This window comes from Mytilus trossulus, chromosome 11 (genome assembly GCF_036588685.1).
Source record: "Mytilus trossulus isolate FHL-02 chromosome 11, PNRI_Mtr1.1.1.hap1, whole genome shotgun sequence".
NCBI lineage: Eukaryota > Metazoa > Mollusca > Bivalvia > Mytilida > Mytilidae > Mytilus > Mytilus trossulus.
In genome coordinates this window covers 29,987,400-30,131,578 of record NC_086383.1, presented here as the reverse complement: position 1 = coordinate 30,131,578, position 144,179 = coordinate 29,987,400, and the positions used below count along the sequence as shown (strand labels likewise).

General features: G+C 33.2%; 6 protein-coding genes and 3 long non-coding RNA genes across 10 annotated transcripts; 7 read left to right on the top strand and 2 right to left on the bottom strand.

The window, feature by feature from the left end:
* Positions 1–24,084: 24,084 nt before the first annotated feature.
* LOC134689656 (uncharacterized) lies at positions 24,085–26,183 on the top strand. The gene is made up of 2 exons (XR_010101891.1): positions 24,085–24,264; positions 25,886–26,183. It is a non-coding gene; the product is annotated as an uncharacterized LOC134689656 (long non-coding RNA).
* Positions 26,184–27,113: 930 nt separating this feature from the next.
* On the bottom strand, positions 27,114–32,878 carry LOC134689655 (uncharacterized). Of its 2 annotated transcripts, XM_063549625.1 has the most exons (3): positions 32,484–32,878; positions 31,259–31,352; positions 27,129–28,243 (listed from the first exon to the last, which is right to left on the bottom strand). In XM_063549625.1, exons 1-3 carry the CDS (start codon positions 32,811–32,813, stop codon positions 28,011–28,013), a joined length of 657 nt encoding a protein of 218 aa, XP_063405695.1. In that variant the 5' UTR covers positions 32,814–32,878; the 3' UTR covers positions 27,129–28,010. The 2 variants fall into 2 exon arrangements, 1 of the variants encoding a protein (XP_063405695.1); XR_010101890.1 differs by lacking the exons at positions 31,259–31,352; positions 32,484–32,878 and adding an exon at positions 28,475–28,704 and having other exon boundaries at positions 27,114–28,243.
* A 2,651-nt stretch (positions 32,879–35,529) lies between these two features.
* Positions 35,530–48,185, top strand: LOC134689654 (squidulin-like). The gene is made up of 5 exons (XM_063549624.1): positions 35,530–35,738; positions 39,005–39,148; positions 44,469–44,527; positions 46,822–47,017; positions 47,593–48,185. The coding sequence occupies exons 1-5, from the start codon at positions 35,681–35,683 to the stop codon at positions 47,625–47,627; spliced, it is 492 nt and encodes a 163-aa protein (XP_063405694.1). The 5' UTR covers positions 35,530–35,680; the 3' UTR covers positions 47,628–48,185.
* A 940-nt stretch (positions 48,186–49,125) lies between these two features.
* On the bottom strand, positions 49,126–79,077 carry LOC134690974 (3-oxoacyl-[acyl-carrier-protein] reductase FabG-like). The gene is made up of 9 exons (XM_063551161.1): positions 78,991–79,077; positions 77,680–77,819; positions 57,003–57,095; positions 55,318–55,456; positions 53,865–53,905; positions 51,594–51,663; positions 50,684–50,720; positions 50,170–50,242; positions 49,126–49,442 (listed from the first exon to the last, which is right to left on the bottom strand). The coding sequence occupies exons 1-9, from the start codon at positions 79,025–79,027 to the stop codon at positions 49,290–49,292; spliced, it is 783 nt and encodes a 260-aa protein (XP_063407231.1). The 5' UTR covers positions 79,028–79,077; the 3' UTR covers positions 49,126–49,289.
* LOC134689653 (uncharacterized) lies at positions 69,569–71,075 on the top strand. The gene is made up of 3 exons (XR_010101888.1): positions 69,569–69,973; positions 70,396–70,468; positions 70,978–71,075. It is a non-coding gene; the product is annotated as an uncharacterized LOC134689653 (long non-coding RNA).
* Positions 71,116–73,463, top strand: LOC134689652 (uncharacterized). Its single transcript, XR_010101887.1, has 3 exons — positions 71,116–71,214; positions 72,399–72,481; positions 73,366–73,463. It is a non-coding gene; the product is annotated as an uncharacterized LOC134689652 (long non-coding RNA).
* On the top strand, positions 78,770–92,185 carry LOC134690975 (uncharacterized). The gene is made up of 6 exons (XM_063551162.1): positions 78,770–78,819; positions 84,026–84,154; positions 85,763–85,790; positions 86,368–86,574; positions 89,345–89,460; positions 91,928–92,185. The coding sequence occupies exons 2-6, from the start codon at positions 84,032–84,034 to the stop codon at positions 92,051–92,053; spliced, it is 600 nt and encodes a 199-aa protein (XP_063407232.1). The 5' UTR covers positions 78,770–78,819; positions 84,026–84,031; the 3' UTR covers positions 92,054–92,185.
* A 3,119-nt stretch (positions 92,186–95,304) lies between these two features.
* LOC134689937 (uncharacterized oxidoreductase TM_0325-like) lies at positions 95,305–109,938 on the top strand. Its single transcript, XM_063549903.1, has 9 exons — positions 95,305–95,425; positions 98,652–98,791; positions 102,933–103,025; positions 105,672–105,810; positions 106,804–106,844; positions 107,406–107,475; positions 107,909–107,945; positions 108,888–108,963; positions 109,786–109,938. Exons 1-9 carry the CDS (start codon positions 95,389–95,391, stop codon positions 109,936–109,938), a joined length of 786 nt encoding a protein of 261 aa, XP_063405973.1. The 5' UTR covers positions 95,305–95,388.
* A 9,365-nt stretch (positions 109,939–119,303) lies between these two features.
* On the top strand, positions 119,304–133,144 carry LOC134689936 (uncharacterized oxidoreductase TM_0325-like). The gene is made up of 9 exons (XM_063549902.1): positions 119,304–119,400; positions 122,974–123,113; positions 127,364–127,456; positions 128,916–129,054; positions 130,047–130,087; positions 130,651–130,720; positions 131,155–131,191; positions 132,135–132,210; positions 132,992–133,144. Exons 1-9 carry the CDS (start codon positions 119,364–119,366, stop codon positions 133,142–133,144), a joined length of 786 nt encoding a protein of 261 aa, XP_063405972.1. The 5' UTR covers positions 119,304–119,363.
* Positions 133,145–144,179: the final 11,035 nt, after the last annotated feature.

Here is a 144,179-nt window from a genome sequence, read left to right as displayed (position 1 = left end):
TGTTATTGCTAAATAGCAATTTTTTTGGTAAAAATTCTGCACCCACAGTCATGGTTCAGCTGGCCCCTTAAAACAATTGCGTACTAGTTCAGTGATAAGTGGGTTTTTTGGTGTGTGTTGATAGATCTTTTGATAATTATTTGTATTGCTAAATGTCAACGCAGTACTATTTACTATTTTGATTTTGTTTATTGTTAAGGTCATACATTATGCCGTTACTGTTTTCAATTACATTATATAACATTTGTCATTTTTGAGACTTTGACTGTTTGGAATTTAGAAACTTGATGATTAGAGCTACGTTCATACAGATGTCATATAGTTTACATAATGTATCCAATATTATCATTTAACAAAACTCAATAATCTGATACAGGATATATTACATTTCAGATTAAGTGTTGTAACATTCGTTTTCATTTGCTGTTTGTGGCCAATCATAGCAGGGGTGAGCTACCGCTGTTTCATGCCTTACCCAGGATTAACCAATGGCTGTAGTATTCCATTATTTAAAAAGTTTCCGTTCAAAAAGAATTTCACACCAGCCTGTCAGCATCATTATATCTGCTACAACTGTGTAAGTTATCAGAGCGTTTCGTTTTTTTAATTATTCATCAATATAACGTAATGTCGAAGTGCACATCTGGAGCAGGAAAATTTATACCGTTTATGTTATTACTGTAGCGGTATGTTTGTACTCGTTCTTTCTAATGAAATGTTTCTATTTAACATCACTAATATATACAACCGGAAAATTGTGATTTTTGTTTTAAAGATAATCAAAACTTGCTAAACTATATAAACATTCAATAACAAATAATGATATAATGCAAACAATAAAAAAGTTTCTCAATGAAAAATTATAGGTTGGTACAAAATATGTAAAGTTGTATTTTTATTGAATAAGTGTTGATCTGTTTCAAATTATTTTTTAGGGTTCAGAATTAAACAAAAGCAGGAAATACTGCGACGATCTTTTCCTTAAAGATATGAGGAACATTTGTAAGAAAATGAAATGGTATCAGAGAGGAACCTGTAGATACTTCACACGTGTGTATTACAGGGCTGTACGCATTGGTGGTTTTTATGGTTATGAGATCTTTTCGAAGAAGCAATGTAAGCAAACGTGGGTACGCAGCTGCTTCCCCTAAAACAAAGTGAATGTAGCAACAAAGATTTGAATTATATAACAATAAAAGCATCACACGAAACATAATTTTGTATGTTATAAATCAATAGTATGGGTTTCTTATACATGTTATATGTATGAGATGGCGTTACTATTCGCGTCTACCTTAAAGGTTGCCCCCAATAGAGTTGTGAGAAGGAAATATCAAAATGAACACTCCGTACATTGTATGGATACCATCACGAATTGATTGATTTATACGATCTGTCTATTTCTAAACTGACTAGTGATATGTTTACCACGTCGTAGAGTGTTGATTATTAAAGATCCATCGGAAGTACACACTTAATTTTACAAAGAGGCAAATAAATAAGGAATCATAAGGTCAAATTAATTTCACTTAGACAGTAATGCTTCATATAATCTCTTAACTTTGCTGGAAGTGTTACTTGGTTCTTCTCTTTTACCTTGCACACCACCTTTCAGTATCTTATTAGTAGGTCTTTAGACTTTTCTCGTGTGCGTAAAGCGTTTTGCTCTAATTCTTAGACGATCTATACTTGCTGGACACTTTGAGGGAAGCATTTACTAACTATAGAGTACGCCGTCGCTATTCATGTATCTGTGTCTTCTTGTCAAATTATAGGGGCAAAGCATCAGCGTCCGTTGTCTCGACGATCGAATGGTCCAACAATAAGATATGGCGTTACTATTCGCGTCTACTTTAAAGGTGCTCCACCAGAGATGTCAGGAGGAAAGATTAAAAATGACACTTCGTAAATTTTATAGATACCATCACAAATAAGTTGGTCTATACGATGTGTCTGTGTCTTCACGAACTTATGCTATTTGTCCACGTCTTATATGGTAGTTTAACAACTCTGTCGTTTGTCTGCTAAGTACCAAACTTGAAATATTCCCGAATATGACTGTTTGAATTTGCACTGCTACATGTATACGACATATCTCAGAATTATATACATCCAACATTCATGTATTTACTGATGATGTTCATGTTGTGGTTTCGGTTGGATAGCATGGTTAATTTGGTATGCCTTATAAGTTTGGACTGGTATTGTGAAAATAAATGTATAAATTCTCTATAACGTATTATTTTCATAATTGCGGCAATGTTTCGTTTGAAGTCCTGTGCTATCCGTCGTTTATGGAAGATGTTTGTTGTTGTTCTGCGGTTTGAATGTTGTGTCGACCATTATTTTATTTGTTGGATCGTGATAAGTGTTCTTGTGTGTACTTGTGCTTTATTTGAACAGAGGTATACTACTGTTTGTTTAGTGCCTTTATTTGATTTACTATAGGGTACGACGACATATTTGGTGTCGACTTTGGAGGGTTCACTGGTCCAACAATGAGGTATGGTGTCGCGTCCCGTGTCAGGCAATTGTGGCTTCTGCGCGTTATATACAACTTCTCAAGGACTCAAGACAGTTCCTGCTATCATGTTATCTATTTGTGTTTATTTTAATCAAATTATCCTTTTCTTTCCGGTTGTGGGATTTCGTATGTCATGTGTCAATGTGTTCTGGTTGTTGTTTATCTTTAGCGGTCATGAGCCAAATGTCCGTGTTGAAGGACGTACCTTGACCATATTGGTTAAATTTTATAAAGTATAACTTGGATGGAGAGTTGTCTCATTGGCACTCATACCACACGTTCCATATTCCTATATCTATGATAGTTGTTGTATGGCAGGTTATTGATTAGTTCGTACTAACTTCTTTTGAAACATTCTCGACTGGCCTGGAATATAGTGCAAAAAAAAACTATTTTTGGAGACTGTAAGTTGTCGTATAGATTTTTTTTTTATTATTTCTGTTGTTAGTTGCTGTCTCGTTGACGTACCAATCATCTGTTATTCATTACTAAAAAAACACACAACTATAATTATCTATGCTTGTGAAATGCAGACTTTAATTTTGTTTCTTGTATATAATTTGGAGTTTAGTATGGCATTCATTATAACTGAACTAGTATATATTTATTTAGGGGTCAGATAAGGACGCCTCCGGGTGCGAGAATTTCTCGCTGCATTGAAGACCTTCTGCTGGTGTCTGTTCTATGGTCGGGTTGTTGTCTCTTTGACACATTCCCCCTTTCAATTCTATTATTAATTTTTTGGCTGAATGTTGCTCGGGTAGACGGAATACCTTATTGCACATAACTATAAAATTAACTTCTTTAACTATACCAGAATCACAAAAATGATTTAAATTACAAGAAAAATAAGATTTATAAATATTACAAACGAAATGCTAATGAATATTAAACACATGAACATAGATATAGGAAGATGTGGTGTGAGTGCTCACAACTCTCCATCCAAATAACAATTTAAAAATTAAACCATTATAGGTTAAAGTACGGCCTTCAACACGGAGCCTTGGCTCATACATGTTCAACATTATCGTACATGCAAAACAAAATCACCAGTATTCCTCGAAAAAAAGACATTGATAAAAAAGTTATTAAAGTTATAAAAATAGAACATTAAAAATTAAAGTAAAAGGCACGCTGTAAATTGTTAAAGCAAGTTAACATATCAAAACTGAAAGAAAACAAGGAATGTGTCAATGAAACTTTTTATTCTACGTCCATGAAAGGTTTAAACGAAAGTTTTAGAACTTATATATCCAAAATGTAAACAGAATCAGTTCTTGATATGTGACCAATTTCTATGATATTATCAGCGAATTAGTTTTGTTTGTTTATTATATGAGACAAATAGTTACGGAAGCCTTTAACAGCCATGTAAATTTCCTTTTTTACAATTTGATATAACAAATTATTAGTTTAATATAACATATAGATAATATAACAGACCTCGCTGTTTAATCACGTACGCTGGGCTCGATTGATAACAATTGATACTCGAGTTATCAGTCAGTGGACGGAATTTATTGACAAGATTGGATTACCTCCCTTTAACCGGATTAATTATTGTCAATGACTTATAGAAAAATCCGTCTTTTCGGAAATTGTTTTACTAAAGGATGTATTTAGGTGAGGTTTTGGAATTTGTGTCAAATGTTCGGACTCCTTGGTGTTTTTCCATACAACACAATGTAAAATAGTTTGCCCCATAACACCCATTTATTTTTTCATATAAGACTAATAGCTCATGAACGGTCATTTACCAAAATTTTAGAAGATTGTTATTTTTCTTTCTTTTGTTTTAAGACCTAATAATGCCAATGCAAATATAAAGTAAAAGTCCGAGTCAGCCTTTTGCCGCCATTTTTTAAAACTCAAATATCTCGGATAGGAGGTCCATGACCTTTCAATATTTTTAGCTTATTTTTATCCTTAATTGATGCTCTACTAGCTTATAGTATCAATTTTAACTTCTTAATTTATTAATTTTCACCTAACCTCACCTAAGTACATCCTTAAGTAGTTTTTTTTATATTAGCCCTGATAAATTTGTAAAGTCAGATTTGCACGGTGAGCACTTGGAAGAGCGTTATCAGTTCAGGTTAAATTAGCTTCTAATTTTAGACTCTGTGGTCGAAACTGACAATACGACCTGTTTGCAATTGTATTTCATTGTTGTGTGATATATAGTATCAGGGACGTGACATAACAATGTAGACAGTACGGTAGTTAGATATACCTCGTAGTCTAGTTCCCGGAATGATCCATTGATAACTACATGTACTTAACTCTAGATAAGATATCGGATAGTTACCAGGTAACGAGAGTTGGCGTATTGGCGGGAATATAACTCATGTCATATATTGCCAGAGCAGACTTATGATAGAAGATATTCGGTGAGTTAGTACAATTAGGAGCATTGCATTGTATTACGAATATTTTTGGTGGTATGGATGTCTTCCGCCATCTTGAATTGTACAAAACAGAGAACCTAAGGTCAAGATTTTCTATCAAGCTAGCAAAATTTAATACAGGGATGCAGACATTTAATGTGAATTTTTATTTAAAAGAACACATTTATAAGAATATAAATTATACATATTAAAATATTTACAAGTGTCGATTATTTTTGATTGTTTTTGATTGTTTTTAAATTGGCATTTTCAGGGGAGGTAACTCTAAAACAATGCATTTTCTCGGAAGGATTCTACATGGAATTTTCCTATTTTGTATTTTAGCCGGAAAAACGCACAGTGACCCTGTATTTTCTTTTGATATTCTAAAAGCATTGTTTGAAATAAAATTAACGGTACCAAATTTCTTGCACCAGATGCGCATTTCGACAATACATGTCTCTTCAGTGATGCTCGTGGCCAAAATATTTGAAGTCCAAAGCTTATATTGAAAGCTATATTTTCATAATTTATTTTACAATTCTATCATTTTGTTTAGTTTCTAATAACACAATGGTGTTCTTTCCTGTATAATCCATACAAAATAGACTCCCATATCATCTTTGGTGATAATACTCGGAAATCACATCACCATTTTTAAATTCTCACACATTTACGTTTAGTTAATTATAGCTCTTCACTGAGGACATGCGACTATATCGCATCACTCAACTATTCGTGTATTCAACGTTTCATGTTTTTGTAATATTTTAGAAGAACTCATAAATTAGAGTGAGCAAAAAAATGGTGGCTACGTAGTTTTCTACGTAAACTTGTTTATATGTCGCTCGACATATAATATGTAGCTTTTTTATTCCTTCGATGCGCTAGAATGAAAAATGTTGTCCTGCATTTTTTTAGCTGTAATCTCTGTCCTGCCTTTTTATTTTTCACTCTTTTCGGTCCTGCCTTTTTTTTTTTAGTTTATCCTGACTTTTTTCTACCTAAATTGTCGTCCTGACTTTTTTTTTTGCAAGTGTCTCATCCCCCCCCACACACACACACACACACTAAAAATCAAATGGTAGCTCCCGTACTCATATTTATTAAATGTTCATGAATGTAGATAAAAAAACAAACTTTTTCACTGTATATTAATCAAATTTTTAAAAAAAATGCACTATTCACGTTTTCATACAAATTGGCATAAATGATCTTCTTGCGAAATGCAACCAAATGGCATTTAAAAAAGAGGGGTCCATGAACTCGTTTTCAAGTTAAATAAGTTTGAATGAAAAAAATCAGTGACTGTCGAAAACTGAATCTTTTTCCGATAAGTTATAGTTTGACGTCGCGAAAATAACGATATACATTAGAACCGTCATTGAATCCCCTGTAACTGTATCGTATGACCTTATTTCAAATACTTTTTTATTTTATTTTCAGGGGAGGGGCGAAATTGCTGCAAGTTTTTTTCAACTAACAACGATTTTATATACATGTATGTTTTTCCTTATTGGTCAATCAATTTTTCCCAAATTAATGTAAGAGGGAGATAGGGGGTCAGTGAAAGAACAATATGAATTCATTGTTGAAGGCCGTTCGGTGACCTATAGTTGTTAATGTTTGTGTCATTTTAGTCTTTTGAGGAAAGTTGTCTCATTGGCAATCATACCACATCTTCTTTTTTATAAGTTTTGTATACTACATTGAACTTTTGATGTCGTCCTTTACGATGTTATCAAATCCCAATCTCCCATACAGACAGAGTTATCGTCCTTTCCTCCTCAATTGATTGAGGAGGAAAGGGCGATAACTCTGTCTGTATGGGAGGCAGATGGCAGTTAGGTCCGCTGCTGTATGCCCTGAGGTAATCGGTGCCCTCAGGTAATCGTGGCAATAGTGCCCATATGCGTAGTAATAACATGATCTAAAAATAGAATAAACTATAAATACATCATTGTACTTTCTATTTCGAATGACAGTATATGTGCGAAAAATAGGAATAAACAGGAACACATACAATTTTTTACAATAACTTACGACAAATAATTCACGAAAAAAATCCAAATATTTGTTTTTTTGTGATCATTGCAACGTGAACAGATATTTATTTAGTGAAACGTAAATGACTTACAATAATTAAAAAGAAAACACTTTTTGAATGGCGATTTAAACTTTTATAATAATAGTTGTCAAAAACTGGTTTCATAGAGATTTATGTAAATAAATGTATATACAATTATTTAAACTAACTATTAAAGAATAAAAGTTATCCACACATGCCTAAAGCAGCAAACATTTGATTTTCGGGGGGGGGGGGGGGGGGGGGGGGGCGCCCGGCTATGCATTTTTTTCCTTCGGCGAAAGACAATATTTGGAGACAGGTCGAAAACATTTTTTTTTTTCATTTCAATTTTAGCATTACACATAGTGGCAGAACAATTAGAAACAAACTTAAAAAAAAAACAAAGCCCCCCCCCCCCCCCCTGAAAATGAAATGATTGCTGCCTAAGTTCCGTGAATGTCCTGTTGAAACTTTGACTATCATTGTGTTTGGTAATATATGACACTTACATATGGACAGATTACGCATATATTGATTTTGGTTACTTCTTTTAAATTAACATAAGTAGAATATGATAACATTTAATAGATAGGTTATTAAAACTCGTTGGAAGTACTTGATTAATTGCATGCATATATTGGTGATTTTAAATCTGTTCAAAGTTTTGATTTTTCTACCCTATATACCACTTTGCCTCATATTCTTATTAAGAAAAAAATCACATCCCTTATTAACTCGGCATTTAAAAAGTCGGAATGCGAGCACATATGTTCAAACTCTTTGCGATCATTTTTTAGTAGCAATAAACAAATGAACTATGTCAATTGGACATGCTTTGATACTATTTATGCGCTTGAATTTTTATTTGATAACATTTTTGTTCGCTTTAGAGATTCCGTATATCGTCAAGTTATTGGAATTCCAATGGGAACCAACTGTGAACCAATTATTGCGGACCTGTTTTTGTATTGTTATGAGTTACAATTTATGACTTAAATTATTAAAGAACCATCAAAACAATATTTGATACAAAAATTTAACAATACTTTTAGATATTTGGATGATATATTGGCTCTCAATAATTACGACTTCCGTATGTATACTAAAGAAATTTATCCTGTAGAACTTACTTTAATTAAAGCTAATGATAACAATGACCACTGCCCTTTCCTCGATCTTGGTATCTATATCAACAACGGGAAGATTAATGCAAAAATTGTTGATAAGAGAGATGTTTTTTTCATTTCCTATTGTTAATTATCCATTTGTAGATGGTGACGTTCCCTTGTCATCATCTTATGGTGTTTATATATCTCAACTTGTACGATTCTTTCGTGTATGTAACAACGTATTAGATTTTAGCGAGAGAAATTTATGTATTACTAAAAAATTATTACACCAGGGTTTTCGATACCACAAACTGGTTAAAATATTTACTAAATTTTATCATCGGTATAAGGAAATAATTCGTAAATATAACTCAACATGCAGACATCTTATACGTTCAGGTATTTCACATCCAATTTTTTATGGAAATATGCTATATAAAGTACAAAAATGTCAGTATTCTCCTCAGAAACTAACAAAATCTTTAAATAGACTTATTAAAAAGGGATATAGTTACGATACTGTTGTCAGGTCATTAAAGATTGCATATTTTGGCTTTAATATTGATTCACCGATAGAGTCTTTGAATCGGAACTAAACACATCTATTTCTAAAAAACAGTTGTTGGCATGACACGGGTTATGTTCTTCTCATATATTTTATGATAGTATGATACTTAACCCCTAACGGGAGGGATTGTGCCTGATATTCATATGATGAACACATAATCTTTCAATCAGTTTAATTGAGGTCTGGAGCTGGCATGTAAGTTAACTGCTAGTAGTCTGTTGTTATGTATGTACTGTTGTCATTTTCTTTATTTTCTTTTGTTACATCTTTTGACATCGGACTCGGACTTCTCTTGAACTGAATTATAATGTGCGTATTGTTATGCTTTTACTTTTCTACACTGGCTAGATGTATTAAGGGGGGGGTTGAGATCTCATAAACATGTTTAACCCCGCCGCAATTTTGCGCATGTCCCAAGTCAGGAACCTCTGGCCTTTGTTAGGCTTGTATGATTTTAAATTTTAGTTTCTTGTGTATAATTCAGAGTTTAGTATGACGTCCATTATCACTGAACTATTATGCATATTTTTAGGGGCCAGCTGAAGGACACCTACAGCTGCGGGAATTATCGCTACATTGGAGACCCATTGGTTGCCTTCGGCTGTTGTCTGCTCTATGGTCGGGTGGTTGTCGCTTTGACATATTCACCATTTCCTTTCTCAATTTTAATAACTATGTTTCTGATCTAATTTTGTATTCTATAAACGGCATCTATATATTTACACTACAAATCTACAACTCTCAGTCTATGGCTACACGTGCTGATCTTATCTATATTCATGCATAATAAAATCAACGGTACCAATTTTGTTGCACCAGATGCGCATTTCGACAATACATGTCTCTTCAGTGATGCTCGTGGCCAAAATATTTGAAATCCAAAGCATATAATATTCATTAGCTGTGTATGAGTATCAAAATTGTATCATACGCGATGATGACCAGCCAGTACACACTGTAAGGATTTTATTCACCAGTATTAAAAAAGAGAAACATTGCAGTACGAACAGTAATCTATTTTTTTTTCATTTGATATTACTTAGAAAGTAACGTAGTTAGAACCACAGGTTATATAGTATATAACTGCTTTTTAAAATGTTATTTGTCTTAATCAATCTTATTTGAGAGATGTTGGATATTTTCAAGGAAAAACCTCACATCTCCAGTGGACTTTTGTAAATGGTCAGATAACCTAAGGTCATCTCTAAATTACTGTGTATTTCCTGTATCTCAGATCAAATCTATGATTGCTCACATGGTGAGGTTACCTCTGGTCACCTGTGTATGATTTAACATTGTGAGGTTACCTTATATTACCTCTGTATTGCTGTACATGGTGAGGTTACTCTGTATTACTGCACATACTCGTATTACCACACTTTGTGTAAACTTTACAAAACACTATTTTTTTAGTTTTCCTCAGGGCACTTCTGCATTTCTAAACATGGCCAAGTGCACATGTTAACTAATGTCATTTCTTAACTACTGTATATAAATATGTAACATCAGAATACCTCTGTATGTTAGAATATGGTGAGGTTACCTAAGGTCACAACTTAATGGTCATTGTAACAGCTGCATGTTACCATAGATAAACTTTGCAAAACGGTAATTTTCTACAAACCTCAGGTTACCACAATTGAATGTTCATAACTCCCTTCGTCAGCATAGTCAGTCTAGATTACATCTATGTTTTTCACGGACAGGCTACCTCAGGTCATCTGTAAATTACTGTACATGACCAGGTTACCTCAGGTCATCTGTAAATTACTGTACAGGACCAGGTTACCTCAGGTTATCTGTAAATTACTGTACATGACCAGGTTACCTCAGGTTATCTGTAAATTACTGTACATGACCAGGTTACCTCAGGTCATCTGTAAATTACTGTACATGACAAGGTTACCTCAGGTCATATGTAAATTACTATACATGACCAGGTTACCTCAGGGAACCACTGTACTACTGTGCATGGTAAGGTTACCTCAGGGAACCATGGTACTACTGTGCATGGTCATGTTGCGGAGGGAACCATTGCACTACTGTGCATGGTCAGGTTACCTCAGGGAATCACTGTACTACTGTGTATGGTCAGGTTACCTCAGGAAACCATTGTACTACTGTGCATTGTCATGTTACCTCAGGGAACCTTTGTTCTACTGTGCATGGTCAGGTTTCCCCAGGGAACCATTGTACTATTGACATGGTCAGGTTACTTCAGGGAACCATTGTACTACTGTGCATTGTCATGTTACCTCAGGTGACCATTTTACTACTATGCATGGTCAGGTTTCCCGAGGGAATCATTGTACTACTGTACACGAGGGAACCATTGTGCTTCTGTGCATCGTCATGTTACCTCAGGGAACCATTGTGCTTCTGTGCATTGTCAGGTTTCCTCAGGGAACCATTGTACTACTTTACATGGTCATATTACCTCAGGGAACCACAGTACTACTGTGCATGGTCAGGTTACCTCAGGGAACCATTGTACTACTGTGCATTGTCATGTTACCTCAGGTGACCATTGTACTACTATGCATGGTCAGGTTTCCCGAGGGAATCATTGTACTACTGTACATGGTAAGGTTACTGTAGGGAACAATTGTACTTCTGTGCATTTCCAGTTTACCTCAGGGAACCTATAAAATACTGTGCATGGCCAGGTTACCTCAGGGAACCATTGTACTACTGTGCACGGTCAGGTTTCCCCAGTGAACCATTGTACTACTGTACATGGTCAGATTACTTCAGGGGACCATTGTACTTCTGTGAATGGTCAAGTTACCTCAGGGAACAATTGCACTACTGTGCCTGGTCAGTTTACTTCAGAGAACCATTGTACTACTGTTCATGATCAGATTACTTCAGGGAACCATTGAACTACTGTACATGGTCATGTTACCTCAGGGAACCATATAACAACTGTGCAAGGTCAATTTATCTCAAGGAATTATTGTACTACTGTGCATGGTCAGGTTACCGAGGGAACCATTGTGCTTCTGTGCATGGTCATGTTACCTCAGGGAACCATTGTGCTTCTGTCCATTGTCAGGTTTCCTCAGGGAACCAATGTACTACTGTACATGGGCATGTTACCTAAGGGAACCACAGTACTACTATGCATGGTCAGGTTACCTCAGGGAACCATTGTACTACTGTGCATTGTCATGTTACCACAGGGAACCACTGTACTACTGTGCATGGTCAGGTTTCCCAAGGGAACCATTGTACTACTGTACATGGTCAGATTACTTTAGGGAACCATTGTACTTCTGTGCATGGTCAAGTTACCTCAGGGAACAAATGCACTACTGTGTCTGGTCAGTTTACTTCAGAGAACCATTGCACTACTGTGCATGATCAGATTTCTTCAGGGAACCATTGAACTACTATACATGGTCATGTTACCTCAGGCAACCATTGTACTACTGTGCATGGTCAGTTTATCTTAGAGAACTTTTGTACTACTGTGCATGGTCAGGTTACCGAGGGAACCATTGTGCTTTTGTGCATAGTCAGGTTTCCTCAGGGAACCATTGTGCTTCTGTGCATTGTCAGGTTTCCTCAGGGAACCATTGTACTACTGTACATGGTCATGTTACCTCAAGGAACCACATTACTACTGTGCATGGTCAGGTTACCTCAGGGAACCATTGTACTACTGTGCATTGTCATGTTACCTCAGGTGACCATTGTACTACTGTGCATGGTCAGGTTTCCCAATGGATTCATTGTACTACTGTACATGGTCAGTTTACTGCAGGGAACCATTGTACTTCTGTGCATTGCCAGGTTACCTCAGGGAACCACTGTACTACTGTGCATGGCCAGGTTACCTCAGGGAACCATTGTAATACTGTGCATTGTCATGTTACCTCAGGGAACCATTGTACTACTGTGCATGGTCAGGTGTCCCCAGGGAACTATTGTACTACTGTACATGGTCAGGTTACCTCAGGGAACAATTGCACTACTGTGCCTGGTCAGTTTACTTCATGAACCATTGTACTACTGTGCATAGTAGGTTTCCCCAGGGAACCATTGTACTAATGTGCATGGTCAGGTTACCTCAGGGAACCACTGTACAACTAAATCACAATTTCACTTTGGTACATACATGATATGAACATGAATTTTTTTCTAAGATCAGCTGTTTTGCATGTGAGCCTATGGAGCAGTCATTAACAAGACTGCAACCTTATGTTAATTTGATTTGAATCGATTATATTTGTTGTTATTTTTTGGGTTACCTGAGGTAATCCTGTTATGAAAGAATACTTCGTAGATACTTTGTTGGTATATATTCATTTATGCTGTAATTACACAATTTCTTAATTTAAAATGTAGGACTTCATAGATTTGTATTGTTTATGCGATTATATGTAAATGTTACATGAGTTCACTTGATTTTAATGGGTTGTATTTGGTGTTATAATTGGGGTTGATTGAGGTACCCCTGTCATGAATGAATACTTCGTAGATACTTTGCTAGTCTTTACATTAGTTGTAACAAACTAATTTATTCATTTTGAATGTAGGACTTCATTGAAGTTATATTGTTTATGATTGCTCACATGGTGAGGTTACCTCTGGTCACCTGTGTATGATTTAACATTGTGAGGTTACCTTATATTACCTCTGTATTGCTGTACATGGTGAGGTTACTCTGTATTACTGCACATACTCGTATTACCACACTTTGTGTAAACTTTACAAAACACTATTTTTTTAGTTTTCCTCAGGGCACTTCTGCATTTCTAAACATGGCCAAGTGCACATGTTAACTAATGTCATTTCTTAACTACTGTATATAAATATGTAACATCAGAATACCTCTGTATGTTAGAATATGGTGAGGTTACCTAAGGTCACAACTTAATGGTCATTGTAACAGCTGCATGTTACCATAGATAAACTTTGCAAAACGGTAATTTTCTACAAACCTCAGGTTACCACAATTGAATGTTCATAACTCCCTTCGTCAGCATAGTCAGTCTAGATTACATCTATGTTTTTCACGGACAGGCTACCTCAGGTCATCTGTAAATTACTGTACATGACCAGGTTACCTCAGGTCATCTGTAAATTACTGTACAGGACCAGGTTACCTCAGGTTATCTGTAAATTACTGTACATGACCAGGTTACCTCAGGTCATCTGTAAATTACTGTACATGACCAGGTTACCTCAGGTCATCTGTAAATTACTGTACATGACAAGGTTACCTCAGGTCATATGTAAATTACTATACATGACCAGGTTACCTCAGGGAACCACTGTACTACTGTGCATGGTAAGGTTACCTCAGGGAACCATGGTACTACTGTGCATGGTCATGTTGCGGAGGGAACCATTGCACTACTGTGCATGGTCAGGTTACCTCAGGGAATCACTGTACTACTGTGTATGGTCAGGTTACCTCAGGAAACCATTGTACTACTGTGCATTGTCATGTTACCTCAGGGAACCTTTGTTCTACTGTGCATGGTCAGGTTTCCCCAGGGAACCATTGTACTATTGACATGGTCAGGTTACTTCAGGGAACCATTGTACTACTGTGCATTGTCATGTTACCTCAGGTGACCATTTTACTACTATGCATGGTCAGGTTTCCCGAGGGAATCATTGTACTACTGTACACGAGGGAACCATTGTGCTTCTGTGCATCGTCATGTTACCTCAGGGAACCATTGTGCTTCTGTGCATTGTCAGGTTTCCTCAGGGAACCATTGTACTACTTTACATGGTCATATTACCTCAGGGAACCACAGTACTACTGTGCATGGTCAGGTTACCTCAGGGAACCATTGTACTACTGTGCATTGTCATGTTACCTCAGGTGACCATTGTACTACTATGCATGGTCAGGTTTCCCGAGGGAATCATTGTACTACTGTACATGGTAAGGTTACTGTAGGGAACAATTGTACTTCTGTGCATTTCCAGTTTACCTCAGGGAACCTATAAAATACTGTGCATGGCCAGGTTACCTCAGGGAACCATTGTACTACTGTGCACGGTCAGGTTTCCCCAGTGAACCATTGTACTACTGTACATGGTCAGATTACTTCAGGGGACCATTGTACTTCTGTGAATGGTCAAGTTACCTCAGGGAACAATTGCACTACTGTGCCTGGTCAGTTTACTTCAGAGAACCATTGTACTACTGTTCATGATCAGATTACTTCAGGGAACCATTGAACTACTGTACATGGTCATGTTACCTCAGGAAACCATATAACAACTGTGCAAGGTCAATTTATCTCAAGGAATTATTGTACTACTGTGCATGGTCAGGTTACCGAGGGAACCATTGTGCTTCTGTGCATGGTCATGTTACCTCAGGGAACCATTGTGCTTCTGTCCATTGTCAGGTTTCCTCAGGGAACCAATGTACTACTGTACATGGGCATGTTACCTAAGGGAACCACAGTACTACTATGCATGGTCAGGTTACCTCAGGGAACCATTGTACTACTGTGCATTGTCATGTTACCACAGGGAACCATTGTACTACTGTGCATGGTCAGGTTTCCCAAGGGAACCATTGTACTACTGTACATGGTCAGATTACTTTAGGGAACCATTGTACTTCTGTGCATGGTCAAGTTACCTCAGGGAACAAATGCACTACTGTGTCTGGTCAGTTTACTTCAGAGAACCATTGCACTACTGTGCATGATCAGATTTCTTCAGGGAACCATTGAACTACTATACATGGTCATGTTACCTCAGGCAACCATTGTACTACTGTGCATGGTCAGTTTATCTTAGAGAACTTTTGTACTACTGTGCATGGTCAGGTTACCGAGGGAACCATTGTGCTTTTGTGCATAGTCAGGTTTCCTCAGGGAACCATTGTGCTTCTGTGCATTGTCAGGTTTCCTCAGGGAACCATTGTACTACTGTACATGGTCATGTTACCTCAAGGAACCACATTACTACTGTGCATGGTCAGGTTACCTCAGGGAACCATTGTACTACTGTGCATTGTCATGTTACCTCAGGTGACCATTGTACTACTGTGCATGGTCAGGTTTCCCAATGGATTCATTGTACTACTGTACATGGTCAGTTTACTGCAGGGAACCATTGTACTTCTGTGCATTGCCAGGTTACCTCAGGGAACCACTGTACTACTGTGCATGGCCAGGTTACCTCAGGGAACCATTGTAATACTGTGCATTGTCATGTTACCTCAGGGAACCATTGTACTACTGTGCATGGTCAGGTGTCCCCAGGGAACTATTGTACTACTGTACATGGTCAGGTTACCTCAGGGAACAATTGCACTACTGTGCCTGGTCAGTTTACTTCATGAACCATTGTACTACTGTGCATAGTAGGTTTCCCCAGGGAACCATTGTACTAATGTGCATGGTCAGGTTACCTCAGGGAACCACTGTACAACTAAATCACAATTTCACTTTGGTACATACATGATATGAACATGAATTTTTTTCTAAGATCAGCTGTTTTGCATGTGAGCCTATGGAGCAGTCATTAACAAGACTGCAACCTTATGTTAATTTGATTTGAATCGATTATATTTGTTGTTATTTTTTGGGTTACCTGAGGTAATCCTGTTATGAAAGAATACTTCGTAGATACTTTGTTGGTATATATTCATTTATGCTGTAATTACACAATTTCTTAATTTAAAATGTAGGACTTCATAGATTTGTATTGTTTATGCGATTATATGTAAATGTTACATGAGTTCACTTGATTTTAATGGGTTGTATTTGGTGTTATAATTGGGGTTGATTGAGGTACCCCTGTCATGAATGAATACTTCGTAGATACTTTGCTAGTCTTTACATTAGTTGTAACAAACTAATTTATTCATTTTGAATGTAGGACTTCATTGAAGTTATATTGTTTATGGGATATATATGTAAAGGTGATCTCAAATATTTCCAGTTAAGTGGGTTATATTTGCAATTATATGTGGGGTTACCTCATGTACCCCTGTTATGAAAGAATGCTTATAAGATAGTTTTCTAGTGTAAACATTTATGTTGTAATCAAACAATTCCTTTATTTTACATGTAGGACTTCACAAATGTAAATTGCTTAATATGCGATCTGTCTTAACTCGATTTAAATGGATTATACTTGTAGCTATTTTATGGGTTACCTGAGGTAACCCTGTCATGACAGAATACTTAGTAGATACTTTGTTAGTAAATGTATTTATGGTGTAATAAACCAACTTTTTCATTTTTAATGTAGGAATTCATTGAAGTTATATTGTTTATGTGACGTAAATGTAAAGGTGATCTGAATTAACTTGAGTTAAATTGGTTGTAATTGCTGTTATTGCTTGGGTTACCTGAGGTAACCCTGTTATGAAAAAAAAATAGTAGATACTATGCTAGTGTATACATTTGTATTTTAATCACACAATTTCTTAATTTAAAAATGTAGGACTTCATAGATTTGTATTTTTTATTTGATGTTATTGTTATGGTTACTCGAGGTTATCCTGTCATGTAAGAATACTTTGTAGATAGTTTTCCAGAATATACATTTAAGTTGTAATAAACGATTTACTTTTTAATAAATTTGAACTTCATAGATGTGTATTGTTTATATGATATTTAGGAAAGGCAACTTTAGTAAACTTTATTTGAATTGATTATATTAACTGTTATTTTTGGGGTTACCTGAGGTAACCCTGTTATGAAAGAATACTTCTTAGATACTTTGCTGGTATATGCATTGATGTTGTAATTACACAATTTCTTGATTTAAAATGTAGGACTTCATAGATTTGTATTGTTTATTCAATGTATAGATATATGTTTCCTGAGTAAACTTGAGTTAAAAGGGTTGTATTTGTTGTTATTATTAGGTTACCTGAGGTAACCCTATCTCTCAGGTAACCCTATAATGAATGAATTCTTCGTAGATACTTTGCTAGTGTTTACATTAATTGTAATAAACAAACTTCTTTATTTCAAATGAAGGACTTCATGAAAGTTGTATTGCTTATGTGATGTACATGTGAAGGTGAACTCAGTTAACTTCAGTTAAGTGGGTTATATTTGTAATTATGTCTGGGGTTACCTCAGGTACCCATGACATGAAGAATGCTTTTTAGAAAGTTTGCTATTGTAAACATTTATATTTCTTTGTTTTGAATGTAGGACTTCATAGATGTGTATTGTTTATGTGATAAACCGGAAAGGCGACTTAAGTTAACTTGATATGAATGGATAATACTTGTTGCGATTTTATGGGTTAGCTGAGGTAACCCTGTCATGACAGAATACTTAGTAGATACTTTGCTAGTATATGCATTTATGGTGTAATAAATCAACTTCTTCGTTTTTAATGTAGAAATTCATTGAAGTTATAATGTTTATGTGATGTATATGTAAAGGTGATCTGAATTAACTTGAGTTAAATAAGTTTAATTTGTTGTTATTGTATTGGTTACCTCAAGTAACCCTGCTATGAAAGAATTCTTAGTATATACTTTGTAAGGGTATATATTTTTTTTTTAATTACACAATTTCTTAATTTAAAAATGTAGGACTTCATAGATTTGTATTGTTTATGTGATGCATATATATTTAGAGGTGATACCTGAGTTAACTTGAGTTAAATAGGTTGTATTTGTTGTTAGTATTGGGTTACCTATGGTAACCCTGTAATGAATGAATTCTTCGTAGATACTTTGCTTTTGTTTACATTAATTGTAATAAACAAACTTCTTCATTTCAAATATAGGACTTCATGAAAGTTGTATTGTTTATGTGATGCACATGTAAAGGTGACCTCAGTTAACTTCAGTTAAGTGGGTTATATTTGTAATTATGTCTGGGGTTACCTCAGGTACCCATGTTATGAAGAATGCTTTTGAGATAGTTTGCTAGTGTAAACATTTATGTTATAATCGGACAATTTATTTATTTTAAATGTAGGACTTCATTGATGTGTATTGTTTGATATTTCTGAAAGGCGACTTAAGTTAACTTGATGTGAATGGATAAAACTTGTTTCTATTTCATGGGTTACCTGAGGTAACCCTGTCATGACAGCATATTTTGTAGATACTTTGCTAGTATATCCATTTATGGTGTAATAACTCATCTTCTTTATTTTTAATTTAGGAATTCATTAAAGTTATATTGTTTATGTAATGTATATGTAAAGGTGATCTTAATTAACTTGAGTTAAATAGTTTGTTTTTGTTGTTTTTGTATTGGTTACCTCAGGTAACCCTGCTATGAAAGAATTCTTAGTATATACTTTGTAAGTGTATACATTTATATTCTAATTACACAATTTCTTATTTTAAAAATGTAGGACTTAATAAAGGTGATACCTGAGTTAACTTGAGTTATATGGGTTGTATTTGTTGTTATTATTGGGTTACCTGAGGTAACCCTGTAATGAATGAATTCTATGTAGATACTTTGCTATTGTTTACATTAATTGTAATAAACAAACTTCTTTATTTCAAATGTAGGACTTCACAAAGTTGTATTGTTTATGTGATTCACATTTAAGGTGACCTCAGTTAACTTCAGTTAAGTGGGTTATATTTGTAGTTATGTCTGGGGTTACCTCGCGTACCCATGTTATGAAGAATGCTTTTGAGATAGTTTGCTAGTGTAAACATTAATGTTGTAATGGCACAATTTCTTTATTTTAATTGTAGGACTTCATAGATGTGTATTGTTTATGTGATATATATGAAAGGCGACTAAAGTTAACTTGATATGAATTGATAATACTTGTTGCCATTTCATGGGTTACCTGAGGTAACCTGTCATGACAGAATATTTAGAAGATACTTTGCTGGTATATGCATTTATGGTGTAATAAATCAACTTCTTCATTTTAATGTAGGAATTCATTTAAGTTTATGTGATGTATATGTAAAGGTGATTTGAATTTACTTGAGTTAAATAGGTTGTATTTGTTGTTATTGTATTGGTTACCTCAGGTAACCCTGCTATGAAAGAATTCTAAGTAGATACTTTGCTAGTGTATACATTTATATTGCAATTTGACAATTTTTTAAATTGAAATGTAGGACTTCATAGATTTGTATTGTTTATGTGATGTATATATATTAAAAGGTAAACTCAGTGAACTTGACGGGTTATCTTTGTTGTTATTGTTATGGTTACCTAAGGTAACCCTGTTATGAATGAATCCTTCGTAGAAACTTTGCTAGTGTTTACATTAATTGTAATAAACAAACTTCTTCATTTTAAATGTAGGACTTCATGAAAGTTGTATTGTTTATGTGATGCACATGTAAAGGTGACCTCAGTTTACTTCAGTTAAGTGGGTTATATTTGTAATTATGTCTGGGGTTACCTCAGGTACCCATGTTATGACGAATACTTTTGAGATAGTTTGCTAGTGTAAACATTTATGTTGTAATCTGACAATTTCTTTATTTTAAATGTAGGACTTCATAGATGTGAATTGTTTATGTGATATTTCTGAAAGGCGACTTAAGTTAACTTGATACGAATGGATAATACTTGTTTTTATTTCATGGGTTACCTGAGGTAACCTGTCATGACAGAATAGTTAGTAGATACTTTGCTAGTATATCCATTTATGGTGTAATAAATCAACTTCTTCATTTTTAGTGTAGGAATTCATTAAAGTTATATTGTTTTTGTGATGTATATGTAAAGGTGATCTGAATTAACTTGAGTTAACTAGGTTGTTTTTGTTGTTTTTGTATTGGTTACCTCAGGTAACCCTGCTATGAAAGAATTCTTAGTATATACTTTTTAAGTGTATACATTTATATTTGAATTTCACAATTTCTTAATCTAAAAATGTAGGACTTCATAGATTTGTATGGTTTATGTGATGCATATATATTTAAAGGTGATACCTGAGTTTACTTGAGTTAGATGGGTTGTATTTGTTGTTATTATTGGGTTACCTGAGGTAACCCTCAAATGAATGAATTCTTTGTAGATATTTTGCTATTATTTACATTAATTGTAATAAACAAACTTCTTTATTTCAAATGAAGGACTACATGAATGTTGTATTGTTTATGTGATGTATATATATATATTACGGTGACCTCATTTAACTTGAGTTAGATGGGTTATATTTGTTATTATTGTTATGGTTACCTGAGGTAACCCTGTAATGAATGAATCCTTCGTAGACACTTTGCTAGTGTTTACATTAATTGTAATAAACAAACTTCTTTATTTTGAATGTAGGAATTCTTTGAAGTTATATTTTTTATGTGATGTATATGTAAAGGTGATTTGAATTAACTTGAGTTAAATAGGTTGTATTTGCTGTTATTTTATTGGTCACCTCAGGTAACCCTGCTATGAAAGAATTCTTAGTTGATACTTTGCTAGTGTATACATTCATATTGAAATTACATAATTTTTTAATTTGAAATGTAGGACTTCATAGATTTGTATTGTTTATGTGATGTATATATATTTAAAGGTAACCTGAGTGAACTTGAGTTAGATGGGTTATCTTTGTTGTGATTGTTTTGGTTATCTGAGGTAACCCTGTCACGTAGGAATACGTCGTAGATAGTTTTCCAGAGTATACATTTAACTTGTAATAAACCATTTACTTTTTCATTTTGGACTTCATAGATAAGTATTGTTTATATGATATTCAGGAAAGGCGACTTTAGTTAACTTAATTTGAATTGATTATATTTGTTGTTATTTTTGAAATAACATGAGGTATCTCTGTTATGAAAGAATACTTCGTAGATAATTTGTTGGTATATGCATTTATGCCGTAATGACACAATTTCTTAATCTAAAATGTAGGACTTCATAGATTTGTATTGTGTATGCGAGGTATATATAAATTGAAACCTGAGTTAACTTGAGTTGATTGGGTTGTATTTATTGTAATTATTGGGGTTACATGTACCTCATGTAACCCTGTCATGAATTATTACTTCGTAGATACTTTGGTAGTGTTTACATTTATTATAATAAACAAACTTCTTTTTTTTTAAATGTAGAACTTCATGAAAGTTGTATTGTTTATTTGATGTACATGTAAATGTGATCTCAGTTTACTTTAGTTAAGTTAAGTGGGTTATATTTGTAATTATGTCTGGGGTTACCTCAGGTACCCATGTTATAAAGAATGCTTATTAGAAAACATTTATGTTGTAATCAAACAATTTTTTTTATTTTACATGTAGGCCTCATAGATGTGTATTGTTTATGTGATATATCGGAAAAGCGACTTTAGTTAACTAGATATCAATGGATAATACTTGTTGCTATTTTATGGGTTACCTGAGGTAACCCTGTCATAACAAAATACTTAGTAGATACTTTGCTAGTATATGCATTTATGCTGTAATAAACCACTTTTTTCTTTTGTCATGTAGGAATTCATTGAAATTATATTGTTTATGTTATGTATATGTAAAGGTGATTTGAATTAACTTGAGTTAAATAGGTTGTATTTGCTGTTATTGTTTGGGTTACCGCAGGTTACCCTGTTATGAAAGAATTTTTAGTACATACTTTGCTAGTGTATACATTTATATTTTCATTACACAATTTCTTCATTTAGAATGTAGGACTTCATAGATGTGTATTGTTTATGTGATGAATATATAAAGTTACCTCAGTTGAATTGAGTTTAATGGTTGTATTTGTTGTTATAATTGGGGTTACCTCAGGTAACCCTGTCATGAATGAATACTTCAGATCATTAATTGAACTTTTATAAAAAATAAAAGTTTATGATTTTACCAGCCATCCCCACCCTACAGGTACATACGAAATGAATGATCGGTGAATACAAATAATAAATTCATTTGGGAAGTTTGTTGACATCTTTGGTATTTGGTCACATTAAAATTTGGTATTAAGATCTATCTAAATAAGAACTATATTTTCGTGCGTATTTAATCAATGACGCATTACCACGATTACCTCAGGGCACCGATTACCTCAGGGCATACAGCAGCGGACCTATCTGCCACCTGCGTATGGGAGATTGATCAAATCTGATAATCAAGCGACAAACATGTACATTGTATGTCAATGCACGGCTTTCAACAATGATATGAATATCCGTTCCATTGTTAATATGATTGAAGTAAAAACATATAAATTTAAAAATCCTGTGTCATTTACTCTTGTATAATATAGATTTGGAGAAGAAACCATAATCTCTGAGTTAAATGATTTACATGTAGATATATTATACTGTACTGACAGAAAGTAGTTGATGTATAATAACTTACAAGTAAAGAGAAAAAGATGATGTCCTATATTTTAAGGTAAAGTTGTATGCTACCTGTAGGTCTGTAATACTATTCTGTGGTTATATAAGATCAGGAATATTGCTTCACTGATTTATAAATATCATATAATTGCTAAAATCAATATCATAAATAATGTAATTCACAGAATTTCCAAACAAAATGGTTATACATGTAGTATACACGCCTTAGCTGTCAAAAATCTGACTACGTAATATACATGATATAGAATATTCATTGTCTCGTGACATCAAATGAATTTGTACAATGTGCTAGGCTTAAAACGCGATGGATGATTGGCTTCGCGGCTTATCTCTTTCGAGTCGATAACACATACATTGTACATCGATCATTGCGGTTTTGCATTGTTTCTTCTCTGACCAATTCTAACATCGGTCTCGGACTTCTTTTAAACTAAGCATCGCTGTGTATTTCTTTCTATACTGGCTAAGAAAAAAAAGAGGGACGGGTTGAGACTCACAAAACTTGTTCAAGCCTGCCACATGCATGTGCCTGTTTTAAGTCGGGTGACCATACCCTTATTCTTGTGTGGTTTTTTGTTGTTGTTGTTTTATTTAGATTCATTTCCATGTTTCAAAAAATTGTAACAAGTCTTTATGAATAACTTACAAGGATCTACAGTTGACAAGACATACTTAAAATAAAAAAATTAAAAAAAACATAAACGCTTAGAATCATATGGGAAAGTTCGTGATTCGGGTAAAACAAATGGCAAAACGCGGTTCAACTGCCACCAAACTTTAAGGGGACTGCTTAAATTTCAAAACAGTTGTAATTCCCAATTAAAATCAGAAGACTTTAATGTTTAGCATTAATTTATATGGTAGTACTTTCTTATAAAAAAAAAATAACCAAGTACTAGTACATGTAAATAGACTTGTATGATTTTTAATTTTAGTTTCTTGTGTATAATTCGGAGTTTAGTATGACGTCCATTATCACTGTACTAGTATATATATTTTTAAGGGGCCAGCTGAAGGACGCCTACGGCATGGTATGGGAGTTTCTCGCTACATTGAAGACCCATTGGTGGCCTTCGGCTGTTGTCTGCTCTATGGTCGGGTTGTTGTCGCTTTGACACATTCCCCATTTCCTTTCTCAATTTTATAAGTGTAATTTTGATCTTTTCAGGGGCATTCCCGTTACCATATTACTTATATGTCTTGTCCTGCCGATCATATCCGCTGAACAAAGTCCACTTTGTTTCAAGGATCAAGAATGAATAACCGATGGATGTAGTGTCCCACTATTTGGAAGATTTCCATACAAAAAGATTTTTGAACCTGCTTGTCAACTTCATGATTTATGTTATAATTGTGTAAGTTTTATTTGTTCAAATGGAAATTATAATAGTATTACGAAATGAAAAAAAAGTAAGCAGATATATTAGTCACATGACAAAAAGTCACCCATATCATAGGCGAATCCAGGGGGTTCCTTGAGTGGCCCACCCCCTTTTGGGGGGCAAAATTTGGTTGATTATATAGGGTATCACTGAAGCATGACGGGGGCGCCACCCCCTTACCCTTAGGTTAGTCAGCAAGCCCACCTTATGAAAAGTTCTGGATCCGCCAATGCCATATTATTTTAAATAAAATTGATTAAATACAATTGAAAAAATTCTGGAATAATTTCATTGTTTTTTTCTATATTAATTTTTCAATTTATCTATCAGCCTTTATTAAAGTCATAAGAAACCTCAAATTAAAAAAAAATATGCATATGTTTTTTATAACTAAATGGGTAGTTTTCATTATACAACTTATGCACATATACTTTTTTTCTGAGGAAAATTCTTTAACTTGTCCACATTGAGAAGAAGTTTACTTGTTTTTAATTGCTTGCTTCCAGGAAGCAATTCGCCGACAAATTTTCCGTATGCATAGTGACCCGAGCGTAACTCTCCTCGTAAAAATCCGGTGACCACAATACGCATGGATCTGTCATTTAAATAAAAAAATATCTGATTATACGTGTTAAACACGTGCTCAATACCCCTGTTTTTTTTGTGATGTGTTTACTATAAGGTGACAATCGGTAAAACTCGGCTTCAAAACACGGCATTTAATGACCAGCCATATTTGTTTAATCCTAACAAACAGAGAGAAAAAAAATGACGATTATATGATATATTTGCGAAAATAATGATAAAATCTTGCACAGCGGACTAAGTTTATGATGTATACATGCATTGGTTCAAGAATTGGACAAACATTATTTTTCACCACTCACTCGTTTCATATGACTTTAATGAAGATTTCAAAAATTGTAATTATGCAAAGAATTTTTGGTCTGTGACTTTTTGTCCTGGGACTTACTGTCTTACATTTGAAATAAAAATACACAACAAACACATACAATCGACGGCTCTGCTTCAAAACTCAAACAAAGAGGAGACAATAAGATACATGTATATATAAATTATACTAAATACAAGAAGTCTGAAAATTCGGTCAAATTGTGTATGATTCATTAGGTTATATAATAGCTAACCTTAGTAACTTATCTTGACCTGATTAACCATGGCTAACATATCGCTTTCGCTATTAAAAAACCAATGACATAAAAACGAATTTTTAATCTCCAAAGAGAGAAAAAAAATTAAAGAGGATTATTCCAAAAGGAAGTTGGAAGCTGTTTGGTTTTTTTTTTTTAAATGATTCACGTATATTATTAACCCGAATGATCCAGTCGTTAAATTACGCTTACTATCAATCACTACATACATACTCGAGAATCGGAGACGGTTAAGGATTGAATTATTCGAGTTACATAGATTCAATTAGCAGTCAACTTAATTACTATTCTTTAATAAAAAAAAAACCGCTTGGACAAATATATTATCCAAAATATCTGCAATTAAAATCTATGAATTTAAGAGAGGGAAAATAAAAATTGTTAAAGTCTCTATTTAATTTTGTTGTTTTTTTTAAATGTAGGGAATAGCGCAAAGCAAAGACCGGAAATACTGTGACAAAATTTTCCTGGAAAAAATGAAACAAATTTGCTCCACAAAAGAGAGTAGGAAGAAACGATCATGCAGAAGATATTCAAGATTGTATTATGTTGGTGTTCGTGCGGGCGGGAAATCATCATTTCGGCAGACTCCAAAAGCTGAATGTAGCGTACTAGACTGGATAGCCAGTTGTTTTCCGTAAATCAAACATAATTACTCTCTAGTTGCATGTTTAGATTAAACTTTTTATTTGTCTTAATAAAATAAAGATATAAATAGTTTCTAGTATATCTTTGGGTTTTTTCCTGAACTGAAATCCGTGTCACTAGAGTGGTTCGATATTTGCACACCAAGGAAACACATTCATAAACAAACGTGTTTGTAAAATTTATTTACGCTCTGACAATTCAAGGTCAGAAACAATAGTTACAATCAGTTGGTTTATTTTATTCACTGTTTAACTCGTTGTTTACTGTTTCCGGAAGATGTGATAGGTGTTTTCTAGTACAGACAAAAGGGGCTATATTAAACCAAAAGACAAAAATAAATTTAACAATAACCTCTTAACAACAAATTATCGATACTGTTTGTCAATTTATCGATTAAAAAAATTGATTGAATGTTCTTTGCTAAAAGTACATAGGCTTGGCACATGTACAGACATTTTCTTATGTAGAAAACGATGGATTGAACCTGGTTTTATAGCTAGCTAAGCCTCTCACTTGTATGACAGTCGCATCAAATTCCATTATATTGACAACGATGTTGTCATTGTATATTCAGCAAGGAACACAAAAATATAAAACGATGGATTGAACCTGGTTTTATAGCTAGCTAAGCCTCTCACTTGTATGACAGTCGCATCAAATTCCATTATATTGACAACGATAATGTATATATTCATCAAGTGAAAAAATATATTGCAATAAGCCATTAGGTTTTGTAAAGCTTGTCACTCAGGCATTCGGCAATCCTCGTTAGAATTCGCTACTCTCGTTCTGGAATCGGCCGAGTTGAGACGAATGGTCACTCAGGATGACGGCTTGTAGATTACCTCTGGATAATAAAGATGTTTTGGATAGTGGATAGATATTTTGTTATGTCACAATTCACCTGTGAGCCCCTCAAATAGTTGTAACGATTCTTTCTCGTACAGAGAGTCCGGACAAATATAACAAAGGATCAAAGACAAACAATGAAATATTAAAAAATCTTTAATAAATGAAATCTGTATACATGTTAGAAAAAATGAATATCGATCTTATTATATTCCGCAGAATATTAAAATTAGTAATGATCGTTCACAGAACTTGATAATATATATAAAAAAGTAGTTAAACTAAGTTTTATCCCGGCGTTTTTACTTCTAAAAAGAAATTCATGTTCAAATTCTTCAAATTGTTCAAAGAGTACAAAGGGCGAGGGTTTAAATTCAAACATCTAGATAGGTAACCTTCAGACGATCTCTAACAATGAGTACAACCCATGCCGTTTATAGTGAACTCTAAAAAGCCTTACCATCATACAATGTGCGATAATTCAAATATGATGCTGATTTCACACGTAATTCGAATTCAATTCGCATTATTTAATTCGAATTAGTGTAATTCGCATTCGAACCGTTTTACGTCCTAACGTCAATTCTTATTCGAATGGGGTTACTTTTGTACATGTTAAAAATTGTTTTTTTGCATTATCATGATTATACAAGTTATAAAATGTTATAGCATGTACAAAATCACAACATGTACACGACATGTATATACCAATATAACAGCGTTTGACTATCATCTTATACCTGGAACGTAGTACCAGGAACCAGGTAAGGTTGGTAACAACTTCCCTAGCAACGATAGCATCCAACATATTGACAGTTTATATGAAGAACGACAGTAATAGATTAAGATACAGTAACACACAATTTATCAAGTCACAATTATGATGCCATGATACTACTATAACATCAGTTCACATGATCTGTTTTACTGACATGGTTTAGAGAGTTTATTATATTATACCTAAACATTTTCCATATTAGAAATATTTAACAAAACCATTAAAACTTTCTTATTCATATTTTGCTGTCGTATTTGTAAATGACAACGTTGTTACTTTTTTGGTTCTGGAGCTGCAACTGTAGTCATCTCGGTTAAATTAGATCCGTACATCGTTGTAGGTGCATTTTCATTTTGGTTAACCTCCATTGTTGTAGCTGCGTTTTCAGTTTTGTTTACTTCTGTTGTGTTTTCCGGTGCTGCATTTGATTCGATCAGTTTAGGTGTTGTGACTTCCGGTGTTGTAGTAGCTATGCTTTCCAAATAATTCTGGTATACATTTACGTCTATGTAAAAAAATAAATGTAACACTGAAAATGTCTGATTTTCTGAACATCTAATTTCTTTATCGTTACTTATATGCTTATTTTGTATATCTTAAACTTAAATATTCTAAAAATAGTACTTTGAATGTGTTGTTGAAAAATAAAAGATTTATTTAGCAAAGTTGTAAGTGTAATAAATATTATATGCACTTATTTCAATTCAACAGTAAAAGCAATTTTAAATCACTATACCTTATTCTAAATTGCTCAAAGGAGTAGGTCCGGTAAGGGTCGATTTTGGCTTCAAATTTCAGGTTCAACTAATGAAATATTTTTGACACTTTTTAAACACTTAAGTGTCTATTTCAACTGAATCAATTAGTTTATGTGAAAGATTTTAACTGATTAGGTAATTAAAAACGCTCCAATTCAAGCTTAAATATGAAAAATCTATCAAATATGCCAAAAATGTCACATTCGGATGTTTTTTTTGTCAAAAATGAAAGTGGCCGCATCCGTGTTCATCCTCAACCTTTATATATGTCATGTACTATAATCAAATACCACGTATATTACATTACATATTATATATAACACATAATATTATGAATGAAAACGAATGCGTCCACTTTCATTTTAGACGGAAACCGTCTAAAATTTAACTAAAATGCTAAATGGTGAAGATTTCAGTAATTTAACATTACTTAGTGATGTTAGTACCCGATATATGTGCATTGTATTGTCAAAAACAGCCCATATTTATGTAGCAGAAGTATTTTACTTTCTAATAAATAGCTAAAGGATTACATTTTCACAATTTTGTAAAACTGCTATATTTTGGGGCCAAAAAGGGGTCTTATTGAACCTACTCCTTTCATCGAAGTCTTTTGTACAAAAAGCACATTTTTCACCATAAAAAATCTGATAAATGAGTTTGAAATTTATTCGTCGTGAGAAAAATTCCTAAATTCCAACTTATAATAAGTCGTTCCCATTTAACAAACATTAATTTGTAAACTATGTAAAAGTCTCAAGGTTAATGAACCATGATGAGGGATTGGGCTTTATATTCTTCATGGAAATAAGACTTGCAAATACCAATGGTTACATACCAAGTATCATAAGCAGTTCATCTAGTCAATAGACCATGACAGGGCCAAATATTCTCCATGAAAAAAGATGTGCAAGTGTTTAATATACAACTGAATATCAATTATAGCTTTGGCCTACCACTATAATGGTTCCCCTTGATCCCACCGTATCACAAACTAATACATGTAAACTAAGAAAAAAAATCAAAGTCAATAGACTATGAATAAGTGGGCTGAGCCAAATAATCTCCATAGAAACGAGATATGCCAATGCTTATACAACTGCATACGTATGACAACCGAATACATGTACAGAGAAAAATGTTCAAAGTTATTAGACCATAACTGAGGGGCCAGAGCCAAACATTTTCTATGGAAACGAAACGCGCCAATGATAATACATCTGAATACCAAATATTATTGACCTACAACTTGTGATTCACCATAACTAAACCTTATCACAACTAATAAGTTGTTGCCGCCGCCGCCGCCAACGTCGGAAACAGCATACCAATGCTTCAATTTTTGACTCCGTCAAGCGAGACAAAAAGTAAAAAATCAAAATAGAGTATGAACTTTGGAACATTGAAGACTCAAAATTCCAAAATTCTAGATCTAATAGTAATTTACCCTTGCAGTACAAAATCTCTATATCACTGAGACAATTATCCACAAACGACAAAAAGTGTAAACACAACTAAAAGTTATCGTAGGCCTTCAACAATGAGTTTAACCAATACCGATCGGAAGCTATCAAGATGAAAAGATCAACAACTAGAAATAACAAAATATTTATACTATTCTATATGATTCATGTTATAAATAAAGACAGCAAATATATTTGTGAATGTTTGGTCGATTGCGATACCTTCGACAACTTGTTTTTATTGTTTTGATGTTTTATGTCTTTAAACTGAGGGTCCGGTATTTCGTTTCTTAATTTGGTTGTATATAACCAAGTCTTAGACATAAACCATTTAACAAACATTAAAAAAAAGGTTGGCATACGAAGATGTCTGGAAGATACAACTGTCCACGTAACCTTAGACACCAAAAAGGGGAAGCGTGAAATCGGTTTTTGATTGCTGATGGAAGTAGTTCACTAAGAATATAGCGTTAAAACTGTCAATGTCCTGTCCAATCTTTATTCTAGAACTATTAATAGATAGGAAATCATACTTTTAGAGAACGTTGTTACTGTAAATCTTTATCTGAGGTTGAGTCCGAATTAAGGTAAGATTTGAGCCGTTAAACAATGGATAACAAATGTTTTAAAGCTTAAATACATAAAAACACAATGAATGACAGCAAAAACAACCTTTAGAGTTAAATTTAATCAAGAGATGAATTATCGGTCTCGGACAAAATTTATAATAAAATTATGAATGGAAATGGTGAATGTGTCAAAGAGACAACAACCCGACCAAATAAAAAAACGACAGCAGAAGGTCACCAACAGGTCTTCAATGTAGCGAGAAATTCCCGCACCCAGAGGCGTCCTTCAGCTGGCCCCTAAACAAATATACACTAGTTCAGTGATAATGAACGCCATACTAATTTCCAAATTGTACACAAGAAACTAAAATTAAAATAATACAAGACTAACAAAGGCCAGAGGCTCCTGACTTGGGACAGGTGCAAAGTCTACTGTTTTTTTTCAACAAGTCTGACATATGAGCTGGGGTTTTTTCTGAGTCAGTACATTTTATTTACTTTTTCGGCGCCATCAATCAATTTTTGTTTTCCAAATTTAACGCTATAAGTAATAAGGAAAATCAGTATTCAGAATATTTTTTTATCATCTGCTTCACCCGATTTTTTTTGTTTATCAAAATGAGGATTCGAATATTCTTTAAGGAAAAATCATAACACACCCTTTGAAGTTAAATGGTCGTTCCCTTACAATATATAAAGCACAATGAAGATTTATATTATACGTTTCTACCTTCAATCTCACAGCTTCTTGTACCATCAGCCTGCCGACCACATACCGTTCCAGGGTAGCATCCACTAGCGTAAATACAAGGATCATAAAATGTCTGTCAAAGTATAAAATATGTTTTGTTTTATATATTTAATCGTTATTCTAGTTTATTATTACATGTAATGAGTAAAATAATTTAATCACTTGACTTGTTTTCTATGTTCGTTATCATATCCTAGGCTTTCTTGCGAAATATACAGTTATTGTATGTTGATGCTGAGACTACTATAACACAGTCGGTGACATTTGTCGTCTGCTACTGATAAATACGAAACTACGGTTGAATACGAAACGTTATATTAACGTAGCTGAAAAGGTGGAGACTCACACTACACGATAAATCGGTAGTGACCAATCTCTGTGTTATAGTAGTGTCAGGTTGATGAGGCAAAGATGTGGTGTTATTGACTTTTGATAACTGGCAAACTAAAATGCACCGAGGCCTGGCCTAAAAGAGGATAGTATTTGTTTAATTGTATATTCCGATATTAACTAAATCCAATTGTACATCAATCATTAAAATATTAACTATTATTATTGATAATAATAAATAATAAAACATGTAAGTCACGTGAGATGGTGTGGTAAAGAGTATACATTTAGACAAGATGTTTTCTCCTCTATTTTTCCGGTTTTATCCATGTATTGCCATTACTAAATTTTGTCCACTAACCCTTCCTTTCTTTTCATTATTTTTTAACATAAAGTTCAAATAGCCATATTTAAATACCTTATAAAATCCTTTTTTTTTATTTTTTCATAGTTTTTGACACAATTTACAATTGTTCAATGTGTGAAAAATCTAGAGAGAATTATGTCCAGCCAAATTAAAATGACTTATATCTTGAAAACAAGCACAGGGACCCTCCATTTTTTCTACTTTTATTACTTCTGTATCTGTATACTATCAATTCATAACGGTCTTTGAAAAGCTTGTTTTTTTAAACAGATTTGCGAACATCCTTAAGCACAACATGAATGAGTTGGGTTTTTTTTCATTATTTTCAGTTTTAAAAAAGATAATAACTGAGGTCGACGTCACGGCCGGAGTAAATACTAGTTTTTCAAAGACATTTATTGTTTATTTTTAAATTCCGAAACAAAACATTTAATCCAAAATATATACCAAATACAGATGTACTTTAAACGTTTTACAATAACGATACATGTAAAATTCATTACTTACCTTTCTCAATCCCTCCATTGAAGTGTATTCATACTTCGCATCATTGACGAAGTCGTTACTCGTGTTATTTTCTATACCATGTCCAGTATTGAGTTCACAGTAGAACGCCGACGCTTTGTAATTGAACGACTCGCACCTTGCTCGACGAATACATTCGTCAAAGCACTGGTTTGGACCGAACTTTTCAAACGTCATGAATACAGTGCCCGGAAAATGTTTACCGGGCTCTGTTGGATTAACTATACATGAAAATTTTCCATTGTAACACTGACTCGTAGAAAATTGTACGAAACTAAATAGAAATAACGTTCCTAAAAGATATGGATGCATGTTCTCTTTTTCTGACTTTTCTCCCAGATATGCGTTTATAAAATGGTATGCGCGACGAGATGCGTGTATGTAGTGTTTTGTAACTAAGTATCAAATAACAAATGCCGTTTTGCATGAAATTCAATATTCTAGTTCATTGTTTTTGAAAGAATGTTTAAATTATTGAATTAAATATTTATGAAAGTTTAATTTATTTTTTAACGAAATTGATTATACTTTTCCCTAATGAAAATAAGTTAAATTCTATCAATACTTAGCAATAAATTATTAACAGTTTCAACCTTGCATCTGTTTTCTGCTTCCAACCGTCACATTTTATTCGAAACATATTATGGAAACAAAGTGACAGTCATAATAATTTTCTGTTTTTCTTTGCGAACTTTGCTGATTCCGTTCATCAAAATCATTAATTAATCCTTGGTCAGTATTAGATGCAAAGGGGACGGGTTGGAACCCCTGTCTTACAATTAATGCTTTTGAATGGGGACCTGTATCCTGGATTCGACCCTCCCTCCGTTTTTAAAAGTCTGGTTCCGCCCCTGTTCGCCAAGAACTCTCAAACTGAAGAATATAAAAGACCAACGATTTATTAGTACTTTAGACTAGGGGAACTATATTTGACCTACATGTATATTAAACCCATCTGGCATCTATCCTAAACTTGTCCAACTGAGGTTGCAACTTTAGTTTCAACAATTTCCTGGCCTTGTGATCATGTAAAGTCAAGCGCTGGAGATGTAAATTCCAGCGCTGAAGATGTAAAGTCAAGCGCTGGAGATATAAAGTATAGCGCTGAAGATGTTAAGTCAAGCGCTAGAAATATAAAGTCCAGCGCTGGAGATATAAAGTCAAGCCCTGGAGATGTAGAGTCAAGCGCTAGACTTTACATCTCCAGCGCTAGCCTTTACACATCTTCAGCGCAGGACTTTAAAAGACACTTTATAATATGTGTGAGACCAACAGGGCTCCGTAAACTAATGCATAAATTTATACTACAGTTTTAACATACACCTCGTTTATGTTTTGGGACTGGACACCATCGAGTTTACAATTAACACGGCCAATACCATTATATGTGTAAAGAATTTCAGCTGACTTGGAAGTAAATTGCATATTGTATAATGCAGATTTTATGTTCATAGATTTTTTTTTAAATATTATCATAATTATATAATATTTAAAAAAGGATAACATAAATGTTACGTAAACTATAGTTGTACTAGAGACACATAATACAATAACATTAGTGGTCGATATAATAAACGTTAATTCGCCTAGTTGCGAATCTCTTGTGTTTGTACATACATGCATTCATCTTTTAAGATGTCTTTCTTCAAAACTTATGTTTAAAAAAAAACGCGAAATCAATCGCCATCTTCGGACCCTTGTCTGTACTAGGTCTCATACATGCAGGGTCAAATGAAGTCGAATAAACGTGTGCACGACAGTGATGTACATTTTTGTAGCAGGTAATTATTTGAAGTTATAATTTAGACAAAATTGAACAGAACTGATTAAGAATGCTGAAAGCAATAATGCCGTTTTAGAATTAGACGCTATAGAATTGAAAGAAGCCTTACTGCGTTTATTGTTCGTATATCGAATGAATAAAAACAGATAGTAACATATGCCCTGCAAATAAACATGGATTAGGAAGTCATTTACCACCAATGACGCTTTGGTTTAAGCGTTTGAAAGCATTAGCCAGACTACATTAATCTTTTAACATTACATTTGAATTGCTAATCAATTGTAATTAGCCTGTCTCAGATAGTGAAATGCATTGTTATAACTTACGAAGGAATTGTGTTTTACAGATTAACTTAAAGATTAATCCATTACTATCTGGTCCGAGAACACAATTAATTCGTAGTGCATTTCTTTTAGAACATAAATGAAAATAAAAAAAATCCCACCTGCGCTTTCTCAAAGAAACTTTTACAGTGTGTTGTACTACTTTTGGGACAAATTATATCAAAATTATAGAAAACTTCATCGCCTCTAACTCAAAATATGGACAATTTTATGTTTAGGGCGTCTTGAAATCTTTTGACAGCTTCCTAAGTGCTCATTTTCAACCTTTTTCAGCTGGACCAAATCACTACTTTCCTTTAAAATTCTGGACCCAAATTTTTTTACAGTGTAATTTTATCCCCCTACTTGCAATTTGAGGCATTAAACATGGAGAAATAAATTTGGAAGAGGTATAAAAATTAATGGCAAGTAACCCACTGTCAACACTAGGGACTATATTTGTAAAATCAAGGGACGACAATGGTGGTCTCGGACCATCTGTTGGCAAGTTAACGTGTACACAATGGCATATATTTCATTTCACTTCAGGAAAATAAAGGAATTTTATAAAAAGGCGAATGTTTCAACTTAATGCAAGAGAAGTTGCATCGAAGACCTGTTGGTTACCTTCTGCTGTTGTCTGTTCTGTGGTCGGGTTGTTGTCTTTTTGACACATTCCCCATTTTAATTCTTAATTTTAGATATTCTTATTTAGGTATACTAAGTAATTACACAAAAACTGGAGTCGACTGGTCTCCATCAGGCATTAAAATTAACGGATATATTCAGTTATATTTTCGTATAATTATTTAATCAATAAGACTTCAACATTAAATTCCTAATTAAAGTTCGCATCAACACCTATTATGAATAGGTATCCTAATTTTAAAACACATTAATTTTAACTGGCGTCATTTGAAATCTTATATGATTAATTATATGATTTGTTTACACAGGTTTAAATGTAAATATCTAAGTTTAAAATAGCATCACAGAGAAACAATTATTTATTATTGTGTTTAGACGAGTATAAATATTTTTAATTTGTTTGAATAAGACACAATTCTATCAGGATGGATATAGGTGTGCACATGAAATATTTCCGGGAACTTACACAGAAAGAAAAAGAAGGTAATTACTGTCTTTGATCGTTTGAAAAAAGTAAATGGTGCATATATATATAACAGGATAATTCGGGAACTTTTACATTTTGATAATCAAACAAAAATAAAGATGTTTTTTTATTATAAATTTTGAATAAAAGAATTAATACAATTAACTGCATAACTATTTCATTCCTCATAACTAGTTTTCTTTCGACTTTTTTTTTATAACTATTTTAACGATAAGGTAATCAACGTTAATAAAATGGCGTAGAAAAATTAACAGATTACTGACTCAAATTCAAAAATTATTTTTTTGCCTTAATGTTTGACTCTTATAAAGATTTTTACCGATTACAAAATAATTCAGAAACAAATGTATATTGATTTGTTCATTTAGCTGTGAATTAATCTAAACAAAGTAAGTTTATGCGTTCTTTTAATTTATATCTATATGTATTTTTGTCGATAGAATTAAAAAGTTACTCTTCGAGTATAACCTTATATATTACAAGTAGCAATTGAAAATTTATGAAAAAGTGACGCACAATTTTTCGATTTTGTATAACATTGGCAAACATACTCGTACATGTAAACAATGTTTTTGTAATCAGTGGCGGATCCAGAACTTTTTATAAGGGGGGCCCGCTGACTGACCTAAGGGGGGCCACTCAAGTCATGCTTCAGTGATTTCCTATATAATAAACCAAATTTTTCCCACTAAAGGGGGTGGGGGAAGCCCCCTTCCCAGGTCTCCTGGATCCTGATCTCTGGTCTTCTTCTATCATGCAATAAAATCCTTTCCAAGTTAGGACGTTCGTTTGGTTGTGTGGGATTTATATATTCTACACAGCCACGTCCGGATAGAACGGAGGTCGTTTAAATTGATTCCAAATACTAGTATTAATGGTATGGGAATGTGGTGCATTAAGTGAAAACTACTAGGTAGTTTTGTAAATTGGTGTGTCTTTAAGATATAATTATAAGTATCGATGCTAGCTGGAATGAATACGTATTAAAAGTAAGAGTCGTGATTCCTTCGAGTACAGTTGTACTATAGTAAGACCATTGTAAACCATTTAAGTTTGATACTTTCACGCATTTTATACTTATGGCTTTTCGAACACTTGAATCTCGACCGTATTAATGAAGATAAAATATATAAAAAAGAACTGTCCATAAGAGACCGAAATGGCACAGAAATTAACAACTACATATCACCGTAGGCCCTTCAAGAATGAGCAAAGGCCATACCGCACAGTCAGCTATTAAAGGCCCCGAAATGACAATGTAAAACAATTCAAACGAGAAAACTAATGGCCTTGTTCATATAAAACTAGAGGCTCCCAAGAACCTGTATCGCTCACCTGACTCTACATGGGTTTTTGAAAAAAATATAAAATTTGGTTTAATACTGCATTTCGTTCTGTGGTTTTCTAAAAGAAGGCATTTGTATTTCTCATGGGGTCCTTTGTTAAACTAAGTTCCCCATCTTGCATGGATGGTGGATCGGCTACAAAGTTCTAACACTTAGTTAGCACATCAGAAAGAACAGTCATGCTACGTTTGGGTTTTATTCCATTCACTGGTTCTCTAGAAGAAGGATTTTGTATGCGTTTCCCTTAAGGGTCCTATGTTAAACTACGTTCCCCGCTGGCGACCATCTTGGATGTTGGATCAGCGACAAAGTAACAACACTTGGTCAACATCTTATAAAGAACCTTCATGCTATGTTTGCTTTCATTCCATGCAGTGGTTCTCTAAAAGAAGACATTTGTATGTTTTTTCCCATAGGGTCCTATGATAAAATAAGTCCCTCGCTGGCGGCCATTTTGGATAATGGATCGCCAACAAAGTAAAATCACTTGGTAAGCACCGCAAAAAGTTAACGACGACGGACGACGGACACCACTTGATGAGAAAAGCTCACTTGCCCCTTCGGTGTAGTAGAGTTAAAAATGAACGAAAAACAAATATGTGGCTGGATAGGAGGGGTCCTGATTTCAAAATCCCGAGCTAAAAAACACGAAATCCCGAAATCCTGGGCTTAAAATCACGAAATACCGAGGTCCAGAAATTCTAATAAGGAATTTCCGGATCCAAAGGGTCAATCAAGAAAATCCCAAGCTTAAAAACACCCGATCCCGAAGTCCCGATAAAGGTTCTATCCCCCCTTAAATATGTAACACATAAACAAACAACAACCATTGAATTACAGGCTCCTGATTTGGAACAGGCACACATACACATAATGTGGCGGGATTAAACATGTTAGCGGGATCCCAACCATCCCCTAACCTGCGACAGTTATATAACAGTACAACATAAGAACTTACTATAAAAATCAGTTGAAAAAGGCTTAACTCATCAGACGGACAAAAATACAAGTGGACGTGGTCGGGTACTTGTACATCCCGACCACAAAATGACACTAGAAACATATATGAGAGCACTCGCTGATATCTGTCAAGAGACATGGGTTGTGAGATGGAAATTTATATCAGTTTTGTTTTTATTTTCTTCAGGGGGATGGAGATGAAAATTAGGGGAGGGGATGATGAGATCAATACATCAGTTTTCCATATACATTTTGCATGTACTGATGATATGACTGGTTACTCCATTTCCTTCAATAAATCTACAGATTAAGATTAAACACAAAGATACATGACAGTAAATGATAGCTTCTTATCAGCCTATTTAAGTCTGTTGATAAACATCTTAACCTTTAATCTGTTATCGCCATTCAGAACAAGTCACCTGAATAAATTAAACAGAAGATTGTTCACCGATATTCATGTGCACATCTGTCAAATAACAAAGACTTTTTTTCTTCAAAATAATGGGACAGGTACATGTATCGGTTCAAATTAGTTAATGATAAAATGTCTTAAGCACGCAATTAGGTACGCAAGTAGGCTTGACGTTATAAATAGTACAATTCTGTAAAATAGCAATAAACTTTATTTGAACCGTTGAAACAAATGTATCCTGGTTAAATTTAGTCAGTACATACTAGAATAAAATAATCATATTCTTTAAAGAGACAAATTTAAGTCAAACTGTATCCCGACTCATTGACAATGAATCATACAACATCTTCTTTTTCATATCAAAGGGTAAAAATAATTCTTGTCAGTAATTTTTATTTTAAATATTTTAGTCAAAGTGTCACAGTAAATATTTGTAAAACAAATTATGAAAATTTAAAGAGACAAATAGATTGTAGTCAATGTCTTTGGTACATGTACCACCTTAAATAGCTTTTGTGACCTGGTTTTTTAATCGTTACAGAATGTCGAAAAGCATTTAAACAGATCGACACAAACAAGGACAGCAGACTGTCATGGACGGAACTAAGACACGCCTCAGATTTATTGGGTATGACACTCACTGAGAAACAAGCCAAAAAGATGATCCGAGAAGTAGACAGAAATGGTAAGTAATTAACAATAACATGAGCAACACGACGGGTGCTACATGTGGAGCAGGATATGCTTACCCTTCTGGAGCACCGAAAATCACCCCCCAGTTTTTGTTAGGGTTTGTGTTTCTTATTCGTTAGTTTTCTATGTTGTGTCTTGTGTACTATTATATTTTTTTTTTCATCTTTTTTTGTTAGCCATGGCGTTGTCAGTTTATTTTCGTTCTATGAGTTTGACTATTCCTCTGGTATCTTTCGCCCCTATTTTACATAAAATGTAGGTACCAGTTTATACGATACAGACACCAAAATAATTATTTCTACACAGTTTCAATGGATACACACATCGACAACATGATATCGACATGTTTTCAGGGGATCCACACATCGATACTATGGTGGTTACATATGTACATGGGATACACTAATCGCACATGTCATGTTCAGCAGAAACATAAATCTACACGTTAGTGACACATGGAACATATGTAAAAGGGATAGACACAGTGATACTGTGGTATCAACATACATTTGTGTACGCACGACATGATACACAAGTTTCGAAAATGTGCACAGGGGAAACAAGATTCTAATTATGATATATACACATGGTCATGGGATGTACCTCTCGATTCTGCGATATCTAGATATGTTCATGGGATGCGCACCTCGATAATGCATTATCTGCCTATGTACATAGGATGCACACCTCGATACTACGATATCAACATATGTACAGTGAGAATCATATTCGTAAAGTGTTCATGAGATGCACCTTAATACTGCAAAATCTATCTATGTACGTCAGGATGAACAGAAACGTCAAGGGCGCATGCGTGGAGGAAAGACGTAAATTTTTGACAGCTCCGATACTCACCAATATTTTAGGTTTCCTACAGGTTCAAATTGTCCCTAGTTCAATATTTTTGTTCCATTTTGATAGATGACCCTTTATAAAACACTCATAGTGAATGTACATTGTATTTATTAGTTTTAACAAAACAAATCTTTTTTGTTTCTAAGGCCGCCAAAAGCGGTCACATGACAAGTATAAAAGTCACATGATCAAACCGGAAGTTGAGAAAAGAAATCAAAACAAGAAAATCTTCAGAACAAAATAACAACACTCTGCTACTTTTCCTTTATACTAACATGGCTATTTCAATTTCCTGTACTCCTTGGTAGCCGAGGAGACGAAGATAAAGTGAACAAAGGTATATATTAAAGATTTAACATATTTTATTGTACAAAATTAAAATGAGACTTTACTATACTTTACTGATCACATCCTTTATATTGCTCATATGCCACCATGCAAACTTCAAAACCATCTTTGAAAAAGAGGAACATGAACATACACATGATCAGAAAACACTCAGTTCAATAACAAACTTAGCAAGTCTGAAATTAAAAGTAAACAAATGCAGACCAGTTAATAAATATTTATTCATAATCCTACTTGCAAATGCCTTCGATACTGAAACAAACCCAGGGCCTAGAAGTCCTAGATGGCCATGTGGTACTTGTAACAAAGCAGTTACCTGGAAGCACAAAGCTGTATGTTGTGACAGCTGTGATACCTGGTTCCATATTAACTGTCAAGGTATACACTCAAATATTTACAAATTTATGGATGCAAGCAACATCTCGTGGGAGTGCTTACAATGTGGTATGCCAAATTTTTCAACATCATTATTCAACTCCACATACTCAATAGATACAGAAAATCAGTATTCTAATCTTAGTAAATGCTCAGACTTGAGCAGCCCAGGTGTACCAAATGCAACATCATCACCTATAGAATTACCGGTACATAAAAACAACAAGGGTTCACAACAGAAAAAGCAAAAATCAAAAATAAGAAAACCAATACGAGTAATCAATGTAAATTTCCAATCACTTTGCAATAAAAAACCTGATCTACTTGAAATAATCAATTCATGTAAACCAGACATTATCATTGGTACAGAGACATGGCTAGACAAGTCAATACCATCAACTGACTTTTTTCCTAGCAACTTGTACAATGTATACAGAAATGATAGACCAACAAACAACAAAAATCAAAGCCATGGTGGTGTTCTAATAGCTATCACCAAAGAGTTTATTAGTTCTGAAATTGTAGAACTAAAAACAGATTGTGAAATAGTATGGGCAGAAATAAACATCTCTGGCACAAAAAAGATCTGTGTTGGTAGTTACTATAGACCCCCATCAGATAAAGGTACATCTCTGGAACAACTCAACATCTCCTTAAATAGACTAGATAATTCAACAACCACAAATATATGGTTAGGAGGGGACTTTAATCTTGGACACATAGACTGGTCAATACCAGCATTCATCTTAGGCAAACCAGATGCTAAACAACATCAGCTGTTACTAGACATAATATCAAATCATAACTTGCACCAAGCCACAGACAAACCAACACGTAAAGACAGAATATTAGATCTCATTCTTGTAAACAATCCAACTAGTATAAACAAACTCAACACTTTACCACCTATTGGCTCAGCGGATCACGATATAGTTTATGTAGAAATGGACACCTGGCTTAAAAGAGTAAGAGAAACACCAAGAAAAATACTTAAATATAAAGAGGCAAACTGGAACAACATAAAAAATGACCTTACTACAACACTTAATACCATCAATAATATATATGACTCGAGTGATGCAGATACACTATGGAACACCTTCAAAAACGATCTTCTCAAATCAATAGAGTCAAATGTACCTCAAAAAATGCTCACATACAAGCATAGACTACCATGGATAAACAACAACCTTAGGAAACTCATTAACAAGAAAAATAAGTGTTATAAAAACAGAAATAAAAATCCTTCCAAATACAAGAAACTAAAACAAACAGTTCAAAAAGAACAAAGGAAGGCATACTGGAACTACATAGAACAAATTATTTGTGATTTACCAATCAATGAACCGGACCAACATCAGTTCACAAACACAAAACCAAAAAAGCTATTTCAGTTCATCAAAAGCACTAGAAATGATAATACAGGAATTGCGCCTCTGAAAAAAGAAGGTGTACTTGTTACAGACACTACTGAAAAAGCAGACATCCTTAACCAACAATTTCAGTCAGTATTTACTAAGGAACCACCATCTAATATTCCTGATAAGGGTCCAAGCCCATACACAAAAATGCCAGATATAAACATCACTACACCAGGTATCGAAAAATTACTACATAAACTAAATCCACACAAAGCAAGTGGTCCAGATAACATCAGTGGACGTGTATTAAAAGAACTCAAAGCACAAATAGCACCCATACTTACCACCATATTTACCAAATCTCTGAAATCGGGAAAAACACCAAAAGACTGGAAACATGCAATTGTTGCACCAGCATTTAAAAAGGGTGAACGATACAAGGCTGAAAATTACAGACCGATTTCACTCACTTGTATTTGTTGTAAGTTGATGGAACATATAGTGACAAGTAACATCATGAACTATTTAGAGGCAAATAACATTCTTTACGACCTCCAACATGGTTTCCGAAAATCCAGATCATGCGAATCACAACTTATTCAATTTATACAAGAACTTCATAACAACAACAGCAAAAATATACAAACAGACCTCATTATTATGGATTTTGCCAAGGCCTTTGATAAGGTTCCCCACAAACGTCTACTCTATAAACTAAAATACTATGGCATTCAAGGTAACACTCTAAAATGGATTCAGGCTTTCTTATCAGACCGTACGCAAACAGTGGTAATAGATGGAATAACTTCTAATACAGCACCAGTAACATCAGGTGTCCCCCAAGGAACTGTCCTTGGGCCTATACTCTTTTTAATATACATTAATGATTTTCCAGAATACCTGGAACACAGCAAACTACGACTCTTCGCTGATGACAGTATTATATACCGAGAAATTACATGTCAACAAGACTGCACAAATTTACAAAAAGATCTTAACGCCGCAGCGAAATGGGAGGCTGATTGGCTCATGGCCTTCCATCCTGGAAAATGCACTATCTTAACCATCACACAGAAAAAACAACCATTTAAACACGATTACATCCTTCATAACCATACTTTAGAACTAGTAACATCTGCAAAATATCTTGGCGTAACCCTACAGTCTAACTTAAAATGGAACATTCACTACAACAACATCGTATCAAATGCAAATAAATCTCTTGGCTTTCTTAGGCGAAACTTAAAAATTTCTAACTCCAGTATCAAATCCCGTGCTTACCAATCAATAGTGAGACCAAAACTTGAATATGCCTGTAGTCTATGGGATCCACACACAGCAGATTATAAAAATAAGCTAGAAATGGTACAGAGGCGTGCGGCCCGATATGTATGTAACAATTACCACAACACCAGTAGTGTTACATCCATGTTAAACGAACTACAATGGCCCTCACTCTGTGAGCGCCGCCTCAAAACCAGACTTATCATGTTCTACAAGGTCATCCATGGACTCATTGCAATCCCATCACTAGTCCTCATACCATCAGATACTAGAACAAGAAAATTACATACTCAAACGTTTAGGCAAATATCCACCTCTAAAGACAGCTACAAATGGTCATTCTTTCCGCAAACAATCATTCAATGGAACTTGTTGCCACAAGTTGTGGTAGCAAGTCAAACCATTGAAATTTACAGAGATCAGTTGACACCAACTGTTCTCCACAACATAATTTAATTCTATAAATAACAATGTACATATTTTTTAATCACTTGTTGTTTTCTTTCATGTAAATATCACCAAGTATTCTAATAAGTTAAAGATAAATTTTTGTTCATATTTTTTAATCATATACTCCGCGCATGCAACAGTTCGTAATCTTCAATAATAATGAAGCTGTAACTGTATATCAGAAGAAGAAGAAGAAGTCCTTTTCAATTCGCAATTTCATTAATGTGATTTCTGCATATGTTCATGGGATGCACTCCAAGATACCGGGATGTTTTTAGGTCAAACGGCGACTTTTTGTTCACAAATTAAATATACAATTCATTACTATTCACAGTTACAAATATATGACTACTTTTTATAACTCGTAAGATTCGCTTGAATTGAGTCATTCACACTAATAAAGCTAGACATTAAATATATTGATTGACTAGTTTAATCAAATGTGTTATGAAATTGATTGCTTCTCCCACGAGACAATATCCATCAAGATCAAAGGACGTGGAAATAAGCAATGATAGATCTTACGACCTTTAACAATCCGCAAAACCTATACCGTATTGTGAGGCTCTGCATATTAAATGTAAAACAATTCAAAAGCGAAAACGGCCTTATTTGAGTCAAAACTTGTTTATTTTCTAGGTGATGGTTTTATAGATTACAAAGAATTTGAGACAATAATGAGTAAAAACAGCAAACCTGTAAGTATAATGAAAAAAACCTTTTTAAAAACGAAAAAAAAAAGTTATAGACATTCCCCGTACATGATGTTAGTTATTACAATTACAATACTTAATTTGTTAAATGTTAATAGATGAATGCTTTGATCTGTAATTTGTTGACATACGAAGTTATCGACATAAAGAAAACATTTCTGCTCACTTACATCGGTGACAGTATTGCTGAAATCATCACTGGTACTTGGAGTTAAAAAAAACAATTATAATAAAAAGCATATAAGAAATATAAAAAAGAATAATTATGAAAGCATATAAGAAATATAAAATAGAACAATTATGAAAGCATATTTAAGACATATAAAAAAGAACAATTATGAAAGCATACACGCAAAATATATAATATAAAAAAAAAACAACAACAAGGAGATGTGGTATGATACCCAATGAGACAACTATCCACCAAGTTCAAATAAAGTGGATGTAAGCATACATGTTGTTCACCTGTCGATACGTACTTGACATTTTCACAATACGAATCCTGCTAATACGTATGAAAATATAATTTGCGTACGCCCAACGCGCGTTTCTTTATTAAAGTCTTACCAGAAATGATTGAACCTTACAATTTGAAAGGCAAAGTTGTATAAGAACGTAGCAGGTGACAATTTTCCTGCACCAGATGCACATTTCGACAATCAATATCTTTTGAGTGATGCTCGAGTCGAAAATCTAAAGCTTATTAATAGGAGGATCAGCTTTGAACCAAAAAGGATAAAACAATATACTAGTAGCCAAAGCTGGGAAATGAATCAGAGCTTTGCATGAGAGAGATACATTCCTTATTTTAAAATAATTTCAAAAGTTTTGTATCAAGACATTTCAATAACACACAATCCGTATTTTCTTGCCAGTACCGAAGTACTGGCTACTCTGCTGGTCATACCCTTGGAGACTATCAGTCCACTCAACAAATAAACAGAAATATTTATGAACACACAGTAATCATACCACATCTTCTTATGTTATATGTGTAGCTAACAAAGGTTAACTTTGTCTGTGGGAGTTGGAACGTTCCTTGCTTTCTTTATAATTTCGTATTGTATCGACACTATCTATAATACTAAAATTACGAGGTCCAATTTGTCAGCCGGCATCACGTAAAAACGACGAATCAAAGAATTCAACTTTATATATAACTAATATAGTACAAAGGTGTAGATTAAAAATTACACCACTCCAGGCCCTTTTGTTTTCCACGTAATTAATATTGCCAATAATTAAGAAGTTCCGGGTCGAGTCCGATACCGATACCAATAGTATAATCATCTGTTACCTATTACCTTATCTGTACGTTCTGCATTTGACAGGCGCACCACCAAACGGTGTATTCAGGATATGCTATATACACGGGTCATAATCACAGGATTGACACTACTAAATTGTCAAATTGTTACCTATTGTAGTATTTTAATCAGTAAGACTTTATAAGATAACAATACGAATACTAAAAACAAGGCGTATAGGTAAAGTTTTCAATTTTTTAGCGGGCATGACGTAAAACAGCGTATCAAAGAATTCAACTTTATTTATAACTAATATAGGACAATGCTGTTGATTAAAAAATACTCCATCCCAGGACCTTTTGTTTTCCAAATAATTAATATTACCAATAATTGATAAGTTCCACTTAGACGGGTTCAAGCAGAAAGATTTGAAAGCAGAGAAAACTGTGATTACTATCTTATAATCGGCATGACTTTATCAGATGACAATACTAATACAAAAATAAGTCTTGCGCATAGTTACATACTTTAATTCAGACTGAGTCATGGACCCGCGATATCACGGGTGTGTTCTAGTATAGATATAAGAAGAGGTGGTGTGAGAGCCTATGAGACAACTCTCCATCCAAATTAAAAATTTGTTTTTAAAGTAAACCATTATAGTTTAAAGTACGGCCTTCAACACGGAGAACAACAAGATATAAAGGACCCCAAAATTACTAGTGTAAAACCATTCAAACGGGAAAACCAACGGTCTAATCTATATGAAAAAAAAAACGAGAAACGAGAAACACGTATATATTACATAAACAAACAACAACTACTGTACATCAGATTCCTGATTTAGGACAGGTGCAAACATTTGCAGCGGGATTAAACGTTTTTATGGATCCAAACCTTCTCCCTTTTTCTGAAACAATAGCATAACATCACAACATAGAAATACACACGATAAAATATCAATTGGTAGACTTAACTGTGTATTTATTATATATCATGTAGTAACGAAGCACAAAAAATGTTGTCTTGTAGATATGTTTAATAGACTATGAAGATGAAGTCTTGCGACAAGCTTTTGACAACTTTGATATAGATAAAAATGGAGAAATTACAAAAGAGGAATTGATAATGGTGCTACAATCTCTTGGTACAGACACAGCAGAAATGGATGCATCGGAAATGTTAAGGGAGGCAGATTTGAATGGAGATGGAGTTATCAGTTTTGAAGGTAGTAAGCTAAAATACTGAGATGTGGGACTTAGTAAGACCTTGCATTTGTTTCAGTTCATTTATAAACTAGTACACATTTTGCTTAGAGTTTGTCCTGTCTATATTTTTTTTCCAGTTTCATCCTAGCCCCCCTAAAAATCAAATGGCAACTTCCTTAGTCACATATTAGTATATAGACTGTGTTATGCTCCCTAGCTGCACAATAAATAACTCTTGCAAAAGCTGTTCAAAGGGTTCGCTATGCTTTTTGCAAGGTAATTTCACTGCCATTTGACTTCTTTTTTTCCAGAGATTGAAATAACTGAAATCAATTTCAAAGCCATAAATGGTAAAAATGACCACCAAAAGATAACATTGCAAAAAGCAAGCGAACAGTCTTACCCCCTCCTCCAAAAAGATCAAATTGTAAAATGTAAGCGAACCCACTCCTCCTTCCATAAAAAGAAGAAAACAAAACAAAACAACGTAGAAAACAAACCAGAAGAATATAACAATAGGCTGGCGATGTTCTTTAATTCGGATGGACACATGATTGGTTGTTGTACTTAAATTTCTATTATCATTCTTTTACAGAATTTGCAAGAGTAGCAGCCCAACAACGAATGTGAATATAGAGGACGATGTTGAATATGTTTTGTTTAAATAAAAAAAAGAAGAGGATATCAAGTGAATAACATGTGACTTCATATATATAGAACACGATCTTTAACGAAAATTATTTTTTTCCAAAAAAAAATTATGTTGCGGTCCAAGAAAATATGTCCGAATAAAAAAAAAGGTTAAAAAATCGTTTGTTTTTAGTAAAAGCCATCTTGTCCATGAACATCAATGTTTGTTTGCTTTTTTTGCATACAATATGACGGAATCACACATGCATGTACTTTCGTTTTCTTCATAGCATGCAAAGGCGCAACTTTAATAATTTATTATAATAATTTATAGAGGATGTTGGATCCGTTCACCCGACGAATTTTGTTTTAAGCTCGGGATTTCGGGATTGATCTTTACGGAATGCAGAAATTATTTAATTTTTAATTTCGGGATGTCGGGATATGAATTTCGTTAAAATATGTAACTCGGGATTTCATATGTTTTTAAGCCGTTGTCATTTGATATAAAAGTAGTTTTATTATTGTCATCATTTTTAATTAAATTTAAATATCTTTTCTCGTTGTCTACCTTAAAAAAACAACTGCTCTCCCCCACCCTACCCCTACACTGACATATACTGTGTATACGTGATATATGGCGTGCGTAGATAACTAATACTTGTAAAGGGACCACAGATAACCTGTTCTCTTTATGAAAAGTAAGTTATAAGAAGATGTGGTATAAATGTCAATCTCCATGCAAGTCACAATTTGTAAAAGTAAACCATCATAATTAGGTCAAAGTTCGGTGTTCAACACGAAATCATAACTCACACAGAAGAGCAGGCTATGAAGGGTCCCAAAATGACAAACAAAAACATTCAAACCAGAACAGCCACGGTCTAATCTATATAAAAAAAAAGACTTCCTGTAATGAACAGCAGATTTCTAACTTAGGGCAGGTGCAAACAAATGCAGCGGGTTCAGACACTGCATTCCCAACTTGCCAACGTAATATTTGTTCAGTTCACTTTACAAAATACTTAATAGTAACTTTACCCTTTGAATTTTTGTCCCATCCTGCAAGTGCCCTTAGTCTTAAAAAGGAAAAAAAAATAGTCATTTAAGTCTACCTAATGATTAAAGGGAGATGTTGTTTGATTGTCAATAATATAGCATTATACAACCTTTAACCAGGTCACAAACTATAGCCGATTAGTACGTGTAAGCATGACATAATAAGCAACAATTCAAATGAGGAAAGCATCCGGTTTATTTTCAGATTCAACCATAATGACAGGACACGTTGTTTTATGTTCTGTATGTTAGACAACACTCCACTGGTGGTCAAATACGTAAATGTAAGCATTTAACGCCAATCATACATCTTTCAACAATAAAAACATACATACAAGTCAGTATAGTTGGTAATAAAAAATCCCGATACTTGTCTTTTTGTTTTTGAATTGTTGTGGCTAAATATTCAGGGGGTATAGCAACATGAGCAACAAGACCACTTAATTAATATTTATTAGCATGCAATTCCATTCCAAACTTTATTTAAAAAATGAAGCAAATTTGAATCAGGAGAATGTCATATATAGCAGATTAAAAATATAATCACTGTTAGTTACACTAGAAGTCTGAAATCTGCATTGTTTCGGAGATTGTTTATACTGGTTACGGATATAAATGATAGCCACCATCGACATTGTTTATACTTCCGGTAATATACGATGCTTCATCTGACGCCAAGAAGAGCAAGAGGGAAACGACATCTGCTGGTTTTCCCGCCCTTTTTAGGTGTGCTTGCTCGGCTGATAAGTCTGCGTACTAAAAAGGAAAAAAAAGGGAACTTAAGATATAGAAACACAAGATGCAAAGATGTCTTAATTAGTTGACGTTAATTTCCGAAATAATCTGCTTCGGGTACGCTGGAGTATTTTTTTAAAAAGCTAAATTTTAAACTATTTGTTAAGCACCTCGACCAAATATAGATTCAAACATCTAAAATTCGATTAAGTTATTTTTTCAGAGGGTATTGCAATAACATTTGCAATGGTACTTATACCAATGTTTCTGGTACCAGTTTCTCATTTCGACAACTAATGTCTCCCCTGAGAAACGTGAGGCCAACATATGTTATACCCAAAAACTAATGTTATCCTTGACGGAATAATAAAACAAAACAAAAATAAATAAAAGTCATTAAAACTGTACAAGGACTCATATATATCTCAATAGTAAAATACAGTGATAGCGACAACAATCATGGCCAATGTCGACTCTATTTTAGTATTTACAATATATTAAGGGCCAAGTATGTGCATTGTCGTTTGTTGCTGTGTTACATATTTGTTTTTCATTATACTTTTTTGTACGTTATTTAGACCTTTAGTTTTCTCGTTTGAATTGTTTTTCAGTTGTGATTTCTCAGCCTTTTATAGTTGATTATCTAACGTAGGCTTTGCTCATTGTTGAAGACCGTATGGTGGCCTATATCTCCTAATTTCTGTGTCATTTGGCAATTATCCAACATTTTTTTCCAAATATATACAACCTTCTTTTGGTCTTCATCTGTTGCCTTTAAACCACTATTACGAAGAAGATTGGTATCATCAATGAAGCCAGGACTACAATTTGATAATATAATACAATAATAACATAATGTTTCAGAAGAATCCGTTATTTTGATGGTTATTAACGCTTGTAAATTATCCAAATGTAAATTTTAAGTTATTTACTGGAAAGCAGAATGCTTCTGCTACATAAATATGGGCTGTTTTTATATAATACAATGTACATTTTAAATGAAAGTGGCCGCATTTGTGTTCATTCTTACATGTAATATTGAAATGTTTTGATGATAATACATAACATATTTTAAAAGGTTGAGGATGAACACGGATGCGGCCACTTTCATTTTTGACAAAACCAGGTTTTTCATATTTAAGCTTGAATCGATGAACAGGAATTTGACAGGCCATGCCCATTTAAGGGACCGACTTTTTTTTTTTAAATTTTACTTGGTAAGACCGTTCTATTAACTACATCAACAAGTTATTAAAACTTACTTGATAGCATTCACTCTGACACCGTGAGGTCCTAGTTCTGAAAGAAATTAATGCGAGATTTAATTTAAATAAATACATGTACAATTGTATGTAGCATCGACAATATGTAAACAATGAATTCTAAAATATTTATTTATTGATCAAAAGTAGATGTTTTCAAAAACTTGCTAAATACCCAGAGATGACAGCGTCGACAAATTAAACCCGTTATATTTTTTCGATATAAAATAATTAATTGTATACAGTGCTTTCAACATGTAAATAGTGCTTAAAATATTGCTTATCATTTTTGGATAGAAAAGGGAGTGTTACGAGTCACAACAAAGGATTGAAAATTAAGGATGTTCGCTTCTCTTATTCAAATTACAAATAACAATTATTTTTTTATAAATTGATAGCATTATAGATATAAGAACAAAACAGTAAAAAAAAGTATGAAGGGACTAATTTAAGGACGAAGGGACTAATTTAAGGACATAAACAAACAGGAAGGAACATATTTGAAAGACCATCACAACACTTTTTTGGATAAATGTTGGATTAGAAAAATGTTCATTATCACTGAACTAGTATATATTTGTTTAGGGGCCAGCTGAAGGACGCCTCCGGGTGCGGGAATTTCTCGCTACATTGAAGACCTGTTGGTGACCTTCTGCTGTTGTTTTTTTATTTGGTCGGGTTGTTGTCTCTTTGACACATTCCCCATTTCCATTCTCAATTTTACAGATGCATAAAAAAGATAAAAACTTAAAAACTTAAAAATTCTAGCACTGTATCAGAAAATAAATTTATTAAAAATCTTAATAGTTACTTCAATCAATAACAGTTTTTATAATGGAATCAATTGGTTGATGATACTGGCAAATCCTTTTTTTTAATTTACAAAGAAGCAAGAAAAAAGATCCCTTACCCTTCGCTAGACATTTTGTAAGCATATCAATAGCTGCTTTCGCCATGCAGTAAACTACTGTATCAACTCGCTGAAAAGTAACAAACATATTTTTTTTTACATAACAGTTTTACATATTTTACGTGCATATCATGGTATATGGTATTTATTTATACCTATTTTTAGGTCTTTCTGCTTTTTGTTAACATTTATTTTGGTTTAAAGTGATGTCTTTAAAAAGAGGTACGTTGTTGGTTATTAATATTTAGCCTTTTATTTTGGTATTTATTTATACCTATTTATAGGTCTACATAGTCTATGTTTTTGAACATGTAATTTTGGTTTTTAGAGATCTCTTTTGAAAAGAGGTACTTTGTTGGTCATTAATATTTACCTTTACTTGGTATTTATTTATTTATAGGTCTTTCTAGTTCATGTATTTTGGCTTTTAGTTATCTAATTAAAAAACAGTTATTTGTTTGGTAATTTATATTAAACCTTTACTTTGGTATTTATGCATACCTATTTATAGGTCTTTCTAGTCTATGTTTTTTTAACATATATTTTGGTTTTAAGTGATCTCTTTAAACAGAGGTACGTTGTTGGTTTTAAATACTCTACTTTTACTTTGGTATTTATTTATACCTATTAAAAGGTCTTTCTAGTCTTTTTTTTTTAAACATGTATTTTGATTTTTAGTGATCCCTTTAAAAAGAGGTATGTTGTTGGTCAATAATATTTAACTTTTACTTCGGTATTTATTTATACCTATTATTAGGTCTTCCTAGACTATGCTTTTTAAAGTACATTTCAAGATTGTTTCTAAAAGTTGAAACACAAAATGCAATTTCCTAATTTGCTTTGATATGACCATTCTATGATTTTAAAATTGAAAATGGAAATGGGGAATGTGTCAATGAGACACCAACCCGACCGTAGAAAAAAAAAAGAACAGCAGAAGGTCACCAACAGGTCTTCAATGAAGCGAGAAATTCCCGCACCCGGAGAGGTCCTTCAGCGGGCCCCTAAATTAAACATATATGAGTGCTTTTGTTTTACTGTTACAAATAACTTTCGGATTAACTTCCCAAGCATCTGCAAACATGTTCAAATGGTGGTCAAAAGGAATGACTGTAATATTTTGTCTGTTTAAGGTTTATGTACCCTTCTGTAGCCATTTTTGATCGAACTTTTCAAACTCAAATTGTATCAAAACTACAGATATAATGAATAATAGAGATAGGCCATTGTTTACATATTCCAAGGGGAAACTTGATGCAAAGCATTATTTTTTACTGTTTCATTGCATTTGATAGAAAAAGAGGACTTTGTGGCAAATAAATCAAGATTCTTATAGAAAATCCACAGCCTTTATCCTTGTACTCTCATATTTGGCAATTTGATGACTAGAAGATATAGGATTATTGCATGCAGTGCTAGCATTGATTTCCTTAAAACAAGTTTATAAATGTAGTTATTGGTTAAAACAAATATAAATATGGCCAAAATCAAGTACACCTTTTAGAGTGCGCTCGACTTTAGTGACTCAGCACGAGGTGTTTTGGAAATTACAGGTTGCCTAGAACTTTTTGTAAAAAAATAAACACTAGCACAACATAGAAAATCAAGTGAGTAACTTATGTTTCAAATTTTATAACAAAAAACTCTGTATTAAAGGCTGTGGATTTTCTATAAAAATCTTGATGTATTTGCCACAAAATCCTCTTTTTCTATCAAATGCAATGAGACAGTAAAACATAATGCTTTGCATCAAGTTTCCCCTTGGAATGTGTACAAAATGACCTATCTCTATTATTCATTATATCTGTAGTTTTGATACAATTGAGGTTTGAAAAAGTCGTACAAAAATGGCTACAGAAGGGTACATAAACCTTAACTATGAACATGATGAAGAAATAAGAAATAACATAAAAAATGTGTTGCACAATGAATAAAAGTATAATGTGGAATAACATGTAGAAAATCATACTTTAAAAAAAAAATATCATAAATTATATAATTGTAAGTTTAATCATTCTATTGATTTTTTTCCTTTAAAAACATATTCTTACGTTTTCGCCCTTCATATTGTACAGGTTGAAAACCCGACACCGCGAAGTCGAAAGCGCGATTTTTTCCCCGATATTGCGTTTTCGACTTCGTGTTTTCACGTTCTCACCTATAGAATATGTAAACGCAAAATCGCCTCAACCGGTCACCATAGGAGAATAACTTTAACTTTGTTGATTCATTAAGATTCTTCAATCATTAATTACATATACTAGTACTTACAGGTATCGTGGATCTGACGCTGGACATGTAGATTATATTACCTAGATTTAAAAATGTTAATAGCTTAAAATATGTTTACATTCATTAGCCGCAGTTTCTAATTACTATTGGTAGTAAAAAGAGTCACATATAGTTCGGAGTTTAGTATGATGTTCATTATCACTGAACTAGAATACATTTTTGTTTAGGGGTCAGCTGAAGCACGCCCAGGGTGCTGGATTTTCTCGCCGTATTACATGCCTATTGGTGTCCTTCTGCTATTTAATATTGCTCTTTGGTTGGGTTGTTGTCTCTTTAACACATTCCCCATTTTCATTCTCAAATTTACATGTTCTATTCAACTGCTCACATATTCACCTGTATATTTGATTCAATAAGTATGAAAGTATCCCACAAAATTTTGTTAAAAGTTTTGTTGCATTCTTCTTACACATATAATATTCTGCCATTTGCAAGTATAGGCTAATGCAGGATTTAATCATTTTTAGGCATCCCTACTTTTACATTTTGAAAGAAAAGCTTTATTTATCTGTTGGAAAATTTTGTCTGCTATCACAAATGACACTAAGGTCGTCACGTGATTTTAAGATATGACTAATTTCTCATTTGATTTAGTCTACAGGTAGAATAGGTTCCAATACTAAAAAAATCGACATGAAACTTTACAGCAGGGTAAAATTAATCGTTTACTATATTAAGGGAGCTACCATTTGATTTGTATAGGGTGGCTAAGATGAAAAATTTTGTCCTGCCTTTTATTTTAGTTGTAATCTCTGTCCTGCCTTTTTATTTTTCGGTCTTTTCGGTCCTGCCTTTTTATTTTTCGGTCTTTTCGGTCCTGCCTTCATTTTTTTTTTAACTTATCCTGAATTTTTTACAACAATTGTTGTCCTGCCTTTATTGTTGCCAAGTTACTCATCCTGCCTTTTTTCGAATTTCATCCTAGCCCCCATAAAAATCAAATGGTAGCTCCCTTATAATGCTGAAAATGCTTTCCTTTTAAATCTTAACCACATGAAAACCAGAAGTCACGTCTGATCATTAGGGAGCTACTAGTTGATATTTTTAATGGAGTTCTGCATTTTGTTTTAGTTGTAATCTCTGTCCAGACTTTTTATTTATCCCTCTATTCGGTCCTACTTTTTTATAAGTTTATATTGACTTTCTTTAACAAAAATTGTCATCCTGCCCTTTAAGGGGCAAAGAAATTCTTCCTGCTTTTTGTTACTCCCTCCCCCCCCCCCCCCTAAAAATCAAATGGTAGCTTCCTTACATACATAATTCTGCCGATTTTGTTTTCCATTGGTACAATTTATTTTGTCCAATTCTCTGCTTTTTACTCCCTAGATAATTACTAAACGTGCCATTTAACCGATCCTCTAGATCTTTTCTCAAAGTTATAAATCAAGTACAAAAATGGTTCCCCGTATTGTTCTTCCTCATACCAACAAACCTTTTGTTTCTTTGATATAAGGCAAGCAAAGTTGTGCCAGGAAAAATTTTGCCTTCTGGTTCACATCAACAAATCTATCGTAATCCTCTTCTTTAGTTTCACTTACATTAGTAAGACTTACATAGCCTGCAATATCAGCCTGCAATTTATATACATCGATAGTTGAAGTCAACGAAATGTGTACTCTCTAGCTCAACTACTTAAACAAACCTTCGGTCCTGGTGCTACTACAGCGCTAGCAATCGGCAATCCTCGTGTCAATCCGATACTCTCCTTCTATGAAATCGGCCGAGTTGTGACGAATGACAGCGCTAGCAATCGGGAATCCTCGGGTGAATCCGTTACTCTCCTACGGAATCGGCCGAGTTGTGACGAATGACAGCGCTAGCAATCGGTAATCCTCGGGTAAATCCGATACTCTCCTTCTATGGAATCGGCCGAGTTGTGACGAATGACAGCGCTAGCAATCGGCAATCCTCGGGTGAATCCGTTACTCTCCTACGGAATCGGCCGAGTTGTGACGAATGACAGCGCTAGCAATCGGCAATCCTCGGGTGAATACTCTCCTTCTACGGAATCAGCCGAGTTGTGACGAATAACAGCGCCACATCTAAGCTTTGCTCTCTTATCGTATGTCAATCAATTATACATGTATAGTGAATTATAAACAATATAAGCAAGAGGTGCACACATTACGCATGTAAACGTTTTGCATCTATACTACTAAAATAACAAGGTCCAATTTGTTAGCCGACATAACGTAAAATCTACGAATCATAATAGGTAGTCAGACGCAAGAAAAATCTACGGTGAGAAAAAAAGCCTACAATATTTTATCAAAGTACAGGAGATGGATTCACAGAAAAAACCTTACGACTGACTAAGTCGCAAGTATACTGCAAGATTTCTTTTTGTGAAAACGACTTCAGGCTATCGTTTCACAAAAGATCGTAACGATTTACGACTGGTCGTAGGATATGTTACCGACCAAGTGTACGAGTGTTTCACAAACGTGTCGGAATAATTATCGCACGACTTCCGATTACCGACCACGTTTTATACAGCTCTTTTATGTGAAGGTCGGTAAATTGATCTAACGCGCACATGTGTTAACAGTGGATAATCTCATTTTATCGACGATCATATGTCTCTGGTTTATTCATACAGTTCTTTCAAATAAGACGGTCGCATATCGATAACATAGTCGTATGACCTTTTTAACCGGATTTACGACCTATGTCCGATTTCTATATCGTATTCTCTTAATCTGTACCTTGATGGCAATACTGATGATATCTAGTTCAGAATATCTCCTGCCTACATTACTTTACATGGTATCATTTCCAATATTGTTATACGAGTGCCACATGTCGAGCGTAGGATCTGCCTACCCTTTCAGAGCACTCAAAATTATTCCGGGTTATCATGGTTGAGTTATGGAGCACAGTGTTTATACAAGTACATGTGAGTCTTTGTAACAGTTGTGATTTGTATACAGTTGTTTCAATTTGTTCTTTTTACCTATTTTCTATTTTTACAGTGGCGTTGACATCTTACTTTTGATTTATGAGTTTTTTACATATTGTCGACTTGGCTTTAGTGGGTCATTATCTCGTAGGTGTTTGTCATGAATTTTTATTTCATGATGGCGTTAAACAGATATAATTATATTATATAAAACAAACCAGTATATCCAATTTTCCAAATTTCTGTATCAGGTTCTTAACAATTTCCTCCCTGAAGGCAGATTGGGACAAATCACCACTGCAATATGCTACCTAAGAAAATATAAGTACTAATCATAATATACTGATATATATAAGAAGATTTTGTCTAATTGCCAATGAGACAACTCTCCACAGAAGACTAAATGACATAGAAATTACCAGTTATAGGTCACTGTACGACCTTCAACAATGATCATACCCTATACTGCATAGTCAGTTATAAAAAAAAATGACATTTAATTTGCTTTCCTCTCTCAAAATTAATATGTTTCATTACATATTGATATATAGCTTTTATGTTACAATTAACAATAAAAGAAGACTGAAGATACCAACAAAAGAACAACTAAAAAAACAAAAACAGACAGTGCTTCACTTGTGACCAACGTTCCGGATGTACTCGTATACTTTAGATTACCTGCATGATTAGTCACAAACATTACAGACGTATTTCCTCTATATAAAACTAAGAAGTTGCGGTACGATAGTCAATGACACAACTAGTTCAAATGAAGAGGATGTTAGTAATACTAGACAGCCGTATGGCCTTTGCCAATGAGAAAAACCCACACAGTAGAGTAGACTTAAACGGCCCGAACATGATTGATTGGTTGATTGTTGGTTGCTTAACGTCCAGTGGCAAATACTCCATGCATGCTCAGGACGAGAACAAGTAAACAATAAGTACAATATGTAGGTCTTGTCATAATAGATGCCATTCGGGATGATGGTCGGGAAATTTGCACTTCCACTGGAAAATTAGGGTATATTGGATAGGGACAGAAATTTTGCCTTGAAACAGGCTACCCACGGATCCCTCAAAGAGTTGTTGCAAGGGTTCTTAACGTACAAAGAGCGTGAAACTCTCATTACACGAGGCATTGGATTTAACGTCGCCATTCTGACCGGACGTGACTGCAAACTTGATACATCCCGCACAGCCAAACAGACGCCCCACTTAGGTAGCACTCCACAGTTAGAAAATAAAATTAAAAATGAGCCCCAAAATGTTTTATCATCTCCTATTCCTGGATTTCTAATACATTAACCTAACTGTTTGTGTTGTACATGTGCATATGTATGTAATCAGTATCTTCCATAGATTCAATTTTTCAAAGTTAAAAGGGTGAACATTAATTCCTTTTATGTGTATCCATGGCAACATTCAGCATTTATATACCATAAATATATTGCAAAAAGGGGGGTGAACATGTCATATATCCCCCCAAAATTTGGATCAAACTAGAATTTCAATGCCTTTGAGTGATACCTTTTTAGAAACTGTTTTCTTAAATCTTCTTAATGATCAAATAAAAATGGGTGTCTTTCGCCTCATTTTTTCGTAAAATCCAATCACAAAGTTCGCGCGATAAAAAGTTGAAAAAAAAACATTACAATAATTGCCGGACCAATGTATGGTATGGACATGCAAATACGGACTGTCATACAGAAACAGCCTATATTACATACATAACATAACCTTGATGTTCATATAAACCCAATACAAAGGCTATTTTAATACTCAGCTATCCAAAAAATTATTTTATTGCACACTAGCTCTCATATTTAAAAAATCCACAGGGGCCAAAATGCGAAACTACACACCTAACTGTGGAGTGCTACCTTAGGCAAGCGATTTACTGCCGGTCGGGAAAAGACCAAGTGATCATATTTCGCTTCCCCAGTCACCCGACATGAAAATAGAAAACTATAATGGCCTGTTTGTTTCAGAGTTGATAATGTCCACTATACAATTTAAATAATGTCCACTATACAATTTAAAACCTTAGTGACTCTCATTGTTATATTAGAAATGAGTATGAACTTCTTTAATACACAGAAGGGTGGGTTGGGAAAATTTAAAAACCATATTTTAGATATAACTTTTCCGTTATGTCTGACCTTAAAAATGGCGCGAAAGTAGTTTTTATTTTTTTGGCGCCAACGGAATGATGTTTGACTTGGCGCAAATTTAATGCTCCCAAAAATAACTATTCAAAATTTAATCAAATTATGGCAATTCCATTATGCTTTTGAATCGATACTGGTGTTTGGAGTTGTTACACATATGTTCTACTTCTTCCTTGCTCCTAGAATACAATATCAGTTTCATTTCCAGGTAAATATTACAACATTGTACACCTGTTTGACACTTAATATACATGTATAGTCATATCCAATGTCTTCAACTGTCACGCAAACTTGTTCAAATAAGTTTTATTTCATTTGATGTTTAGTTTTGTTGTGCTACAAACGAAAATAGTCGTCAAATTGTATTTGAATTTCAATCTTTTGAAATTAAGAAACATGTTTGCCTACAAGCTTGTATTACTGATTTTTACAATACATTTTGCACATGGCAACGAGAAGAGATTTGTAGAAGCGTCAGGTGATAAAACTTCGAATAATCCGTTTCTCTGGATGCTTATAAGGCAGTCCGAAAGAACAGCTAAAAAAGTGAGTCGTATGGAGGATAAATTTGACAAGCTAAACGAAAAACAAGATGAGCTTCAGAAATTCACACGTGAAAATGCGAAGCGTTTGAACGCGATATCATCCAAATTTTCTGACTTTCGGGAATCGGTCAATCTTGCTCCGATTGTAACAAATATTTCCGCTATAGAGACAGGACAATTACAAATGAGGTCAATAATTGATGAGCTAATGAATTCAAAAACTAAACTTAATAAAAAGTTGGAAGGTATGCAGTCGGAATTAACCTCTCTGAAGAAAACATGTAACGCAGGACAACTCGCCGGACTTCGATTAAAGTGTGAAAAAACTGAAACAAACTTAGTCAAATTGCAGAAACAAATAGTTGCTTCTCAAAAGGAATCCACGCAAAAGGTGGATGACTTAAAGACAGAATTATCTTCATGTTTGAAAGAGGGTAAGTGTCATGTTTGATAATTATTTGATTAAGTTTCAAAACATGACAATTAATAAAATTGAAGTTTATCAAAAAATACTCGCACTAATAAAATTACAAAAAAAGGCCAAAAAGAATTAAAAAAAAATCTACTCACTACGGATTCATAACTCCTCTTTGAATATCAATGTTCGTGGATTTCTAGGGTACAATTAAAAAGGAACTACGATTTTCAACGACGTACATTTGTACTTCATAACATATATTCTTAAGGTTTCAGATGTACAAAAACATTTTGAATTAATTTTGTAAGAATCCAAAATGCGACTGACATCTGACAGAAAGTATGCAAATTAATATTGGATTTTATAGGATTGATCTAAATGGTGTTCTCACCAAATTTATTTGCAGAGGATATGATCTATGAAGAAGGCTGGAGATTGTACGAAAAGCATTGCTACTATTTTTCTCAAAACAAGATTTCCTGGAATGCTGCAAAGGTATAATAAAATATATTAAAATAAAAGTGATGTCCCAAAACGTACGATTTTGATTTTATTAATTATCTAATTTCAAATAATACAGACCAAATAGAAATAATATAGAAGTTGTATACAAACATACACTAAACTTGGAACCAATTTAAGAACTGACAAATCAATTACGAACGCGGATTACCTAAAAATCAGGCAGATGAATCTGGTTCGACTATGTTTGGAAGGCTAGGGATAACTTAAGCATTGAATCCTTGGTTCTTTTCCACTTATAATGTGATTCTTGATTTGTGCCTTCTGTCCATGGTTTGGGTTCGCCCCCTTTATCTGGACAAGCTAGACAAGGACAAGACAAGTAAAATTGGTGTCATTTTTCTGATCCAAGCACGCACTTTTAAGGAATAATATCAAAGACTGATCGGAGTTAGACTGATGTTAATGAGTAGAAAGATTAATCCGGCTTCACGCACCTCATACCCGTAGCCAAAGGGGTGGGGGGGGGGGGGGGGGGGCGGGGGAGTGAGGGGGGGGGGGTCGTATGAATCCCACTTGAAAGCACTGTTAAAGTCAACGTTCTGTTCGAATTGTGACTGTTAAAGTCGAGTTCGTGAGACGAAATAACCCCCCTGGAAAATTTCCGGCTACGGGCCTGAAGCTTGTTTTGTAGTCCGATTAAAATTCTAGTATTTGTGTCGTTCACAGAACAAGATAAAACTGCACAACAGTTTTATGTATGCGTAGATAAATATACAACTAATACTTGCCACAGGACAATAAGAAAAAGTAGCTATCAATCTATCACACGTAATCTGGCTTGTGTATGGTAAACTTAAGCGGAAATTTATGTTCAGCTTTTTTTTTAAATTTTAAGTTGAAGGTCATTAGCGGATTAGAAATGTTCATTAAAGGAGGAATTACTCTAAGAGGGTTCCGCTCCAGTTATGTTTCGTTGGTTCCATATATAATCCACCAAATGTTCCCAACAAAAATGGGGAGGGGGATCTCCGCCTCTCCTAGATCCGACTTTGAATGTGTTAGTTTTAAAAATTAAAAAAACTAATGATTAGGCCACACCAACTGAGGGCCTTGGAATTATATAAATCAAAGTCAGAATGTTTTAATCGACGGGTCTCTGTGAAAACTGTTAAAATATAAAAAAATAAAGGTTAGCAGGTAGGTGAAACTTACATAAATGAAGAGATAAATGAAAAATGAAAAGTTTGAAGCCCGATTTATATAATTCCAAGGCCCTCAGTCGGCTCCTGAAGCAATAAAGCAGCGCATCTATTTTGGGTGGGCAAATATCCACTTTTTGATATGGGACAAGCTCTGACGTCCCACAGCCCCAGCTTGTCTGGCAAAACAGCCGTCGGACGTCAGAGTAATCTCGGACTATCCATGTCAGTGCCATCATTGATAGGTGTAGTCCGAAATTACTCTGACGTCCAACGGATGTTTTGCCAGACAAGCCCCAGCCCTAGCTTGCCTAGTCTGACAAAACATTCGTTGGACATCAGACTAATCTCGGACTATGATAGGTGATGCAGACGGTAGTTGTCGAATTTGTCAATTTGTATGTGTTTGATATCATCAAACGAAATATTGACAGACTCTACCCTTTTGGCTTCATAAAAGATATTTTCGAATGTAATTCATGACGAACAACGGATAGCCGTTTGTTCAATGATTGCCTGTCCTCTGCATTGAGCCGAAACTACAACAACTGATGGCTTGACATTTTGATTTTTATATTTCCTTTCACTTTTCATTGATTGATAACACGTGCGTTTGAACCCAGATTTGATTATATGCAAAGAGAAAGCGTCAGTGAGAAAAAAAATGTCAAGGCAAGACTAATTTCGGAGCGGCATGCGGACCAAAGAAAATCGGGAGCGGTAGTGTTTTTTTGTTGTTGAAAAGTTGATTTCTCAAAAACAGGAGCGGGAAAATCCAAAGAACTATTAATCAAATTGGTGTGGCCTTATTACCTTTATCATTTTTTATAATGTTTCAAATTGCATTTTTTTTTTCGGACAACTTGACATACAATTTAGTCATTATTCCATAAACTAAGGATGATTGCAGACAGAGAGGTGGTCATTTGGTGAAAATTGAGGGAAAGGCAGAAAATGATTGGTTGCGAAGACTTTGGAAGGGTATGCGAAAAAAAAAATACATTATCTTGATTCATTTAGCAAATGTATTAATAAGAAGAAGTGGTATGAGTGCCAATGAGATAAGTTAACTCTCCATCCGAGTGATAAAAAAATTGAGAATGAAAATAGAGAATGTGCCAAAGAGACAGCAATTCGACCATAGAACAGACAACAGCAGAAGGTCACCAAAGTTCTTCAATTTATACGCAAGAAACTAAAATTAAAAGTTATACAAGTCTAGTGTATGTAGGTCAAAGTACGTCATAATACACGGAGCCTTATCTTAAACCAAACAGTTAGCTATAAAGGCCCCTAGAATGACTGGAGTAAAAACATTTCAAACGGGAAAACCAAGGATATAATCTGTGTGCGAATAGAGATCCGAAAAACATTTATAAACCACACCAACAAACGACAACCACTGAACAACTAGCTTCTTGGCTCTTAGGCTCCTTTACAAGAACAACGGTCTTAGTTTTATAATATATATTATATATACCAGGATTTTGCATTTGCAGCAAATACATGTATCATTTTAATTCACTGATACAATCTTTTTAATGCGTTTCAATTTCCTATTTACTTAAAATTTGAATGCGTCTTTTCGTAAATTTATTGTGGTGTAAAAACGATGAACGAAGTACATTTTGAATGCATTGCGGAAGCGGTTCATTCTGTAAATTCTGAAAATGTACGCACGCATGCACGTGCAATGCTGCAGCTTCTACCAACCCTAAAATTTTACTGAAAGAAGAATTCAATACATTTAATAAATAATTACTTTTTTTTTAAAACGATTTCTCTAAAAAAAAAAAACAATTATTAGAAAGCTCGTGTCATCCTGAATGTTACATTTCATTCGGAAATGAAGGTTTATTTCAGAATAACGCGAGATTGCTGCTAGCCAATCAACATAATGTAATATAATGAAACATGCACGCAATGTTATTATAAAAAAATGAGTGTGTAGGTTTAGGTAATATCGTTTGTAAAGATGTTGATAATGGAGCCATGCAATTATTATTAGGTTACTAATATAGGTATCTTACCATCCTTTAAGATCTAATCTAAAAGTTACTTTAGACTAATCTGATAGATAACCAATCTATCTACCTATAGAATTATACTACTATGAAAGTAGGGTAGTTTATATAAACTAATAATGATTGCATGGTTCACCTAGAAGGAAAGCATAATAAAGAACTTTCCCTCTAGAGTAAATATTTTTAAATTGAAGAGGCTCGGGATACCTGATGAGGAAAGCCTTGGTAGTTAAACCTTAAACGAAACATCAAAAATCCAAAAGATATCTATATAGACAAAAATATCAAATTATCTGTATATTTTAGAACTCAAGTTATATCATCCATGGATAGGAGCAAACGACATTCAAAAAAAGGGATCATGGAAGTGGGAATCAGATCAAACGTCCCTCAACTATAGTTTATGGGGATCACAAGAACCGAATGATACCAATGGCATCGAAGATTGTGCCCAAATCTCGACAAGTGGATGGAATGACAATTTGTGCACTAAATTATTTTCCTACATTTGTGAGAAACCTTAATGAAATACATATTATTCTATTTAATCTTTTGTTCATCTATGAAAAGTGATACAACAAAGAGGAAAGAACACTTTACTCTTAGACTATAAAATTGAGAATGGAAATAGGGAATGTGTCAAAGAGACAACAACCCGACCAAATAAAAAAAAACAACAGCAGAAGGTCACCAACAGGTCTTCAATGTAGCGAGAAATTCCCGCACCCGGAGGCGTCCTTCAGCTGGCCCCTAAACAAATATATACTAGTTCAGTGATAATGAACGCCATACTAATTTCCAAATTCTACACAAGAAACTAAAATTAAAATAATACAAGACTAACAAAGGCCAGAGGCTCCTGACTTGGGACAGGCGCAAAAATGCGGCGGGATTAAACATGTTTGTGAGATCTCAACCCTCCCCCTATACCTCTAACCAATGTAGAAAAGTAAACGCATAACAATACGCAGATTAAAATTCAGTTTAAGAGAAGTCCGAGTCTGATGTCAGAAGATGTAACCAAAGAAAATAAACAAAATGACAATAATACATAAATAACAACAGACTACTAGCAGTTAACTGACATGCCAGCTCCAGACTTCAATTAAACTGACTGAAAGATTATGATTTCATCATATGAACATCAGGCACAATCCTTCCCGTTAGAGGTTTAGTATCATACCATATATGAGAAGAACATAACCCGTGTCATGCCAACAACTGTTTTAAGAATAAATGTGTTTAGTTCCGACGCAAAGACCTTATCAGTGACTCAATATTAACGCCAAAATATGCAATATTTAATGACTTGACAACAGTATCGTTATTATATCCCTTCTTAATAAGTCTATTCAAAGGTTTTGTAATTTTCTGAGGTGAATACTGACACCTTTGTGCTTTATAAAGAATATTTCCATAAAAAAATGGATGTGAAATACCTGAACGTATAAGAAGTCTGCATGTTGAGCTATATTTACGAATGATGTCTTTATACCGATTCGTATATACTTTTGTTTGAAATGGGAATTAAAACGGTCACTGTCAAAATAAAACAACGTGTTATAGTCCGGCCGATTGGTGCAGATATAGAGCAGAATTGCTCACTTGATGAGGAAAGCATGAAACTTTGCATAGTAGTTCTTGGTTATATACCCTTTGATTTCAGCTATGGACCCACTCTGAAAAATTCAATATGGCTGCCATTTTCAAGATGGCGGGAAAACGGTATAAAATTCAAGATTGTCCTAATGGTATTTTATATAATTTCGGAAATTAAAGTAATGATTCTTTAAAAATGGACTTCATGTTCTTGAATTTGTAATCAATTAATTTTAAAGTATAAAACAAATAATTAGGGTATTTAACACATAACACATAAGTTACAAAAAGGGCTGCATATACAACAACAAATAGTGAAATTCAAAATTTTAATCAATATGTTACATGTTATTGTAGTTGTTCTTTAAACACTTTCAGTTTTAATGGTTGGAATGAAATAGGTTGAAACGAGTCGATTGACGTTAATATAGGTAGGTTAAATGTGGTGGAATAGTAGGTAACTCATCTGAACTTTGAGGCAGTGCCGAGGGCACCTTGCCTCGTGTCTCTTCAATGCCACGTCTTACGTCACTTATCGCGTTTTCATCTGCCGTACCCACTACATCGTCAAATTATTCTATGTAATCAATAGGTGTACCTTTCTTCCGGCAGATTATACGATTGCCATCATTTAAAATGGTTAAGGGACAACTATTTCCTTTTCCAACTACGTGCGTAACCAATTTGCAACTATTCAGTGAGCATGGTCCTAAAATGCACTCCTGGTCAGCACTTTTAGTAGTTTTAATGGTAACAGTCATGTTTGAATTTGGCGAAACTGTGCTGGTTCGTTTTATGCAAACTAGCTTAGTTAAAATCTCGTTTCCACTATTAACAAATGGCGCATTTATAACTTTCTTGTTGATGGTAATTGTGGGAATACTCAGGTTTATCACTGCGCTCAGTGTGTCCAAAATAACTAGCCTAAGTATAACATCGTCTGTTAATGGCTCTGTGCACACGTCCCATTGTATGTTTACTCTATTAATGTCGAGAGTCGTTCCTTATAATCTTCCCAATAACAAGCTGTTTACCCAAACCACATAGCGTTACGTTCTCCAAATCTCTACTAAGCTCTTTCAAATGGTTCGTCTGATGACAATATTGGACGAGGCAGTGGGCCTCTGTTCGATTTTGTGATGAGGTAATGTTTCATGGCCAATAGACTTTGGAATCATAGTTCTCCTACTGGCCATCTTCCATGATTTTTTTATCAGAAGAACCAAGATTATATTGATCGGCCAAATCAAAGTTATACTGATTGGTTGAAAGCATAACATCAGCTTGATTTTGTGACAATTTGTGTTAGGTTATGCAACTCATAATCCAAAGGGCTGCTCATATTTTCTTTATCGGTCGGTGATACTGCGCCATCAGCAAAGTAGACTTGTCGATGGTCATAATTGGCACTTTTTTATCCATATATCGCCATCTGGTTTGCTTTTGAGGTTTTCAATTGTTTTAATGCCTTGTTGAATGTTTCTAGGTTTCTCCCTATTACATGCCTTGAAGAATCTTTGTCCTTACATCCTCGACGGAATGCTTTGGTTCCAATCTGGTTTGATCGTCTTTTTTGTTGAAGCGCTGCTCCAAATGAATGCCTTTTTAAGGCCTTAGAATCATCATCTGTGTTTACCTTGCGAGCGTACTCAAAGCCAACATCGGCCTGGCAATCTGGGGCCTACACACATTTTTCCTGATTTCCAATTGTCATCTACCGGCAGTTCATTGAAATTGGCAAATGAACGCCTCCCAAGTGATGGACCCTCTTCAAGTTCTTCATTTTTGGCAGCTATGGGCTTCGGCTCCGGTCCCTTGCACAAAGATTTTCTTGTCATCGGGTATATTCCCTCTCCAGTGAGGAGTCTGAAGAAGTATGTTGCCACACTATTTTTGTTTCCTCTGCCCTTTCCTGGATCGATCAATGGAGTCAGCTTGCTGTTATTGGAAGCATGTTAGAGCTCCAGAAGCGGACGAGGTTGTCATAATTGGAGTGATAAATGTGAGATTTGCCATTGACTCGACGGGAATGATACCGTAGGTAGGCACTGCATTCAGCATTGGAGAAACTTGATAGAATCTACTTGCAGCCAATTGTTTCTGTAATGGTGTGCTGATCTGAACCAAATATTATTGACTCATAGTAGATGGTTAGTGTGCGTGATAAGACACAGAAGCCTTTTGCTGGTATCATTGATTAGTACTAGAGGTTTATAGTATGTTCTTAAATGGAAATTGTTGTTCAATAATTTGAAATGTCTCATGTAGGGCCAAGGACTCTGACATAGGACGTTTGACTTAAGGTGAAGACACCTTCAACAGAGTTGGCGCGGTTGATGGTTCATGCGAACTACAATTGGGGAAAGACCCACGACATAGATTTTGTTATGTACTTTTGATAAACTTGCGTTGAACTGGCTAAGGTCAAATTTTGGCTTAGATGTCCATTGCAGACATATTAACTTCTTTATTTCGATTGTCCAATGATTCATTTATAACAGATGCCAGTTGTTGGAAGGTACTCTGCTGTTCAAATGCACTTTTAAATTGAACTGTGTCTCCTTCCTCATTTGTTGTCAGCATGTCCATTTGTCTCACAACAACATTGAATATCTTATTGGTCTGACAATCAATTCCGCCAAGCAAATATTACTAGCCTTGTGATCTATCCAGTCTTCAGACTGCTGAATTTGCTGAGATATTACTTTCATCTGTTTGTTATTAATTTGCATTGCCTCTTTCTGTCCATTTTGAAAAGTAATGAGACCAACAGATATTTTATGTATTCGCGCTTTGCTCTGTTTTATATTGCGGTTAATCTCAACTGTTCTTTGAGCATTTGATTTTCTATCTGCTAAATATTATTGGTACAATTGTTTCATAGTCATTTCTGAGCTATCCTCTGTTAAAGCGTCTTCCGCTGTGGGTTTCTCCATATCCCCAAGTGATTCAGTTTCTGCCATTTCAATGTTCTTGTCCTTGTTGTCCTCAATTCCTGCCATTTCACTGATATGTGTTTAACTGTTGGATGTCTCAAATTGCAAAATATTGCGACCCAAGAGATAAAAGAGGGACGAAGGATACCAAAGGGACAGTCAAACTCATCAATCTAAAATAAACTGACAACGCCATGGCTAAAAATGAAATAGACAAACAGACAAAAAATAGTAAACATGACACAAAATAGAAAACTAAAGAATAAACAACACGAACCCCACCAAAAACTAGGGCACTGAATAATATCTTAAGGCAGATAAATCCCAAATCACAGCTTTTATGTGTGACCCAAGACAACAAATAGTGCAGCTTTTAATGAAAGCTACTACTGCAGCTTTTTATGAAAGCTACTACTGCAGCTTTTTATGAAAGCTACTACTGCAGCTTTTTAGGAAAGATACTACTGCAGCTTTTTAGGAAAGATACTACTTTGTGTATGAAATGACAAGCAAGGCAAAATCAGAAAGGACAGAACTGGAACGGATACCAAATGACACTATACATCAATAAAATGCTTATATTCAGGTCAATTCTCAATAATGAATATTAATTGCTTATTTTTCAAGGCGGCCATTTTGAAAATAGCCGCCATTTTGTATTTCAAAAAAAGATCAAAACAAAATCTTGCTAAGTACACCAAGTCATTCAAATATGTTGATTTTTGTGCACCCAGCATCAAATCCACTGTGGTTTATGCAATACTGGAAAATATGTAAGAACGTACGGCAGCCATCTTGAAATAAGCCGCCATATTGAATTTTGAGGGTGGGTCCATACCCAGTAAACACACGACGTACTCCCAACGTCGGTTAATGGTCGTCTGAACGTCATGTCTTGATTGTACGTCGTACCAACGTTGTGGGAACGTAAAAACCCAACGTTGGATGCGAACGTACAGACGACGTTATAAAATTACGTCGGATTTACGTAAATTTAGTACCCTGTCAGGACGTAACATTTTATTACGTTGTGACAACGTGCTTATAAATAACTGTCATAATCCGACGTAACATTTTGTTACGTTCTGTCAACATTATAATAACGTAGTGAACAGACCCTGTAAATACCAGCTGACACATTAAAATCTGGTTTTATGGGAGAATTTTGTGCTTATGAGTCTACTAGATACATCATTCACCTTCATTGAAATGTGCTAACGATTTTTTCGATTTTCAAAATATCCCCCCTTTTTCCCCGCACAGACATAATTAAAATTATTTGCACCAAAATATCCAAGAAAATATTACAAATTCAAATTAAATGTTCTCATGTAAATATTTTATATGAATATTTATTGTTTAATATACCATTATCAAGTTTTGTCATTTATTATTTTTAATATTTATGATAGTGTAGCAGAGTGATTTTTCATGCTTCATAAATTATGTAATTTGCACTTTTGAAATCATTGATTTATATTAAAAATCTACTTATCAAATTCTTATTGGGTCTTTAGTTTAATTATTTCACTCTTGCAAAGTATTTTTACTAAAGGATATTTATCCTTTATGACTTGATTTAGTATATGATTTACGTATTGAGTAATGTTACTCATACATATTCATGGAGGTTGAAATTGAACTCTTGTTTTGATTGGTTCTTAGTTATTGGCGGTTAAATTGAGTTTTCCTTTGTGTACCTTGGGTAGAATTCACCTGGACACTGGTCAGTGAAAGACGTCCATTATTTACTCTGACTATTATAGCAGAAACCCATATTTACAGATTGTGTATTTATTATATTCAGCTTGACAGTTTTCTAGACATGACTAGTAAGTTGCACTTTCTTCTTTATTAACATTTTGACACGAATTAATAGATTTGGTTAACTTTCCTATTTTCGAGTAAATACTCTTCAGATTGCATGTTTATAACATCGGAATGAAAGATTTGAATGAGCGTATTTTTGGTAAAGAAGCTAGGTCATATTTTTATAAAGTAATGTAATATTTGCCGCTGATCATAGCGTAATTATGTAATGTATAGAGATATCGTAATAACAGTATTTTACGAATACTGCATGTAGAAAAATAGCGGCATGTATGATAAGTTACAGTATATTGTAAAAAGAAGAACGAGTTACATGTCCGCATAATGCTATTTTTATATGGACGAATTGAATACAATTGTCATGTGATTAGTATTTTATATAATTACGAAGAGTCCGTTCTTATTATTGTATTTTGGTTTTCAGGACTCTGATGTAGATTACTTCTTTGTACTTTGTGCCAGGTTCCTTATTTACTAGAGAACTCACTCCACAAGTGGTAAGCGCATAATTTGTAGTTTTTGTATTATTTTATACTATAGAAATGATAGTTAGTCATGGATTATTTCCATTGGCGATTTGCCCGTTTTTAGCAAATCAGTGGTAGAATTTATATGTTGGTATTCAGACATAGTAAATACTTTTTGAATGTTGTAATATTTAATAAGTTTAATTGTAAACTTTCATATACTTGCGAGAAGTAATTTTAAGATACATTTAATTATATTTGGTTGTAAACGCATTGAAACTGGTTACCGTTATAATTAAATGTCGGTCAGAGAAATTAACCGGTTTGTTAAAGTACATGTGACATGTGATGTACATTTCACTACACGATTGAATGAATGAACATTCCATAGTAAATGTGTATCTACTGTTTATAGTAACACCATTATATTAGAAATTGTGTAAACTGTATTGAAATTGTCTGCGATATAATATGTGTATAATAATATATTATATATGTTACATGAACTATCATTAATGTTTATAATCTTGTTATTTCAGAGTTTTTATTCTCTGGTAATAAAACCATCCGAACCTTAGAAAGTCTTTCGTTTATTTCATTATACCGGAAGAGACCCCTTTCACATTTGGCGCCCACGTTCAGCAGTCCTCGGGTTTTACCGCCACATACTAGGATAACTCTGAGCATGCGCACTTTTACCGCTTGAATTTTGAAAACAGTGATAAAAGTTGCAGTGAAATATTTATCTCGATTCAGATTCCAGAACAAAGAAAAAGGTAAAATATAAATTGCACATTACTTCAAAAAGGTTTTCCATGCTAACAACAAGTTTAATTCAAGAAAATATAACATATGTTGCCGTGTAGGGCGCCTCGTTCAAATCTGTTGACTCATTGACTGGTTACCGAGTTGAAATATGATACTTCTTCTTTTAATGTCAATATATTATTGCACTGGTACATTGTACAGGATATTTAAGCCTGCAAATATGTTGTATGTATCCATTTTTCCAACTTCTCCATTAACTTGTGTTGTTTTTTAAGATATATTAAGCAATTGACTATAGAAAGTAAAAAAGGGGGAGGGCAATTGTTTTCTCTCCATGACACCTCCTATAATCTTTATATATTTAAAAGCTGTAAGTGTTGTTTGCACTTATTTTTAAATATTGTTGGAATCATAGAAGTCTGATCCATATCACAAATGCGAAGCTACATTTTTTTTTTAGATATCTCTGTCACAGGCGCTTGTTTCTATCCATTGGAAGAACCACTATCAACGTATATTTACTCGTAAATATACGTTGATAGTGGTTCTTCCAATGGATAGAAACAAGTGCCTGTGATCTCTGTACATAACAAACTCACCCCATTACCTGATTATAATCTCAGCACATTACAAACTTGCCACATTTAATACAATCTCGGCACATTACAAACTCGGCATATTACAAACTCGTCCTATTAATGATAATACTACATGTATCACCAGTCGCAAGCATGAAGACTGTATCACTGGTGGTCGTCCTAGACCTGCATGAAATATTTGCCACTGAACATAACGAAATCAACAATCAATCAATGTTTAACTGGGTCTGACATAGGAATAGACAATTTTACCAATAAAGACTGTCATAGATCGGCGTCACAGATTATTTTTTTTAAAAGCCTTCCAAGATGTCATAATTATTTAGACTAAGATCCATGTACCAGTTGGGAAAAGTTGGGTAAAATTATCCTTTTGTTAGGGTAAGACCCAGTTTACTGGCCATGGGGTTAAAAAAAAACAGTATATAGCGAAGTCTTATTTGCTTTTCAATTTATGGTATGGAATGCATGTACATTTTTCACTTACCTGGTTCTCCCAAAGATTTGTTGGACTGACACACATGTAGTACATTGTATGTACACAGACTGATCAATATAGAAGATAATTGATTGTATTTATGATTTTTTTCCAGAATCTTGTATAAAAATCCACAGATCCAATGTGTGAACATGTGTCTGAGGTTGTGGAATGCATTGCAGTTACAATACTTACAATGTAAGCATTTATAGATAATAATAAGATTGCATTCATTGGCATATATGATATACACAACAGCCTGGGTGGATTTTGTTTTTTCCACCGTCCCACCGTGAACAGCCCACCTGTGCCCACTCCAGCTATAATTTTTTTTTGTAAGAAGTATTGATTATAATTGCTTATCTGATTTTTTCAATTGATTGTAAGTTTGCAAGTCTTTTGATTTAACAAGCTAGAAATTTTACCCACCCGGTGCCCACTCCCACTGTGGACGGGTAGACAAAGCAAAATCCACCTGGGCTGTAGTGTAAGGTCTTGCTGTTATGATGTGAATAATAAATTTATTAACATGTCAGATTAAGGTAAAATCCTAAGAATATCTTAAATTAATTGATGAATGACAATTTTGAGAAACCATACTTCCTTTTAATACGTCTGTTTTAATACGGGGGTGGTTGTTTTTGAAATACCAAGATGCAAACTAAAGGGAGTGTTGTTCTTAATATATATTTTTTATTCTGTCTGTGCTGGGGGTTAAAAAAAAAGGTTGTCCCTGGGGGTGGAAACAGTTTGACATGGAACAACCATTATTTAATTAACATATTTTCTTTTAAACAAGGACAAAGGTTAACTTAAGTTATATATTATCATATTCTGTTGAAATTTTGTTCGAATTTCTAACATACATTAATATCAAAATATGTATATAAAATTGGCAATGATACAAACATCTCAGTAACAACATGATTATGAATCTGCAAGATTTATTATACCACCAACTGCGCATAAAAAAATATTGATTATGTTTAAACAAGGATATTTTTTAAGAACTGATGTTATTCCTACAATGTAAGTTGGGATAAAAAAAAACTTTTTTATAATTTATGATTTATTTTTTTCAGAGACCAGAAACCAACACAAGACCAGCCGATGAGAGGGCAGAAAACCAAAACTTTGAATGCCATGTATACAACCAACACAAGACTAGAATTTGGAATAAAATTTCAAAAATCAGAAACATACTATTATTTTATTATTGGTTCATGTACATAAGAAAAAAGAAGTCTTAACTTTTGGATAGGTCATTCTCTGGTTGGTCAATGGAAAAAAGCAATAACTAGTTTGATTGAATTTCAGTTATTTTCTTCATTTTGGGATAATGTTTAGGTGTGTTTAAGTTGGTCGTGTGGTCTAGTGGGATGGCTGCTGTGCAGGCAATTTGGTGTCACGATATCATAGTAGCATGAGTTTGAATCTCGGCGAGGGAAGAACAAACCATTTGTGAAAGCAAATTTACAGACCTACATGTAACATTGTTAGGTTGATGTTTAGACGAGTTGTAAAAGTTGTGTAGAAATATATATTTGTAAACTAAAGACTTTGGGGACTTTCCCAAACATTTTTCGTAGCCTGTCCTTGTGTACGGAATCCAACTGAATGATTCTACAGTAAATATTAAGGTATATGTGGTAGTTTTTTGTACTTCTGAATAATTCATTAAAAAATGTTTCTATTGTCAAAATGAAATATACATTCTAGAATTTCCACCATCATACAGTGAAATTATTAGTCTAGGACACTGAAACCCTAAACATTTAGAAGTTGCAGCATGTACCAACGTGTCATGTTGAAGGCTGTACATTTACCATAATTGCTAACATATTTAATATTTGATTTTAGGAAAGAGGGTTGTCTCATTGGCCATCATACAAAATCTCGCCTTTTGAATAGTATTATGTGTTAAATTTTTGAAGGAAAGTTGCTTTTGTTAAATGGAAATGTGTAAATCTTGTACTTCAGTATTGCAACAAATAAAACTAAGACTTTAACCTTAAAACTGTGTGAATCATGAATTGGACAAAATACATTTGATATTTAAACCTGACTAAAAGGTAAAAAAAACCACTTTTGTGACTATATTTCGAAACTGCTGGCAGTTTGGAAGTAAAGCATTTATCAACATTGTTGTCGTTTGTTTATGTAATTTAAAGGTGTTTCTTGTTTTTATATATATATATATATATTATATCATCATTATATATAGATTAGACTGTTGGTTTTCCTGTTTGAATGGTTTTACACAAAATATTTTGGAGCCCTTTATATCTTGTTGTTTGGTGCGAGTCAAGACTCCGTGTTGAAGGCCGTACCTTGACCGTTAATGGTTTACTTTTATAAATTGTGATTTGGATGGAGAGTTGTCTTATTGGCACTCATACCACATCTTCCTATATCTATTGTGTCCATCTTTCCTAGCTAATATTGCTCAGTACACAAAAATGTACCATCATGCAAGAATTGGTGCTTTCCTCATTATTTGAGCAATTTTTTGGGCAGTGGCTATTCGTCCGGCTAGCCGGAAAAATAGTCAAAAATGTCTATTTATCCGGCAAGCCGGACAAATAGCATTTTTACCGGTTTTCGCTATTTGTCCGGCCAAAACCATAATGATGAAGATATAGCTTTGTGTGTTTGAAGGTTTTAAATAAAGCACGAGTTGTTTTAAAATTTTGTCTAACATCGTTTTATGAAAAAGAACTCATTCTAATAAAAAAAAAAAAAAACTATACATTTGATTCAGATTTTTTTATTCTAATATTCTAAAGGAATTTGGGTAGGAAGGGTTGGGGGAATTCTATCTTTTGTAGTTCAGCTATGGAATTCATGTAAGTTAAATAGTCGGGCCAATCATTATTGGCTTTATCTATGATTCCAAAAGATCCTGAATTCAGTATTGTTTCTGTAAAGTTTGGTTTAAGGTCCCCATATGATTATGCATGATTCTTCATTTTAATTGTTCGGCGATTTTTAATTCATAGGAAATAAAAGAAAAGGGCAGGCACGTGTAACCTGTCCCCAAAAGTAGGATTTTGTATTCGATAAGATTGTTTTAGAAAAAAATGTGTATTACATACAACAGAAAAAAAAGGGGGGGGGGGTACCCCAACCCTGTTGTCTTATTCAGTCAAGGCATACCAGTATGTTCATATATCTCCGTTGTGGTAGAACTTAAAATAATGCATCCATGCAAGCTTGATATAGTATTTTTCATTCAAGCAAGCTTGATATAGTATTTTTTTCCGAATGCGTTTTGCCTCCATAAGGTAAATGGGGGTAAATCATCAATTTCACTTCGATTTCAGGCTAATTCCTAACAGTTAACAGTCTACACGCTATTATTCTTGAATCAATCCTATATACATCTGTTTAAAGCAATCACATTCTATCTGGTTTTCTCTATGACATCTTTAAATATAAGTAACGATCTCCAATTCTCAAAACGTCCATTGCATACGCGCGTGTGTAATCCGACACCGCGTATGTTATCTATGAGTGGCCGTTCATGTCATTTGCGCGATTATATACGCGTATATAATTTTCAACGCGTATATATACGCGTATATTGTGGTTTTCAACGCGTATATTGTTAAAATAAACACGTTTATACTTTATTCCAATTTATTTATCATATACGCGTTAATATACGCGTTATTTGCATAAATATACGCGTTAATATACGCGTTATTTGTGTTAATATACGCGTATGAAATCATTATATACGCGTTAATAAACATTCGTTTGTCTTATTGTTTTAACCAATGAAAGCTGCGTTCTTAAACTGGTTTGCATGTGACAATTGGGTTACACTAATGACTGGACCGAATGACAGGACCAAATGAAAAATGCTAACGGGATATAAAGCCTATCCAGAGCTCATGTCAGGTGTTTTGATAATATGCCGATGTGGTATGATATACATAAAATTAAGAATGGAAATGGGAATGTGTCAAAATTTAAGATACAAGTATATATGTCAACCGACATAATTATATTCGAATAAAACGTGGAAGCGTACTGGCCCGAAGTGCAAAATATTTTGTTATCGATTCAAGCGTTATCAAATTAAAAGAAAACGCATAATATCATTAAAGCGTACTGCAAATATTAAAAATTAAAATGTGGTATGATTGACTATGAGACAACCGTTCACAAGAGACCAAAATGACACAGACATTAACAATTATAGGTCACCGTACGGCCTTTAACAATGAGCAAAGCACATAAAGCATAGTCAGCTATATAAGGCCCAGAAATTACAACGTAGCACAATTCAAACAAGAAAAATAACAGCCTTATGCATGTAAAAATAAATGAACATAAAACAAATATGTAACACATAAACAAACGACAACCACTGGATTACAGGCTCCTGACTTGGGACAGGCACATACATACATAATGTGACGGGGTTAAACATGTTAGTGGGATTTCAACCCTCCCCTAACCTGGGACAGTGCCACGTTATAACAGTACAACATTAGAACGAACTATACAAATCAGTTGAGAAAGGATTAACTCATCAGATGGACAAAAATACAAGTGGACGTGGCCGGGTACTTGTACATGTACATATACATCCCGAAAACAAAAAGACTCTAGGAACAGATATAATACCAAACGGCCTTCATTAATAAGTAAAACCCATATAGGTTAATCAGCTATTAAAGGCACCGAAATGACAAATGTAATACATCTCAATCGAGAGAATTAGCGGTTTTATTTAGTATGTACAAAATAAGGAACGAAAAACACACATGTTATACAGCAACAAACGAAAAGCACTGAATTTAAAACTCTTGACTTGGGACAGACAGATATATAGAATTAGGCGGAGTTAAACTAGTTTGAAAGCTTCAATCATGTCCAGGTATGTTAATATATGTATTCTCGAGCATTATTACCTTGCAAACTGTTATGTCGGTTAAAAAAGATCAAAGCAAGGTTTCTGATCGTATCTCATTGACATCTTCTGGTCCTAATATGCATGTGATATGCGTCACTGGACGTGAAACGATAATCCATTCAACGTTTAATCCAGGAATATCGATATTAATATTTTATCAAACACTAGAAAATCAGATTGAAGAAATTAAGAATGGAAATGTGTCGTGTGTCAAAGAGATAACAACTTGACCAAAGAGAAGAAACCAGTCCTCTAAACAAAAAATGTGTACTAGTTCAGTGGAAATAGACGGCATACTAAACTCTAAAGCTAAAAAAACTCAAACAATGCAGGACTTACAACATGAACAAAGACAACAGGCTCCTGACTTGGGACAGAAATGCATACATGTGATCACAAAATAATGATCTTGATATATTAGCGACAAAATTATAACTAAATTAATCGCCATATACATTTTTACAAAGCTTACTTTTTCTTTCACTAAACCCTTTTCAATGCATTTTTGTTGTACACTTTGCAATTTGTCCTCTTCAAGAGCTACTAAAAATAAGGTGGCACCATGTTCTGCTAACTTGATAGCGGTGGCTTCTCCTATACCAGAACTTGCTCCTGAAATATCAATAAAAATAATCTTAGCGTTTGAATAAATGAGTGTTCCTAATACGGGAACACCATGACATGTTCACAAAATAAAAATAAAAAAATATCGAATAAAGGAGGTTCCGACCCCGATCCCTCTTTCCCTATAGCTAGGAATCGACAATGAGTTAATCATGTTATAAAACAACAATAATTTCAGAAGAACATTTTTGTTTAAAAAAAAACCAATCATAAATTTTGTCCAAAATTGACGCGGAATATTTTTATGTAAATAAAAGGGGGGGGGGGTTCTACAAAAAAATGACAGTTTAAACGAAGATAGACAGACAAGGTACATATTAGAAAAAAAATATGCACACAAAATAATTGGCCAGCAACCATTGGATTTTCGGGGGAAGGGTGGGGGGGGGGGGGGAGGGGGGGGGGGGGGCTATGGATTTTTTTTGGAGAAAAAAAGTTTGTTCCAGTTTTTGGAGAAAAAAATAATTTGTTTTTGACACTGAGAAAAAAAGATTGTTGTTTGTTTCACCCTCAGCTACCACTATATGTAATGCTAAAATTGAAAGAAAAAAATATTGTTTTCGACTTGTCGCCTAAAAAATAGATTGTCCAGAAAAAAAATCCATAGCACCCCCCCCCCCCCCCCCCCCCCCCCAAAAAAAAATCTAATGGTTGCTGCTTTTTTTAGCAACGCGAACCGCACAATCAGAAGGTTATTTTAGGTTGTCAGAATATGTCAATATTTCCGGTTCTGCTAGTAACAACGGTAGTGTTACTCCTGTTAAATTAGCTTGTAATTATATATAGGGATTAGGCATCACACTATTTCAGGTTGATAAATAAAAGGCTTAAAAAAATGAAAAACAATTGAGTTTACAGTGTTCTTGTTTATATGAGAACATTTTTTACTAAACTAAAATTAAATTTCCCGCGCGATTTTGACTTCATGTGTCCTTGAATTTTTATAACATGGTTATCATTATCGTCAAGGACGTCTCTCGATCAGTCAGTAAGTAGTCTATATATATTAAAATGTAAAAAATGCACACAGATATGCATTATGATTTATACAACAAATTTATATATTTCACGGGTTATACAGAAACTATAGCAGACGAGTGTCTCAATCCCGGGGTTACAATATGAGTAAAACGTATAGCAGAACATAATATATCCCTACCTGTTACTAGGACAACTTTGTCTCTAAAGTTAGCCATCTTTTCAAGTTACACGTAAACAAAACTGTATTAGGCCAAGACTATTGTTGTTTATGATTGAGTGTTTTCTTCTTAAATAACTTGTTCAACCTTTTTTTTTAATTACGCCCAACCTTTAATTTTTTTTCTCAACAAAGTCGAATTAGAGTGTGACACTAACAATGTAAATGATTGAAAAATACACCATTTGTCTATTCAATCTTAAATAAGTTTAAACTGGTAACTCTTTGAGATCAAAGCGTTATTTTTCAAATATTTTCCTTCAGATAAAAAAGTAAGGAAAAGTGAAAATAAATTATAGTAGTATGTTAATCTTTCTGTTTTCAACTGAAAGATGTTGGTAAAAAAACCTGCCTGTGCAAACACAAAATATCTTTAATTTATCGATAACCATGGCCTATCATTTTGATGATTTTTGATAACATATCATATAATGTATATGAGACTATGTACTCCTTGCACACGTTACCTAACACAGGGAAAACGCTGACCTTGCTTTGGTTTGTCAATTTCAGCAGTGAAATTTAATTCAATCACAGTGCGTATTATATAATATAATTTAATTCAATCACAGTGCGTACAATGTATATAATATTATATATATATACAGTTGTTAGTCAAATACGTTTTGTTTCAATATACTTTTTCACTTTTTTGGTGTTTTGGAAAATGTTGTTTGTGCAGTATTTAGACCCTTCTACTCTACATAACGAAATTTGTTTTACATGCACACGTATAAAAATTGCGGTTTTTATCCAACGCAATCATAGGTTTGAACGTAGTTTTCAATTTAGACTTGTTTATATTTTATCGTTTGGGCTTGTATCATATTTTCCCTCCGGTTTATATGATCCGCTCATCCTATATCTATACTATTAAACGAAAATCTATACTATTAAACGAGAAGACCTCATTTGGGTGTCGCTTCTCTTCTTTCCACAATTAATTGATCAGCACGCCTCTGTGTCCTATAGGTACAGTGCATAGTGCCATTTGTCATCCATTCATATGATTATTCAGATTGAGTTATTTTTGGAGAAAAACGAGAAAAAAGGCATCCGGATATTGTCCCGTCATTGGACGAAATTTTAAGTCGGATTAGACTTCCGGTTTGCGTTTTTCTGTATACTTTGAACATACTATACAAAGAACAAAGATTCTATGTACGTCCCTGACAAAGAATAAAGTGTATTTTCAGAATTATATCTGCTTTCATTTTCAAGTTTACTATCCACGGCAGTCACAGAGTTTATTAAATAGAGAGGGTCTGTATACTATATGAATGATATCACTATGGATCGATAAGAAAAACTTAGAATGGAAAGTAAATACACTATATTTATATAGTAATGAATGTTCATAATAAACAGATAAGCGCTTAAAATATTCATGTGAACTTTTAATACCTTTTCTGAAATTCTTCAGTCAATAAATCTTTTACAAAATTCATTGATTATAAAAAAAGAAGATGTGGTATGATTGCCCTGTTGAGACAACTCCCCACAACAGACCAATATGACACAGATATTAACAATTGTAGGTTACCGTACGACCTTCAACAACGAGTAAAGCCCATACCGCATACTCAGCTTTAAAAGCCCCCGTAATGACAATGTAAAACAATTCAAACCAGAAAACTAGCGGCCTTATTTATGTACAAAAAAATGAACGAAAAACAAATATGTAACACATAAACAACAACCACTGAATTACAGACTCCTTACTGGAATGTTCATAACATCCCAAAATGTATGTTCATATTGAAATTGATAGAAAACCAAAAAATGGGAATATTGGAAATAAAGGAGGAGGGATAAAAAAAAAAGCATTTTCCTGTCCCCAATAACCTTTAGCTATGACTTATGATACTTTTGCTGAATTCTCCAGTCATTCAATATTTCACAACTTGAAAATTGTTCCAATAACACTTTACATACTTTAAACTTCGCTCTGAATGCCCGCGATTTCGCATGTGTGTTCTAGTATGTTTAAAATGAAAAAAAAAAACTTATTGACCCATTCCATCAAAGATGAGGTTACATTCGCCATCATATTGTTACACATAATCTTCCTTGTAACAATATCCACCATCCATGCCTGTGACAAAAAAATCAGAAACAATGAGGCCTAACTACCAAATGAAATTCACTATGAATCAAAATCATCTACATCCTAGAGGTTTCATTCATTCTATGATTATAACATGAACATGTAGTTACCGATTTTAGCATGGCTGCCAGAGGCCCATATCCTAATGGCAACCAACGTCAAATATACATAATTTACCATTTATATCAATACATTTTATTTTTATGTTATAAAATATTAAAACCTTTTGATTCATGTGCTTAATCGCGTTTCTTTAATTTGTATTCCTGTCACAGATCAAAATTCATTATATAGTTATACTAACTACCATTTGATTTTAATTGGGGGGGGGGGGGGGGGGGGGTGAATTTAGGATGAAATTTAAAAAAAATAGGCAGGACAGGTGTTTTGAGTTAAAGAAAAAGGCAGGACCGAACAGAGTGAAAAATAAAAAGGCAGGACAGAGATAACAGCTAAAAAAAATGCAGGACAAAATTTTTCATCCTACCCCCCTCCCCCCTAAAAATTATATGGTAGCTCCCTAATATTGATAATTTGTTTACAATGTTCTAATGTGAATATGTTCATACTTCATTTTGTTATTGGTGTACTCACATACCCAATTAGAGGGCTTAATTGATATGTGAAATATCATGTCTTATATATAAATAAATAAATTTTGTGTATTTACTGTCTTCTGATTGGTTAAAATTATTAGTTTTATTTTCAATGTTGCCAATTTTAATGGCGACACGACCACTCTGACGTTGTGTATTCATACGCCAGCATGTGCGTACATTGTTATTGTCAAGATAAATAATATAAAAAGTTCTTTTAGCCTTATTTTTGATAGAAATTTATTTATAATGAATGGCAATAATTTATTTTGATTTTATTGAACCATAAAACTAATTTTTGACTCTTCACATTTTACATAATCCGCTTTCATTTTCAAGTTTACTATCCACGGCAGTCACAGAGTTTATTAAATAGAGAGGGTCTGTATACTATATGAATGATATCACTATGGATCGATAAGAAAAACTTAGAATGGAAAGTAAATACACTATATTTATATAGTAATGAATGTTCATAATAAACAGATAAGCGCTTAAAATATTCATGTGAACTTTTAATACCTTTTCTGAAATTCTTCAGTCAATAAATCTTTTACAAAATTCATTGATTATAAAAAAAGAAGATGTGGTATGATTGCCCTGTTGAGACAACTCCCCACAACAGACCAATATGACACAGATATTAACAATTGTAGGTTACCGTACGACCTTCAACAACGAGTAAAGCCCATACCGCATACTCAGCTTTAAAAGCCCCCGTAATGACAATGTAAAACAATTCAAACCAGAAAACTAGCGGCCTTATTTATGTACAAAAAAATGAACGAAAAACAAATATGTAACACATAAACAACAACCACTGAATTACAGACTCCTTACTGGAATGTTCATAACATCCCAAAATGTATGTTCATATTGAAATTGATAGAAAACCAAAAAATGGGAATATTGGAAATAAAGGAGGAGGGATAAAAAAAAAAGCATTTTCCTGTCCCCAATAACCTTTAGCTATGACTTATGATACTTTTGCTGAATTCTCCAGTCATTCAATATTTCACAACTTGAAAATTGTTCCAATAACACTTTACATACTTTAAACTTCGCTCTGAATGCCCGCGATTTCGCATGTGTGTTCTAGTATGTTTAAAATGAAAAAAAAAAAACTTATTGACCCATTCCATCAAAGATGAGGTTACATTCGCCATCATATTGTTACACATAATCTTCCTTGTAACAATATCCACCATCCATGCCTGTGACAAAAAAATCAGAAACAATGAGGCCTAACTACCAAATGAAATTCACTATGAATCAAAATCATCTACATCCTAGAGGTTTCATTCATTCTATGATTATAACATGAACATGTAGTTACCGATTTTAGCATGGCTGCCAGAGGCCCATATCCTAATGGCAACCAACGTCAAATATACATAATTTACCATTTATATCAATACATTTTTATTTTTATGTTATAAAATATTAAAACCTTTTGATTCATGTGCTCAATCGCGTTTCTTTAATTTGTATTCCTGTCACAGATCAAAATTCATTATATAGTTATACTAAGGGAACTACCATTTGATTTTAATTGGGGGGGGGGGGGGGTGAATTTAGGATGAAATTTAAAAAAAATAGGCAGGACAGGTGTTTTGAGTTAAAGAAAAAGGCAGGACCGAACAGAGTGAAAAAGAAAAAGGCAGGACAGAGATAACAGCTAAAAAAAATGCAGGACAAAATTTTTCATCCTACCCCCCTCCCCCCTAAAAATTATATGGTAGCTCCCTAATATTGATAATTTGTTTACAATGTTCTAATGTGAATATGTTCATACTTCATTTTGTTATTGGTGTACTCATTTACCCAATTAGAGGGCTTAATTGATATGTGAAATATCATGTCTTATATATAAATAAATAAATTTTGTGTATTTACTGTCTTCTGATTGGTTAAAATTATTAGTTTTATTTTCAATGTTGCCAATTTTAATGGCGACACGCCCACTCTGACGTTGTGTATTCATACGCCAGCATGTGCGTACATTGTTATTGTCAAGATAAATAATATAAAAAGTTCTTTGAGCCTTATTTTTGATAGAAATTTATTTATAATGAATGGCAATAATTTATTTAACCATAAAACTAATTTTTGACTCTTCACATTTTACATAATCCGCTTCGCGGATTATTCAATGTGAAGAGTCAAAAATTAGTTTTATGGTTCAATAAATTCAAAATAAATAATAGCCATTCATTAAATGTCTAATGAAATGACTCTCATAACAGAAAAAATAACAGTAGATATAAAAATTGTGACTGCTTTTTGTTTCTAGGTTGTCATGTCTCGACTAATGCAGTTTTTCATGTCAATTGAAATAAAAAATAAAACCGGAACAACCTCTGAAACACTCATACCATTGGCTAGCCGTACAATCGAAAAATACGTAATATTTAAATTCAAGGTGAGATGCAACACTGTTAGTATACTACTGTTATGAAATTTTTATTATAAGACGTTTGTTTGACAGTGTTTTTCCAAAAAGGTATTGTTCTAATTTTAGAACCACGAAGCCAAGAACAGAGTCAATACATTATTTATAGCAGAAAACAATAGTGCTTGATAAACTTGTTTTTAATATTTTGATGCTGTTTTTATTATATAGATATAGGAAGATGTGGTGTGAGTGCCAATGAGACAACTCTCCATCCAAATAACAATTTAAAAACTAAACCATTATAGGTTAAAGTACGGCCTTCAACACGGAGCCTTGGCTCACACCGAACAACAAGCTATAAAGGGCCCCAAAATTACTAGTGTAAAACCATTCAAACGGGAAATCCAACGGTCTAATCTATATAAACAAAACGAGAAACGAGAAACACGTATATATTACATAAACAAACGACAACTACTGTACATCAGATTCCTGACTTAGGACAGGTGCAATTATGTATGTTTGATATGTATGTATATATGTTTGTTTATTGTGTAAATATATATGTTGTGCACAAACTGAAGTTTATACGACAATAAAATATTTGATTTGACTATTTGACTTGATAAACGCCAATAAAACAACGACACAGATTGAGTTTACCTTAAAGACATCTAGCGGTTGGTACATTCAAGATAGGCCAAAGACTGCAAGATAATACGGGGACAACACAACGAAAATCAAACGAGAATTACCCCCCCCCCCCCTAAAAAAAAAACGAAAAAAAACAACAAACAACCCCAAAACAATAACAACAATAACAAACAATCAAACTTACTAACAACCCCCCCCCCCCCCCCCCCCAAAAAAAAAAAAAGATGAATAATAATAAATAAATAGAAAACAAGATAATATGAAACAGCATATGTCTACAAATAAAAAAATCCAGTAGTATACGGCTGTTCGAAAGTCATATATCGATTGAGTAATAACAAACCCGGGTAACAAACTATTACTGAGGTAAACACATCAAATAAAAGACGAAACAACCGAGACAAAGAAACAATAAAGAGCAACAAAAAGCAAACGACAATGCAACACACAATGAAACGAACTATAAGATAACAATTCCCATTTTCTTGACTTTGTACAAACGATAGATGGGATGGTTCACCCTTTTCAAGCTATTCCACAGTTTTTATGTAGTGTTTATTGTGAACATTTAGTTAACAATATATTTATTTAATTTTGTACTGCCTCAACAACTGGAAATATGAGTAAAATCTCTTTTCCGTCCGTCTGTTCGTCTATCGGTCTGTGAAACATTGGGTCGAGCACTTTAGTCAGAATTTTCTTGGCCTCTATTAAATATTTGAAAGGAAAAGATTTAATTTTTGTTCTGCACCTAAATAATGTTGAAAATACAAATTAAATGGACCAAAAAAAAATAAGAGTAAATAATTTTAAGGTGCTCAGGTGCTCCAATATACAAATAAAAAGAATGGTAAAAAAATAGAAAGAATATAAAACAAAAGGCACAAAAATGAAAGAATATAGAAATAAAGGACAACCAATCCAAATCCTCATACTTACAACTTGAATATTACACGAAAATAAAAAATAAAATATTTTCAGGTTATTGGGGAAGCCAAAATTGTTGCGAGTAAGTTTTTAGTTTTACCTTTCTTTGTGTCATACTATTCTGTTTTGAAATGTCGCTATCAAATCATATTAAATTCCCGTAAAACATGCAACATACATGTACATAACTGGACACATATTCCCCGTGAAAACGTAATATACAGTCTGAGTGAAAAATAAGCTAAAGCTTAATTTAACCCGAAACTTCATGATTGCAGCCGTGTATGTAATAATTAGAATCTAATACATCTTTTTAGAAGCGGTTTAAGTGCTCACATTTTTTTTCTAGTATCTATACTTTTAAACGAGAAGACCTTATTTATGTGTCGCTTCTCTTCCTTTCACAACAATAGGGCATCTGCGTTATACATGTACATCTATACATTATTGCACTTTATTATAGTAACCACTTATAAACTTGTTAAAATAATTAAGATACAACTGTATGTTTGTATTCCTTATTATTTAATGTTTTTCAACCTTCAAATTCATTACGTGATAGCTATATAGTATGTGTATGTGTGAGTGTGTGTGTGTGTGTGTGTGTGCACGCGTGCGCGTATGAGCATGGAAATATAAAGACATTCTCTTTTTTATAGTTCTTGAAGTAGAGGATGCCACAGTTTTGGATACGGTTACTTCAACCTTAATGGTTTCTGGTCCCTTTACCGTGACATGCACACCTCTTACCAGTTATGAAAGATGGGCAAGGCTTTTAGGCGTTGATGAAAAGTTCACAGGACCAGCTCCAAGGAAATTGACAGGAAAATATGTCACTTGGTTTGAAGTTACACTAGAACATCATGGTAAATTAAAATTACCGTACAGTGAAGATCGCTTCTAACTTCTAATCAAATATTAAAAAAATTGTTCTATAGCAGTTTGTAGAACTGTCACCCTGGCATTATTTAGACAGATCTAGCTAGGACAGTTCTAATCTACAACTGAACTGTCCTACCTAGAACTGATTTAGACAGTTTTAAATATATAACTTATTTTGACAGTTCTACCCCAGAACAGTTCTACCTAATCTTTGGTCAAGTCTACGACTAGAATAGTTCTACAGCTAGATAAATTCTACGACTAGAACAGTAACTGTTCTACGATTAGAACTGATTTGGTCAATTCTATCCATCGCACAGTTTAAAGAACTATTCGTGTTAGATATAAGGGTGTATGTCATTTAGAGCTGTTTTAAAATCCTGACAGGTTTGGTCAGTTCTACGGCTAGAACAGTTTTAGACAGTTCTGCTGACAGTTCTACGGTTAGAACTGATTTAGTCAGTTCTTCTAAGACTTCTACAACTAAAAGATGTAGAAGTGGTTTGGCCAGTTCTACCTTGAACTTTTTCTGATAGTTCTAGTAGAACAGTTCTAGGGAAGAACTGTTCTATGACATATTATTCTGACAGTTCTAATTAGAGCTTAGAAGTGATTTCCACTGTATATATAGCGTATGGTATACGCCCTCAGTAACTGTTTTACTCGCTATTAAGGTTAATTTAGTTTCCGTTGACTTTGAGTTTCTGTATTAACTATTATTCCTTTGTCCTCTCTTATGCTTTCTGTAACGATGTTTGTCAACGGTCTTTTTACCTATATTGCCATGACGCTGTCAATTTATTTTCAACTTTTGTGTTTGAATGTCACTTTGATATCTTTCCCCTTTATTTTTCCTTAATAATTCGTTTGGTTATTAACGGGCCGGACCATATGAGTATTTGGACCATATAGGTATATATATATTTTTTAAATTACATTATAAACGTTTCAACAATACAAAAACTTTATCTAAAAAAAACAGTGATGGTTTAAAACATGACAATTTTTTAATTTTATAATACAAAAAACTGCGTAAAAATTTAATATTGATGCCATAGTTAGTTTTCATCGCTAGTTACATTCGTGCATGTAGGCTTGGATGACATTCACTTCCACACGGTATCATTGCTGTTTTGCATTTGCAAGAAATTTGTGCACGATCTTTTTCATTTACACATGTTGTTTGCGAGTGAAAACAAGTTTTTTTGCAGCTGCGTACAGTGATACCGAGGTCTTTGGCAATTCTGATGTCTACGGTGTTTTTAAGAAGCTCTAGATCTCAAATATCGTAAAATGACGGCAATACACCATGTTCACAACACAACTTAAATAAACTAATATGATGCTACTTTCCAGTGACTTCTTATATAACAGTTCATTAAGAAATTTTTGGACATATTGCCATTTACTTGTAATAACAAATCGGTAATGACCCATCGGTAATGACCATCGGTATAAAATGTGTTACTTTAAATTTGACAATTAAGTAAAATTAACTATGTGAAACTTCTTAATTTTATTTAGCTTATCTTTTTATTATAATATAATGATAAAATTACCTATATGATAGCGTCTTTTGAATGAACGGTCATACCATATGAAGAGTTTAGAAGTATTAAAAGTAAACTGTAACAGAGTGTTAATTACCCCGACCATATGAGTATATACCCATATGGTCATGACCATACGCGTATGGTCCAAATACTCATATGGTCCGGAACATATACAAGACTGTATGATTTTAAGTTTGTAGAAATTGATTAAGGTTTTTGGTGCAAAAATGACTGAATAAATAGTCAACGATTAATCTTACAGGGCGATGGATCGTGTAATATGATTCTGTACACTTCAAAATATAATATATAACAAGTCAAAAAGGGTACAACATCGCCATTTAATAACTATCAAATGAACAAATATTAAAGATCATTATATTTCGGATAATAGATATCCTTCTTCGGTAATAGCACGATGTGAAATGAATAATGTCAATATATTCAAATTGAGACGCTATCAAAATCTTGAAAGTTTATACAGTTTAAGCGGACACCACAGACGCTGGTACACTTTTTTTTAAATTCCAAACACTGCGCAAAGATTAAAAAAATATGCCAAATAAAAATAGTTATTTGTGATGTGAACTGGCACAGCTCTTCATTTCCAAAGGTTGTGACAGTAAAGATGTTATAACTGCATGGAGAACAGTCCCCAAACAAAAAGATAAAAAATGCCCTAACCGATCCAAGTTGGTATAATACATTGTATTTCAAATTTGACAACGGTAGGGCAATTGCAACATAGACTACATGTTTAAGCCTCGTGGCTATGTACTTATATAAATATATAAATTACGTTAGATTAGAATATTTGCGTTAATTAAATTTAATTATGTATGTATGTGAGCATTTGCAATTATTTGTATACTGTTATACAATACCATATGTATTCTCATATATGCCTTGCACTACTGTTACTTTATTTATGAAAATGTTATTACTATACTTAATCCATAGATTTCAAAGTGTTATTTCATAGAATGCCTATAATGCTTATTTATTTCACTTACTTGCTTATTGTGTCACAAGACAAATATATGTTAGTACTTGTTAATTCATGAAGAATAAAAATAAGTTATAAAAGAAAGAATATTTGCAATATAAATCTGAACTAAAAAGGCAAGTTGCAATGTAATACTTTGTTTATGGTGAAATTGTCCCTGTAGACTTTACGTATTTATTTTTGTATGATTGACAGGTATACCTTTAGAACAATTTTTGGAATATTGGCGAGACGAAGCAGCTTCAGTCTTAGAACAACGCAGTAAAGGACAATTCGAAATTGAAATTTTCAAAGTACTTGGTGAAAGAAAAGTATGTTTTTTTTTTTAATAATTTCCCTCTCCAAAACCTTTAATCTTTAATGTACCAAAACGAATACTACATGTAGATAAGAAACCAGTGTCGTGTAGATTGGTTTATATGATTGTGATTCAGTAGTTCCACTGCTGAATACATTTCATTGCTTTAGACTATTATTTCGTCTGTCTTTCAAATTTACATAAATTGAAGTACCAGTGTTCTAATTTTAAACTTTTGGTTTGATACCAATTAAACACAGTTTGTAAATATTGGTTCTATAGCATTTGTTATAACCTTTTGTTAAGGTGGTACCTAACACTACAGGGAACTAACTCTATAAAGTTAGCTAAACGTTTTAATGACGTTGTGTTGTAAAAGGAATATAAAGCTTCTCAATGATAAAAATTGGTGTTTGTCAAACTGCTATATAATAAGTGTATTTTTTTGACAAAAGCGTTGGTTCAATTTTTTTTGAAATTTTTATAGTTTTGTTAAAGGGTCAAAGTAAATACTTTGACAACATTTTTTGAAAATTAAACGAGCCAAATTAATTTTAGTGAAAGTGTTGGGTACCACCTTAAGTAAGGGGTAAAAACTCAAATATAACTATGACGGCGTGCACAAAGTTGACGGCCCCTGTAAAATGCGCTTTTAAAAGTAGCTTTATGCAACCGTGTTAAGCCTATAATTTATATAGGAAGTTTTTTTTATGAGAAATTGATTAGAGCCCGCTATTGAAATCCACATGATTAAAAAAGGTTATCAAAATTAAATCTATAAAGAATGAAACGAACATGGAAGAAACGGAAAAAAACATGTGTAACTTGTAACATTAAATGAGAATAAAATATAGTTTTTGACATGAAATTTGTACAAATTCGACGTATATTCCTGCATTTTCGTACAACTTTTTTTTCGGATTCGGACTATGACGTCATACGAATTTCACCTGAAAAAAACAAAATCAGACATTGTGGATGCGTTTGGAATGTAGTTCGTTATGTGTAATAAGTAGTAATTTGGAAGGATTTATATCAGAATAGGGAAGAATCGGTGAAAAAAATATGTACTTGCCATTTTCTTATTTCGAAATTACTCGATATTCCAAATGTGCATAACAAGAGGTTTAAAATAATCTGCAAAATATGAATGATTCGATAGTCCAGGCTTAACACCGGATTTTTTTAAATGTCCAGCTATTATGTTACAGTTTAATGAAATAACGTTTTAACGCTATTTTCTGAATAGGGTCTACGATATAGTCGCTTATTATTTCCTTTACACTGCTCTTAGCATGTAGTTCTTTAGATTTCCAGAATGTGCATTTGCTATACTTTGTTGTTCGAAAAAATGATACATTTTGAACGTTTATTTTTAAAATTATGTGATAAACTACGTGTCCAGTGTTTTTGTTACGCTTACGTTTTCTGAGATGTTTCACCGACGTCGTAAATGATTTTAGATATTTGGAGACGTTACGTTTGTGGACTCAGCACGCCGTCTTTGCATGCTGAATCAAACCATAATCCTAACGTTCATGTCCTGTATGTACACACAACTCTATCATTGTAAAAATAACGGAATTTGATTACACTTAGCGCTATAAACCACCAGGTTTAATCCACCATTTTCTACATTTGAAAAAGCCTGAACCAAGTCAGGAATATGACAATTATTGTCCATTCGTTCTTGATGTGTTTTTTCCCATGATTATGGAATTTCCGATTTGATATTTCTCTGAGTTCTGTATTTTTGTGATTTTACTTTTTACAGACCTCAACCTGGGTTTTAACCTTAATTAAATTACTAAAACACCTTCAGCAAATTAAAGCATACATTTGCATGAGGTTAAAGTACTAGTCTTAGAGTATTTGTTGTGTTCAGTATCGTATTACTTCTTTTTTGTTTTTTGAGGCTCGAATCTTTCCGAGAAAAGTGTTTACCGAGTAAAATTTTTCTAAAGGAGCAAATATGTGTCAGGTAGATTTTATCTTATAAGGATATAAAAGTAAAGGTCAAATACGGAACAAAAATTACGTAGTTATAAAGGTATATGATGTGCAATTATGTATGTTTATATTGTAGTATATGTATATGTGTAATTAACTAACATTTAGTTGGATATATTATAATTTATAAATGTATGTATCACAGATAAACTAAACTAACAAGTTCTAACAAAATTTATTATATACTACTAACGGTTAACGAGGCCGGGATGAGGAACCGGTATTTGATGTATCCACTAACAAATGACAAAACTATCAATAAAATATCATTTTCAATTAAAAAGAAAAATTATTCATATTCAATTATTGATAAGTTTGTATTTTACAATTGACATGTTGATCGACACTGTAACCACAGGTACAACCTGCCATATCATTGTAAGCGATTGTATTATTTGTATAGTTTACCCCAATATTTAACTCCGTCCAAGACGTTTAAATTTTTCCTTATATTTTTTTTTATATTTCAGGTGCATGTGTTTTCATGTAAAGATAATCCGGAAGACTGGGAAGGTCTAATGTTAAAACTTCCGATGTGGGTCAAGATGGGAGACCAGATTTACAAGAAGACGAAACTCGTCACAAAAATGTTATAACAAAGACTGTAGTGTTTTCATCAAATATTACTTGATTTTAAAAGTGAATGAGACTAATTAATTTGTTTTCAAACGTTTTACATTGTGTGTATAATTTTTTTGTTACTGATAATAAATAAGTACAACCTTCCATGTCAAGATTTTAAATCCCTCTAGAATATTGCCCCTACAATTGCCAATCTAGAAAAAAAGCCATTCCGTCTTCATAAATGAATAAAAACATTACCGCGTAGTAAGATATAAAAGGCCCCGAACCGACACATTTAAAACATAAATAAAACGAGAATACGAACTGACTTATGTACATAATTAAAAAAAAACGTAAATATTAAAAACACTTACAGCATATACAACTTAGTAGATGTGATATTATGCAAACGAGTCAACTGTCCGCCAAAGTTTAAATGAAATGGATGTAAGCAATTATAGGAAATTGTTAAACATTCAAAACACTCAATACCATATATTTGGGCATAAAAGATCCCATAGTTTGATGCAAGCTTCTGTGTTTATAAACACATTTATGACGTCATAGTGCAATATAGTTTATAAAAAGCTAAATACATTTACACCCTGATATTTCGAAGATAAAAAGGAGTAATACAAGTTCTATGTAGAAGATCGCAAGAGCTCACATACATGTTTAGCCTCTCCACAAGTGTTCATGTCACCAAGGCAGGAGCCTGTAATTCAGATGTTTAATTGATTGGTATGAGCCTGTTATATTAGACTTACACCAACATTTTGACACCAATTTTACTTCAATTTGATTCAAGAGCATTCGACAATGCTTCTATAATTTACACACGTTATACGGAACTGCTTCAGAATCACTAAATGTTGTAATGTTGTATAGCTAAACTACTACTAATGGGTAATTCCTCACTGGTATGTTAAATCCTAATTGCAGGTGTTTATAGTAGCTCAAATTGAATAACTCTCGGTTACTGCTATTTTGTCAGTCTATTCGAAATAACATAATCAATGTGTTGCACACTGTTACATTGTAAATAATACACTCGCGCGTTCTTCAGTGTGCTTCACTTTGTTATATTATTTCTTCATAGACAGAAAAAAATATTACAGTCATTCCTTAAATGAATACGGATATCTGACAAGAAGTTCAAGTTATAGTAACTTGATAAAGTAACATTTGTAAGCACATATATTCAACATTTTTTTTTTTTTACTGTGATGTTCTTAATTATGTCAAAATTTAGATTTTGGCATTGCTTAAGATTATTTTTTTCTCTCAAACAGTTTATGGGCCAGGCGTCTTTACATTAAGTTCGTTGAATTTGTACTGATGAGTATTTTCGTCTTGGTACACATGTATGTGAAATTCACATCAAACGAGCTTTTACATGAAACTCACGTAAACATATTCAAGTGAGTTTCACACACAAACAAATAGCATTTTTCATGATTTTAGTCAAATTTAAAAATTTTAATTTTATTTGAATAATTCATTTTGAAAACTCAAGGGAAAAAGATCCCTGTAATTTTCATGTTAAATTCCCATGATTTTCACTTGTAACTCACATGAGTGGAGCTTCCCTGTGAAAGCCTCATTATGGTTTATTTATTAAAAAAAAATATAATCAAATAACTTTCAGTGACTGCGATAACTCTTTGATCGGTACTTTGTTTGATTTTTTCTATTCGTTTCGTGCTGATCTTTCAGTCAAACCCTTTCAAATTATCTTATAGTTTGTTCTTGAGTTGTTCCCAATCAGAAAACCCGAACCGTATTTGGCACAACTTTTTCAAAACTTTTCCTCAGTGCCTGTACATGCTGTACTTGTTTTGGCTTTCGATTGTTTGTGTCTGGTTGTCACTAGTAAAGTCTTGTGTGGACGAAAGGCACTTGTTAAATTTTAAACCTGATGCCTTTTGTTAGCTTTTATTAGTATTTTTCTTTGTCCTATATGTTCTCCTCTTTATTTGCATTGTGGTCCTGTAATGTTGTGTTGTCATTTTAATGTTATATTTAACATTGCCTTTAAAGCGGGAGGTTTGGCATGCCACAAAACCAGTTCCACCCACCATTTTCGTCCTTAAAAAATGTCATAAACCAAGTCAAAAAATATGGCCATTGTTATATTATAGTTCGTTTCTGTGAGTGTTACATTTTAACGTTGTGTTTTCTTTATGTCATTTGTTTCCTTTTATATTTGAGTGTGAATTCACATTATCATAAGACATGTCACGGTACTTTCCTATCATGTATTTAGTTTTGATGTTAAATATTTTTTGTCATCGGATGTTGTCTAATGCTTAGATCGTTTCTGTTTGTGTTCCATTTCAATGTTGTGTCGTTGTTCTCCTCTTATGTTTAATGCATTTACCTCGGTTTTAGTTTGTAATCCGGATTTTTTTTTCTATCGATTTATGAGTTTTTGAACAGCGGTGTACTCATTTTGCCTTTTTGCGACGTAGTCGGTATAGTTTTGGTTTGTTCCCTATGAACTTAAGGACGCTTAACTATGGTAACAGAATGCGCATGCTCGAAAATCCTTTCTGTGATTGGACAAAATGCTGTCATGGTGGGTGATTTGGTTGTGTTTGAAAAAAACGTCTCGTTAATTATATCGTGATGGAAAGCAAGTAAAAACTATAAATATTTGATCTATATCTTACAAAGATTTATATTTTTATTGAAATAATCTTTTCTCCAATAGGTCTTTGGATACATGACAACTGTTTATTCGGGAGAATTATTTCATTTTTAATGTCAACTTTGTTGTACGAACGTACATGAATTTTAGAACGCACCTACGCATGTGAGATTTTCGCGGGGTGAATGTAAACAGAAAGACAAGAGGTCCTGCATCATTAAGTCATTGTGCTTCTGAAGGTTATCGAAATTATACTTTTAAACATATACTCAAATTTAAATGCGTCGGATATCTTTTTTAAAGATAGTTCTTGTTTAGTGCCATGTCCAGTAACAAGATTTATTACAGAAGAGATTCTAGCTACACGTTCGGGGACTGTATCAAAATTAACTACAGAAAAGCCTCTAGCTGCACGTTTGGTAGCTAAACATATTACATCAGTTATTCTTACGCACCATGGTAAATTTGTACACGCATTGTGTTACAGTTAAATTGCTCCTTGTTATTGACAAAACGAAAATAAAGGTCAGGGACATTTATGCCTGTTTTATGTAGGGTAACATTGATGTGCACCATGTGTTTGGTGAATGATAAGATGAGTTATCTCGATGTTCATGTTGAATCATACGATACATTATTTAGAAGAACGCTAGGTGAATTTAATTATTTTTTTATTAAATCTTTTGTATTATCTCGGACAATTTCTGACCGAAAAACATGTCTAGCTTTAAAGATAAAGTTGTCCTTGTTACAGGTAGGAATCATGTTCTGCTATACATTGAACTTTTCTAAAACAAAATTATTAAATGTGCTGTTTACAATATAATGTATATGTGTATATATATTACTTCATAGTAAAAGATTAATTACGGACTGACCGAGAGACGTCCTTAGCGATAATGATTACCTTGTCATACAAATACAAGGAGACATCAATTCAAAATCACGCGAGAAATTTAATTCTAGTTTAGTCACAAATGTTAAAAAATTCATGATAATACCTCTTTTGAATAAGCTGAACACTCGTTTTATATTAATTTTGAGGGTACGGACGGGGGTTTACAGAATAGAGAATGATAAAGGGTAAATATAAAAAATGCAGTAAAAATGGACAAAAAAAAAGAATAGAGAATAACAAGGTTCTTAAATATGAATATGAATAATAGTTAAAAAAAGTTTAAAGAATATATTGCAAAATGGCCTAAAAATTAAAAGAATACAAAAATGAAATTCTAATAGGACAAATACGCCAATTCTTTTGGATCAAAGCGCTCTAGGTGGAGGCAAATATTTGCCGTTCCCATAAATAAACGCACTATTAGATTGGCATAAAAGAACGGAGCAAACAGAATTAGTGACATGCTTAAACTATTAACAATAACGTATTTAGATAGTTTTGGATGAATTTAAACATGATTATTTAATTATATATGTTTTATATGTTTAAAAAAATCGCTTATATCCCATTTTAGCATCGTTTGTTTATGTTTCTTTGTTGTGATGATTTTCCGTTTCACAAGCATTTATTTTTCCGTAAATTACTTATATTCTGACGTCATTGTTCTATGACGTCGAGTCGCTCATTCATAAAAAAAAACATATGACGTGGGGATACAATGGGTAACAGCCCATGAAATATATTCATATTTTACCACGGGTGTGTACTCAAAGCGTTTGAAGGACGTCATGTTAGAATATAAAATTGACAACGTCGTTATAGGTAAAATAGCGATAGATAGGGTTGAGTTCATCTCAACTGGGTTGATTTTCTCGCTTCCACCGGCTCAAGCGAGAAAATCAATCTCGTTGAGATGATCAGCGTTATCTATAAATATCGCTGGTTTCCGATGTAATTGTTAGCCGCTGATATGAGTAATTAAACATGTGTCTCGGTTTTATGTTTTATTTCAATTGGACTGAAAAGCTGCATTAATCCAGACTTAACAACGTTTAAACAGAACAAAATCAGTATACGTATATCTACTGTTATTTTTTTTCTGTTATGAAAGTTATAAGACATAAGACATTTTATTTCACTAAAGCCCCCTCATGGTGTATGAAGTACAATACTTCAACAAACAATAAAAGTGTGAACATAATTAAATTATAACACCATGGCAAATTAAGGTGCAATAATAGTACAGTGAAACTTGACTAAACCGAATCCTGCATAAAGTGACAACCTGTCTAAACCAAACATGTTCTTAAGCACCGTCATGTTACATTGTATGCGTTATGAACCTGATAAAACCGAACATCGGCCAAAACCGAACTAAATGTTAAGTCCCGAAGAGGTTCGGTTGAATCAAGTTTCACTATGTAATGAATACTGATATGTGTCAAGAAGTACAAATTTTAGTATACACATGATTAAGCAAATGTTTTAAATAGTTTTAATAACACTTTTTTTCCAAATTTCAAAAGAAGAAAAAATAAATCTAAAACACCGAGCGGTATTCAAGTGCATTTTTTTGCGATAGACCTACGCAAATGTCAATCTTATACAAGTATCGTGTCTTAGGAAGGAATAAATCCTACTTTGTAAAGGATCACTCTGATTCAAACAAAAAAATTTCTGAAACTGATATTATCAAGATGCTTGATTTTTTTATTGACAACATATTTGTTACGTTCGGAGGACGTGTTTTTCAACAGACTGTCGGCATTCCAATGGGAACAAACATGCAGGAACTTCTTATGAAGAAAGATAAGAAGTTAGCAATATCCTTTAACTCGAATTTCCGCTATATAGAAGATGTTCTTAAATAATTCAAAAATTTGGTGACTATGTGGAACGCATCTATCCCATTAAACTAGAGATAAAGGATACTACAGATACAGTTAAGTCGGCTTCATATTTTGACTTACATCTAGAAATTGACAATGAGGGTCGGTTGAAAACAAAACTTTACGACAAAAGAGATGATTTTAGCTTTCCAATTGTGAACTTTCCATTTCTAAGTAGCAACATTCCAGCAGCACCTGCATACGGGTTATATATCTCTCAATTGATACGATATTCCCGTGCATGCATTTCCTATCATGATTTTCTTGATAGAGGATTGCTGGACCGGTATGGAATAACCGTATCACAAATGATATCGGATATGTTCCTTACGTCGTAACTACAATCCCCTTCCCTTTCATGAATGAGACCTACAGAATTATATATCACATAAGCAACACGACGGGTGCCACATGTGGAGCAGAATCTGCTTACCCTTCCGAAGCACCTGAGATCACCCCTAGGTGGGGTTCGTGTTGTTTATTCTTTGGTTTTCTATGTTGTGTCATGTGCACTATTGTTTGTCTGATTGTCTTTTTCATTTTTAGCCATGGCGTTGTCAGTTTGTTTTATATTTATGAGTTTAACTGTCCCTTTGGTATCTTTCGTGCCTCTTTTATAAACAATCTCCAATTCTACAAACGTTAACTTATCAATCTGTTATTGAATGATGCCTAGATATGATTAACAAAGAACATAACAGGAGCATCACGACGGGTTTCTATCAGAACAGGAAATGTTGACATTTTCTGAGAACGTGAGATGACCCTTGCATTTTTGCTATTCACGTTGCTCATTATTTAGTTTCTGTATATAGTATAGTGTACTTTTTGTTTGTCTGTTTGTCTTTTTTTTATATATTTTTACTATGTTACCGTCTGTATGTCATCCTCTTAATGATTTGTTTTAAACTGTCAATTAATTTGTTGTGGGCTGACACAAAAGTACTCTTTGAGTTTTGACATCAGCAAAAAATGACCAAAAAAAATGCCCACCTCAAATTATTGTTATTTTACAACATACGGAGCTGACTAGCAGATTCAAAAGTTGGAGAGTCCGGGGATCAGAACCCCATCATTCGATTTCTTTATGTCTATTTTTTGTGAACGTTTCATGGTGTTGCGGAAGTTGCAACCTTCAGTTTTTTAAATGGCTAGTTCTGCACCTGTAGATTGTGTTTATACTAATCTTTTAGGAGCAAGTTCTGGCATAGGGGAAGCCACCGCTTATAAGTTAGCAGAACATGGTGCCAGATTATATTTAGTGGCTCTTGAAGAGGATAAATTGCAAAACGTACAACAGAAATGCATGGAAAAGGGTTTAGCAGACGATAAAGTAAGTTATTTAAATCTTGAATGAAAATAATTTTGTGGCTCATTGATCAAGATCATGATAATAGTTTTACAAAATGTATACTCAATCTTATTTTTAAGTGTTTCATTAAATAACATTGACATACCTGTATTGAGGGATGAATAATAAATTACCGTTAAACGTCCAGTAGCAAATGTTACACGCATATTAGGACAAAAGATGTGAACGTGATAGGAACATGAACCCTTCTTTGTTCTTTACCGACATGTTATAAAATATAAAAATACGAAGATGTGGTATGATTGCCAATGAATGAAAAAAGTCTCCACAAGAGTTCAATGACACATAATTAACAACTATAGGTCACCATACGACTTTCGCCAATTAGCAAAGCCTGTATCGCATAGTCACCAGTTTGCAAGATAACAGGGCTCGTGAATATATTACCTTACCTGCACATGTTATTGTGCATCCGAGCCAACCATGCGGTCTTTGTCGGAAGCTTAAAAAAAAAAAAAAAAAAAAAAACTCTCGCAATCGAGGCCAGAATGCTCACACTGTAATTACTATGTTTTCAATAAAGCATATACTAGATTGAATAATAATGATTGGCAAATATTTAGGACTCAAATCTATGACAGATTCCTCATCTATGACAAATATGACGTTACAAACACCAAACAAATCAAATCTATGGCAGGTTTTTGTTTTTTCCAAATCTATTACGGATTTTTGTTTTCTTCAAATCTATGGCAGATCTTTGTTTTTCTCCAAATCTGTGGCAGATTTATGTTTTCATCAAATCTATTGCAAATATGAATATCACATTATTTCGGGAAAGGAGAAAAAACATAACGTCACAATAAAATAACGCCATATAATTCGCCTGAAGTCTTGTGTTAAAATACTCAGAAAAAAAATTTGCAGGTGACCAGTAAAAAAAGATTAATTAACGCTTAGATAAATATGATGATTTTTTGTTATAATAAAACTGCGTTCTTCTTTGTTAAGCGACCTCCTTTTTTTCTTGTTGTTTTACTTAATGGATTAAACAGGTACTATGTACATATTAGTAAATGCTCTCCGCAGAAGATAATTTTTATTTAAGAAATAATTCTTTCATGCCATGCTCTATGCTCATTTTAACATGGGTAGGCATTATATTTGTTAATATCTTAATATCGAGCGTTAGCGAGGTATTAAATGTTTACAAATATAATGCCTACCCATGTTAAAATGAGCATAGAGCATGGCATAATAGACTATTTCGATTCTAATAGGAATATTTTGAACTTTTGTACCTCGAAGCGGACCTATAGTAGACGCTCGAACTGTCGCCATTTTGATTTGATGAACCAAAAACGTTATAGAAAATCAACAGCTTATCAATAAAAAAGAACAGAAACATTTGAACTTACTTTTATGTTTTTATTTAATTTCCTAGCGAGCAACAACAACACAAATGTCCATTTTGATCTTTGGCGTTGTTCAAAATTCATCTGATGTTGCAATTTCAATTATGACGTCAATCATGTGCAGCCCATGTTCTATTCAAATTAGAACATGACTTTGTATCCAAAGCTAAAGAAGAACGTCATATTAGAATCTGTATTATGGTACATTACTTCTACACATTTTTATGGTTGACATTATGATTTGATTGACCACTATGGAATTTGTATTTCACAATTTTTTACATACATGCTCCCGTTGTCGCAATTTTCAACTTACTTAGGACAAATCCGTGATTGTATATGTACTGCCTTGTTCTACACTCGCACACGATTTGCCATAGATTGGGAAACAACAAAAATATGCCATAGATTTAAAAATAACAAAACTTGCCGTAGATTAGGATTAGAAAAAAACGGCCATAGATTTGGTATGTCATATTTACCATGGATTTGGAATCTGCCATAGATCTGGAACCCAGCACAGATTTGAGTCCTACGTAAAGACATTTAAATTGGGGACTGGATGAGTTTTACAGAGTAGAAATAACGACTCCAATCAACAGCAAAAAAGGGATCTGAGTGGGTTTTACAGTGTCGAGAATAATGAGCCAAATCTACGGCAAAATAGGGGTCTGGATTGGTTTTACTGTTTAGAGAATAATGATCCAAATCTACATCAAAATGGGGGTCTGGAGGGGATTTACAGAGTTAAAAGTAATGAGCCAAATCTACACAAAAATAAGGATCTGTATGGGCTTTGCAGAGTAGAAAGTAAGTGCCAAATCTACACCAAAATATGGGTCTGGATCGGCTTTGCAGAGTAAAAAGTGACGAACCAAATCTACACCAAAATGTGGGTCTGGAGGGGCTTTTCAGAGTAGACCGAAATGAGCCAAATCTAAACCAAAATGGGGGTCTGGATGGTTTTACAGATAAGAGAATAATGAGCAAAATCTACAGCAAAATGGGTGTCTGGAGAAGATAAACAGGGTAGAGAATAATGAGCCAAATATACATCAAAATAGGGGTCTGGATGGTTTTTTCACAGTTCAGAATAATGAGCCAAGATAAATATTCTGCATTACAAAGTGCATAACTGAAGATAAAAATAGGCATGCGCAGTAGCAGTTGAAAATGAAAAGTAAATTAGAAAAAAAATCCTGTTAAAGGGGCATGCATTATCAGTCAAATTTATTTTCACGGAAGTGAGTCAAAGTCTAAAATTTGATTCATAATTTGCTAAAAGGTATATCGAACTAAACAAATGGTCTGAAGTGAAGAATTACCAATGCATGAACTCGACAATAGGAACATGTACCCACATTTCGAGTGTACTTTAGCATAGATGCAATCTTATTAACTATCGAGTTGCGCCCTCCTCCTCCCCCCTCCCCCGAAGACTGCCGACGATCATTTAACCCGATATCAACATAAATTTAGATATAAATAGATAGCGACACGTGGAATAGGATTTGTCTAGGTCTGTTTGATGTCATTTTATATATTTAACAAACATGTTAATTATCGTTTTTACCTGTAAAAGAATGAGTTTTGGAGATCAAATAAGTCAACGAAATGGTTTACCCTAGTTTCACTTTCAATATTGGCAATATGGGCATTATTGTCCTTCGATAGCCGAAGACGCCTGGTTCATGCGTAATACATCTCTAACTAAGTGATTGAATAAAAGGTGACAAAATTTAACCAAAATGGCTTCTAAAAGAGAATTATTGTTTCACTATTTCACTTGCATTAATGATTGAACAAACAAAAATTCGCGTAGATAATGCCTCATTAACGGTGCCAAGTAAATACAAATAACCATGTCATGTAGATGTATTAACAAAAATTGTGAAATTCGACGCATAACAAAGTCTGTAGAAGTCTGCGCATAGCTTGTTGATGTATTTCAGCAGATTCGTTGAACAAGTTAACAGTGGTAAATCAGAAAATAGGTTTTCATGTATCCGAAAATACGAGAGATATTGTTAACAATGAAAAATTAACATGTTAGCTTATATGTAAAACATTGTACATACCATTGTTATAATAGTTAATGACTCCTTGCTACTCAGCATACACATGATGAAACAGGAGTTTCTAACAGGAAACGCTCGTTTGTTTTGTTATTACTAGTATACAGTAACACGAATTCCATTACTAGAAAAAAACAAATACAAAATATTTAAATTAATCACTTAAAGCTCAATTTGACATGCCTTTTTTTGCTGATTATTGGTAGCTCTTAACCCTGTTTCCATTCGGATGTTCTTAGAATTGCATCATTAAATATTGAATTATCTACGTGTGTTTCCCTGGATATGTTCTCTGATAAACGAACCCTTATGTTAACTTTCTAAAAGTGGCTTCATATTTTCAATAATGATCTGTATTTATAGTAGTTGTTAACTTTACTTGTAAAATGAATATGCACACATGATATTTAATCTTGTGCGCAATCTAAAACAAAAGTACATCCCTAATACGCGCAAATGTAATTCGCCAATGAAATGTTTTGCATTCCATTTGTATAGGAATGTTAAATAATAATAATATGGCTGTTTTCAATGAGTTAATTGGTTTTTTTTTTCTCTGTGTTTTTTTTTTTAACAAATTTACCATGTAGATAACTCTTTCTGCTATAAGTACTTATATATCATGTATATTATCCAATGTTATGTAAACGCATGATTATATTTTCTTATTAGATAGGGTTTTGCAGTGGAGATTTATCTCAATCTGCCTTCAGGGAAGAAATTGTAAAGAGCCTGATACAGAAATTTGGAAGATTGGATATATTGGTTTGTTTTATATGATATAAATGTACTTTTTTATTCACCATTATGAAATAGATACAAACAATCATTATTTGTATATGACATAGTGCCAGCATTGGAAATGATACCTCTCTATTTTAAAGTTTTGTAACCGGAACGTATCAAACTGTTCCAAAATGTGTATCATTAAGGTGGAACAAATGAAATTGAGAATGGACATTGGGAATGTGTCAAAGAGACAACAACCCGACCATAGAAAAAACAACAGCGGAAGGTCATCAACAGGTCTTCAATGTAGCAAGAAATTCCCGCACCCGGTGGCACTACACGGAGATAACTCTGTAAAATCAGCTAATCGTTTTAATCACATTGAATTTTTTAGGGAATATTAAGTTTTTTAATGATCAAAATTAGTGTTTGTCAAACTGCTATTTATCCAACCATTTTTCCGAGAAGTGATTGGTTCAAGATTATTGAAACTTTTTTTTTTCTTTTCGAAGGATAAAAGATAATATTTTGTAAAAAAAAATTGTGAGAATTAAACGAGCTGAACTAATTTTACTCAAGGTGTTTAAATGGTCTAAATACAGTTTGAAAGTAATACTATTTAGAATGAACATGTTCTACTTGTAGTAAACCCTGTCATATAAATAAAAAGGATTGTCAACGACATACCTTCACATAGATATATATACTGTAAATTCAGAAATTATTGCGAGGTTTTAAATAATGCGAAAAATGCTTCCGAGTTGTGAACGCAAAAATTTTACCTCGCATTTTGAAATATTTTATATGAATTAAACAGGATTTTTCTCTAATTCGTAAAAATTAGATTCGCATTTAAGTCTTAAATGACAACATTGGAATAATAAATGCACTCATTGATTTCTGAATTTACAGTATATAATCAAATTGTATTAAAATTTATCATTCAGAATGTCTTGCACGAATAATACATGACAAAGAAGTAAAGCTTAGCTAAAGTGCTTTAGTAGCATCAGGACCGAAAACATTCGTTTCTCTAAAAGAAAGTCATACTGAGAGATTGAATATTTTGTAGATTTTTTTTTAAATATTTCGGAATCTGTATTTACATAGAAGTGTTATCATGTAGTCAGGGTTTCCCCTGGGTCAATTATTTTTTTCGCCACCTCTTTCGCCAAAACAATATATTTTTCGCCACTTTATTATTTTTTTCGCCAAATAACATAACTATATTTTTCGTTTAAAATTTACATTTTTTTCTACCCCCCTCCCCCTTTCCCTTAAATAAGATGATTTTGCCCATTGTGTCTATGATTATGCTCTCAAACTTATTTTAGAGTTTACATGTTAATGAATAAACACTAAAAATTTACTTTTAAACAACAGATTTTTTTAATTTAAAAGGGAAAACTATTCATTGTATTTTAAACAACTTTTCTAATTGATTTGGCCACTATACTTCTAATAATAAAGAAGATATACGTCCTGGAATATAACAAAATTAATGGACATGTTTTGATTATATAATACCAGTATAGTTCCTAGTGAAAGTTTCTTTAAAAGAAAAATACTGATGTTCCCTTTTGTACTAAGAAGGTTTTTTTTACAACAAAACAAAAGCTTTTATCACATGAAATTGATCCCTCGTTTCATGTGTAGTCATTACATTGAAGGGCTACTCTCATTCGAGCCAACCTTTTGGATAGATTTCTTCATAACGAGAGTTTTCTTTTCTTGACCATCGTAAATAAAAAAAAGTTGAGACGTAAAACTAGGCTTGAAACACGTGTGTCACTCAAACAACTTTAAAAACGTCTTCCTTATCAGTTACCGATATTTAAGTCAAAGGATAATTAAAGTTTTAAATCCGAGATTTTCCTTGCTTTTGGACATTTTTCGTCACAACAACAGCTTTCTTTTCTAAACTATCTTTAAAAGCGGAGGAGACGTCAAAAGTTCGCTTCAAACACGTGCGTCGCAAAGTGGTAAATAAATTCTGTATGTGACAATTAGCAGAAGCCATTTAACCATATCATTTTGTCAAACAATTCAATCAACACCTTTATTAATATAGTCCTTTGTTGTCGATATTATTGATTTTCTGTCCAAACCTTAATGAGGTCAAGGTGAATTCCGAGTATTGTCTGATCGGGTAAAGTCCGAGAAACTCGAAAAAAGTAAATAAACAAGATGGAGGAAAATAAATCGTTCTATATATTTCTTTCGCCAAATTCTTTCGCAAATGACGAATTTTTATCGCCATAATTATTATTTTTTCGCAAATTGCGAAAATGGCGACCGCCAGCGGAAACCCTGCATGTAGTGACAAAACGTTCAGGTTTTGACAACCAAAAAAAAAGAGAGAGAAGAAAACGAGATAGTACAGCGATTCATTTTGCCACACAAATACAGGGATAAGTTATCGATGAAATTGATTACGGAAAAATAGAATCAGTTAGGTTTCCATTGCAAAACATTACAATAAAACTTCTGCTGAAATTGTAACTGCATCTAGTAAATTTGAGATAATGACACTAATCTGTTTTACAATGTATCAAAACGATTTGTTCTCATACAATAAGAGAAAAGAGAAAATAATTATTTATTTTTTCTATGCATATAAAATAAAGCTAACGCCACTCAGCTATGAGAAGACTATATCTCATATATGTAAATACGTTTCAGGCTGACATTGCAGGCTATGCCATGTTTTCAAATGTAAGCGAAACTAAGGAAGAGGATTACGACAGATGCGTCAGTGTAAACCAGAAGGCGAAATTATTCCTGGCACAACTATGCTTGCCTTATCTCAAAGAAACAAAAGGTTTGTATGAGGGAAAACTAAATTCTTCCTGCCACAACTTTGTCCGTCTAATCTAAATGAAACAAAAGGTGTATTTGCATGAGGGAAAACTAAATTATTTCTGTCACAATTATGAGTGCCGCATCTCAAAGAATCAAAAGGTTTTTTAGCATGAGGGGAAACTAAATTATTTCTGCCACAATTATGCTTGCCTGATCTCAAAAAAACAAAAAGTTGTTTAGTATGAGGGAAAACAATTCTTTCTGACAAAATTATGCTTGCCCTCTCTCAAAGAAACAACAGGTTTGTTAGTATGAGAGAAAACTAAATTATTTCTGTCACAATTATGCTTGCCTATATCAAAGATAAAAGGTTTGCTAGTATGAGGGAAAACTAAATTCTTTCTAGCACAACTATGCTTGCCTCATCTAAAAAAAAACCAAAGGTTTGTTTGTATGAAGGATAACTAAATTATATCTGTCACATTTATGCTTGCCTTATCTCAAAGAGACAACAAAAGGTTTGATAGTATGAGGGAAAACTTAATTCTTTATGGCACGACAATACTTGCCTAATTTCAAAGAAACAAAAGGTTTGTTAGTTTGAGGAATAACTAAACTATATCTGTCACAATTATGCTTGCCTTACCTAAAAGAAACAAATATTTTTGCTACTATGAGAGAAAACTTTTTTTCTGGCACAACTATGCTTGTCTTATCTCCAAGGACTTTTAATTTTCAGATGTTTTTGCAATGTCATACTTAAGCGTCAATGATGAGTCTAATGTAGACGAAACGCTCGTCTGGCGTACAAAATAATAATCATGGTATCTTGATAACTATTCACGAAGAATACAACAAAAATGGTTAAGATACATTGTGGAGTTACTTTCATTGCATCAAAAATCGAGATGAATATACATTTTTAAAAACAAATACGGAATAAAGAATGTATAAGTAAACTGCTATGTATGAATCTAAACATACTTTTAAGTAATTAGAATTTTCGATATAGGTAATATAATCTACCTGTCGAGTATCTGTTCCACGATAGGGGTAAGTATATTTAATTTATAATTGATTATTTTATGTATATTCTTCAAATCAGGCCTTATAAAAATGAAATCGTACAGTTCCGTTTGAACAACGTTAATTGAAACGGCACCCAACAACACAAAAAAACATTTATTTGACTTCAACAACAATTTGTATGCAATTTGCCGCTTAATACATTGTCATAATCTAATGCAGTATTGGATATATTTTCTAAAGTGTACACCAAAACGTCATTTTCATTTTGGTGTACGAACAATGAAATTAGCCATGATTCTTTGATTATGAAACTGCCAATTGCATGCTGTTTAATTGCAAAAAAAAGCAGTTTCCTTGGGAATTAAGTTTATTATAAATTAGCAATTAAAAGATAAAAAGAAAGCCACAAATGTTTCAATCAGATAACCTACCATACAAGCACATTTGGAACACGAAGAAGGCATAACATAGTTCACTCCTTAGTAACCTAGTTACTTATATTATAATATACATTTGTATACATAAAGGCAAATTACTATGTAAAATTGAAATGGAAACAAAAACAAAATATTTGTATATTTTTAGCAACCGATCACAGTTGTTTACAGCATGGCAAAAGCAGCTATTGATATGCTTACAAAATGTCTAGCCAAAGGTAAAATATATTTATTATACATTAATATGTTTGGATGAACCAATTGAAATAATTGTTAAATTTTCTTACTTGTAATTGATTGAATTGACTATTTCAAAATAAAAATAATTTTAACAAATTTCTTTTGTGATTGTACAGTCCTTGATATATATTTTTTTCTTTTGTGTACGTTTATTTAAATAAGTTGTACACAAATGTTTGAAACATATTCTTCCCTGGTTATGTCTGTCCGTAGATCACATTATTGGTCCCTTTCTTTTGAAACCTTTGTGGAAAGCTCCCCCTTCTTCTTACAAAATGTGGTGAGCTCTGTTTGCATGCTGAAAACACCTAGATGTTAACATAAAAAATATAGTGGGCTAAGCTTTCTTGACGCATACAGTTTATGAACAAATCATTGAAACAAAATATTGATTAAATACATTTCTTTCAGAACTAGGTCCTCACGGTGTAAGAGTGAATGCTATCAAGTAAGTTTTAATTGTTGGTGATGTAGTACATAGAACATTGTTACCAAGTACCTTGATTCACCTTAAACTTCAGTTAGTGTCAGATGTTTAAAAATTATTTAACAGAAAAGATGTGCTTTCGATAAACAATATTTTTTTCCATTTGCTTCGAAATAGGCAGAGACCATGGTTATCCTGCATGATAAATCTTGTGTATTTTGAAGTTTTATTAGTTGCATTTAGCTTTATATCGATCAACTGAGTCAGGCTCTTTTAAACTGATATTTATGTTTGATCTAATGGTGTTCTGTTACCCCAGTGTACAAGTGTCCAAGCTCTCACAAACATGTTTACCCTAACACATTCGGAATGCGCCTGGAAAATGACAAACGTTCACTCACAAGTGTACATTTACTTCGATACAGACATGACTTATAGCAGTCCTTTCTAAAACTGTTTATTGATAAATTTTGAAATTATAAAGAAATTAAGGTTTTAACTCCCTCAGACAAAGTCGGCTTTTGGTAGATTTGACAATTATTTTGGGTTATTTTTTTGTCAAATAGCTCAGCCTCTTCGATAGTTTTGGTCCTTATAAATTTTTGGCTTTCAAATATTTGACTTTTAGCGTTCCGGATGAAAGCAAATCCAGAAAAGCTTTTCGGACGCGCCATGAAATGTATACAACGTGTTGTTTTTATTTTTGTTGCACAAGTTACATTTTTAAGGGACATAACGAAAGAAAGATAATTAAATATGAAGCAATATGATGACAATAATAATATTACTATATTGTAGCAAATTCCGAATGTTGTCATTATATTTATTAGTTTTGTTTCTTTTCTGATATATGATTTCTAATATTTAAATACAATCTATTGTAATATTCATTATTTTTTTTTTAACTTTTTGTTAGTTTATCTTACATGTGTTACTTCATTGTATTTTATTATCAAATTGTAGTCCTGGTTACATTGCTGATACCAATATTCTTCGTAATAGTAATAGTGTGAATACTACAGATGAAGACCATAAGAAGGTTGTATGCACATATTGTGTTCCGTTTGAGCGTCACTGATAAGTCTTATGTAGGCGAAACGCGCGTCTTGCGTATAAAATTATATTCCTGGTACCTTTGATAAATGCATGTACATATTGTTCCGTCAATAAATTATGAATAAAGTCGACCATTGAAGCGATATCGCTGTATTTTACTCTTGCAATATATATCAAGGCAACAGTAGTATACCGCTGTTTAAAACTCATAAATCTATGGACAAGAAACAAAATCGGGGTAACAAACTAAAACCGAGGGAAACGCATTAAAAAAAGAGGAGACACAACACAGAAACGCAACACACACATAAACGGACAAAGCATCAGACAAAACACTACAGGATGAACAAATATAACATGAAACCAAATACATAAATTTGGGATAGACAAGTACCGTGCCACGTATGATGCCTTGTCCTGGTTTTGAATGACTTCAGTTCTTTTTTGTTTTGTTTTATTAGCCCTTTAACGTTTGAATTAGTTTTGGGTTTTACATATGTTTGCCTTATCTTCTACAAAAGAGTCATTATTTGTCATAATGCGAATCGTGGGACAAATGCATTGCAATTAGTACCGTTAATGTTGTTATTACAATACCCTCTTAAAAACTGACCTGTGCGGATTTTTGGTGTTTTGTTTTTAATCTTTTTTTATCGAGATTCTTACAATTATTTTAAATTTTGGCTTCCAAAGCATTACGTCTCGATTGTATCTAACACAGATTAAATACGACATTTATGTCAATCAATTTGGATATCTTTGCATCTTGTATTGCAATGTCTAAAATTACCTTTTTTCTTTCTAGCTTGCAGACAGTACAGCAAAGCAAGCACATCTAAATAGGGTTGGAAAACCAGCAGATGTGGTTTCCCTCTTGCTCTTCTTGGCATCAGATGAAGCATCGTACATTACTGGAAGTATCAACTATATCGATGGTGGAAGGCATTTATATCCCTAATTGATATTGTACCATCTCTGATATAATTCAGATTTTAGACTTTTAGTGTAATTAACAAACAAAATATATATTTAGTCTGTCTTTTGACATTGCGTTATTAACTGATGCATCATTTTTAAAATAAAGTTTGAAATGGGATTTCATACTATTTGATATTAATTCTATGGTCTTGTTGGTAGACCTTCGATGATTTCGCCCAAACAACAAAATACGGTAAATGTCTGGGCCTTTCATAGCAGACTTTACTGAGTTTAATTCGGTTTGATAGCTGGATTTACAGGTAAGGAGTCGTTGAGTCATTCAACCAAAATAAACTTTATAGCACACAGACAAGTAAAGGGAAACAGTAAAGTAGATACAAAGAAACACACTAACTCGAGACCACCTTGTACTTATTATGAAGTGGACACTGAATATTAAACTAATGAATAATAATTACAAGTGCTAGCATGTCCTCTTTATATTCAGCATATTGAATCGTCAACAAAGTTCAGTAGTTTTCATACCTCAAACTTAATTATATAAGAAAATCATGTATCCGTATCAACCAAAACTGACCATAATTGCACTTTATTATGAGGTAGATCTTAATAGCCGCATAGTATATGAGTTATATGTTCATGTAAGGATGGATTGCATGTATAAAATAAATGAAAGCAATATTGGCACATTACGACAAACAAATTTTGTTCGAATCAATTAAGAGCGCTAATATGTACTTTTTTCATTCAAAATAGTGATTCATTAACCAAATTCCAGTAGTTTTTATATATCAGACTGACTCAATTATTTGTCTGCATCAACCAAAACTGACCATAATTGCATTTTATTATGTAAACCGTTGTAGCCGCATAGTAAGAGACAATAACAATCAAAACCAAGGAGTAAACAAAGACTCACAAAACCAAAAACATTTACTTCAACAGTTATGAATAATAATTTAGAAACAACACGAACTCCACTATAAACCGGGAGTGAACTAATGTGCTCCGGAAGGTTAAACATTTCCGTAACTGTATACGGCTCGCGTCGTGTAATGTCTTTGTTCAGTTCGGTAATGATTGAAGGTTATTATGAATGAGGAAGATTATCAGAAATGATTTCTGACACACTTTTGTTATTAGTTATCAAAAGTACCAGGATTATAGTTCAGTACGCCAGATGCGCGTTTCGTAAGATATAAGACTCATCAGTAACGCTCATATCAAAATATTTATAAGGCCAAACAAGTACAAAGTTGAAGAGCATTGAGGATCCCAAATTCCAAAAAGTTGTGTCAAATACGGCTAAGGTAATCTATTCCTGGGAAAAAAAAATCCATACTTATTCGATAAATTCAAAGTTTTGTAAACAGGAAATTTATAAAAAAATAATGACTAACCAGCTCATGATGGCGATCGTAAAATTTCTTGAGTGATGACCTAATTTGATTGATTCATAACCCTATCTTATCAACTTGAGAAACCAGTTTTCCTTGTTCATCAAAATCAACGTACTTTGAGCTAGCTCTAGAATAACGTATCAAATGAGACACATATACTCCATATACTGGTACCGCTGGGATGTTGCTACACAGAAATGAAAAGTTGACTATAGGAAAATTAAAATCATCGCGTTTGTCATTTTGGTTATTCAGCCTACCATCAATATTCATTTCGAGAAAAGGGTCTAAATATAAAGCAGATTTATCTGTGTCTGTAGTATCGTTAATTTCAACTTCACTTGGATCTATTAAATGTAAGTGATAACTGAATCTATTATTATTAAGAGACAGTACATCATCAATATACCGAAAGGTGAATAGAAAAAAAATTGGGCTAATTTCTTTTATCCTTTCTGTACAAGCCCTTGGATAAATTTTACTTCATAAGAACATAAAAACAAATCTGCAAGTAGAGGAGCGCAATTGGAACCCATTATGATTCCAATAGTCTGTTGGTAGACCAAGACTCAAAATTTAACAAATATGTTGTCAATTAAAAAGTCCATCATGACAGTGATATCCTTGTCGGTATATTTTCCCTTGACTCTGTATAATTTTTCACAAAGTAAGCTGTATTCCAGCCCAAAACTTGATATTGAAAACGTCTATTGTCTTTTGTGTTAAAGAAACATAAGCTGACGAGTTCTTACAGTCGAGCCTTAAGTTAAGTATGTGAAATAGTGGTATAAAGAGTTAGTGGGAGATATAATGGACATAATTGTGCAAATCGTGATACAAGCATGAAATTTGGTATAAAGGTTTTCAAAAATCCGCTGCTGGCCAGAAAAGAAATCATTTTTTCAAGATGGCCACCACACATTTTGGAAATGGCGTCATTACAAATTAGCCATTTTTTGTTAATCCTTTTAAAGGTGTTATATGTAAAATTTGATTTGATAAAAAGCAAATGACACTTCATAAGTTACGACTAGACAATACATTGATGAAACTTTCGGTGACTTCAGGTTTCAAAATGCCGGCAAAAAAGTCAAAAATTTCGATTTTTATACTTTCAAGCAATAACACAAGGGATGTTAATCCTTGTGAAAGATGTGTTATAGGTATAATCCAATGCAAGTTATGATAAAACGTTAAAAACAGCTTAGTACGACAAAACAACAAATAAAAAAAAAATAATAGTGATTTCCGGTTCCAAATTTGAGGCAAATACGTAGAAAATATTTTCATCAACTCAACAAGTAATACCAGTCTTAGTTAAGTTTGAATGTCTAGTTTGGTTAGAAAGACAGGATTCTCGTCTTATAATTATCTGACAGTTGCCTATACAACAACCCGTACAAGGAATTCCAGAACGGTAGCATTTACAATCACAAACACAGCTGGATATTTGTCATTGATTCTTTCTTTCATCCAACCCAGTGTTCATGACTTGGTAAATTTACCTATCGGATACATGAATCAGGCTGAGCCCAAACAACTCCCTCTTGATTTACTTCTCTTTTGATGTGCTCTGGAAAATAACCTCATGTAGGCAAAATTGATTCACAATGCCGCTACTTCCTTGAAAACAACTCACATCGTGCATCACTTCATAATTAAGCCAAAAAAATGTCCTTTACATCTAAAAAACCTTCCATTGTTAGCCAAGGTGACCTCTTCCCTTTCCTACGTCAATTCGACAAAGTGTCATATCCACTGAATGAATGGACGAAAGGAAGAGCTGCTACACAAGGACCAAACGCATTTGATATGTCACGTACAGGAAGCCATAACAAGTTTTTATTCCTTCCATAATCTATCCACAATGTGTTCTTACTAGTTCTGCGATTGCTGCAATTCTTGATATTATTACATCTGTGTCAATACTACCTAACATTATTTTTTACAACACTTCTTATAATCATGCCGAACATGGACAAACATTCGTGTACCTGCGTCTTCATGATTACAAGGGGTAGAAAGTATCCTTATTAAAATTGCAAAAAATATTTTCACGATTAGTAACATACACATTTTTATAAGTCTCTTAAGAAGCTTGCAAAAATTCGTTTTGTTGTCATCTTCATAGAGAAAACTACTCCAAACCCTTGGTGTTCTACCAGAACCAACACCTTTCCATCTGGCACAAAAACCTTGCCTTTGTCTTTTCACAGCCTTTAAATCATTCATTAAGTAAACATTAAAAACAATGTCTACTCTTGAATACTTATCGATGCAAGATTATATATAAGGCAGTATGACATTATTTGCATAATCATCAACTATGTTTGCCCAACTTTGTGACCTAAAATGAACCATTGCTGCCCCACCGACGATAAATGCGTCTGAATTTGGACCAGCAAATCGCCGAAAATATAATATATAACAAGTCAAAAAGGGTACAACATCGCCATTAAATAACTATAAAATGAACAAATATAAGATATTTCGGATAACAGACATCCTTCATCGGTAATAGCACGATGTGAAATGAATCATGTCAATATATTTGAATGGAGACACTATCAAAATCTTGAAAGTTTATACAGTTTAAGCGGACACCACAGACGCTGGTACACTTTTAAAATTTCCAAACACTGCGCAAAGATTACAAAGATATGCCAAATAAAAATAAGTATTTGTGATGTGAACTGGTACAGCTCTTCATTCCCAAAGGTTGTGACATTAAAGATAATCTAACTACATGGAGAGCAGTCCCCAAACAAAAAAAAATCAAAAATGCCCTACCGATCCAAGTTGGTGTAATATTTCAAATTTGACAACGGTAGGACAATTTCAACATAGACTACATGTTTAAGCCTCATGGCTATGTACTTATATAAATATATAAATTACGTTAGATTAGAATATTTGCGTTAATTAAATTTGATTATGTATGTATGTGAGCATTTGAAATTATTTGTATACTGTTATACAATACCATATGTATGCTCATATATGCCTTGCACTACTGTTACTTAATTAATGAAAATGTTATTACTATACTTAATCCATATATTTCAAAGACTAGTGTTGTTTTATAGAATGCCTATAATGCTTATTTATTTTACTTGCTTGCTTATTGTGCCACACAATAAATATATGCTGATACTTGTGTATTCATGAAGAATGAAAACAATATTTGCGATATAAATCTGAATTAAAAAAGCAAGTTGCAATGTAATACTTTGTTTATGCTAAAATTGTCCTTGTTGGCTTCACGTATTTATTTTTGTATGATTGCCAGGTATACCTTTAGAACAATTTTTGGAATATTGGCGAGACGAAGCAGCTTCAGTTTTAGAACAACGCAGTAACGGACAATTCGAAATTGAAATTTTCAAAGTACTTGGTGAAAGACGGGTATGTTTCTTATAAATTTCTACCTACACAACTGTTGGTCTTTAATGTGCCAAACGAATACTATATAAGCAACCAGTGTCGTGTGGATTGGTTTATATGATTTATAATTTAGTAGTTCCACTGCTGAATACATTTCAAAATTGGAAAATTATTTAGCATTTTAAATTCACATAATTTGAAGTACCTGTGTTCTTATTTCAAACTTCTGGTTTGATACCAATTAAACAAAATTTGTAAATTTGTGTTCTATAGCATTTATAATATCCTGTTGTTGTGTTAGGGGTAAACACTCATACATGGCTATGTATGCTACATCAAACCATAAACCTAGATTTCATGTCCTGTTTGTACACGTTTATCATTGTAAATATAACGGAATTTGATGACACTAAGCGCTATAAACCAGGTTTATTTTACCATTTTCTACATTTGAAAAAGCCTGTACCAAGTCAGGAAATGAAAATTGTTGTCCATCCGTTTTTGATGTGTTTTGTCATTTGATTTTTCCATGATTATGGAATTTCCGATTTGTGTATTTTTGTGATTTTACTTTTTACAGACCTCAACCTTCGTTTTAACCTTGATAAAATTACTAGAACACCTTCAGCAAATTAAAGCATAAATTTCCATGGCGTTAAAGTACTAGTCTAAGAGTATTTGTTGTGTTCAGTATCGTATTACTTTTTTTTCGTTTTTTGAGGCTCGAATCTTTCCGAGAAAAGTGTTTATCGAGTACACGAGTAAGATTTTTCTAAACGAGAAATATGTGTCAGATAGATTGTATCCTATAAGGATGTAAGAAGTAAAGGTCATATCCGGAACAAAATTTACGTAGTTATCAAGGTATATGATGTGCAATTATGTATGTTTATATTATAGTATATGTATATGTGTAATTAACTAACATTTAGTTGGATATATTATAATTCACTATCAATAAAATATCATTTTCATTAAAAAAAAAAGGGTGTTTACAAAAATTATTCATACGCAATTATTGATAAGTTTGTATTTTACAATTGACATGTTGATCGACACTGTAACCACAGGTACAACCTGCCATATCATTGTAAGCGATTGTATTATTTGTATAGTTTACCCCAGTATTTAACTCCGTCCAAGACGTTTAAATTTTTCCTTATATTTTTTTTTATATTTCAGGTGCATGTGTTTTCATGTAAAGATAATCCGGAAGACTGGGAAGGCCTAATGTTAAAACTTCCGATGTGGGTCAAGATGGGAGACCAGATTTACAAGAAGACGAAACTCGTCACAAAAATGTTATAACAAAGACTGTAGTGTTTTCATCAAATATTACTTGATTTTAAAAGTGAATGAGACTAATTAATTTGTTTTCAAACGTTTTACATTGTGTGTAAGATTTTTTTGTTACTGATAATAAATAAGTACAACCTTCCATGTCAAGATTTTAAATCCCTCTAGAATATTGCCCCTACAATTGCCAATCTAGAACAAAAGCCATCCCGTCTTCATAAATGAATAAAAACATTACCGCGTAGTAAGATATAAAAGGCCCCGAACCGACACATTTAAAACATAAATAAAACGAGAATACGAACTGACTTATGTACATAATTAAAAAAAAACGTAAATATTAAAAACACTTACAGCATATACAACTTAGTAGATGTGATATTATGCAAACGAGTCAACTGTCCGCCAAAGTTTAAATGAAATGGATGTAAGCAATTATAGGAAATTGTTAAACATTCAAAACACTCAATACCATATATTTGGGCATAAAAGATCCCATAGTTTGATGCAAGCTTCTGTGTTTATAAACACATTTATGACGTCATAGTGCAATATAGTTTATAAAAAGCTAAATACATTTACACCCTGATATTTCGAAGATAAAAAGGAGTAATACAAGTTCTATGTAGAAGATCGCAAGAGCTCACAGACATGTTTAGCCTTTCCACAAGTGTTCATGTCACCAAGGCAGGAGCCTGTAATTCAGATGTTTAATTGATTGGTATGAGCCTGTTATATTAGACTTACACCAACATTTTGACACCAATTTTACTTCAATTTGATTCAAGAGCATTCGACAATGCTTCTATAATTTACACACGTTATACGGAACTGCTTCAGAATCACTAAATGTTGTAATGTTGTATAGCTAAACTACTACTAATGGGTAATTCCTCACTGGTATGTTAAATCCTAATTGCAGGTGTTTATAGTAGCTCAAATTGAATAACTCTCGGTTACTGCTATTTTGTCAGTCTATTCGAAATAACATAATCAATGTGTTGCACACTGTTACATTGTAAATAATACACTCGCGCGTTCTTCAGTGTGCTTCACTTTGTTATATTATTTCTTCATAGACAGAAAAAAATATTACAGTCATTCCTTAAATGAATACGGATATCTGATGAAGTTCAAGTTATAGTAACTTGATAAAGTAACATTTGTAAGCACATATATTCAACAATTTTTTTTTTACTGTGATGTCCTAAATTATGTCAAAATTTAGATTTTGGCATTGCTTAAGGTTATTTTTCTCTCTCAAACAGTTTATGGGCCAGGCGTCTTTACGTTAAGTTCGTTGATTTTGTACTGATGAGTATTTTCGTCTTGGTACACATGTACGTGAAATTCACATCAAACGAGCTCTTACATGAAACTCACGTAAACATATTCAAGTGAGTTTCACACACAAACAAATAGCATTTTTCATGATTTTAGTCAAATTTAAAAATTTTAATTTTATTTGAATAATTCATTTTGAAAAATCAAGGGAAAAAGATCCCTGTAATTTTCATGTTAAATTCCCATGATTTTCACTTGTAACTCACATGAGTGGAGCTTCCCTGTGAAAGCCTCATTATGGTTTATTTATAAAAAAAAATATAATCAAATAGCTTTCAGTGACTGGGAGAACTCTTTGATCGGTACTTTGTTTGATTTTTTCTATTCGTTTCGTGCTGATCTTTCAGTCAAACCCTTTCAAATTATTTTATAGTTTGTTCTTAAGTTGTTCCCAATCAGAAAACCCTAACCGTATTTGGCACAACTTTTTCAAAATTTTTCCTCAGTGCCTGTAAATGCTGTACTTGTTTTGGCTTTCGGTTTTTTGTGTCTGGTTGTCACTAGTAAAGTCTTGTGTGGACGAAAGGCACTTGTTAAATTTTTAACCTGATGCCTTTTGTTAGCTTTTATTTGTATCTTTCTTTGTCCTATATGTTCTCCTCTTTATTGCATTGTGGTCCTGTAATGTTGTGTTGTCATTTTAATGTTATATTTAACATTGCCTTTAAAGCGGGAGGTTTTGGCATGCCACAAAACCAGTTCCACCCACCATTTTCGTCCTTAAAAAATGTCATAAACCAAGTCAGAAATATGGCCATTGTTATATTATAGTTCGTTTCTGTGTGTGTTACATTTTAACGTTGTGTTTTCTTTATGTCATTTGTTTCCTTTTATATTTGAATGTGAATTCACATTATCATAAGAGATGTCACGGTACTTTCCTATCATGTATTTAGTTTTGATGTTAAAATTTTTTTGTCATCGGATGTTGTATAATGCTTAGATCGTTTTTGTTTGTGTTCCATTTCAATGTTGTGTCGTTGTTCTCCTCTTATGTTTAATGCATTTACCTCGGTTTTAGTTTGTAATCCGGATTTTTTTTTCTATCGATTTATGAGTTTTTGAACAGCGGTATACTGTTTGCCTTTTTGCCTTTTTGCGACGTAGTCGGTATAATTTTGGTTTGTTCCCTTTGAACTGAAGGACGCTTAACTATGGTAACAGAATGCGCATGCTCGAAAATCCTTTCTGTGATTGGACAAAATGTTGTCATGGTGGGTGATTTGGTTGTGTTTGAAAAAAACGTCTCGTTAATTATATCGTCATGATCGTGATGGAAAGCAAGTAAAAAACTTTAAATATTTGATCTATATCTTACAAAGAGTTATATTTTTATTGAAATAATCTTTTCTCCAATAGGTCTTTGGATACATGACAACTGTTTATTCGGGAGAATTATTTAATTTTTAATGTCAACTTTGTTGTTCGAACGTACATGAATTTTAGAACGCACCTACGCATGTGAGATTTTCGCGGGGTTTTGGTGAATGTAAACAGAAAGACAAGAGGTCCTGCATCATTAAGTCATTGTGCTTCTGAAGGTTATCAAAATTATACTTTTAAACATATACTCAAATTTAAATGCGTCGGAATTCTTTTTTAAAGATTGTTCTTGTTTAGTGCCATGTCCAGTAACAAGATTTATTACAGAAGAGATTCTAGCTACACGTTCGGAGATCGTTATCAAAATTAACTACAGAAAAGCCTCTAGCTGCACGTTTGGTAGCTAAACATATTACATCATCTATTCTTACGCACCATGGTATATTTGTACACGCATTGTGTTACAGATAAATTGCTCCTTGTTATTGACAAAACGACAATAAAGGTCAGGGACATTTATGCCTGTTTTATGTAGGGTAACATTGAAGTGCACCATGTGTTTGGTGAATGATAAGATGAGTTATCTCGATGTTCATGTTGAATCATACGATACATTATTTAGAAGAATGCTAGGTGAATTTGATCTGTTTTTTATTAAATCTTTTGTATTATCTCGGACAATTTCTGACCGAAAAACATGTCTAGCATTAAAGATAAAGTTGTCCTTGTTACAGGTAGGAATCATGTTCTGCTATACGTTGAACTTTTCTAAAACAAAATTATTAAATGTGCTGTGTACAATATAATGTATATGTGTATATATATATTATTTCATAGTAAAAGATTGATTACGGACTGACCGAGAGACGTCCTTAGCGATTATGATTACCTTGTCATACAAATACAAGGAGACATCAATTCAAAATCACGCGAGAAATTTAATTCTAGTTTAGTCACAAATGTTAAACAAATTATGATAATACCTCTTTTGAATAAGCTGAACACTCGTTTTATATTAATTTGGAGGGTACGGACGGGGGTTTACAGAATAGAGAATGATAAAGGGTAAATATAAAAAAATGCAGTAAAAATGGACAAAAAAAAAGAATAGAGAATAACAAGGTTCTTAAATATGAATAATAGTTAAAAAAAGTTTAAAGAATATATTGCAAAATGGCCTAAAAATTAAAAGAATACAAAAATTAAAGACCCCCCCCCCGCCCCCTCCCAAAGACCCTCAAATATTGTACGACTGGAAATTTATTACATTGTTATATCTCTTCCTGAATTTGAATCTATCGCTATATTTTGCATTTTGCCTTTGATCTTTTATTGTTATAACTTTTCATATGCTACTCGCGTGAGATGGAAAATCATCGCTAGAAACTAAGGAGGCACTTGGCGTTGCTAATGAAATTAATTAGTTTACCACGGGTTGGCCCTTTATGACAAATATTTTACCCTGAGCGATAGCCCCCATGAATTATTTCGATTCTAATAGGACAAATACGGCAATTCTTTTGGATCGAAGCGCTCTAGGTGGAGGCAAATATTTGCCGTTCCCATAAATAAACGCACTATTAGATTGGCGTAAAAGAACGGAGCAAACAGAATTAGTGACATGCTTAAACTATTAACAATAACGTATTTAGATAGTTTTGGATGAATTTAAACATGATTATTTAATTATATATGTTTTATATGTTTAAAAAAATCGCTTATATCCCATTTTAGCATCGTTTGTTTACGTTTCTTTGTTGTGATGATTTTCCGTTTCACAAGCATATATTTTTAAATTACTTATATTCTGACGTCATTGTTCTATGACGTCGAGTCGCTCATTCATAAAATTGTGACGTGGGGATACAATGGGTAACAGCCCATGAAATATATTCATATTTTACCACGGGTGTGTACTCAAAGCGTTTGAAGGACGTCATGTTAGAATATAAAATTGACAACGTCGTTATAGGTAAAATAGCGATAGATAGGGTTGAGTTCATCTCAACTGGATTGATTTTCTCGCTTCCACCGGCTCAAGCGAGAAAATCAATCTCGTTGAGATGATCAGCGATAATCTATAAATATCGCTGGTTTCCGATGTAATTGTTAGCCGCTGATATGAGTAATTAAACATGTGTCTCGGTTTTATGTTTTATTTCAATTGGACTGAAAAGCTGCATTAATCCAGACATAACAACGTTTAAACAGAACAAAATCAGTATACGTATATCTACTGTTATTTTTTTTTCTGTTATAGAAGTCATAAGACATAAGACATTTTATTTCACTAAAGCCCCCTCATGGTGTATGAAGTACAATACTTCAACAAACGATAAAAGTGTGAACATAATTAAAGTATAACACCATGGCAAACAAAGGTGCAATAATAGTACAGTGAAACTTGACTAAACCGAATCCTGCATAAAGTGACAACCTGGACAAACCAAACATGTTCTTAAGCACCGTCATGTTAAATTGTATGCGTTATGAACCTGATAAAACCGAACATCGGCCAAAACCGAACTAAATGTTAAGTCCCGAAGAGGTTCGGTTGAATCAAGTTTCACTATGTAATGAATACTGATATGTGTCAAGAAGTACAAATTATAGTATAAACATGATTAAGCAAATGTTTTAAATAGTTTTAATAACACTTTTTTTCCAAATTTCAAAAGAAGAAAAAATAAATCTAAAACACCGAGCGGTATTCAAGTGCATTTTTTTGCGATAGACCTACGCAAATGTCAATCTTATATAAGTATCCTGTCTTAGGAAGGAATAAATCCTACTTTGTAAAGGATCACTCTGATTCAAACAAAAAACTCCTGAAACTGATATTATCAAGATGCTTGATTTTTTTATTGACAACATATTTGTTACGTTCGGAGGACGTGTTTTTCAACAGACTGTCGGCATTCCAATGGGAACAAACTTTGCCCCTCTACTTGCCGATTTCTTTCTTCATTATAAGAAGGCTGACTTCATGCAGGAACTTCTTAGGAAGAAAGATAAGAAGTTAGCAATATCCTTTAACTCGATTTCCCGCTATATAGAAGATGTTCTTTCGCTAAATAATTCAAAATTTGGTGACTATGTGGAACGCATCTATCCCATTAAACTAGAGATAAAGGATACTACAGATACAGTTAAGTCTGCTTCATATTTTGACTTACATCTAGAAATTGACAATGAGGGTCGGTTGAAAACAAAACTTTACGACAAAAGAAATGATTTTAGCTTTCCAATTGTGAACTTTCCATTTCTAAGTAGCAACATTCCAGCAGCACCTGCATACAGGTTATATATCTCTCAATTGATACGATATTCCCGTGCATGCATTTCCTATCATGATTTTCTTGATAGAGGATTGCTGGACCGGTATAGAATAACCGTATCACAAATGATATCGGATATGTTCCTTACGTCGTAACTACAATCCCCTTCCCTTTCATGAATGAGACCTACAGAATTATATATCACATAAGCCACACGACGGGTGCCACATGTGGAGCAGAATCTGCTTACCCTTCCGAAGCACCTGAGATCACCCCTAGGTGGGGTTCGTGTTGTTTATTCTTTGGTTTTCTATGTTGTGTCATGTGTACTATTGTTTGTCTGTTTGTCTTTTTCATTTTTAGCCATGGCGTTGTCAGTTTGTTTTAGATTTATGAGTTTAACTGTCCCTTTGGTATCTTTCGTGCCTCTTTTATAAACAATCTCCAATTCTACAAACGTTAACTTATCAATCTGTTATTGAATGATGCCTTATGACTAGATATGATTAACAAAGAATATAACAGGAGCATCACGACGGGTGTTTCTATCAGAACAGGAAATGTTGACATTTTCTGAGAACGTGAGATGACCCTTGCATTTTTGCTATTCATGTTGCTCAATATTTAGTTTCTGTATATAATATAGTGTACTTTTTATTCGGTTGTTTGTCTGTTTGTCTTTTTTTTTTTATATATTTTTACTATATCACCGTCTGTATGTCATCCTCTTAATGATGTGTTTTAAACTGTCAATTAATTTGTTGTGGGCTGACACAAAAGTACTCTTTGAGTTTTGACATCAGCAAAAAATGACCAAAAAAAATGCCCACCTCAAATTATTGTTATTTTACAACATGCGGAGCTGACTAGCGGATTCAAAAGTTGGAGAGTCCGGGGGTCAGAACCCCATCATTCGATTTATTTATGTCTATTTTTGTGAACGTTTCATGGTGTTGCGGAAGTTGCAAACTTCAGTTTTTTAAATGGCTAGTTCTGCACCTGTAGATTGGGTTTATACTAATCTTTTAGGAGCAAGTTCTGGCATAGGGGAAGCCACCGCTTATAAGTTAGCAGAACATGGTGCCAGATTATATTTAGTGGCTCTTGAAGAGGATAAATTGCAAAACGTACAACAGAAATGCATGGAAAAGGGTTTAGCAGACGATAAAGTAAGTTATTTAAATCTTGAATGAAAATAATTTTGTGGCTCATTGATCAAGATCATGATAATAGTTTTACAAAATGTATACTCAATCTTATTTTTAAGTGTTTCATAAAATAACATTGACATACCTGTATTGAGGGATGAATAATAAATTACCGTTAAACGTCCAGTAGCAAATGTTACACGCATATTAGGACAAAAGATGTCAACGTGATAGGAATATGAACCCTTTTTTGTTTTTACCGACATGTTATAAAATATAAAAATACGAAGATGTGGTATGATTGCCAATGAATGAAAAAAGTCTCCACAAGAGTCAATGACACATAATTAACAACTATAGGTCACCATACGACTTTCGCCAATTAGCAAAGCCTGTATCGCATAGTCACCAGTTTGCAAGACAACAGGGCTCGTGAATATATTACCTTACCTGCACATGTTATTGTGCATCCGAGCCGACCATGCGGTCTTTGTCGGAGCTTTAAAAAAAAAAAAAAAAAAAACTCTCGCAATCGAGGCCAGAATGCTCACACTGTAATTACTATGTTTTCAATAAAGCATATACTAGATTGAATAATAATGATTGGCAAATATTTAGGACTCAAATCTATGACAGATTCCTCATCTATGACAAATTTGACGTTACAAACACCAAACAAATCAAATCTATGGCAGTTTTTGTCTTGTCCAAATCTATGACGGATTTTTATTTTCTTCAAATCTATGGCAGATCTTTGTTTTTCTCCAAATCTGTGGCAGATTTTTGTTTTCATCAAATCTATTGCAAATATGAATATTACGTTATTTCGGGAAAAGAGAAAAAACATAACGTCACAATAAAATAACGCCATATAATTCGCCTGAAGTCTTGTGTTAAAATACTCAGAAAAAAAAATTGCAGGTGACCAGTAAAAAAAGATTAATTAACGCTTAGATAGATATGATGAGAAAAATCAAACTTTTTTTGTTATAATAAAAATGCGTTCTTCTTTGTTAAGCGACCTTCTTTTTTTCTCGTTGTTTTACTTAATGGATTAAACAGGTACTATGTACATATTAGTAAATGCTCTCCGCAGAAGATAATTTTTATTTAAGAAATAATTCTTTCATGCCATGCTCTATGCTCATTTTAACATGGGTAGGCATTATATTTGTTAATATCTTAATATCGAGCGTTAGCGAGGTATTAAATGTTTACAAATATAATGCCTACCCATGTTAAAATGAGCATAGAGCATGGCATGATAGAACTATTTTGATTCTAATAGGAATATTTTGAACTTTTGTACCTCGAAGCGGACCTATAATAGACGCTCGAACTGTCGCCATTTTGATTTGATGAACCAAAAACGTTAAAGAAAATCAACAGCTTATCAATAAAAAAGAACAGAAACATTTAAACCTACTTTTATGTTTTTATTTAATTTCCTAGCGAGCAACAACAACACAAATGTCCATTTTGATCTTTGGCGTTGTTCAAAATTCATCTGATGTTGCAACTTCAATTATGACGTCAATCATGTGCAGCCCATGTTCTATTCAAATTAGAACATGGCTTTGTATCCAAAGCTAAAGAAGAACGTCATATAAGAATCTGTATTATGGTACATTACTCCTACACTTTTTTATGCTTGACATTATGATTTGATTGACCACTATGGAATTTGTATTTCACAAATGTTTACATACATGCTCCCGTTGTCGTAAATTTCAACTTACTTAGGACAAATCCGTGATTGTATATGTACTGCCTTGTTCTACACTCGCACACGATTTGCCATAGATTGGGAAACAACAAAAATATGCCATAGATTTAAAAATAACAAAACTTGCCGTAGATTAGGATTTAAAAAAAAACGGCCATAGATTTGGGATGTCATATTTACCATGGATTTGGAATCTGCCATAGATCTGGAACCCAACACAGATTTGAGTCCTACGTAAAGACATTTAAATTGGGGACTGGATGAGTTTTACAGAGTAGAAATAACGACTCTAATCAACAGCAAAAAAGGGATCTGAGTGGGTTTTACAGTGTAGAGAATAATGAGCCAAATCTACGGCAAAATAGGGGTCTGGATTGGTTTTACTGTTTAGAGAATAATGATCCAAATCTACATCAAAATGAGGGTCTGTAGGGGCTTTACTGAGTAGAGAATAATGAGCCAAATCTACAGAAAAATAGGGGTCTGGATTGGTTTTACTGTTAAAGAGAATAATGATCCAAATCTACAGCAAAATGGGGGTCTGGAGGGGATTTACAGAGTTGAAAGTAATGAGCCAAATCTACACAAAAATAAGGATCTGTATGGGCTTTGCAGAGTAGAAAGTAAGTGCCAAATCTACACCAAAATATGGGTCTGGATCGGCTTTGCAGAGTAAAAAGTGAGGAGCCAAATCTACACCAAAATGTGGGTCTGGAGGGGCTTTACATAGTAGACCGAAATGAGCCAAATCTAAACCAAAATGGGGGTCTGGATGGTTTTACAGATAAGAGAATAATGAGCAAAATCTACAGCAAAATGGGTGTCTGGAGAAGATGAACAGGATAGAGAATAATGAGCCAAATATACATCAAAATAGGGGTCTGGATGGGTTTTTCACAGTTCAGAATAATGAGCCAAGATAAATATTCTGCATTACAAAGTGCATAACTGAAGATAAAAATAGGCATGCGCAGTAGCAGTTGAAAATGAAAAGTAAATTAGAAAAAAAATCCTGTTAAAGGGGCCTGCATTATCTGTCAAATTTATTTTCACGGAAGTGAGCCAAAGTCTAAAATTTGATTCATAATTTGCTAAAAGGTATATCGAACTAAACAAATGGTCTGAAGTGAAGAATTACCAATGCATGGACTCGACAATAGGAACATGTACCCACATTTCGAGTGTACTTTAGCATAGATGCAATCTTATTAACTATCGAGTTGCGCCCTCCCCCCCCCCCCCCTCCCCCCCCCCCGAAGACTGCCGACGATCATTTAACCCGATATCAACATAAATTTAGATATAAATAGATAGCGAAACGTGGAATAGGATTTGTCTAGGTCTGTTTGATGTCATTTTATATATTTAACAAATATGTTAATTATCGTTTTTACCTGTAAAAGAATGAGTTTTGGAGATCAAATTAGTCAACGAAATGGTTTACCCTAGTTTCACTTTCAATATTGGCAATATGGGCATTATTGTCCTTTCGATAGCCGAAGACGCCTGGTTCATGCGTAATACATCTCTAACTAAGTGATTGAATAAAAGGTGACAAAATTTAACCAAACTGGATTCTAAAAGAGAATTATTGTTTCACTATTTCACTTGCATTAATGATTGAACAAACAAAAATTCGCGTAGATAATGCCTCATTATCGGTGCCAAGTAAATACAAATAGCCATGTCATGTAGATGTATTAACAAAAATTGTGAAATTCGACGCATAACAACGTCTGTAGAAGTCTGCGCATAGCTTGTTAATGTATTTCAGCAGATTCGTTGAACAAGTTAACAGTGGTAAATCAGAAAATAGGGTTTCATGTATCCGAAAATACGAAAAAATTAACATGTTAGCTTATATGTAAAACATTGTACATACCCTTGTTATAATAGTTAATGACTCCTTGCTACTCAGCATACACATGATGAAACAGGAGTTTCTAGCAGGAAACGCTCATTTGTTTTGTTATTACTTGTATACAGTAACACGAATTCCATTACTAGAAAAAACAAATACAAAATATTTAAATTAATCACTTAAAACTCAATTTGACATGCCTTTTTTTGCTGATTATTTGTAGCTCTTAACCCTGTTTCCATTTGGATGTTCTTAGAATTGCATCATTAATTATTGAATTATCTACGTGTGTTTCCCTGGGATGTGTTCTCTGATAAACGAACCCTTATGTTAACATTCTAAAAGTGGCTTCATATTTTCAATAATGATCTGTATTTATAGTAGTTGTTAACTTTACTTGTAAAATGAATATGCACACATGATATTTAATCTTGTGCGCAATCTAAAACAAAAGTACATCCCTAATACGCGCAAATGTAATTCGCCAATGAAATGTTTTGCATTCCATTTGTATAGGAATGTTAAATAATAACGGCTGTTTTAAATGAGTTAATTGTTTTTTTTTTCTCTGTGTTTTTTTTTTTAACAAATTAACCATGTAGATAACTCTTTCTGCTATTAATACTTATATATCATGTATATTATCCAATGTTATGTAAACGCATGATTATATTTTCTTATTAGATAGGGTTTTGCAGTGGAGATTTATCTCAATCTGCCTTCAGGGAAGAGATTGTAAAGAGCCTGATACAGAAATTTGGAAGATTGGATATATTGGTTTGTTTTATATGATATAAATGTACTTTTTTATTCACCATTATGAAATAGATACAAACAATCATTATTTGTATATGACATAGTGCCAGCATTGGAAATGATACCTCTCTATTTTAAAGTTTTGTAACCGGAACGTATCAAACTGTTCCAAAATGTGTATCATTAAGGTGGAACAAATGAAATTGAGAATGGACATTGGGAATGTGTCAAAGAGACAACAACCCGACCATAGAAAAAACAACAGCGGAAGGTCATCAACAGGTCTTCAATGTAGCAAGAAATTCCCGCACCCGGAGGCACTACACGGAGATAACTCTGTAAAATCAGCTAATCGTTTTAATCACATTGCATTTTCAGGAAATATTAAGTTTTTTAATGATCAAAATTAGTGTTTGTCAAACTGCTATTTATGCAACCATTTTTCCGAGAAGTGATTGGTTCAAGATTATTGAAACTTTTTTTTCTTTTCGAAGGATAAAAGATAATATTTTGTAAAAAAAAATTGTGAGAATTAAACGAGCTGAACTAATTTTAGTCAAGGTGTTTAAATCGTCTAAATACAGTTTGAAAGTAATACTATTTAGAATGAACATGTTCTACTTGTAGTAAAACCTGTCACCTAAATAAAAAGGATTGTCAACGACATACCTTCACATAGATATATATACTGTAAATTCAGAAATTATTGCGAGGTTTTAAATAATGCGAAAAATGCTTCCGAGTTGTGAACGCAAAAATTTTACCTCGCATTTTGAAATATTTTATATATATATGAATTAAACAGGATTTTTCTCTAATTCGTAAAAATTAGATTCGCATTTAAGTCTTAAATGACAACATTTGAATAATAAATGCACTCATTGATTTCTGAATTTACAGTATATAATCAAATTATATTAAAATTTATCATTCAGAATGTCTTGCACGAATAATACATGACAAAGAAGTAAAGCTTAGCTAAAGTGCTTTAGTAGCATCAGGACCAAAAACATTCGTTTATCTAAAAGAAAGTCATACTGAGAGATTGAATATTTTGTAGATTTTTTTTAAATATTTCGGAATCTGTATTTACATAGAAGTGTTATCATGTAGTGACAAAACGTTCAGGTTTTGACAACAACAAAAAAAGAGAGAAGAAAACGAGATAGTACAGCGATTCATTTTGCCACACAAATACAGGGATAAGTTATCGATGAAATTGATTACAGAAAAATAGAATCAGTTAGGTTTCAATTGCAAAACATAACAATAAAACTTCTGCTGAAATTGTAACTGCATCTAGTAAATTTGAGATAATGACACTAATCTTGTTTTACAGTGTATCAAAACGATTCGTTCTCATAAAATAAGAGAAAAGATAAAATAATTATTTATTTTTTCTATGCATATAAAATAAAGCTAACGCCACTCAGCTATGAGAAGACTATATCTCATATAATTATATGTAAATACGTTTCAGGCTGACATTGCAGGCTATGCCATGTTTTCAAATGTAAGTGAAACTAAGGAAGAGGATTACGACAGATGCGTCAGTGTAAATCAGAAGGCGAAATTATTCCTGGCACAACTATGCTTGCCTTATCTCAAAGAAACAAAAGGTTTGTTTGTATGAGGGAAAACTAAGTCCTTTCTGCCACAACTTTGTCCGTCTAATCTAAATGAAACAAAAGGTGTATTTGCATGAGGGAAAACTAAATTATTTCTGTCACAATTATGAGTGCCGCATCTCAAAGAATCAAAAGGTTGTTTAGCATGAGGGAAAACTAAATCATTTCTGCCACAATTATGATTGCCTGATCTCAAAGAAACAAAAAAGTTGTTTAGAATGAGGGAAAACTAAATTCTTTCTGTCAAAATTATGCTTGCCCTCTCTCAAAGAAACAACAGGTTTGTTATTATGAGAGAAAACTAAATTATTTCTGTCACAATTATGCCTGCCTATATCAAAGAGATAAAAGGTTTGCTAATATGAGGGAAAACTAAATTCTTTCTAGCACAACTATGCTTGCCTCATCTAATAAAAAACAAAGGTTTGTTTGTATGAAGGATAACTAAATTATATCTGTCACATTTATGCTTGCCTTATCTCAAAGAGACAACAAAAGGTTTGATAGTATGAGGGAAAACTTAATTCTTTATGGCACGACAATACTTGCCTAATTTCAAAGAAACAAAAGGTTTGTTAGTTTGAGGAATAACTAAAATATATCTGTCACAATTATGCTTGCCTTACCTAAAAGAAACAAATATTTTTACTACTATGAGAGAAAACTTTTTTTCTGGCACAACTATGCTTGTCTTATCTCCAAGGACTTTTAATTTTCAGATGTTTTTGCAATGTCATACTTAAGCGTCAATGATGAGTCTGGCGTACAAAATAATAATCATGGTATCTTGATAACTATTCACGAAGAATGCAACAAAAATGGTTAAGATACATCATTTTTGTACATTGTGGAGTTACTTTCATTGCATCAAAAATCGAGATGAATATACATTTTTAATAACAAATACGGAATAGAGAATGTATAAGTAAACTGCTATGTATGAATCTAAACATACTTTTAAGTAATTAGAATTTTCGATATAGGTAATATAATCTACCTGTCGAGTATCTGTTCCACGATAGGGGTAAGTATATTTAATTTATAATTGATTATTTTATGTATATTCTTCAAATCAGGCCTTATAAAAATGAAATCGTACAGTTTCGTTTGAACAACGTTAATTGAAACGGCACCCAACAACACAACAAAAACATTTATTTGTCTTCAACAATAATTTGTATGCAATTTGCCGCTTAATACATTGTCATAATCTAATGCAGTATTGGATATATTTTCTAAAGTGTACACCAAAACGTCATTTTCATTTTGGTGTACGAACAATGAAATTAGCCATGATTCTTTGATTATGAAACTGCCAATTGCATGCTGTTTAATTGCAAAAAGAAAGCAATTTCCTTGGGAATTAAGTTTATTATAAATTAGCAATTAAAAGATAAAAAGAAAGCCACAAATGTTTCAATCAGATAACCTACCATACAAGCACATTTGGAACACGAAGAAGGCATAACATAGTTCACTCCTTAGTAACCTAGTTACTTATATTATAATATATATTTGTATACATAAAGGCAAATTACTATGTAAAATTGAAATGGAAACAAAAACAAAATATTTGTATATTTTTAGCAACCGATCACAGTTGTTTACAGTATGGCAAAAGCAGCTATTGATATGCTTACAAAATGTCTAGCCAAAGGTAAAATATATTTATTATACATTAATATGTTTGGATGAACCAATTGAAATAATGGTTACATTTTCTGACTTGTAATTGATTGAATTGACTATTTCAAAATAAAAATAATTTTAACAAATTTCTTTTGTGATTGTAGAGTCCTTGATATATATTTTTTTTCTTTTTTGTACGTTTATTTAAATAAGTTGTACAAAAATGTTTGAAACATATTCTTCCCTGGTTATGTCTGTCCGTAGATCAAATTATTGGTCCCTTTCTTTTGAAACCTTTGTGGAAACCTCCCCCTTCTTCTTACAAAATGTGGTGAGCTCTATTTGCATGCTGAAAACACCTAGATGTTATCATAAAAAATATAGCGGGCTAAGCTTTCTTGACGCATACAGTTTATGAACAAATCATTGAAACAAAATATTGATTAAATACATTTCTTTCAGAACTAGGTCCTCACGGTGTAAGAGTGAATGCTATCAAGTAAGTTTTAATTAGTTGGTGATGTAGTACATAGAACATTGTTACCAAGTACCTTGATTCACCTTAAACTTCAGTCAGTGTCAGATGTTTAAAAATTATTTAACAGAAAAGATGTGCTTTCGATAAACAATATTTTTTCTATTTGCTTCGAAAAAGGAAGAGACCATGGTTATCCTGCATGATAAATCTTGTGTATTTTGAAGTTTTATTAGTTGCATTTAGCTTTATATCGATCAACTGAGTCAGGCTCTTTTAAACTGATATTTATGTTTGATCTAATGATGTTCTGTTACCCCAGTGTACAAGTGTCCAAGCTCTCACAAACATGTTTACCCTAACACATTCGGAATGCGCCTGGAAAATGACAAACGTTCACTCACAAGTGTACATTTACTTCGATACAGACATGACTTATAGCAGTCCTTTCTAAAACTGTCCATTGATAAATTTTGAAATTATAAAGAAATTAAAGTTTTAACTCCCTCAGGCAAAGTCGGCTTTTGGTAGATTTGATAATTATTTTGGATTATTTTTTTGTCAAATAGCTCAGCCTCTTCGATGGTTTCGGTCCTTATAAATTTTTGGCTTTCAAATATTTGACTTTTAGCGTTCCGGATGAAAGCAAATCCAGAAAAAACTTTTCGGACGCGCCATGAAATGTATACAACGTGTTGTTTTTAATTTTGTTGCACAAGTTACATTTTTAAGGGACATAACGAAAGAAAGATAATTAAATTTGATGCAATATGATGACAATAATAATATTACTATATTGTAGCAAATTCCGAATGTTGTCATTATATTTATTAGTTTTGTTTCTTTTCTGATATATGATTTCTGATATTTAAATACAATCTATTGTAATATTCATTATTTTTTTTTTAACTTTTTGTTAGTTTATCGTACATGTGTTACTTCATTGTATTTTATTATCAAATTGTAGTCCTGGTTACATTGATGATACCAATATTCTTCGTAATAGTAATAGTGTGAATACTACAGATGAAGACCATAAGAAGGTTGTATGCACATATTATGTTCCGTCTGAGCGTCACTGATAAGTCTTATGTAGGCGAAACGCGCGTCTTGCGTATAACATTATATTCCTGGTACCTTTGATAAATGTACATATTTTTCCGTCAATAAATTATGAATAAAGTCGACCATTGAATCGATATCGCTGTAATTTACTCTTGAAATATATATAAAGGCAACAGTAGTATACCGTTGTTCAAAACTCATAAATCCATGGACAAAAAACAAAAGCGGGGTAACAAACTAAAACCGAGGGAAACGCATTAAATATAAGAGGAGACACAACACAGAAACGCAACACACACAGAAACAGACCAAGCATCAGACAAAACACCACGAGAATAACAAAAAAACATGAAAACCAAATACATGAATTTGGGATAGACAAGTACCGTGCCACGTATGATACCTTGTCCTGGTTTTGAATGACTTTTAGTTCTTTTTTGTTTTGTTTTATTAGCCCATCAATGTTTGAATTAGTTTTGGGTTTTACATATGTTTGCCTCATCTTTTACAAAAGAGTCATTATTTGTCATAATGCGAATCGTGGGACAAGTGCATTGCAATTAGTACGGTTGATGTTGTTATTACAATACCATCTAAAAAAAAACTGAACTGTGTGGATTTTTTGTGTTTTGCTTTTAGTCTTTTTTTTTTATCGAGATGCTTACATATATTTTAAATTTTGGCGAAATTCATGTCAACCAATTTCGATATGTTTGCATCTTGTAATTCAATGTCTAAAATTATCTCTTATCTTTCTAGCTTGCAGACACAACAGCAAAGCAAGCACATCTAAATAGGGCTGGGAAACCAGCAGATGTGGTTTCCCTCTTGCTCTTCTTGACATCAGATGAAGCATCGTACATTACTGGAACTATCAACTATATCGATGGTGGAAGGCATTTATATCCATAATCAATATTCGACCATCTCTGATATAATTCAGATTTCAGACATTTAGTGTCATGAATAATATATATTTAGTCTGTATTTCGGCATTCCGTGATTAAATGATGCATCATTTTCAAAATAAAGTTTAAAATGAGATTTCATGATATTTGATATTGATTCTATGGTTAGTAGACCTTCGAAGATTTAGCCCAAACAATGAAATACGGTTAATGTCTGGGCCTTTCATAGCAGACTTTACTGAGTTTAATTCGCTTTGATAGCTGGATTTATAGATAAGGAGTGGAAGAGTCATATAACCAAAATAAACATTATAGCACACAGACAAGCAAAAGGAAACAGAAAAATAGATACATAAAAACACAAGGTCAACACTCCAACTCGAGTCCACCTTGTACTTATTATGAAGTGGACACTGAATATAAAAAAACTAATGAATAATATTTGTTCGCATCAATTACAAGTGCTAGCATGTCCTCTTTATATTCAATATATTGAATCGTCAACAAAGTTCAGTAGTTTTCATTCCTCATACTGACTCAAATAAGAAAATTATTTGTCCGCATCAACCAAAACTGACCATAATTGCACTTTATTCTGATGAAGATCTTGATAGTCGCATAGTCCAATGTAGTAAATGAGTTGTTTTTTTTCATGTAAGGATGGATTGAATACACAAAAAATAGCAATATTGGAACATTATGACTAAAAATATTTGTTAGCACCAATTTAAAGGGCCAGCATGTCCTCTTTCAATAAAAATATTGAATTGTATACAAATTTCAGTAGTTCTCATGCATCAGACTGTCTCGAATAACAATATTACTTGTTCGCATCAACCAACTTGGACTTCTTTATGTTAATCTTTACAGCCGCATAGTAAATGAGCTATATTTTCATGTAAGGAAGTATTGTATCATACAAATGATATCAATATTGGCATCTAATGACTAAAAAATTAAAGTGCCAGCATGTCCTGTTTTTATTAAATATATCAGTCTGTCTCGAATAACAAAATTATTTGTTTTCCAACCAAAACTGTCCATATTTTCACTTCATCATGTTAATTTTTATAGGTACATAGTAATTGAGTTATATTTGCATTTAAGGATGGATGTATAATATAAATGATAGCAATATTGGCACATTACGACTAACAAATTTTGTTCGCATCAATTAAGAGCGCTAGCATGTACTTTTTTTTCTTCAAAATATTGATTCATAAACAAAATTTCAGAAGTTTTTATAAATCAGACTGACTCAAATAACAAAATTATTTGTCTGCATCAACCAAAACTGACCACATTTGCAGTTTAATATGTAAATCATTGTAGCAGCTATGAAATAATATTTCCTGCACCGTATACGGCACCCGTCGTGTTATTTCTTTGTTCAGTTCTGTAATGATTGAAGGTTAATATGACTGAGGAAGAATATCTGATATGATTTCTGACACACTTTTGTCATAACTTATCAAAAGTACCAGGATTATAATTTAGTACGCCAGACGCGCGTTTCGTCTACATAAGACTCATCAGTGACGCTTTAAGTAATATATTTATATAAGGCCAAACAAGTACAAAGTTGAAGAGCTTTGAGGATTCAAAATTTCGAAAGGTTGTGTCAAATACGGCTAAAGTAATCTATTCCTGGGACCAGGAAATCCTTAGTTATTCGAAAAATTCCCAGCTTTGTAAACAGGAAATTTATAAAAAAAAAATGACTACCCAGCCCGTGATGGCGACCGTAAAATTTCTTGAGTGATATCCTAATTTGATTGATTCATTGCCCTGTCTTAGCAACTTGATAAAGCAGTACTCCTCGTTCAACAAAATCAACGTACTTTGAGCTAGCTTTACAATGACGTATCAAATGAGACACAAATGCTCCATATGCTGGTGCTGCTGGGATGTTGCTACACAGAAATGGAAAGTTGACTATAGGAAAACTAAATTCATCGCAATTGTCATAAATTTTGGTATTCAACCTACCATCAGTATTCATGTCGAGAAAAGGTCTAAATATGAAGTATCGTTAATTTCAACTTCACTTGGATATATTAAATGTAAGTGATCACTGAATTCATTATCATTAAGAGTAAGTACATCATCAATTTACCGAAAGATGAAATTAAAAAACTGGGCTAATTTTCTCTCCTTCCTGTTTAAGCCTTTGGATAAATTCTGCTTCATTGGAACATAAAAAAAATCTGTTAGTAGAGTTTTAATACAAAAACTTGCATCAAGTGGAGAACATAATATAAGTTATATGGTTTGCTACTGACCCCTCAACTTATCCATAGAAAGTAAGTAAAATTCATAAGATGTGAGGACAAAGGTCAGCAGTGAATTGTATAACGAATAAATCGCACAAAACTTTTTTCTGCTAAGTTATCACGGTGGGTATGGTTGTCCTGCGAGAGAACGTACTGTGCTGGTGATTTGGTCCTGACGGGTGCTGGTGGGTCCTGATTCTGTGCTGGTGGGTTTGTTTACATTGTATCAGAACGGCAATAAAACGACTGTTTTGTTGCTTAATTTTTCTCTGATGTGTCATAAGTACCATGCAAAGTATATTACAACAATATTATCTTGCAAAAGTCGTGCAAGTTCGTTAAACGGCATTGTCCTGACGCTGTGCTGGTGATAAGAAAAACGGTCCTGGTTCTGTGCTCCTATGTCCTGGTTCTGTGCTTTTATATTTTAGTTAAAAGTGGCATATATTCAAGATCATTGATACTGTACTGTTATTGACTTATTAGCTGTTGTCTGTTTCTTGAAATTGACATTGTTGTGAATCTGTTTACTGTTATTATGAGAGAAAAAATACACCTTTTTCAATTTTATTTTTTTAAACTAACTGCATCTTATGTATAGGCCTGTTAATGGAACCCTTCTTGCCCCCTTTTAAGATAAGAAAATATGTTTACGATTTTCGGGATTACGATCATTTTGCAAGTTCACCAAAATACGTTGTAGTTTATACAATACTTATATAAAGTAGATGATGTGGTATGTTTGTTGTCAATGGACAAATTTTCATAAGAAACAACCATACGCCATCGTACGACCTTCAACAATAATCCATAAAATAAAAATGTAAAAGGTTTTGCATAGAAATGGAGAGCAAAAATATAGAACAAAGGACTTTCTGAGCGTTTGAATCATGTCTTTAGCAGCTTAAGCCACATTCGTTTGTGAACAATTGAGTGCGGACTATAAGAATGACAATAGTATTGCGGGTATGTTTGTTTGGTGGTTGTTTTTTTTGGGGGGGGGATGGGGATAAGTTAGAGCGAGGTTACAGTGAAAGCTTGGAATAGTTTCCCGTAAGATTTAAAAGTTGTATTGTAAAAGAAAAATGTATCTTGTAGCTATTAAGAATCATTTGCTGTAAGATTTTTCCAACAAATTTATTTTTGCCTGAACGGTTATCTAAAAAAAAAATAATTTTAAAATACGATAGAACACTAAAAAAAATTACTATTTTATTAAAGGGCAGGCTAGAAAATGTCAGAGAATGAAGACGAGATAACCTAGAGAACACTAAGAAAATTAAGATTTCTTAGCTTTTTTCATTTCAAAATATTTTTGATAAAGAATTACGGGGGAGAAAGTGAACAATGTGTCCTTCTTTTCTATATATAAATATTTTTCATGAATAAAAATAAAATGTGCCTTGATTATAATTGATAATGAGTAAATGGAAAAAAATACCCAACTAAAATACAGTTTTATTTTAATATTGGTAATATCACTAAGCTTTTAAGTTTTGTGTGTCAAACACACCATCTCTGTAGTAATAACTCCTTGCTAAGATATTTCACTTCATTAATTTTTTTTTTCTGCATTTTTTTATATTGTGAATTCATAGAATTATTATATTAAATGTAGCCTTAATTCATATTAAAAAAAAAAATGAATCTAAAGCCAGATATATCAAACATTTTTGTTTCCATCTATCCGTTTTCAGGACTTTAACAATCAACAATAACACGCCTTGAAAGTAAAATATGTGTACTCGGCCGTCTGTAATCGACCATTTTTAGACACCCAAGGCTCCTAAAAAAACAAGCCGGGTGGGGGATCAAAGGTGCAAATTAAGTACTTATATCAATATTTTATCTTTTCGTGTACAGTTTATGACCCCTCCTGTGGCCCGTCAATTCCAAAATGTGCAAACTGCAATAGTATCAAAACAACACAGACAATGAATAAAAGAGATATAATTTTGTACATATATCAAGGGGAAACTTCTTGCATTTTTAATTTTTAGCATTATTTTTTATAGTTCGTAATTGTATTTAGTAGAAAAAGAGAATTTAGGGAAAATAAAATCACTATTTTTGTAGAAAATTCGCAGACCTTTGTACAGAGATTTTTGTCATGTTTAGCATGGGATTAACACAATGCTTCATTACCGAGTTAAAAAAATCAAAATGTCTATCTACCTTGCACATTTCAGAAAATTCAGATCAAGTAACGAAACTTGTTCCAGCATCATTTATTAGCAATTTAAGATTGTGACCCTCACAGTTTCCATTCACCACAAATATTCTCGTTACAACGAATCATTTTAAATAAAAAAAATACGTGTTGCAGGCAGCCTTTTGTTTATCTATATTAATATATGTATACGGATAAAGTTATGAAAGGCAGCAGGGTCATCAGGGTGAGGAGTCCATGTCATCTGAAATAAATGCTAAGCATAGATCTAGAAAGCGACATATAATCATTACATTTAAAAAAAGTCTCTTCTTTTCGACTTTTTTCGAACAAATTGACACATTAAATGAATTATATAGTATTGTGGAATTTTTAACATATTTTAGATACTATATATTGTTATCTGATATTGGACGAAAGATGTTGCCCTTTTATGTTATTATGTAATACAAGTTCAGATCATTTGAAAACACATATGGTCCGAGACCACAATTGTCGTCCCTTTTCGTACGAATATAGTCCCTAGTGTTAACAGTGGGTTACTTGCCATTACTTTTTATACCCCTTCCAAATTTATTTCTCCATGTTTAATGCCTCAAATTGTAAGAAGGGGGAGGTGAAATTACACTGTAAAAAAATTAGGGTCCAGAATTTTAAAGGAAAGTAGTGATTTGGTCCAGGTGAAAAAGGTTGAAAAATAGCACTTCGGAAGCTGTCAAAAGATTTCAAGACGCCCTAAAGATAACATTGTCCATATTTTGAGTTAGAGACGATGAAGTTTCCTATAATTTTGATATAATTTGTCCCAAAAGTAGTACAACACACTGTAAAAGTTTCATTGAGAAAGCGCAGGTGGGATTTTTTAAATTTTCATTTATGTTCTAAAAGAAATGCACTACGAATTAATTGTGTTCCCGGACCTATATTAAACAGCCAAATGGATGCACAAGAGCTAAAATAGGAGTCATAGATCCTGTTGGCAACAATTATCTGGCTAATTTTATTGATTTTGTAACATTTGTTTCAAATATGACCAACTTCTTATCCAAAACCACCAGCACCGTATCAGGACCCACCAGCACAGTATCAGGACATGAATAAATTGAGAAAATGCTAAATTTTAATAAATTGCAATGTTTTTTCACAACATTGTTTTGTCGTGTGGATTGCGGTATATAAAGCGGACTCTATGAGCATTTTTGTTTTATTTTTTGAGTTCGATATTTTCTGAAAATGAGCATTTTTGTGTTACGCTTACTGAAACAGTTTAGAGTGTCATTTTTTTAATGGTTTATATATGAACTCATAAGAAACGAAATAGAAAAATTTCAACTGTTTTCTTCCATTTTTTATGAGTGAACACGTCAAAAATCATAATTTTCGTCTTTGTTTACATTTTTTCATTGATCACCAGCACCCGTCAGGACCGAATCACCAGCACAGTACGTTCTCTCGCAGGACAACCATACCCACCGTGGTTATGTATAAAATTAAGCAATGAAATACAGTGATGACGTCACCATCAATTGTTAACATGACGCCATGAATCCCATATGAAATCTACTGGCCCTATACAAGATCTATAGAGGGTCACCACGTGACGGCGATATACCAATCATAACGTCATAATACTGGTTATTCTTTTTTTGGTATGTTAGCTATTAGTTTATAGTTTTAAGAATAAAAAAAAATCGTTGGTTTTCTCATTTGGTTTGTTTCCATTTTGTCATAACTAATCGTTAATGGTTTTGCTCATTGTTGAAGGTCGTACGGTAGCATATATGAGGGTCGTTTTTGAAGTTACCTTCATGAGGAACAACGATAAAAATTATCTTGCCAAATGACCTAAATTACCAATGGTTGCCGTTAATACCTTCACATGCATTTTGTGTTTCAAAATGGGAAAAATGATGAAATTATATCCTTAAAAAAAACGAGGAAAGAGATGTCGTTATTAGTTATTGTGTTGATTGAATGTGTATTCAGAATCGATTCAGATACATTATTTCAGTGTGGATTACAAAGAGGATATAGTCAAAGCAGCTAATAATGGCAAGTTTTATAAATATTATAAATCAAAATGTAGTCCTCTCCTATTAGTTTCTTTATTCTTCTCGGGTTTAATTCTGTAAATGGTTAATGAGAAAAATGAAGACAGGTTCTTGTTAATCCATATCAAGTGTACCGCAGTCGATTATATTTCAAATACATATTAATTGATATGAACAAACGAAGAGCTTACAACATGCAATTAGTTATATTCTTTTGTTAGAATTTTCAAAGAACTGTTATATTTACCAAATCGGTACCACCTAAATACCCCACCCCCCTTTCTGTGTTTTTTTTTTCATTCGATTATTTGTATATTGAGTCCCTTGTTGTTTTGAAATGTTACCGAAACGTTTATTTTTCTCGATTTTCTTTTGAAAATAAATTATGTTAAAACGATCACTGCGAACAAAGTGCGAATCGGACACACGATTTGTTTGTTTGACAGATAAACTGCGGTAATGTTGTTCATAAGCGAAGTGCGGCATTATATTCACATTTAAACAATAACTACACAAAATCAACAACTTTTAAATCAACGCCGAATATTGAAAATTAAAAAAAGTATTATATTCCCCTAGTTCATTAAGGAAGTTCTAGATTCGCATTTTTACACGAAATAATGTGTATGTTCTTCGTGAGTCTTGTCTTGCGGCATGATCTATCAAATTTAAGAAGCATTTCTTTATTGCTTTTTTTCATTTTTATTGTATTTGAAAATGATGTTTTAAATGGTATTTACTTTATCAAAATAGGTATAGTATATGCGGTATATCAAGTTATCAAATTTGCTATCTACTCCAACGTGTGCATTGACGTCTTTGTTAGATTATTTGTATGATTGTTAAAATAGTATAGTTTTTGTTGCATGTTTCGGATGAGCAGCCTAACACGCATACAGTGAATATGGGACAAAGTCAACAATTGTCTTTTTAACACATTATACGTGTTAAGGCTGCTCATCAAATTTTGTCAATATAACAGAACTTTAAACAACTAAAATACAAGCTAAATGTTAATAAAATAAAACCAGGTTCACAACACCTACTTGTTTGAAAAAAAACTGTTTTACACCTGTATTAATGATAATTCTCAGACACATTGAATAGTATTACATAGACAATGTCAGGATATCTTATGTTTAGTTTGCACTGTGCATGTGTTTTCCTTCTGCATGTTCTGTCTAAACAAGATTAATATTGTCGATCGAACTGTCTAATTGTTAGCCCGAAAACATCATTTGAGATTATGATCCCTCCGTCTTTAGATTGGTGAACTGAATGAGTGTACCAGCGTCTTCCTGGGTAATGGAAACATTTGACGCCGCATTTTTCCCAGTTCGTTACTTTCCTGAATCCAAGAACATTTTCTTCATTTTCTTCATATCTTGAGATTCGGTTCATGTTTACTGTTAAATATAAATTGAATATATTGTGCAATAAAGTGACAGTTATATGACTTTCATGATAAAATACATACGACGTATACACGTACATAATATGTATCAATATTTTTATAGATTTGTTTACGATATACCTTATTAACATTCCCGCAATTAATTTTCTATACATTTATTACTTCGATATAATTTAAATCTCATCCTATCGTTAGGTTATTCCCTGTTTTGGAATATCTAATTATAATATAAACATGCTATACTACACATACCTCAACGTACATTTTTTTAACTGAAGAGTTATAATGCAATAATCTACAAATAAATAGCTCTGCATAACTGTGTATACATAAATATATATATAAAACAAATCTAAAAAAGAACGCGCAGAACAAAAATCTCAATGCACTCTTCCATTATAACGTTGACTCATTTTTCCTTTACACACGCTTTCTACGAATGAAAATCATGAATATGCAGAAATTGATATCAAACGCATTAAGACGATGAACATTAGACATGCAAAGAGCAAAAGTAAATGACAGAAATACAAATAAAAGTCCGTATAGATATAATAACATAGGAACCTTTATGGTTTGAGAATATTACTGTGTTCGAGCTTTATCCGTCTCCATCGGGTATGTTTATCTTGAATTCAAAGATAGTACTCATTTTTTTTTTAAAACCCTTTTTTAAAAACCAAACTTACTCAATCAACAGGAGTCTTGAAGTAGTGGTTCTATATATGCTGTCATTACTTATTCCAGACGTTATTGTGATACATCTAGAAATTTATAAATAATCCAGTATTTCCTTCTCAATTTCATATGCAGATGGCAGTTAGGTCCGCTGCTGTATGCCCTGAGGTAATCGGTGCCCTCAGGTAATCGTGGCAATAGTGTCCATATGCGTAGTAATAACATGATCTAAAAATAGAATAAACTAAAAAAACATCATTGTACTTTCTATTTCAACTGACAGTATATGTGCGAAAAATACGAGAAAACAGGAACAAATACAATTTTTTACAATAAGTTACGACAAATAATTCACGAAAAAAATCAAATATTTGGTTTATTTGTGATCATTACAACGTGAACAGATATTTATTTAGTGAAACGTAAATGACTTAAAATAATTAAAAAGAAAACACTTTTTGAATGGCGATTTAAACTTTTATACTAATAGTTGTCAAAAACTGGTTTCAGAGAGATTTATGTAAATAAATGTATATACAATTATTTAAACTAGCTATTAAAGAATAAAAGTTATCCACACATGCCTAAGGCAGCAAACATTTGATTTTCGGGGGGGGGGGGGGGGGGGGCATGGATTTTTTTCCTTCGGTGAAAGACAATATTTTTTGGAGACAGGTCGAAAACATTTTATTTCTTTCATTTCAATTTCAGCATTACATATAGTGACAGAACAATTAGAAACAAACTTAAAAAAACAACATAGCCCCCCCCCCTGAAAATGAAATGATTGCTGCCTAAGTTTCGTGAATGTCGCATATTGATTTTGGTTACTTCTTTTAAAGTAACATAAGTAGAAAATGATAACATTTAATAGATAGGTTATTAAAATCAGTCCATCTTGTTCGACTGCATGAGGGGCAGTGGCGGATCCATTCATTTTAAAAAGAAAAAAGGGGGAGTCCCCAATCCAGGACACAAGGAGGGGGTTCCAACTATATGTTCCCATTCAAATGCATTGATCTAAAAAAAAAAAAAAAAAAAGGGTTCCTATCCCCAGAACACCCCTGGACCCGCCACTGAGCTGTTACAAAAAATATCGCTATAAACTGTGTACTGCATGCATCTTGCACTTTAAGATTAGCATTAACACTAATGCAAAATTGTTAAGTAATTACCACTTTCGTTGGTTTTTTCTTATCTTTGTTTGAAATGTGTTTTATTTAAAGCTTCTTTGTGTACCATTCTTTGTTTATTCGAAAGGGGTAGTAGATATATATATGGCGAGGGAAGAACCAAAAATTTGCGACAGCAAATTTACAGATCTAACATTGTTGGGTTGATGTTTAGACGAGTTGTATATACATTATGTACACAGCCATGTATCACCATCATTGATGGCGATCCGATGGATACATCTGTTGTAGGGTTGTCACTGACTCAGACGTACTTATGAATATAATTATTTTCTGTGATTGTATCTTACATTAATTTGTAGGATCCTTTACTATAGATAATTTAGCTGATCTGTAACAATAACATCTTCATGCCTTATATATCATGTACTGTAGTACGCCGCTAGATTAAAACTGACGTGGAAAGGTAACATATGGCCACCGAAAGCTCTTTTTTGAGAGCCCAGGTGGTCGTGTGGTCTAGCGGGACGGCTGCAGTGCAGGCGATTAGGTGTCACGATATCACAGTAGCATGGGTTCGAATCCCGGCGAGGGAAGAACCAAAATTTTGCGAAAGCAAATTTACAGATCTAACATTGTTGGGTTGATGTTTAGACGAGTTGTATATATATATATATATATATACAATAAAAATAGAAGAACCTAGATAACGATGTGTATGCGTTCAATAATGATACATATAAACAAGAAGCTGTGGTATAAATCCCAATGAGACAACTGTCCACAAAAGGACACAGAAATTATCAACTGTAGGTCACCGTACGGCCTTCAACAATGAACAAAGTCCATATCGCATTGTCATCTATAAAAGGTTCAGAAATAACAATGAAATCCAATTCAAACGAGAAAACTTACGGCCTTAATTATATCAAACAAATGAACAAAAACAAATATGTAGCACATACTAGTAAACAAACGACAACCACTGAATTACAGGCTCCTGACTTGGGGCAGGCACATACGTTTTTTTTTCTCATAAAAGTTGTACAAACAATCGATATGTGAAAAGTATTCCATCAATTATATCAAAGTATAAATAATCATAAATCTTTATCATTTAAGCAAAGCATACATTTATAGATCCGTATTTTACTCGATTGGCTTTAAAATAGTTAATAATATATGACACTAACATATGGACAGATTACGCATATATTGATTTTTGTTACTTCTTTTAAAGTAACATAATTAGAAAATGATTACATTTAATAGATAGGTTATTGAAAATCAGTCCATCTTGTCCGACTGCATGAGGGGCAG

What these genes read in the sequence shown, in the direction of transcription:
- LOC134689655 (XM_063549625.1), bottom strand. Translation starts at nt 32,813, where the DNA reads ATGCATCCATATCTTTTAGGAACGTTATTTCTATTTAGTTTCGTACAA. An exon ending in CAATGGAGGGATTGAGAAAG is followed by an intron (nt 31,353 to 32,483) that starts GTAAGTAATGAA and finishes ATACTTTGACAG; the next exon opens with ACATTTTATGATCCTTGTAT. An exon ending in AAGAAGCTGTGAGATTGAAG is followed by an intron (nt 28,244 to 31,258) that starts GTAGAAACGTAT and finishes TTTTTTACATAG; the next exon opens with ACGTAAATGTATACCAGAAT.
- LOC134689654 (XM_063549624.1), top strand. Translation starts at nt 35,681, where the DNA reads ATGGATATAGGTGTGCACATGAAATATTTCCGGGAACTTACACAGAAA. An exon ending in CCGAGAAGTAGACAGAAATG is followed by an intron (nt 39,149 to 44,468) that starts GTAAGTAATTAA and finishes TTTATTTTCTAG; the next exon opens with GTGATGGTTTTATAGATTAC. An exon ending in TGGAGTTATCAGTTTTGAAG is followed by an intron (nt 47,018 to 47,592) that starts GTAGTAAGCTAA and finishes ATTCTTTTACAG; the next exon opens with AATTTGCAAGAGTAGCAGCC.
- LOC134690974 (XM_063551161.1), bottom strand. Translation starts at nt 79,027, where the DNA reads ATGGCTAACTTTAGAGACAAAGTTGTCCTAGTAACAG. An exon ending in CAAAGTTGTCCTAGTAACAG is followed by an intron (nt 77,820 to 78,990) that starts GTAGGGATATAT and finishes TTGATATTTCAG; the next exon opens with GAGCAAGTTCTGGTATAGGA. An exon ending in GTCAGAGTGAATGCTATCAA is followed by an intron (nt 50,243 to 50,683) that starts GTAAGTTTTAAT and finishes ATCAAATTGTAG; the next exon opens with TCCTGGCTTCATTGATGATA.
- LOC134690975 (XM_063551162.1), top strand. Translation starts at nt 84,032, where the DNA reads ATGTCTCGACTAATGCAGTTTTTCATGTCAATTGAAATAAAAAATAAA. An exon ending in AGTTACACTAGAACATCATG is followed by an intron (nt 86,575 to 89,344) that starts GTAAATTAAAAT and finishes TATGATTGACAG; the next exon opens with GTATACCTTTAGAACAATTT. An exon ending in AAGTACTTGGTGAAAGAAAA is followed by an intron (nt 89,461 to 91,927) that starts GTATGTTTTTTT and finishes TTTATATTTCAG; the next exon opens with GTGCATGTGTTTTCATGTAA.
- LOC134689937 (XM_063549903.1), top strand. Translation starts at nt 95,389, where the DNA reads ATGTCTAGCTTTAAAGATAAAGTTGTCCTTGTTACAG. An exon ending in TTGGAAGATTGGATATATTG is followed by an intron (nt 103,026 to 105,671) that starts GTTTGTTTTATA and finishes AATACGTTTCAG; the next exon opens with GCTGACATTGCAGGCTATGC. An exon ending in TTATCTCAAAGAAACAAAAG is followed by an intron (nt 105,811 to 106,803) that starts GTTTGTATGAGG and finishes TTTTCGATATAG; the next exon opens with GTAATATAATCTACCTGTCG.
- LOC134689936 (XM_063549902.1), top strand. Translation starts at nt 119,364, where the DNA reads ATGTCTAGCATTAAAGATAAAGTTGTCCTTGTTACAG. An exon ending in AGGGTTTAGCAGACGATAAA is followed by an intron (nt 123,114 to 127,363) that starts GTAAGTTATTTA and finishes TTTTCTTATTAG; the next exon opens with ATAGGGTTTTGCAGTGGAGA. An exon ending in GTATCTGTTCCACGATAGGG is followed by an intron (nt 130,088 to 130,650) that starts GTAAGTATATTT and finishes GTATATTTTTAG; the next exon opens with CAACCGATCACAGTTGTTTA.